Below are 137,299 nucleotides of genomic sequence, written 5' to 3'. Positions count from 1 at the left end.
GAAAGGGCAGTCAAACTACTGGGAGTGTAATATAGACGCCCAATCAGTCAGAGGGAGAGAGAAGAGCAAATATGTCGACAAATTTCTGAGAATTGCAAAAACAATAGGGCAGTAATAGTAGGGGATTTCAACTACCCTAATATTAACTGGGATACAAATAGTGTGAATGATATAGAGGGGCAGAATTCTTAAATTGCATACGGGAGATTTTTTTAGCCAGTACATAGCAAGCCCAAAGAGAGAGGAGGTGGGGGTGGGGGGGCAGTTCTGGATTTAGTTCTAGGAAATGAAGAGGGGCAGGTGGAAGAAGTAGCAGTCGGGGTGAACTTTGGTGGTAATGATCATAATACTGTTAGTTTTAGCATAGTTATGGAAAAGGACAAAGACAAAGCAGCAGTTAATGTTTTCAATCGGGGAAAGGCCAATTTTACTAAACTAATAAGTGATTTAGCAGAATTAAACTGGAAACAGTTACTTGAAGGTAAATCAGTGTCAGAGCAGTGGGAGACATTCAAAGGGGAGATTCAAGGGGTTCAGGGTAAACATGTTCCCACAAAGAAAAATGGATGGGACTGTCAAACCTAGAGTCCCCTGGATGTCAAGAAGTAATCAGGCTAAGATAACACAGAAAAAGAAAGCCTATGATAGACATCGGGAACTCAATATAACGGAATGCTTAGAGGAGTATACAAAGTGCAGGGGTGAAGTTAAAAAGGAAATTAGGAAAGCAAAGGGAGGGCATGAAAAAAATAGCAGGCAAAATCAGGGAAAACCCAAAGGTGTTTTATAAATACGTTGAGAGCAAGGTGATGACTAAGGAAAGAATAGTGCCTATTAGAGACCAAGAAGGTAAACTATATGTGGAGGCGGAAGAAGTGGGTATGGTTCTTAATGAATACTTTGCATCTGTCTTCACAAGAGAGAGGGATGATGCAGGGATTGAAGTTAAGGAGGAGGGGTGTGAAATATTGGATGGGATAAACACAGTGAGACAGGAAGTATTAAGAGGGTTAGCATCTTTGACAGTCACCAGGGTAAATCACCAGGGCCGAATGAAATGTATTCCAGACTGTTAGAAGAAGCCAGGGAGGAAATAGCGGAGGCTTTAACAATCATTATCCCAACTTCACTGGATACAGGCATAGTCCCGGATGATTGGAGGACTGCTAACTTTGTACCGTTGTTTAAAAAGGGAGCGAAGGATAGACTGAGTAATTACAGGCCAGTCAGTCTAACCTCAGTGGTGAGCAAATTATTGGAATCAATTCTAAGGGACAGGTTAAACTGTCAATTAGAAAGGCACGGACTAATCAAGGACAGTCGCAGGGATATGTTAAGGGGAGGTCGTGTCTGACTAACTTGATTGAATTTTTCGAGGAGATGACAAGGAGGATCGATGAGGGTAGCGTAATTGATGTAGTCTACATGGACTTTAGCAAGGCTTTTGACAAGGTCCCACATGGCAGATTAGTCAAAACAGTAAAGGCCCATGGGATCCAAGGGAATGTGGCAAATTGGATCCAAAATTGTCTCAGTGGCAGGAAGCAAAGGATAATGGTCGACGGGTGTTTTTGTGACTGAAAAGCTGTTTCCAGTGGGCTGCCACAGGGCTCGGTACTAGGTCCTTTGCGTTTTGTGGTATACATTAACGATTTGGACTTAAACGTAGGGGGCATGATTAAGAAATTTGCAGATGGCACAATGATAGGCCGTGTGGTTGATAGTGAGGAGGAAAGCTGTAGACTGCAGGAAGATATCAATGGACTGGTCAGGTGGGCAGAAAAGTGGCAAATGGAGTTCAATCCGGTGAAGTGTGAGGTAATGCATTTGGGGAGACCAAACAAGGCAAGGGAATACACAATAAGTGGAAGGATACTGAGAGGTGTAGAGGAAGTGAGGGACCTTGGAGTGCATGTCCACAGATCCCTGAAGGTAGCAGGACAGGTAGATAAGGTGGATAAGAAGGCATATGGAATGTTTTCCTTTATTAGCCGAAGCATAGAATATAAAAGCAGGGATGTTATGCCAGAACTTTATCAAACACTAGTTAGGCCACAGCTTGAGTACTGCACACAGTTCTGGTCACCACATTACAGGAAGGATGTAATTGCACTAGAGAGGGTACAGTGGAGATTTCCGAGGATGTAGCCAGGACTGGAGAATTTTAGCTATGATGGATTGGATAGGCTGGGGTTATTTTCCTTGGAACAAAGGAGGCTGAGGGGTGATTTGATTGAGGTGTACAAAATTATGAGTGTCCTTGATAGAGTGGATAGGAAGGATCTATTTCCCTTAGCGGAGCAGTCAATAACCAGGGGGCATAGATTTAAAGTGATTGGTAGAAGGATTAGAGCAGAAAAGAGGAAAACATTTTCACCCAGCGGGTGGTGGGGGCCTCAAACTCACTGGCTGAGAGGGTGGTAGAAGCAGAAACCCTCAACTCATTTAAAAATACCTGCATGTGCACCTGAAGAGCTGTGACCTGCAGGCTGCGGACCAAATGCGGAAAAGTGGGATTAGGCTGGTTGGCTCGTTTCTCATCCGGCACGGACACGATGGGCCGATTTGCCTACTTCTATGTCGTATATTTTCTATGATTCTATGATTTAATATATTTAAATGCTATAGAAATTTGTTTCATCGTTGTCATTTTAAACAATGAGACTGAAATATTTCACAGTACTTTTCAATCAAGAAAAAAATCAGAGAGCGAGGGAGAGAGACAGGGTGAAATAAAAAAAGCAGAGAAAGAGGGCCAGAGATGTGGACAGGGAGAGAGAAATGTTGACTCAGTGTCAGCGCCTGTACATGTACAGCACACAGATAGAATGAGACAGAGAGACAGGCAGAGAAAGAGAATGAGACAAAGAGAAAAAGTGACAGAGAGGCAGAATGAGAGACAGAAAGGGAGAGAGCGCGAATAAGATTGACAAAGAAAGAGCGATTGACAGAGAAACAGACATAGTATGGTAGAGAGAGAGACAGAGGGAAAGAGAGACAGAGTCCATAATTGGGAATTAGGTGAGTGAGGGGATTTTTAAGGGTTGATCTTTATCTAAAATTTGACTAAGTTTGGCATCAAGCATTTAACTTAAACTTAATCCTTACTTGCAGATTTCAGTTAATGGTAAACAAGCAGCCTGAAGTGGCAGTTGGTCACCTAGTTAGTTAGGTGACTGGTTAGAACTGGTCATCTACTGTCAGCTGGGGCTGACTCAGGTGATTGGCATTCCAGCTATCATAAATTCAGAAGGGTTTTGCAACCGCACGGAGTAGCAGCTATCGGTGAAGTCTAGTTTCGACAGAGTCTATAATTCGGAATTTGTTGAGTGAGGGGATTCGGTGCAGTAATGGGTGAGGTGCATTTGATTAGTCAGCGGAGAGGAGCGTACCGAGAGCGGAGAGGAGCGTACCGAGAGCGGGACACAGCAACAACAAAACATACAGGTAAGGCAGGTAGATGGTTGGTGGTGAGTATCTCTTCTGTGTTCTTCTTTCTTAGGACTGTGGGCTAAATAACTTATAGTATAAAACTAAATAAAAAAAACTAAACTTAACAAGGCCAGTACTTGGTTCAACCTAAAAATAATTTGATTGGCATTGTAGTAATCAATTAAATAAATAGTTATGACAGGACAGGAGATGTGTTAGGCAGCTGCAATATGTGGGAGCTACTGGACAGTTTTGTCCAGGGCGACTACAACTGTGGTAAGTGTTTGCAGCTCGAGGAACTTCGGCTCCGAGTTGAGGAGCTGGAGTCCGAGCTGAAGACATTGCGATGCATCAGGGATGGAGAAATTTACCTGGACACTTTGATGGAGGAGGCAGTCACGCCCCTAGAATTGACACGTGGTCAGGGACAGAAGGGTGTGACTGTGAGTGAGGCAGTTACGGGGATCCAGGAGGAAGCAATGCAGGAGCCTCAGCCTCTGCACTTGTCCAATAGATGGACGAATGCAGGGACTGCAGGGAGGATGAGCAAACTGGACACAGCAGCGTGGTTCAGGGGGTCATTCAAGTGGGGAAATAAAAAGGAATGTCGTTTTAGTAGGCGACAGTATAGTTAGAGGGATAGACAACGTTCTCTGCAGCCAAGAGCTAGAGTCCCGAAGAATGTGTTGCCTACCCAGTGCTAGGGTAAAGGACATCTCAGGGCTGAAGAGAAATTTGGAGTGGGAGGGGGAGGTTCCAATTGTCATGGTCCATGTAGGTACCAACGAAATAGGTCGGACTAAGAAAAAATGTTCTGCTGGGGAAAGAGGGAGCTGTTCTTTTGGGACAGGCTTCACCTGAACCATGCTGGGACCAGAGTTCTGGCAAACTGAATAACTAGGGCGGTAGAGAAGGCATTAAACTGAATAGAGGGGGGAGTTTAAATTGATAAAGAGAAAAGACAAGGAAGTAGTACAGGAAAGTGATGGGGGTAATGATAAAAAGAGTGTGTCAAAATGTGAAGTCATCCATTTTGGGAGGAAAAATAAAAAAAAAAGCAAAATATTATTTGAATGGAGAAATACTACAAAATGCTGCAGTACAGAAAGATTTGGGTGTCCTCATACATGAAACACAAAAAGTCAACATAGCAGCAGGAAATCAGGAAGGCAAACGGAATATTGGCCTTTATTTCAAGGGGGATGGAGTATAAAAGCAGGGAAGTCGTGCTACAACTGTACAGAGTGCTGGTGAGACCAGACCTGGAGTACTGCGTACAGTTCTGGTGCCCTTATTTAAGGAAGGACATACTTGCATTGGAGACAGTTCAGAGGAGGCTCGCTCGGTTGATTCCGGGTATGGAAGGGTTTTCTTATGAGGAAAGATTGGACAGGTTGGGTGTATACTGATTGGAGTTTAGAAGAATGAGAGGAGATCTTATTGAAACATGCAAGATTCTGAGGGGACTCCATAGGGTAGTTGCTGAGAGGATGTTACCCCTCATGGGGGAATCTAAAATTAGGGGACATAGTCTCAGAATAAGGCATCGCCCGTGTAAGACCGAAATGAGGAGGAATTTCTTCATCCAGAGGGTCGTGAATCTTTGGAATTCTTTACCCCAAAAAGCTGTGGAGGCTGAGACATTGAATACATTCAAGGCTGAGTTGGACAAATTTTTGATCAGCAAGGGAGTCAAAAGATATGGGGAAAGGGCGGGAAAGTGGAGTTGAGATAAAAATCAGATCAGCCATGATCTCGCTAAATGGTGGAGCAGGCTCGAAGGGCCGAATGGCCTACTCCTGCTCCTATCTCTTATGGTCCTATGGAGGCAGTAAAAGCGAGAGACAATGAGACATCGTGTGAGAGGAAGTGAGACAGCAAGAAAAAGGTAGAGAGCAAGAAACAGAGAGCGAAGAAGACAGAGAGAGACAAATAATGACAGAGGGTGAGAGAGAGAAAAAAGCAGACAGGGAATCAAAGATTCATGTAAAAGAGAGAAAGATTTAAAAAAGTGAGAGGGAGAGAGAAACAGAAAGAGGGAAACAATGAGAAACAGTAGGACTGAATGAGGTAAAGAGTGTGTGTGAGCGAGAGACTGAAACAGAAACTGAGAAATGGACTGGTGTAAACTCAGATCGGCAGATTTGGCGGGTCTGCCTTGCAGATTGGTGGATGTAGGATGTAGATTTGAGAAACCTTTATTCAGTAGTTTAAATAAAACAACAGTTTTTAAACAAGGCCTGCATCTATGTTTTATTTGTATAATTTCCAATCCCCGTTCAGACCTGTATCTATGTTTCCGTTTGTATTTCATGCCCTCTGTACAGTGCGTGTCTTTCCCAGTGAGGTGAGGTACTCTGTAATAAATGCTCCAGTGCTGGGTTAACACACAATGGTGGCCCTGAATAAACGCACAATTGAGGCCTGCATCTGAATCAAAATCATTGATTTTACTTTTAAATAAAATGTCTCTGTCAGTCTTATTTGCCTCTTTGTATTGTACGGCCGTTGTGTGCCTCAGTATCAGCTTCTGTACATGTGCAGTACACGGCGGGTGAAAGGGAACGATTCACTCCCGTCTGGTACTGTCCTGTCAGTGTGTGTCTCAGTGTCAGCTCCTGCACATGTACGGCACACTGTGGATAAAAGAGAACGATTCACTCCTGTCTCACAATGCACAGCTCATGTGTTCCTCAGTGTCAGCTCCTGTAATTATACAGTACACAGATAGAATAAGATAGATTCAGAGAGAACGGGAGTAATTTTAACCCCCAAGAGCGGGTGGGTTGGGGGCGGATCTGAGTTTAAAATAACAGCTTTTTGGAGTAGAACAATATGCGTTTGACCCAGGTGCGTTCGGAAGCTTGCGCTTAACAGACACCCAGAAGTCCACCGCACTTAAAGCCGGCGGACCGATACATAAAGGGCAATGTACCTCATTGGAATCGTTGGGGCATTTAATTTCTTGTACATTACAAAAGTAAAATTAATTTAACCTTAGCTTCCCATCGCTTCCGATTCATGTCAGGTGAAAGCAGGCGGCAAGGTCCGGGTCCATGAGATTGGTGAGGGCCTTTATTTCACTGCTTGTGAGCCCAGAGGTGAAGGAGTATTCCATCCAAGCCTAACAAGCTCACCTGGCCGACAGGTCACCCAGATCGGAAGACACCATCCCCAAATGGTGGAAACGCCCCCCACCCACCCCATGCTGCTGCCCCTCAACCCGATGCTGGTGGAATCACCACCCACCCCCCGATGTTGGTGACCCCCCCACTGATGCTGGTACCCCGATGCTGCTGCCTCTCCAGATGCTGCCCCCTCCCGATGCTGCTCCCCCCACCCCCCACGATGCTGCCCCCACTCCCGAAACTGAACACCCCCGATGCTGGAATCCCCCCGAGAATGGATGTCCCCAATACTGGATCCGCCCCCCCACCCCCCCGCCATGGTGGATGCTCCCCGATCTTAAAGGCCAACCCCATTTCATTCATATTTCCGCACCTCCCACCACCCCTCTGATTTGTTCCACCGCCCACGATCTCTCTCCCTCTCGCCACCCTTCTTTCTCTTCCGAGAGGCAGCCAGCTTGTCAATCTGGCTACTTGGTGCGTGGGAAACACGAAGGCACAAATACTGAACTTCCGTTGTGTTGCGATTGCAGATTGCGGCGCACTCCATTGGCTTTCGGGTTTGCCATGCGATTATCTGCTGATGCGCTGGGTTCCCCGCTCCCAGCTAAAACCATGCCCAATGAGCAGAAAAAGACAGAGGGAATGAGACCGAGAGACAGGCAGGGTGAGTATCGCAGAGAGAGACAGCTGGAGAGAGAGACAGTGAAAGGGAGAGTCAATGAGACACCGTGTGAGAGAAAGTGAGACAGAGGGAAAGAGGTAGAGAGCAAGAAACAGAGAGTGAAAAGGACAGAGATGGACAGATAATGGCAGAGGGTGAGAGAGAGAAAAAAGCAGATAGGGAGTCAAAGAGTCACGGAAAAGAGAGAGAAAGAAAGTCAGGGGGAGAGAGGAACAAAGAGAGGGAAACTGAGAAACAGAGCGAGACTGAATGCGATAGAGGGTTTAAGTAAGAGAAAGACTGAAACAGAAACAGAGAAATGGACTGGTACAAACTCAGATTGTCAGATTGGTCGGGTCTGGTATGCAAGTTGGAGGATGTCGGATGTAGTTTTGACAAATATTTATTCAATATTTTAAATTTTAAAAAACTGTTTTTAAACATAACGACAAGACCTGCACTTGTATTTTACTTGTACACTTTCTGATCTCCGTTCAGACCTGTATCTGTGTTTCCCTTTGTATTTCTTGCCCAGTACAAAGTGTGTGTCTTTCCCAGTGAGGAGAGGTACCCCGTAATAAATGTCCCAGTGCTGTGTTAATACAAAATGGTGGCCCTGAATAAACACAAAATTGAGGCTTGCAGCTGAAACAAAATCACTGCATTTACATTTAAACAAAATGTCTTTCTCAGTCTGTACCTCGTCTCTGTACTGTACGGTTCATGTGTGTCTCAGTATCAGTTCCTGTACATGTACAGTACACAACGGGTAAAAGGGAGCAATTCATTACCGTCTGGTAATGTACGGCCCTTATGTATCTTAATCTCGGCTCCTGTACTTATACAGCACACAGCGAGTCAAAGGGAACGATTCACTCCCCTCTCTGTACTGTACGGCTCATGTGTGTCTCAGTATCAGTTCTCGTACATGTACAGTACGGAGAGGGTAAAAGGATACGATTCACTCCCGTCTGGTAATGTACGGCCCTTGTGTGTCTCAGTGTCAGCTCCTGTACATGTACAGTACACTGTGGACCAAAGAGAACGATTCACTCCTGTCTCACAATGCACAGCTCATGTGTTTCTCAGTGTCAGCTTATGTAATTGTACAATACACAGATAGAGTAAGATAGAGACAGAGAGTTTGGGAGTGGGTAAAAGGGAACGATTCACTCCCATCTGGTCCGTAAATTTTAAGTCTTTTCTATTTTCCCGTGGAAGTAATCCCGGTATTTAAACTCTTCCCTCATAAGTTTCCCTGCCCTGGCCTCATTCGTGTGAATCTACACTGTGCTCTCTCTATGGCTTTAATGTTGTTTCTATAATGGGGCACAAAAATCGCACATAAAACTATGGAACTACGGATTCAACCAAAAAGAATAACTAATAAAGCTTCATCCTCGTCATCAGTCACAGAGAGCAGCAAAACGGATTATGACCAAAGAGTTAAAGGACAAATAACTAATAAAGCTTCATCCTAGTCACTGTTGTTGATCTCCTATTAGTTAGAGGTCTCCCAAAAGGCTGCCTCATACTTGTACAAACCGATTTCCGTGCGATGTCTCTACAAAAATGTCGTTATGTGTTCTACAAGTCGGTGTCCACGAGTAGTTGCCAATGTTAATTTATCTCAACAAATAGGTCCATGATATAAATCTTTTCCTGGCATAAGAATATTCGCCCAGAAATTAATTTTGCTAGTACAGTGGACAACAATGACACATTCCAATGAAAGTCAACAAAAACTTGCTTTCACAGACCGCCTTTAATGTAACAAACATTCCAAATGGGCTTCACGGAGGAGTGAGGAAAATGGACACAAAAGGAATAAGAAGGTATCAGGAGGATTGGCCAAAACCTTGGCCAGAGAGTGTGTTTAAGGAGGGTGTAAAAGGAGGAAAAGTAAATGGAAAGTTGGAGGGGATAAGGTTGGTTTTAAGGGTAGAATTTAGGTGTCTGAAGAACAATATTGGACCCCCGGCCAATGAAGGCGATATTAGGAGGGATATCAAAAGCTTGAAGCAAGAGATGGGTTTCATGGAAGGTCGGAATGAAGGAAAGAAGTTCCCTTTATATACCGCCTTTCAAGACCTCAGGACTTCCCAAAACCGCCAATGAATTAAAAATTGTGAAGTGTAATCACTGTTCTAATGTAAGAAACGCGGCAGCCATTTTGCACACAGCAAGGTCCCACACACTGCAATGAGATAAATGACCAGGAAATCGGTTTCAGTAATGTTGGTTGAGGGATAAATAGCAGCCAGGCCACCGGGGAGAACACCTCATCTGTTTTTTGAATAGTCCCATGGGATCATTTACATCTAACTGAGAGGGAAGATGGGCTCTCGGTTTAACGTGCCACACAAAGGTCGGCACCTCCGACAGTACAGCGCTCTCTCAGTACTGACCCTCTGACATTATAACACTCCCTCCGTCCTGCCGCTCTGACATTGCAGCGCTCCCTCAGTACTGACCCTCCAACAGTACCGCACTCCCCCAGTACTACCCCTCTGAAAGTGCAGCAGGCCCTCATTACTGACCCTCCAACAGTATTGCGCTCCCTCAGCACTACGCTGCAGTGTCAGCCTGGATTATATGTTCAAGTCTCTGGACTGAGTCGTGAACTCACAACTTCTGGCTCAGAGGCGAGAATGCTTCCACTGAGTCACGGCTGACACCTGAAAGGGGGGAGGGGGTGGAGGGGCTTTCTGGAGCGTGAATATGGCTGAAGGTAAAGGAACTGTGGATGCACAGGTGGCCAGAGGTGAAGGAGCAGAATGTTTGGGAGGGATTGTACAGAGATAGTGAGGGGTGAGGCCCTCATGGATTTAAGTGTAAGAAAGAATGAAAATAAACTACAGACTTCGGAGGCTGGAATCCATTTCAGGTCAGTAAGGGCTTGAGTGATTGGTGAGGGATTCACCAACGAGCCAGGGTGGGGATGGAATCAGTTGTAAGGATGGGGGGGTTGTGGGGTCAAAGATCATGACTTCCCATTTATTAACTTGAGGAAATTGTGGCTCATCTCAAACAGAATGTGGGTCTGACAACACAAATTCATTGGAAGGGTCAAGAGAGGCGAGTGTTTTGTCAGCGTCCGTCTGAAAGCCGGCCAATGTCTGTGGACGATGTCACCAAAGGGCAGCAGGAAGCGGAGGGAGCCAAGGATTGCAGATTTAGAAACATCAGAGATAACGATGATAGGGTGGGAAGAGAAGCTTCTTCTGGCTCTGATCAGAAAGGTGAGTGGAACCAAGCGAGGGGAGTCCCACCACAAGAGGCCAGTGTCCGACGAATGACGAGTTAACGGGTGGGATTGCTGCATGTGTGGAGATGGGGAGGGGTGGGCCATGGAGGAATTTAAACCCAAAGATGAGATTTTAAATATAATGAATGTGGAACTGGGAGCCAGTGAGTGTCAGTGAGGCCGAGCAGGACCTGGTGCTGGTTGGACACGGACAACAGAGTTTTGGACGAGCTCCTGTTTATGGAAGGCGGAGGTTGGGTGGCCGGTCAGGAGTGTATTGGAGGAACGGAGTCTGGAGAGGACAGAGGCATTGATGAGGGTTTCAATGGCAATGGGCTGAGGAAGGATTGGAGGCGGGTGAGGGAATCAAGGGGCCTTTGTGATGAAGGTCAAATCGGGTCATGAGCTCAGCTCAGTGTTACACGGGACCAATTTTACTGGAGCCGTTAACCAATGTAGAATAAACGGGTAAACATCTGCAGTAAAATAGCGGAGAGAGGAATGTCAATGAGGCACGTTCAGTGTCCGTCCCCTAATATCACCCTCAGTCGTTTCTAGGCTGCAATCCTCAACCTGTCCTTTAACGGTCTCCATGTCAGAGACTAGATATTCAAATTTTAATTGGGAAACTGCAGGAACACGTGGAACTGGTCTGCTTGTGTCCCTGGATTCAGACTAAACTGCGGACGAATCGATAAAATTTATAATTGAATTGGCAGGAGTGAACATGGTCAATACAATTGTATGGAAACTGTAAATGAAGCCGCTCATTATTGCTTTATCAGTGCTGTATGAGCACAGCTTTCAACTTTATTCCCGAGAGAAGTCTGATTAAGATAATGTCTTGAACTTTGACATGTTTGTGTTATATCACCACATTATTTACATCGGAGTCAAAGTTGCTAATGTAACATGTTTGTTCAAGTAACTATAAGTAATAGCAATGATCAGGGGCATAACCTTGTCAGTAGAGACTTATCCCGTGTATAATTCTGGACTTGTTATAATGGATCAACTCAGGTTGCCTGTTAGAGCTGTGGTTTTCAGGCCAACAGAAGTCACTGCTTCTCTCAGAAATGCATTCTTCATTAATCCGTCAGATAATATTAATTTATTTTCCTGTCCTTGCAGCCGTTGGAGTTCCGGGTTAGCCTTTATATTCACTGCGAATGGTGTAAATCGATGTTAACTCTGCTGATATTTCTTCTCCCTGCATATTTTACACAGCTGAATGATGGAATGTATTAAGTCTCTACTCTTTCATTTTTGTAGGAGCTGCGTTTTATCCGTAATAAACTCGGTATATCCGACCCTGGCATTGTTACTGGCCTATTCTCTGTACTGAATGTATTGTTGAATAATGGTATCTCTTGAACTGCAAAAGGTTCAATCTTGTAGGAGCTGCATTCTATCCGTAATGAACTCGGTATATCCGACCCTGGCATTGTTACTGGCCTATTCTCTGTACTGAATGTATTGTTGAATAATGGTATCTCTTGAACTTCAAAAGGTTCAATCTTGTAAGAGCTGCATTCTATCCGTAATGGTCTTTGCTTTTCCAACCCTGGCATTGTTATTGGATTATTCTCTGTACTTACTGTATTGCTGAATAATGGCACCTCCTTAGCTTCCAAACGTTCATTATTGTAAGAGTTACATTATAGCTGTGATGACATTTTATATCCATTGTTACTGGATTATTCTCTGTAATGAATGTATCGGAATCAGGCGTTAAGAGGTGGTATCAGACCAGGAGGAGCTGTTAACATGTTCCATGTACCATGTTGTGGAACAAACATATGCTGGAATATTAAGATGTTGACGTTTTATTAATTGGACAGTCCCGGTATTTATCGCTTTACATTATAAATACATGAGAAGGAATCTCAATTATTTTGAGATCTGTCTGAAAGAGGCTTTTGATGCTGTTTATTCCATGATTTGTAGATGATATGAACAGTGTAGGTGAACAGCTGGAGACTTGAAGGATCTTTAGAAACATTAAACTATTTCACAGAGGCTTCACTAACAAACTGAGAACAGGATCGGTGGGACACGAGGCTGGTGAACAGAATTCAGGCGCAGGATGATAGGATTTAATCAGATATGAAAATGGACTTAAGAAAGAGAGTAGAGTGAGTGATTGAGAGGGAAAGGGAGAGGCTCTGGTGTGAATAATTAATCAGAATGAACTGCTGAAACTTCCAGTACAATTAAAAATATAAAATGTGATTTGAAGGAGTTATTATGATGTGGTCAGATTGGGTGAGTTTTTATTGTGGGACTCGCTCCTCATGTTTATATCCCTGTCAGGCCCTGTTTTTGTGAATGTTACTTGTTTTCTAAATTAACACCAAATATAATTAAAATTTATTTTCAGTATAGAATCAGTAATTCCTTGATCCTAATGAATTTTTTGGATACTGTATTTTTAAAGCTCGGCTGAATTCAATAAACAACGTGGTTGAATTAATTAATACTTTCAAATTTAATTTTAATTGAATGTACAAAGTAATTTATTGACCACGTTTTATACCCATCACAGGTTCCCTGACACCAATAACCACAGTAATGAACTGTTGATTGTATTAGTTGGATTGTGTTATTGGGACCTATAGATTAGATTCCCTCTAACACTCTGCTGCAGTCTCTCCCTGTGAATCCCAGCCTCTCCTCCCATTGCATTGAATCCTCTGTCTCCTCATCCCTTGTTTCAGTTTGTCCGCTTTCCCAAACCATCTGCTCCTGACTCCCCTCCAGCTCCTGCATGTCCTTTTCCTTGTCTCCTTTCCAATCTCACTCACTGGCTCAGTCTCCAGCTTTCTTTCCCGTTTGCAGCCTGCCTCGTCAGCTTTCTTAACCCTGAGCAATAAACCAGCTGCACCTCCCCCCGTCTCCTTCCCCCCGTTCTCCGTCCTCTCACGTTCCCTACACTTCGCTCTCTTTCCTCTCCTTCTGGAACTCAAATCCGGCTTTAATTCCGCTGGATTCCGAGTGTGTAAAACCCATTCTCCCTTCCCTACCGGCACTGCGCTCTCACTCAGCCCTTCCAGTGGATCCGGTGCTCACTTTATTCATTTTCTTTATTCATCTTCCAATTCATTATTGATCATTGTGTTTAAAAATATCTCTCTGTCTGAAAGCGCTGCCCAGGTCAATCAATCACTTTCCACCCTTCGACGTAGCAACAAAGCTGGAAATCTGACTGCAGATCCTCGCAAACTGCTGCTTTGTCTCCGGGTCTGATCAGTAATTTCTCTGCTTCATTTTCTCTCTCTTACAGTTAACTTGGTGGCGATTGTGATCCTGTCCCGAGGAAAGTGCGGTCTCTCCAAATGTATCAGTGTCTACCTGGTGGGAATGGCAGTGGCCGATCTCATGGTCGTTATCGTTGATGTGATATTGGTGCGGATTAAGGTGATTTATCTCCCATTGTCATTTCTGGACATTACTCCCGTGTGTAGTTTTATTAAGTTCTTGAGTTATGCAGCCACGGTGGTTTCTGTTTGGCTCACAGTGGCTTTTACCTTTGATCGATTTGTGGCCATTTGTTTTGAGAAGCTGAAAACTAAATATTGCACCGAGAGAACGGCGGCTGTGGTTCTGGGAACAGTGAGTGTGCTGGGCTGTTTCGAGAGTCTCCCCTGGTACTTTACATATAAACCTCGATATGTAATTTATAATGTTCCCTGGCGTTGTGTGACTAAAGCCAGCTTCTTTGCTTCCCCCAAGTGGGCCGCATTTGACATGTTTCATCTCATTTTAACCCCTTGTGTCCCGTTCTGTCTGATTTTGCTGCTCAATATTCTGACAGTCAGACGTATTTTAGTGTCCAGTCGAGTCCGCAGGGGATTCCGGGGCCGCAGCAATGGAGAGAATCACAAGGATCCAGAGATGGAGAACCGAAAGAAATCCATCATTTTACTCTTCAGTATATCGGGCAGTTTTATACTGTTATGGATGACACATGTTGCATTTTATATTTATGGACGAATTACAGACATTCAGTATTATTATTCCTACTCTGACCCTCGTTATATCACAGAACAGACATCAGTTATGCTGCAGCTTCTCAGTTCCTGCACAAACACGTGTATTTATGTCCTCACCCAGACCAAATTCAGGGAGGAGCTGAAAAACGCGATGAAATATCCATTCAATCTAATCGTTAAATTGATGAAATCATAGAAAGAGCTGAAGGGTTTCAAGCACTGGAATAAATCCCATTTCATCCTCCATTCCCTACACTTCCCAGGGGACGGAAAGTACATTTTATATTAACAGCACAGAGCCATGACATGACCTAAAATCTGGTTCTGATTTCATATTTATTGATAATCTGACCTATTGAGGCGGGATTTGCTCTGCGGACGACACATGAATTGTTGCTCGAAATGGCGGCATTGAAGAGTTCTGCTGGACTTCATCTCAATGGCCGCCCTGCAAAAAGGGCAAACCTGCCAATCAAAGTAGCTGCTGTGGGCCCGATCAGAATGTGTATGCTCCAGATAAAGGGAGAGAGAGAGGGAGGGTGACAGAGAGAGAGAGAGACACAGAGAGGGACAGACGCAGAAAGACAGAAACAACGACAGAGGCGGAGACGGAGGAAGAGACAGAGATAGATCGAGAAAAACGAAGTATGAAAGAGAGCGAAAACCAGAAGGGCAGAGATGGAGACCAAAAGGGAAATTGAAATGTGTAGGTGGTGCCGAATCCTTCCAAGTATAATCAGTGTAATATCCCTCCTATATAGATTTCTCCTTCTATAATGCGGGCTCTAAATTACCCCTGACTAATATCCCGTATGCTTTTCAATGAGCCTTATCAATCTGTCATGCGATCTTTAATGGTTTGTGTACCTAAACCCCGGGTCTCTGTGTTCATACACCCCCATCAAAACTGTACCCTTTAGTTTAGATTGCTTCTCCTCATTCTTCCATCCAAAATGCACCAATTCACAATTATCTGCATTAAATTTCATCTGCCACGTTTCTGCCCATTTCACCAGTCTGTCTATATCCTCCTGAAATCTGCTACTATTCTACATTGTGCAGAAGTATCCCTGTAGGATATTCACCGCTGCTTCTGGAGAGTGTGTAGGTGCCTCTGTTCTTCAGCGTGCTTGGGTGAGAGAGCATGAGAGAGATAGAAAGTGAGTGAACGAGAGAGAGTGAGAGAGGAAGAGTGAGTGACGGAGTGGAAGAGAGAGATCAAGTGAGAGAGAGTTTGAGATTGAGCGAGTCAGTGGAAGATAACGTAGGAACATAAGAGCTTAGAAACAGGAGCAGGTGCAGGTCATACGGTCCCTCGAGCCTGCTCCGTCGTTCAATCAGATTATGGATGATCTTCGAGCTCAACTCCACTTTTATCTCCGATCCCCATATCCCTTGATTCCCTTAGAGTTCAAAACTCTATCGATCTCAGCCTTGAATATATTCAACGACTCAGCATCCACAGCCCTAAGGGGTAGATAATTCCAAAGATTCACAAGCCTCTGAGTGAAGAAATTCCTCCTCATCTTAGTCTTAAATGGACGACACCTTATCCTGCGACTGTGCTTCCTGGTTCTCGATTCTCTAGCCAGGGAATCAACCTCTCAGCATCTACCTTGTCAAGCTTCTCATAATTTTATATGTTTCATCGAGATCACCGCTCATTCTTCTAAACCCCAGAGAGTATCCGCCCATTCTATTCAACCTCTCCTCATAATACAATCCTCCCATCCCAGGAATTAATCTAGTGACCCTTCGTTGCACCACCTCTAAGGCAATTATATCCTTCCTTAGATAAGGAGACCAAAACTGTATATAGTACTCCAAGTGAGGTCTCACCAAAGCCCGCTACAATTGTAGTAAGAGTGAGTGAGTGAGCGAATGAGTGAATTTGAAAGGAAGAGAGGCATGGAAAGTAAGAGGCACAGTTACACAAGGAGACAAACATACTAATACAAGCAGACAGAAAGGGTGATTGAGAGAATGGCAGAGTCAAAATCAGAAACCGATATAGAGAGAGAGAGATCAGGGAAGACAGAGATTGAAAGGAGAAGGACGGAAAATACAAAATAATAGAGTGACTGAGGAGGAGAAAGGTAAAGATAGGGAAAAAATATGAGACCACGAGAAAGACATGAAGTCAGATTGAGATATAGATGGACAAACACACAGAGATAGTTAGAAGAAAAGACAGAAAGGGAAAAGAAAGAAGTGAAGATAAAAGAAAAAAGTGGGCCAGAGGAAAGAAGTGAGATGGAGAGAGACAAAAATAAAAATAGAAAGTAAGACACGGAGAGAGAACACAAGGACAAAAGAAATGTAACGATTAAAAAGACAGAGAAAATGAAGACAGATTCACATAAAAGGGAGGGAGTGTGTGTGAGCGAGAGATAGAAACTAAGAGGGGTAGAGACAGTTACTCAGAGACGGAGAGCATTAAAGTGAGTTGTTAAGACAGGAGAGAAAATTAAAGAGAGGAAGAAAGCAGTTATGTAAATATATATAGATATTTATAGATATTAATATCTATATATATTTATTTATATATATACACACAGAGGGAAAGAGCGAGAAAGCAGACATGGATGGAAGGAGAGCGTGACACTGACAAAGAATTACAAAGTCATAGAAGCGGAAAGGTAAATAGGCAGAAGAAATCAATTCAAAATATCTAGAGACTGAGAGAGAGGCGGAGCAGGAAAGTGGCAGACATAAAAAGACAATTAGAGAAAGAGAGAAAGAGGAATAGAAAGCCGTGAGAAAAATAGAAAACAGGAGAGAGGGGGAGAAACATAAAGTGTGAAGCAGAGATAGAAAGAAATGGAATGAAATACAGAAACAGATGGAAAGAAGTGTTCGAGAAATCAACTGGAAACAGAAAGAAAGAAGTCGACAGAAGCAGAGTTGGAGAGATCGAGAAAGAAACAGAATGAAACAAAGACAGTTGAAAAGGGGAGGAGGAAGAAAGAGATAGAGAGAAAGAAAAGGGAAAAGTAGAAACAAAGACAGAGATAAACAGAGGCAAACAGAAAGTGAGAGAAGGATACGGAGACAAAGGTGGAAAGACAAAAAGACGGATGAAATTAGGAGAGAGACAGCGAGCGATGGGGCTAGGGAGGTAAATGCAAAATACAGAGAAGGCAGAGATAGAAGACAGGCAGCGACATAGAGACAGAGAGACGCGCGTAGAAAAAAGCCAAGAGTAGCAGATAGAAAAATATAGAGACATGAACAGCGACAGCGAGGTGAAAGTTAAAGTAGAAGTGGAAATAACAAAATAGAAAAACATACAGAAAAAAGAAGAGATAAATAATATACACAGAAAACAATGAAAGATGGACAAACATATAAAGTGAAAGGAGGGTAGAGAGGGTGACAATAGAACATAAATAAAAACATTAAATAACCAAACAAGCTGTATAACCTGGAGTGTGTGAGAGTTCTGACTAGCAGAACAGCAGCAGATGGAGCAGGCCAGACAGTTCATGTTTGTTCCGGGGTAACACTCTTGTGGATTTAATTTTGACATTTCTAAAAATGATTCCGGAAGACTGCACAATAAAGCCCCTCAGTCTTGTGTACCTGACCCTGACCATTACTTACTGCAGGAGTGTCCCCACTGCTCTGTGTAGTAAAAATTCTTTTGATAAACGAAAGTCTGATATTAATTCGGCTTCAGCATGTCTGAAGGGAAAAGACTGTCAAAAGATGGAAGGATTGTTAGAAAGATTGTTAACGACACAGTGTAAACAATCACACAGCAGACGATAAATAACCATAGCGACAAGAACGATCCCAGGACGGCTCGATGTCGTTTGAACACCTGCCGACTTAACCTGGTTGCGTTGTGGAAACTGAAAGAAAATAAATGAAGTGTCAATCAATCGTGGGCTGTATTTGTAGAAACCTTTTGTTGACAAGCCACCGTCCCAGAGGTGTGGTTCTGTGTTCAAAAAAAGGTCTTTAAAGGCTGGGCAGAAGTTGAGTGGGGCGAGACACAGATCCACCACGACTGCTTCAACCTCACCCTCGCTTCCTGGCGGCACCACCTCACCTGGGATCTTCCTGACTGCTGGCCACCTCCCAGTTCATGCCTCGATGCAGGTTAACAGATTGTCTTTGAATCAGATGACCTGGTTACAAGAGAGAGCCGTGTTACACTACAATGGTCTCCATCTTCCCGGTAAGCTTGAGCCAACCATAAGGAGATAATTTTCGTTATTGGTTTAGTCTAAGATAGACATTTGATTTCCAAACGGATATGTATTTTGGTAATTCAGAGTGTGTTGTTTTATTGTTGTTAAATCGAATGCTATCGAGCATAAACCCAAGATGTTGTTCAAATTCTAATGTCAATTTTATAGTGTATTAATGATAAATGATTGTTTTTTTTAATAAAGCTATAGTTTGTGTTTGAAGTTTCTTTAGGATAAAGAGCCCATAACATTAAACCTTGGAGATAAAAAGCATTGCCCCAAATTATAATGTAAATTAACTTTGCCCCTTTTTTCTCCTCCATCTGGACCATATGTAACATTCCCAGTGAGCTGCTGGATTCTGTAATAAATCACAATGTACTCTTACCCCTTCTGCTGTGTTACTAAACTGGACAGGGTCCCGCAGCATTTTCCTGCTGTGTTACTGTTACAAATACGGTTATTGTTTCAGATTGAAGAAAAATATGAATATGGAGAAATTACCAGAATCCTAGATCCGATTGAGATTGAGTCCAATTTTACTCTGATTTATTTAATAGGAGCTAGAATTGCATTCTCTACATGAAATGGCTAATTTGACCTTTCCTCCGAATGTCTGGTCTGTCCTTCTCCATAAGCATTACATGGAAATAACCAAATATTAATTGATTATGTTTTTGGAGAAGTTCACATGGTAGTTTAATTACCACACTGCAAAGCTGTCTTTCTTTTAAACACTGGCTAATGCCATTCTCACTCAGTTTGTATCTTTAATTATAGTGCAACAGTGATTTGACAGGAACAGCAAATGAACCCTCTCTGTGTCTCACCATAACAAGCTTTAACTGAAATGTGTGTTTTGTTCATGTATAATATGAGACAATTTTGCATGGTTATAAACATCATACAGTTGACACGTAAGACATGTTGTCTCCAAACTAGATTTAATGTTTACACAAACCCTTTATTGCTTCATTTAATTGCATTAAACTGACACCTTCTTAATTTTCCTTCTCTGTGGAATCCTAACAACCTCTATCACACAGAATTCATTCTCGTAATACATTAATACTGACTTTTATATTCTTAACGCATTTTTCTTATATTACACACTGTGCTCCACATGGGTACAGAGATTTAAATATAAAACAAATCTCCGCCGGAAGGGAATAGGGGAAACATGGAGAGACGGTCTGAAACTGGGGGACAAACATAAACTTAAAGACAAAAATCACCAAAGGAAGGGAAAAAAAGGAAATAACATACAGAGAGAGCCTGAAACTGGTCACGAACACTTCAGGAGAGAGACTGGGAATAACCTGCAGAGAGGGCCTGAAACTGGTCACGGACACCTCAGGAGGGAGAGTGGGAATAACCTGCAGAGAGGGAATGAATTAAGGAATGAACAGAGATTGAGAATGAAAATCACCCAGGAAGAAGAGAGCGAATAAATTAGTATAAGGATCTGATACTTGGAAATGACAAAGATTTAAATCTAAAATTGTGTTCTAGAGTGACACAAGGATAAACACAGCGATAGGGTCTGAAAGTGGGAATACTAATTTCAATAGCAAAATCACGATAGCAGGGAGAGAGGGAAAACATGAAGAAAGGGGCAAATATTGGGAATAAACAAGGACTTAAATATATAAACCACCTCAGGGAGCAGATGTGAAATAACAGAGTGTAGGGGACTGAAAGTGGAGATATGAAGAGAATTATATATAAATATCACCTCGGAAGGGAGAACATACGAACATAAGAATTGCTGGACATAAAATGAGTACGGTCCATCTTGTTCGATACAATGATAACGGAGTTGGTGATTAATCTTAACAATCGATCTCCATCAAAGGTGTAGATTGTGACATGTTGCGATAGTGTAAAACGGGTGAGAGTAAATCGATAGTTCCTGTTACAACTCTCCAATTTTTATTTCATTGAAGTCAATGGAAATAAAATGGGGAGAGATGTAAAACCAGCTGTGGATTCGCTATTACCGTTTTTCACTATCGCACAAGGTCACAATCTACCCCAATGAGTCTACAGCAGACAAAGACATGAGCTCTGGAAAGCTTCGTGAACCTTAGGGCATAAATTGGTCTCCAGCAGACCCAGACATGAACTGTGGAAAACTTTTTGAACCTTAAGGTATAAATTGGTCTTGGGCAGTAGTATAAAACGGACGGCACCAATCAGCAGCCCCTTCTACAATCAGCCCGATGTCCTTTTCCATTGAAGTCAATTGATGGGAAAATCAGACGAACAACAAAACGGGGTGCTGTTGCACTAACGCACATTTTGCACTGTCGCTCATTTTGCAATATCACTCATTTTTCACCATCGCTCATTTTGCACTCTCACTCATTTTACGCTATCACTCATTTTTCACCATCGCTCATTCTGCATCACTGCCGAAGACCGATTTTATCCCCAGTTTTTTTCAGATAGCATTGAATTCTGTAATTCATCGGGAGAAACAGTGTGCGATGGGATATCTTGCGATTGGGTTTACAGTCCGCCAGAGGGAAGCTTGTGATGGAATAATTTCATTCCGAAAGTGCTGTTGATGCCAGGGCTCATTCCACGAACGGGCGCTCCGAGCGATGAGCGCCACTCTCGGGGAGAGCCGATCTATAAACCGCAAGGCCGCAGAAGAAACCCGTCTGTGGGCCAGAGATTTATCCACCCCGCTACTCGACTTCAGGGCGCAGCACAGGCGGTAGTGGATGGGCCGCCTATCATACATCCAACTCAATTCTCCTTTCCACTGAATTCACGGGGTGTAAAACGGGCGGCCGATTAGCTACCGCCTGTAATTCCGCCCCGCCGAAGTTATATTCATCCATGATAATCCATAGGGTGCAGCCACCAGCCTCCGATTTGATTCGGGGCACTCAGCAGGATCACTGAACATCTGTCAAGCAGCCCAAAATTTCAAGTCACTTTCCACATTTCGAATAGTCAGACACTTTATCCCTGTACCAATACACTGTTTATTTCTGGGTTCCTCAAATTGATTCTGCGGAATATAACATATTACTTTTACCCCTATTATCAATGTAACGCAAACTATCTTCACTCGAGCCATTCCGTGTCAGGTCCAACACAGCAACAGCAATGGAACTTGGGCTGATGGGATGTTGATGCGCTTGCAGGAACTGTTTCTGCTCTCATCTCACTTATACATGCAATGCCTACTGGGTTTAGTCCAGAAACACACACTGGAACGAAACTAGAAACGACGCCATCAGAAACAGTGAAATCTGCAACGGTTCCATGCAGGTCACTGGTGCTGGGATTGGGCTCGGTTAGGCTAAAGGTCAGAGTGAGACAGATCAAATTGTTACAATGAAGCTGTGAAAGCCCTGGAATAAGCGGTCATGGCTGCCACTCCAGAAGTAACGAACGCCCTTCGATTCTCCATCAGATTCCATGCGGCTGCATGAATCACCTTGACTGCCATATTGTCCAGGTTGCTCTGCATGGTCTTACATATCTCCTGTGTTGTCTTACAAATGCGGATCTTGAACTCCCCCAAATGAACGGCCATCTCCAGAATGTGGGAGCTGACTGTCTCCACGGCCTGCACATTAGGTCTGTGCTACCAATCCTTAGTTCTGTTGAAGACTGCGGTCCTGGGATCTGGGGCTTTGGGCTCTTCAGCCAAAGGCAGTTATTTCTCGGCCTCGCCAGGGGATGAACATAGAATTATTTCCAGCTCCTCCTGCTCATTGGTGCTCGGTGCTTCACCCTGTGATATACCCTCAGTCTCACTATAGACATCCTCTCGAGAAGGGGGCATCTGGGCTAGTAATGGAAACGGTGAATCTGGTGCCGCAAAAGATGCTTCGGAGTTACGAAGCTTACTGTCATATCTTTACTTCTTTAAATGGTGTGAGACCTTACAATTAACAACAACTTGCATTTATATCGCGCCTTTAACGTAATGAACCCCCCCAAGTCGCTTCACAGGAGCGTTAGCAGATAAAATCAGAGGACAGCATGTTGGTGACTGGTTGGTGAGCAATACATTTGTTTTGCTCTCTAAGCTAGGGGAGTGGGTTAAGAAGAAATCTATAACTTGCTAATATTGTATTAAATTAATAACTTAAATTAGATAAATAAATTAATTAAAAATAACCAAAAATAAACCGAGTGAATTAATTATATAAAGACTTTAATGAGGCAAATAAATAAAACAAGGTTCTATAGAGATGCCAAGGCAGGTGGTGTGCTATAACTGTAACATGTGGGAGTTTGTGGAAAACAACTTGATCCCAGGCAATACCATCTGCAGTAAATGTCTGCAACTCGCAGAACTTCGGCTCAGACTTGTCCAGCTGGAGTCTGAGCTGCAGTCATTGTGATGCATCAGGGAGCGGGAAGAGTTATGTGGACACTTTTGATTCAGGAAGCAGTCACACCCCTTTGGTTAGGTACTAGTTTAGATTTGGTCAGTGGTCAGGGACAGGTGGATGTGACTGCGAGTCATGGAGGTAAGGGAACCCCAGATGCAGTGCTGGAGGCGCCTCAGCCTTTGCCCTTGTCTAACAGGTGCAAGATACGGATGTGAACGAAAATATGCAGGGAGGATGGACAAATTGACCATGGAACCATGATAGAGGAGGCCATTCAAGTGGGGGGAGCGAAAAGGAATGTTGTACTATTAGGGGGTAGTATAGTCAGGGAAATAGATACTGTTCTCTGCAGCTGCGATCGGGAGTCCCTAAGGATGTGTTGCCTGCCTCGTGCCAGGGTTAAGGATATCTATTTGCGGCTGGAGAAGAACGTGAGCAGGATGGGGAGGATCCAGTTGTCGTGGTCCATATAGGAACCAATGACATAGGTCGAACTAGGAATGAGGTTCTGCTGAGGGCATTTGAGGAGCTAGGGTCCGAATTAAAATGCAGAACCTGAAAGGTAATAATCTCTGGAATACTACCTGAACAAATTGCTTCCGGACAAAGAGAATAGATGGTTAAATGTGTGGCTGAAAGAGTGGTGTGGGAAGCAGGGTTTTCAATTCATGGGACACTGGCACTGGTGCTGGGAAGAGAGGGAGCTGTTGAATTGGTACAAGTTCCACTTAAACCAGGCTTGGGACCAGTGTCCTGGCGAAACAAATTACTAGGTAGGTAGACAGGACTTGAAACACGTAAGGGGGGTGGGGGTGGGGTTGGTGGGGGTTAGGTAAAGGTAAGTTTATAAGTCTAAATAAAACAGTCACGGCTGTGGAGTAGAGTAGCGATTTGGGTAAAAGCATGCAGAGTGTGTCAAGAAGGGACAGAGTGTTTAACAAAGGTTTTCGGGCATTTGTGACTAAGGTCACATCACGGAAAATTTGTAAAAAGTTAGAATTAAAGGCTCTATATCTGAACGCACGACAAATTCGTAACATGATAGATAATTAATGGGGCAAATAGAGATAAATGGGTTTGATCTAGTAGCCATTATTAAGACGTGGTTGCAGGGTGACCAAGGTTTGGAATTAAATATTGCAGGCTACTTGACGTTTAGAAAAGATAGGCAAAATGGAAAAGGAGGAGTGGTAGACTTGATAATAAAGGATGAATAAGGACAGTAGTGAGAAAGGATCTTAGCTCAGAAATTCAATATGGGTGGAGCTAAGAAATAAAAAGGTGCAGAAAACACAGGTGTCCCCCTCACAGTAGTTATTGTGTTGGACAGAGTATGAACCAGGAAATGAGAGGAGTATATAACAAGGATAATTCAATAATCATGGGGGACTTTAATCTTCATACATACTGTGCAAACCAAATTGGCAATGATAGTTTGGATGACGAGTTCATGGAATACATTAAAAGAAAGGCTTAAAATGTTGCCAAAAAAGAGTAGTAAGCGTGAGGATTGGGAGGGTTTTACAAGTCAGCAATGGCCAAGAAATCGATATTGAGAAGTATGTAAAAAGGAAGTGATTAGCGAAAGTAAACGTCCGTCCCTTAGATCCAGAGATAGGAGAAATTATAATGCGGAGTAAGGAAATGGCAGAGACGTTACACAAATATTTTGTATATGTTTTCACAGCAGAAGACACAAAACATACCGGAAAAAGTGAGGAACCAAGGGGCTAATGCGTGTGAGGAACTTAAAGTAATTAAGATTAGTAAAGAAAAAGTACTGGAGAAATTAATGGGACTAAAACCTAACAAATCCCCCGGACCTGATGGCCTACAGCCTAGGAGTTTAAAATAGGTGGCTGCAGAGATAGTGGTGTTGATCTTCTAGAATTCCATAGAATCTAGAACGTTCCCCGTAGATTGGAGAGTATTCAAGAAAGGAGGGAGAGAGAAAACAGTTAACCTAACATCAGTAGTAGGGAAAATGGTAGAATTTATTCTAAAGGACTTAGTAGTAGGGCACTTAAAAATCATAATAAGATTTGGCAGAGTCAACACGGATTTATGAAAGGCAAATCGTATTTGACAAATCTATTAGAGTTCTATGAGGGTGTAACTAGCAGGGTAGATAAGGGGGAATCAGAGGAGTTAGTATATTTGGATTTTCAAAAGACATTCGATAAGGTGTCACAAAAGAGGTTGTTATGCAAAATTAGGGCTCAGAGATTGGAAGTAATATATTTGTATGGATTGAGGATTGGTTAATGGGCTGAAAAGAGGGATAAGGAATAAACGGGTTATTTTTGGGTGGCAGGTTATAACTAGTGGGGTGATGCAAGGTTCAGTGTTTGGGCCTCAGCTGTTTACAATCTATATCAATGACTTAGATGAGGGGACCGAGTGTAATGTATCCAAATTTGCTGACGATACAAAGCTAGGTGGGAAGGTAAGCTGTGAGGAGGACGCAAAGCCTTTGCAAAGGGATATCGACAGTTTAAGTGAGCGGGCAAGAAGGTGGCAGATGGAGTATACTGTGGGGAAATGTGAGGTTATTCACTTTGGTAGGAAAAATAGAAAAACGGAGTATTTTTTAAATGATGAGAAACTATTAAGTGTTGTCAGAGGGATTTGGGTGGTCCTTGCACACGTAACACAGAAAGTTAACATGCAGTTACAGCAAACAATTACGAAGGCAAATGGTATGTTAGCCTTTATTGCAAGACGGTTAGAGTGTTAGAGTAACTAGGTCTTGCTACAGGAACGTAGAGATGACGTCGAGAGAGAGACAGAGAGAACAGAACGCCTGGCCAGTGTCAGCTCTCCTTTTCGGGTATTATCTTTTATATTCTGTGACCACTCAGGGAGTGTCAGAGAAACCTAGTGTGTGCGTTTAGATCCTATTTTGGGTATAAAACTGTATGATCTGGTGCAAACTGCATGTCTATATTTAACCAGACGTATAAGCTATATGTATATGATCTAACGACGTGAATAAAGCGAATTGAGAGTTAAGAGAGAATTGACTCTGCTCCTCTTTGTACTAAGCCAATAACTGTAACCGGTGACCTCCGGTCAACACCATAATGGGGCCCAAAAATGCACACTATATTCTGGAGCTACGGGCTTTGACAAAAGAGTATAAGTAATAAATGTTAATCCTAGTCACCAGTCCCAGGGAGCAGTAAAATGGGTTATAATCAAAGAGGAAAAAGACAAATAACTGATAAAGCTTCATCCTACTCAGTGTTGCTGGCCTCCTATTAGATAGAGGACTCCCTAAAGCCTGCCTCAGAGTTGTACAAACCTATTTCAGTGCGATGTCTGTATATAAGCCGAGTTATGTGGTTCTAAAAAAGCGGTGTCCACGAATAGTTGACAACGTTAATTTATTTCAACAAGTCCGTCTATGACATAAATCTCTTTCTTGTACAAGAATATGATCCCAGATATTACATTTGCTCATAAAATGGGCAACTAATGAACACGTTCCAATGAAAGTTAACAACAACTTGCTCGCACAGATCGCCTTTCATGCAATCAACATTCCCGGGCGATTCACGGAGGAGTGAGGGAAAACAGGCACAAAAGGAATAAGAAGATATCAGGAGGACTGGCGAAAACCTTGGTCAAAGAGTGGGTTGAAGGAGGATTTAAAAGGAGGAAAAATAAATGGGGAGTCGGAGGGGATAGGATTGATATTCAAGAGGAGAATTCAGATGTCTGATGGACAAAAATGGACGCCTGGCCAAAGAAGGAGATATTAGGAGGGATGACAAAAGCTTGAAGCAAGAGATGGGTTTCATAGGAGGTCCGAAAGAAGGAAAGAACTTGCCTTTATATGGAGCCTTTCAAGATCTCAGAACGTCCCAAACAGTCAACGAAGTACATTGCGAAGTGTGGTCAGCGTGATAATGTAGGAAACGCGGCAGCCATTTTGCAAACAGCGAGCTCTCACACACTGCAATGAGATAAATGATCAGAAAATCGGTTTTAATAATTTTGGTTGTGGGAAAATTATTGGCCAGGACACTGGGGAGAACTCCCTGCACTTTTTTGAATAGTGCCATGGGATCTTTTACTTATACCTGAGAGGGGACCTCAGTTAATGTGTCATCCGAAAGTCAGCACCTCCTACAGCGCATCACTGCATTAGTACTACCCCTCCGACAGTGCAGTGCTCCCTCAGTACTGACCCTTCTACAGTACAGTGCCCCCTCAGTACTGACCCTCCGATGGTGCAGGTCTCCCTCAGTCCTGACGCTCCAACGGTGCAGCACTCCCTCAGCACTGCATTGCAATGTCAGCCGGGACTATGTGTTCAAGCCTGTGGAGTGGAACTTGAACTGACAACTTTCTAACTCAGAGACAAGACTGCTACCACTGAGCCACGGCTGACACCTGAATGTGGGGGAGGGGAATGGAGGGGCTCATGGTGGGCATCCTGGAGCGTGGATATGGCTGAAGGCATGACTGTGAAATGTAGGGCAAAAGGAACTGCAGATTTACAAGCTCCCAGAGGTGGAGGAACACAGTGTTGGGAGGGGCTGCAGGGCTGCAGGTCGTCAGAGAGGTAGGGAGGGATGAGGCCCTGATAGATTTAAGTGTAAGAAAGAATATAAATAAACTACAGGCTTAGGATACTGGAATTCAATGTAGGTCAGAAAGGGCTTGCGTGATTGGTGAGCCAGGGGTGGGATGGAATCTGCGGCAAGGATTGTGGGACCCAAGTTCATGACTTCCCAATTGTTAACCGTAGGAAATTGTGTCTCATCTCAAACAGAATGTGGTTCTAACAACATAAAGGCATTGGATGGGTCATGAGAGGCGATGGTTTCGTCAGCGTTCATCTGAAAGCTGGTCCATGTCTGTGGACTATGTCACCAAAGGGCAGCATGTTGATGAGGGAGCGGAGGGAGCGAAGAATTGGACCTTTAGAGACATCAGAGATAACGATGATAGGGTGGGAAGAGAAACTCTCCTGGCTCTGTTCAGATATTGAGAGGAACCAAGCGAGTGCAGTCCCACCAAAAGAGGCCAGTGTCCGGTGAATGACGAGTTGACGGGTGGGTTACCTGTAGGAGTGGAGATGGGGAGGGGTGGCCCATGGAGGGATTTAAAACCAAGGATGAGAATTCCAAATTTAAGGGACATTGAATTGGGAGCCAGTGAGGGTCAATGAGGCGGAGCAGGACCTGGTGCTGGTTGGTCACGGACACCAGAGTTTTGGACGAGCTCACATTTATGGAAGGTGGAGTTTGTGTGGCCGATCAGGAGTGTATTGGAGGAGTGGAGTCTGGAGGGGACAGATGCATTGAGGAGAGTTTCAATGGCAATGGGCTGAGGAAGGAATGGAGTCGGGTGAGGGAATCACGGGACCTTTGTGATGGAGATAAATTGGACCATGAGCTCAGCTCGGTGTTACAAGGGACCAATTTTACTGGAGCCGTTAACCAATGTTGGACAACGGGTAAACATTTGCAGTGAAATAGCGGAGAGAGGGATGACAATGTGGCACGTCCAGTGTCCGTCCCCTAATATTACCCACAGGAATTTACAGGCTGCATTCCCCATCCCGCCCTTTAACTATTCTCGTGTCAGAGACTCACAATTCATATTTTAACTGGGAAATAGCAGGAACAGAGTGAAACGGGTCTGCTTGTGTCCCTGGATTCAGTCTACGCCCACGGAGAATCGGTAACATTTATAAGTGAATCACCAGAAGTGAACATGGTCCATAAAATTATATGGAAAATATAAATGAATCCGCTCATTATTATTGGTTCAGTCCTATACGAGCACGTATTTTAACTTTATTCCTGGGAGAGTTCTGATTAAGATAATGTCCTGGACTTTCAGATGTATGTGTTATATTCATAACATTATGTACATCGGAGTAATGTGTTTGTTCAAGTAACTGTAACTAATAGCAGTGATCAGAAGTATAACCATGTCAGTGGAAACTTATCCTGTGTATAAATCAGGGCTTGTTGGAATGGATCATCTCAGAGTGCCTGCCGGAGCTGTGCTTTCCAGGCCAACAGAAGTCACTGCTTCTCACAGAAATGCATTCTTCGGTAATCGGTCAGATAATATTAATTTATTATCCTGTTCTTTCAGCCATTGGAGTTCCAGGTAAGCCGTTATCTTATCTGTTAATGGTGTAAATCGATGATAACTCTGCTGCTGTAATTGGCTAATTAGTTTTCTCCCTGCATGTTTTGCACAGTAACATGTTCTATTCTACTGGCTGAATGATGTAATGTGTTAATTCTCTGCTCTTTCGGTCTTGTAGGAGTTGCATTATATCCGTAATGAACTCTCTGTATCCAACCCTGGCTTTGTTACTGGATTATTCTCCGTACTGAATGTATTGTTGAATAATGGTATCTCTTTAACGTCTAAACGTTCGGTCTTGTAGGAGCTGCAACATATTTGTAGTGACCTTTGTATATCCAAACCTGGCATTGTTACTAGATTATTCTCTGTAGTGAATGCAATGTTGAATAATGGTGTTCCCTTGGCTTCGAGACGTCCGGTATTGTAGGAGTTGCATTATATCTGTAATGACCTTTGCATATCCATTGTTACTGGATTATCCTCTGCACTGAATATATTGGAATCAAGCATTTGAGCTAAGAGCTGGTATCAGACCATCAGGAGTTGTTAACAGTTTCATATAGTGGAACTAACTCATCCTGGAATATGTTTTTATCAGTGTGTTTTCAGTGATTGATAATGAGACAGCTCACGGTCTCAGTGTTACAAGGAGGAGGCACAATATCCTCCCTCCCCAAATAACATGTTTCCCTTTAACTGGGATTGCAATGTATTTATTGGTTATCACAGTTATGAAATATTATTCCATTAGGTTTGTATCTGACGCCGCTTCAGATGTCTGGCCACTGAGCTGAGTTTGCTGCTGACTCTTGCACATCTCCTGCTCTGCTTCACTGTGGGTGAATTCACTGACGATCATTGGAATTCATTGTAAAACTGAAATGTTTTGATGTCATGTTGTCTCAGTTTGCACTGTATCTGTTGCAATCAGGAGCCCTTCTCTTTATTTGTAGATTATAAGTATGATGTTGGCGTTTTGTTAATTGAACAATCCCGCCATCTATCGCTTTACTGTATAATTACAGGAATCTCAATTATTTTGTGATCTATCTGAAAGAGGCTTTTGATGCTATTTATTCCATGATTTGTAGATGAAGTGAACAGTGTGGGTGAACAGGTGGAGACCCGAATGATCTGTAGAAACATGAAACTATTCCACAGAGGCGTCACTATTTAACAAACTGACAGTGAGAATAGGATCGGTGGAACATGGGACTGGTGAACAGAATGCAGGCACAGGATGATAGAATTTAATTAGATAAGAAAATGGACTTGAGAAAGAGAGTAGAGTGAGAGATAACGAGGCTGTGGTGTGAATAATTCATCAGAATGAACTGCTGAATCTTCCAGTACAATTCAACATAAAAGAGGTGATTTGAAGGAGTTATTATGATGTGGTCAGATTGGGTGAGTTTTTATTGTGAGACTCGCTCCTCATGTTTATATCTCTGTCAGGTCTTCAGTCTGTTTCTATGAACGTTCCTTGTTTTCCAACTTAACACTAAACGTAATTGAAGTTAACTTCAAGAATGGAATCAATAATTTCTTGATCATAAGAATTAATAGGATATTGTATTTTCAAAGCTTGGCTGATATCAATAAACAACGAGCTTGATTTAATTAATACTTCTAAATTTAATTTTAATTGAATGTACAAAGTAAATTTATTGAACACATTTTATACCCAACACAGGCTCACTGACACCAATAACCACAGAAGTGAACTGTTGATTGTATTAGTTGAATTGTGTTATTGGGACCAAGAGATTAAATTTCCTCTAACACTCTGTTGCAGTCTCTCCCTGTGACTCCCAGCCTCTCCTCCCAATGCAATGAATCCTCTGTCTCCTCATCCCTTGTTTCAGTTGATCCTCTTTCGCAAACCATCTGCTCCTGACTCCCCTCCAGCTCCGACATGTCCTTTTCCTTGTCATACGCCCAATCTCACTCACTGGCTGAGTCCCCAGCTGCCTTTCCCGATTTGCGCCAGCCCCTTTCGGCCCTCATGACCCAGTGCAACAAAACAACTGCACTTCCCCCTGTCCACTCACATTCCCGACACTTCGCTCTCATTCCCTTCCACCTGGAGCCCTAATCCGGCTTTAATCCGATGGATTCCCGGCGTGTAAAAGCCAATATCATTTCCCCACCGGCACTGCGCCCTCAATCAGCCCTTCCAGTGGATCCGCTGCTCACATTAATCATTTTCTGTATCGATCGCCCAATTCATTATTGATCTTTGTGTTTAAAAATATCTCTCTGCCCAAAAACGCAGCCCAGATCAGTGAACCACTTTCCACCGTTTGATGATGAAACAAAACTGGAAATTTTCCCCCAGATCGTCTCAAACTGCTGCTTTGTCTCCGGGTCTGATCAGTAATTTCTCTGCTTCCTTTTCTCTCTCTTACAGTTAACTTGGTGGCGATTGTGATCCTGTCCCGAGGAAAGTGCGGTCTCTCCAAATGTATCAGTGTCTACCTGGTGGGAATGGCAGTGGCCGATCTCATGGTCGTTATCGCTGATGTGATATTGGTGCGGATTAAGGTGATTTATCTCCCATTGTCATTCCTGGACATTACGCCCGTGTGTAGTTTTATTAAGTTCTTGGGTTATGCAGCCACGGTGGTTTCTGTCTGGCTCACAGTCGCGTTCACCTTTGATCGATTTGTGGCCATTTGTTGTGAGAAATTGAAAACTAAATATTGCACCGAGAGAACGGCGGCTGTGGTTCTGGGAACAGTGAGTGTGCTGGGCTGTTTCGAGAACGTCCCTTGGAACTTTACATATGAACCTCGATATATAAGTTATAATGTTCCCTGGCGTTGTGTGACTAAAGCCAGCTTCTTTACTTCCCCCACGTGGGCCGCATTTGACATGTTTCACCTCATTTTAACACCTTGTGCCCCGTTCTGTCTGATTTTGCTGCTCAATGTTCTGACGGTCAGACGTATTTTAGTGTCCAATCGAGTTCGCAAGGGATTCCGGGGCCGCAGCAATGGAGAGAATCACCAGGATCCAAAGATGGAAAACCGAAAGAAATCCATCATTTTGCTCTTTAGTATATCGGGCAGTTTTATACTGTTATGGATGACACATGTTGCATTTTATATTTATGCACGAATTACAGACATTCAGTATTATTACTTCTACTCAGACCCTCGTTATATCACAGAACAGGCATCAGTTATGCTGCAGCTTCTCAGTTCCTGCACAAATACGTGTATTTATGTCCTGACCCAGACTAAATTCAGGGAGGAGCTGAAGAACGCGGTGAAATACCCATTCAATCTAATTGTTAAATTAGTGAAATCATAGAGAAAGTTAAAGGGTTTCAAGCAATAGAATTAAATCCCATTTCATACACCATCCCCTGGAGACTGAAAGTTCATTTTATGTTAGCAGCACAGAGCCATGAAATGACCTTAAATCTGGTTCTGATATATTTTATTGATTATCTGACCTATTGAGGCAGGATTTGCTCTGCCGGCAGCACATGAATTGTAGCTTAAAATGGCTGCACCGAAGAGCTCAGCTGACTTCATCTAAATGGCCGCCCTGCAAAATGGGCAAACCTGCCAATGAAAGTAGCTGATGTGGGGCTGATCAGAATGGGTGCACTCCACATAAAGGGAGGGAGAGAGGGAGAGAGACAGAGAGACAGAGAGCGAGAGAAAGAGGGAGGCAGAGACAGATAGACAGAGAGAGACTGAGAGACAGGGTGAGACAGAGACAGAGACAGAGTGAGACGCAGAGAGACAGACAGAGAGAGAGACAGAGTGAGAGACAGAGACAGAGAGAGACAGAGAAAGAGAAAAAGAGAGATGGGGGAGAGAAAGAGAATGAGAAAGAGAGAAACAGCCACACACATAGAGAAAGGGATGGACACAGAGAAAGAGGCAGTGAAACAAAAAGAGAAAAATAGAGGAAAAGAGAGCCCGAATGAGAGAAAGAGAAAACGAGCGATAAATAGAGAGATAGTGAGAGAGGTGGGAGAGAAAGAACGAGGTAAACCGAGAGAGAAAAACAAAGTATGCAAAAGAGAAGGAGAGAGAAGTCCAGAGCAGTGGAGACGGAGACCAAAAGAGAAATGGAGTGTTGCAGGTGGTGCCTATTCCTTACAGTTATAATCACTTTTATATTCACCCTATATTGAACTCCCCTTCGATAATTCCCGCTCTAAATTTCCCCTGACCAATCTTTATAAAGTCAAGGATCCTGTATGTTTTTCTTGAGCATTATCAATCTGTCCTTTCATCTTCAATGATTTGTGTACCTAAATCCCTAGATCGATTTGTCCCTGCATCCCCTTTAAAATTGTACCATTTAGTTCATATTGCCTGTCCTCATGCTTCCATCCAAAATGCATCACTTCACACTTCTCTGCATTAAATTTCATCTGCCATTGTCGGTCCAATTCACCAGTCTGTCTATGTCCTCTTGAAGTCTGCTACTATCCTGTAACTGCATTGTGTAGTACAACAGCTGCAGGATATTCATCACTGCTTCTGGCGATTGAATGGGTGCGTCTGTTCTTGAGTGTGTGTGAGTGAGAGAGCGACTGCTAGAGCGAGAGAGAGAGAAAGTGTTAGAGAGAGCGTGAGGGAGTGTATGACAGAGAGAGCGAGAGAAAGTGAGTGAGAGAGTGAGAGAGCGAGAGAGTTAGAGTGAGAGAGGTTGACAGAGAGTGAGAGAGTGAGACGTGAGATAGTGAGTGAGAGAGAGTGAGAGAGTGAGTGAGTGAGTGAGAGCAAGTGATAGGGAGAGCGGCATGTAACGTAAGAGACATAGTTACACAAGTAGACAACATACCAATGCAGGCAGACAGAAAGGGAGAGTGAGAGAATGGCAGATTTAAAGTCAGAAACAGATATAGAGATTTAGAGAGGGAGATCAGGAAAGAGAGAGATAGAAATGAGGAGGGAGGGAAATGCAAGATAGTAGACAGTGACTGAGGAGGAGAAAGGTAAAGATAAGAAAAAAACACGAGAACACTAGAAAGACATAAAGACAGACAAAGATCTAGACGGAGAAAGAAACACAGATAGTCAGAAAAAAGAAAGAAAGGGAAAAGAATGAAGTGAGGAGACATAGAGAAGACAGAAAGTGGGCCAGAGAAAAGAAGTGATATGAAGAGAGGCAAAAATAAAAATAGAAAGATAGACACGGAGAGAGAACAAAAGGACAAAAGAAATGGAACGATTAAGAACGCAAAGAAAATTAAGAACGATTCACGTAAAAGGGTGGGAGTGTGTGCGTATGACAGAGATAGAATCAAAGAGGGGAAGGGACAGAGTTGCTCAGAGACGGAGATAAATAGAGTTAATAAGACAGGAGAGAAAAATAAAGACATGAAAAATGCATATATATATATATCTATATTTATATATATATATGTATATCGAGAGAGAGAGAGAGAGCGAGGAAGGAGACATCGATGTTTCGAGAGCGAGACACTGACAAAGAATTACAAAGTGTTAGAAACGGAGGCTTAAATAGTCAACAAATCAAACCAAAATAATTAGAGACTGAGAGGGAGGCAGGGCAGGATAGCGTCCGGCGTAAAATAAATAGTAAGAGAAAGAGAGAAAGAGGAATAGAAAGCAAGGAGAAAAATAGGAAGCAGGAGAGGGGGATTATAATGATTAAAACTGAGATTGACAGAAATGGAATGAAATACTGATACAGATGCAAAGAAGAGTTCGAGAAATCAACTAGAAACAGAGAGAAAGAAGTGGACAGAAGCAGAGTTGGAGAGATTGAGAAACAAACAGTATGAAACAAAGGGGAGGAGGACGAAAGAGATGGAGAGAAAGAAAAGGCACACACAGAGAAACAAAGACAGAGATAAACAGAAGCAAACAGAAAGAGAGTGAAGGATATGGAGACAGAGGTGGAAAGACAAAAAGACGGATTAAATCAGGAGGGAGAGAGAGAGAGAGAGAGGGGCACAGGGAGACAGATGTAAAAAAGGCAGAATCATAGAAAGTTACCGCAGAGAAGGAGGCCATTCGGCCCGTCGTGTCCGTGCCGGCCGAAAAACAGCTGTCCAGTTTAATCCCACTTTCCAGCACTTGGTCCATAGCCCTGTAGGCTACAGAACTTCGAGCGCACATCCAAGTACTTTTTAAATGACTTGAGGGTTTCTGCCTCTGCCACCCTTTCAGGCAGTGATTTCCAGACCCCCACCACCCTCTGGGTGAAAAAAATTCTCCTCAGCTCCCCTCTAATCCCCTTACAATCACTTTAAATCTATGCCCATGTTCACTGGCACCTCTGCTAAGCGAAATAGGTCATCTCTCTTCACTCTATCTAGTCCTGTTATAATTTTACATACCTTAACATCACCCCTCAACCTCCTTTGTTCCAAAGAAAACAACCCCATCCTATCCAATTTTTTCTCATAACTAAAATTCTCTAGCCCTGGCAGCATCCTCGTAAATCTCCTCTGTACCCTCTCTAGTGCAATCACGTTTTTCCTGTAATGTGGTGACCAGAAGTGTACGCAGTACTCAAGCTGTGGCCTAACCAGTATTTTATACAGTTCTGTCATAACCTCCCTGCTCTTATATTGTATGCCTCGGCTAGTAAGGAAGGTATCCCTTATGCCTTTTTAACCACTTTATCTACCAGTCCTGCTACCTTCATGGATCTGTGGACGTGCACTCCAAGGTCGCTTTTGATCCTCTACACCTCGAATTATCCTCCCATTTACTGTGTACTGCTTTGTCTTATTTGCCCTCTCCAAATGCATTAACTCACACTTCCTTGGATTGAATTCCATTTTCTCTGCCCACCTGTCCGGTCCATTGATATCTTCCTGCAGTCTACAGCTTTACTCTTCACTATCAACTACACAGCCAATTTTTGTATCATCTGCAAACTTCTTGATCAAGCCCCCCACATTCAAGTCCAAATCATTAAAATATACCACAAAAAGCAAGGGACCTTGTACTGAGCATTGAGGGATATCACAGGGAACAGCCTTCCAGTCACAAAAACACTTGTCAACCATTACACTTTGCTTCCTGCCACTGCGACAATTTTGGATCCAATTAGCCGCTTTCCCTTTCATCCCACGGGCTTTTACTTTTTTGACCAGTCTGCCATGTGGGACCTTGTCAAAAGCCTTGGTAAATCCATGTACACTACCTCAAATGCGTTACCCTCATGGCCCCTTCTTGTTACCTCCTCAAACAAATCAATCAAGTTAGTCAGACATGACCTTCCCTTAACAAATCCATGCTGACTATCCTTGATTAACCCGTTCCTTTTTAAATGACGATTTATGCTGTCCTTCAGAATCGATTCCAATAATTTGCCCACCATCGAGGTTAGACTATCACTTTCTCCCTTTTTAAACAACGGTACGATGTTAGCAGTCCTCCAATCCTCCGGCACCATGCCTGTGTCCATGGGAGATTGGAATATGATTTTAGAGCCTCTGTTATTTTCTCCCTTGCTTCTCTTAGCAGCTGGGGATATATTTCCTCTGTGTCTGGCGATTTATCGACTTTCATAGATGCTAAACATCTTTACCTCATTCAATATTTCATAATCCTCCTCCTTAACTACATTCTCTGCATCGTCCCTCTCTTTTCTGAAGAAAGACGCAATGTATTCATTAAATAACATACACACATCTTCAGACTCCACACATAGGTTAACTGTACTTTCTTTAGTTATCTTTTTACTCTTTATGTATTTTCAAACATTTTTGGGTATTCCTTAATTTTAGTTGCAGGATTTCTTAATGCCCCCCCCAACTTTGCTTTCCTAATTTCCTTTTTAATATCACCCCTGCACGTTCTATACTTGTCTTGGCTTTCTGCAGTATTGAGATCTCGCTGTCTGACATAAGATTCACTTTTTGACTTATCTTATCCTGTATGCTTCTTGTCATTCACGGGGCTTTAGATTTGGCAGTCCCGCCCTTTTTCTTTGTGGGAACATGTTTCCTCTGAACCCCTTGAATCTCCCTCTTGAATGCCTCCCACTGCTCTGACACTGATTTACCTTCAAGTAGCTGTTTCTGTCCACTTTTGCTAAATCACTTCTCAGCTTAGTAAAATTGGCCTTTCCCCAATTTAGAACAGTAATCCTGTTCTATTTCTGTCCTTTTCCATAACTATACTAAATCTAACTGAATTATGATCACTACCAGCAAAATGCTCTCCCACTGATACTCCTTCCACGTGCCCAGCTTCATTCCCCAAAACTAAGTCCAGAACTGCCCCTACTTGTTGGGCTTGCTTCGTACTGGCTAAAAAAGTTTTCCTGAATGCACTTTAAGAATTCTGTGCTCTCTATACCTTTTGCACCGATTCGATCCCAGTTAATATTAGGGTAGTTGACATCCCCTACTATTATTGCTCTATTGTTTTAGCACTTCTCAGAAATTTGCTTACATATTTGCTCTGCTATCTCCCTCTGAATGTTTGGTGGTCTATAGTACACTTCCAGCAGTGTGGCTGCCCCTTTTTTGTTCTCCAGCTCAACCCATGTGGCCTAATTTGATGATCCTTTTAACATATAATTCCTCCTCACAGCCATAATTGTTTTTTTGTCACCAATATTGCAACTCCCCCTATTTCTTTATCTCCCTCTCCATCTCGTCTGAAAACTCTGTAACCAGGAAGGTTGAGCTGCTATTCCTGCCCCTGTTTAAGCCATGCTTCTGTACTAGCTAAGATATCGTACTTCCATGTATCGATCTGTGCCTTTAGCTCATCTGCCTTATATTCACTATAATCATTGCATTGAGGTATATACCATTAAGCATGGCCAAATACTTTTGTTGTCTAGTATCTAACCTTTGTTTCCTCTGCCTTTAAAACTAATTTTCTGCCTTCCATTTCCAGCTCTGCTTCTCGCCCTTCTGAATCTATGCTCAGGTTCCCATCCCCCTGCCAAGCTCATTTGAACCCTCCCCAACATCACGAGCAAACCACACCACAAGGATATTGGTCCCGGCCCTGTTGAGGTGCAACCTGTCCGACTTGTACAGGTCTCACCTCCCCCTGAAGTGAACCCAATGCCCCAGGAATCTAAAGCCCCCCCTCCTTCCCCATCTCTCCAGCCACGCGTTCATCTGCTTTATCCTCCTATTTCTACAACCGATAGTGCATGGCACTGGGAGTAATCAAGAGATTACTTCCTTTGAGGTCCTGCTTATTAATCTCTTTCCTAACTCCTTAAAATCTGTCTACAGGACCTCATCCCCCTTTCTATCTATGTCATTGGTACCAATATGGGCCATGACCTCTGGCTGTTCACCCTCCCCCTTCAGAATGTACTGCATCTGCTCGATAACATCTTTGACCCTGGCACAAGGGAGGCAATATACCATCCCGGAATCATGTCTGCAGCCGCAGAAACGCCTATCTGTCCCCCTAACTATAGAATCCCCTATCACTATCGCTCTCCTGACCATGCTCTTCCTCCCCTTACAGCTGAGCCACCCATGGTGCTGTGGACTTGGATCTGGCTGCACTCCCCAGAGGAACCCTCTCCCCCACCAGTATTTACATTTGAATACTGGCTAGAGAGTGAGATGCCCTCAGTGGAGACCTGCTCTACCTGCCTCGTCCTCCTTCTCTGTCAGGCGGTCACCTAGTCCCTCTCTGCCTGCACTCTCTTAAACTGTGGGGTAACCACCTTCTGAAACGTGCTATCCATGAAACTTTCAGCCTCGCAGCTGCACTGCAGTGACACCAGCCGCTGCTCAAGCTCCGAAAACCGGAGCTCAAGCTCCTCCAGTTGATGACACTTCCTGCACTCCAGGAGAGGGAAAGTTTCCTGGAGTTCCCACATGGCACAGGCCGTGCATTCAACTGGTCTGAGGTGCCCTGTATGACTCGATTTATTATATTATTAACTAAACTTAAAAAACCGAAAAAACTTTTAAAAAAACTCACCAGAAAAAATACTCACCAGCTACTCACCAATCAGCTCCTTCCCTTGTGCTGAATTCACTTCAGGTGTTTTTTTTTTACCTCTCTTCCCGCCGGTGCTCCGCTCTCCGTCCCTTCTCTTGTATTATCCATGATCCGGCGCTCCGCTCTCTCGCTCCTCCTTTTATCGCTGAACACGCGCTCATCTCCCTCTCCTCTCTCGCTCCTCTTATCGCTGATCCCGCCTTCCGCTTTCTCTCTCCTCTCTCGCTCCTCCTTTTATCTCTGATCCCGTGCTCCGTTCTCTCTGCCTGCAGAGAAGGCAGAGAGAGAAGACAGGCAGCGACATAGAAACAGAGAGAGAGAGATGAGTAGAAAAAAAGCCAAGAGTAACAGATAGAAAAGTTTCAGACATAAACAGCGGCAGAGAGATGGAAATTAAATAGAAGTAGAAATAACAAGATAGAAAAACAAACAGAAAATAAAAAAAGGATCAACGATATTACACAGAGAACAAACACAATAAAAGATGGACAACCATATATATTGACAGAAGGGTAGAAACAGGAATGAGAATAGAACACAGAAAGCATGCAATAACCAAACAAACTGTGTAATCAGCCTGGAGTGTGTGAGAGTGCTGACTAGCAGAACAGCAGCAGATGAAGCAGGCCAGACAGTTCATGTTTGTTCCGGGGTAATGCTCTTGTTTATATAATGTTGAGAGTTCTAAAGGTGATGCCTCGAGGCTGCAAAATAAAGTCACCCAGTCTTGTTCAACTGACCCTGACCATTACTTATTGCAGGAGTTTCCCCAGAGCATTTTTGTAGTAAAAATTCACCTGATAAACGAAAGCCTGATATTAAATCGGCTCCAGTATGTCTGAACAAAAAGGATTCTTAAAAAGTGAAAGGACTGTTAAAAGGAGTGTTAAGGACACATTGTAAAAGATCACACAACAGAGGATGGATCGCCAGAGCATCAAGAACGATTCCAGAAGGGCTAGAGGTCGTTTGAACACCTGCCTGCTTAATGTGGTTACGTTGTGGCCGCTGAGACAAAACAAGTGAAGTGTCAATCAATCGTGGGTTGTATTTGTAGCAACCTGTTGTGGAAAAGCCACCGCCCCAGAGGTGTGGTTCTGTGTTAAAAAGGTCTTTGAAAGCTGGCAGAAGTTGAGTGGGAAGAGACACAGTTCCACCAGGACTGCTCCAATCTCGCCCTTCGCTTCCTGGCAGCGCCACCACACTTCAATCTTCAAGGCTGCTCCCTGCCTCCCAGTTTGATGCCTCCATGCAGGTTTAGAGACTGCCTGTGAATCAGATGAACTGGTTGCAAGAGAAAGCCATGCGACCCTACAACGGTATCCATCAAAATACCTGGAATCTTTCCGGCAATCTTGAGCCAACTATAAGGATATGACTTTCCTTATAGGGTTAGTCTAAGATAAACATTTGATTTCCAAACTGTTATGCATTTTGAGAATTCAGAATGTGTTGTTTTGCTGTTGTTAAAGCAATTCTAAATCGGGCACCAACCCAATATTTTGTTTAAAATCTAATGTCAATTTTCTAGTGTATTAATAATAAATGATTGTTTTTTTTTTATAAAACCCTGGTTTGTGCCTGAAGTTTCTTTAGAAAAAAGACTCCATAAAATTAAATCTTGTGGAGATAAAAAGACATTGCCCCAAATTAAAATGTAAAATCACTTTGCACTTTTTTGCTCCAACATCTGTACCATGTGTAACTTTCCCAGAGACCTGTTGGATTCTATAATAAATCACAATGCACTCTTACCCCTTCTGCAGTGTTACTAAACTGGACAGGGTCCCGCAGCTCTCTTCTGCAATGCTACTGTTACAAATACTGTTATTGCATCAGATTAAATTGAAATATCAATAATGGAGAACGCAAACCTAGATCCGAACTACTTTAACGTTGAGTTCAATTTTACTTTGATTTATTTACTAGAAGCTGGAATTGCATTCTCTACACAAAATGGCTAATTTGACCTTCCCTCCGAATGTCTGGTCTCTCCATCTCTGTAAGCATTATGTCGAAATAACCAAATGTTAATCGATTTTATTTGCAGAAGTTCACGTTTTAGTGTTTAATTCACTCACTGCACCACTGTCTTTGTCTTAAACACCAGATAGTGCCATTCTCACTCAGTTTGTATCTTTAATTATAGTGCAACAGTGATTTAACAGGAACAGCAAATGACCCCTCTCCGTGGCTCTCACCATAACAAGTTTTGACTGGAATGTGTGTTTTGTTCATGACGAAGATGAAACAATTTTGCACGGTTATAATCACCACACTTTAATAGAATAGTAACGGTTGAAACATAAGATATGTTGTCTCCAAACCAGCTATGATTTTTACACAAAGCCTTTGATTCTTCATTAAATTTCATTAAACTGACACCTTCATCCTTACTTTGCCTACCCCGGCAGAATCCTAACGACCTAATCTAAAACAAGTGTAGCCTCTATTAAAATAATACATTCTCATAATACATTAATACTGACTTTTGTATTCTTATTCTTTTTTTACTATATTATACACATGGATATAGAGATTTAAATATAAACTAAATCTGCTCAGGAAGGAGAGAGTGTAAACATGGAGAAACGGTCTGAAATTTGGGAACGACATAAAATTAAAGACATAAATCACCAAAGGAAGGAAAAAATTGAAATTACAAACAGAGAATGGCCTGTAACTGTTCACGAACACTTCAGCAGTGAGACTGGGAATAAGCTGCGAAGAGGGCCTTAAACTGATCACAGGCACGTCAGGAGAGAGACTGGGAATAACCTGCAGAGAGGGAATGAAATTAGGAATGAACAGAGATTAAACATGGAAATCACCTCAGGAAGAAGAGAGCGAATAAATTAGTGGAAGGATCTGATGCCAAGAATCAGCAAAGATTTCAATCTAAAAATGACTTCTGGCAGAGACACAAGGAAAAACACAGAGATAGGATCCGGAAGTAGGAATACAGATTTAGCAGCAAAATCATGATAGCAGGGAGAGAGGGAAAACATGAAGATAGGGGCAAATATTGGGAAGAAACAAGGACCTAAATATAAAAATCACCTCAGGGAGCAGATGTGGAATAAAAATGTGTAGGGGACTTGCGAAAAATAGAGAATTAACCGTAAATATCACCCCGGAAGGGGGGAATTAAACACATAATAATCGCTGGACAAAAGATGAGCAAGGTCCAGCTAGTCCGATACAAAGATAATGAAGTTGGTGATCAATCATAGCACTCGATCACCATCAATGGGCTAGATTGTGACACATTGTGATCGTGTAAAAGGGGTGAGAATGAATTGACAGTCCCTTTTACATCTCTCCAATTTTTATTTCATTGAGATGTAAAACCTGCTGCGGATTCCCTGTCACCCGTTTTACACGACCGCACAAAGTCCCAATCTACCCCAATGAGTCGACAACAGACCCAGATATGAGCTATGGAAAGCTTTGTGAACCATAGGGCATAAATTGATTTCCGGCCGTAGTGTAAAACGTTCGGTAACGAATCAGCAGCCCCTTCTACAATCCGCCCGATTTCCTTTAACATTGAAATCAATTGTTTGGAAAATCGGACCAACAATAAAACGGGCTGCTGGTGCTCTATCGCTCATTTTACACTGTCGCTCATTTTGCGCTTTCGCTCATTTTGCACTACTGCCGGAGACCAATTTCAACCCCAGTTTTTTTTCAGAGAGCATTGAATTTTGTAAGTCATCTGGGGAAGTAGTGTGCGATGGGATACTCTGCGATTGTGTGTACAGTCTGCCAGAGAACAGTTTGTGATGGAAAGATTTCATTCTGCAAGTGCTGTTGATGTCAGGGCTGATTCCACGAATGGGCGCTCCCAGCGATGAGCGCCACTCTCGGGGAGAGCCGAGCTCTCAAACACAAGGCCGCAGCGCTTTATTTTCCACCCACTAATTTAAACCGACTGGAGTCAGACGCAACCCGTCTGTGGGCCCAGGATTTCCCCATCCCGCCACTCCACCAGTTGTGTCAGACCTTTAGTTTCTAAAGAAGCAGATTCTAAACGTGCAAAGACAGAAAACCCTGGTGAAAACAACTCAGAAACAAGGAGGGTAAAATTCAACTTCGACCAGGGCACAACACAGACGGTAATGGATGGGCCGCCCATTATACATCCCACTCAATTCTCCTTTCCATTGAAGTCATGGGGTGCAAAACGAGCGGCCGATGCACTGCGGCCTATAATTCCGCCCCGCCGAAGTTACATTTCATCCCTGATAATCCACAGGGTGCAGCCACCAGCCTCCGACCTGATCCGGGGCACTCAGCCGATTGACTCCAGACTGAAATCATTGAACACCTGTCAAGCAGCCCATATCTTTCCACATCTCGGATAGTCGAACACTTAATTCCTGCACCAAAACATTGTTTAAGCCTGGTCAACTTGAGTATAAGGAATATAACATTTTAATTTATGACTGTTATCAATCTAACGCAAACTATCTTCCCGTCAGCCATTCTGTGTCAGGTTCAATACCGTAACAGCAATGAGACTTGGACATGAGATAAAGAATCAGCCAACGAGGGTAAAATTCAACTTTGACCAGGGCACAACACAGACGGTAATGGATGGGCCGCCCATTATACACCCATTATTGAATGGCGGAGCAGGCTCGAAGGGACGAATGTCCTACTCCTGCTCCTATTTTCTATGTTTTCTATGTTTATGTTTTCTAAGGAATTCAGGAGAAACTTCTTTATCGAGAGAGTGGTTAGAATGTGCAATGTGCTCCCACAAGGAGTAGTTGAGGCGACTAGCATAGATGCATTCAAGAGGAAGTTAGATAAGCACACGAGGGAGAAAGGAATAGGAGGATATTCTGATACGGTGAGGTGAAGTAGGGAGGGAGGAGCGTAAAAACTGGCTGGACCTGTTGGGCCGAATGGCCTGCTTCTGTGCCGCAGCTTCTACGAGATAGAATGTTGATGTGCTCGCAGGGCCTGCTTCTGCTCTCATCTCACTTGTACTTGCCATGCCTACTGGGTTCAGTCCATAACCACAAACTGGAATGAAACAGCCTCATTAACCACGTCATCAGAAACACTGAAATCAGCAACCATTTCTTGCATGTCATTGGTACTGGGAATGGGCTCGGTTGCGCTGAAGGTCAGCGTAAGACAGACCAAATTGTTACAATGAAGTTGTGAAAGCCCTGAGATATGATGTTGTTAAAGGCATCACACAATTAATCTATGGAAGCCGTAATAGCTGCCATTCAGAAGTAACGAACTCCCTTAGAATCTCCACCAGATTCCTTGCTGCTGCTGGAATCACCTGGACTGTCACATTGTCCAGAGTGATCTGCCTGGCCTCACATACCTCATGCGTTGTCTTACAAATGCGGCTCTTGAACTTCTCCAACTAATCGGCCATCTCCAGAATGTGGGAGATGAATGTCTCCACGGCCTGCACATTAGGTCTGTGCGACCAAGTCTTAATTCTCTTGAAGACTGGGACCCTCAGCCAAGGACAGTTGTTTCTCGGCCTCCCCAGGGGAGAAATATAGAACTATTTCCAGCTCCTCCTGCTCGCTGGTGCTTGGTGCTTCACCCCGTGATATATGCTTAGCCGCACTTTATACATCCTCTCGAAAGGGTTCATCTGGGTTGGTGATGGACACGGTGCAGCAATAGATGCTTTGCAGTTATCAAGCTCACTACCATATCCTTACTTCTTTAAATGGTGGGAGACCTTACAATTAACAACAACTTGCATACATAGCGCCTTTAACTAAAGAAAACACCCCAAGGTGCTTCACAGGAGCGTTATCAGATAAAATTTGGTACCGATCCACAAAATGAGATATTAGGGCAGGTGACCTAAAACTTGGTCAAAAAAAGTTACGTTTTAAGGGGCGTCTTAACGGATGAGTGAGAGGTCGAGAGGCTGAGAGATTTAGAGAGTGAATTCCAGAGCTTCGGGCCTAGGTATTTGAAGGAACTGCCGCGATTGGTGGAGCGATTAAAATCGGGGATGCGCAAAAGGCAGTAATTGAAGGTATGCAGAGAGGGTTATCGGGCTGGAGGAGGTTACAGAGATAGAGGGGGATTTGAACAAAAGAATGTTAATTTTAAATCGAGCCGTTGTCGGAACGGGAGCTAATGTATGTCAACAAGCATAGGGGTGAAGGGTGAACGGGCCTTGGTGTGAGTTTGGATATGGACAGCAGGGTTTTGGATGAGCTCAAGTTTATGGAGGGTGGGATACCGGAGGTCGGCCAGGAGAGCATTGGAATAGTCAAGTCTAGAGGTAACAAAAGCATCGATGAGGGTTTCAACGGGAGATGGGCAGGGTGTAGACGGGCGATGTTACAGAGGTGGAAATAGACCGACTTGGTGAGGAGAGACTATATGGTCAAAAGCTCAGCACAGAGTCAAATAGGACTCCGACGTTGTGAAAAGTTTGGTTCAGCTTGAGACAGTGGCTCAGCAGGTGGATCGAGTCGGTGGCTATGGAATGGAGTTTGTGGTGGGGCCAAAGACAATGGTTTCGGTCTTCCCAATATTTAATTGGAGGAAAATTCATTACTGAATTTCGGACAAGCAGCGTGACAAATCGAAGGCAGTGGAAGGATCGAGAGAGGTAGGTAGGTGAGGTAGAGCTGGGTATGGTTAGAGTACATGTGTGTATCTGATGCTGCATGTAGCGGAGAAATCGGAGGGTGTCAAGGATAGATCCTTGCGGGCTGTTGACCTTCTTCCTCCTAAGTTTCACCACCACATGCTTCGAGTAAGTACAAGACACTTGATGGTGGAATATACAGAACAGACTGTAATCCTTTACAGTGCAGGTGGTCAATTTATACCGTATACAGGAATAGCTCCGGATCCCTCTCTCTTTCGAGCTCTCCCAACTAACTCTGGAACTATCCACCCTTCTTATACACTTCAGTTTTCTGACTTCAAAGGTATACCTCACAGATAAGACTTCATGACTGATCTGTTCTTGGATTCTTTCAAGAACAACTTATTAAATAAACAGTCTTAGTTGAGTACATTCCATAAACAAGACTTCCTGACAAACTGTCCTCGGAACCTTTCAAGAACAGTTTATTGACAGCTTATTTACCTAAACCACCACTCTATACCATGGTTAATTGATCCCTCGACCTATGTTTATTACACTAATCACTAAGTTGTACAATAATCACTCATGGTCGATGCAATCCCAAACACTATCTCTTTGCAACACCCCTTTGTAGATTGTTATCAGACACTTGAAGAAGTCCATCGCCTCTTCTCCCAATTCCCTTCTAGTTTCCTGTTTATCTTATAAAGCCTGTTGCTTTCATAACCATTTGTAGTTATACAGGTTATTTCGATTATTAACCATTAACTCTCCAACATTTCCAACATATTCACCACTTTTTATTTCTTCTTATGCATCATATAGTGATGATGTGGAGATGCCGGTGATGGACTGGGGTTGACAATTGTAAACAATTTTACAACACCAAGTTATAGTCCAGCAATTTTATTTTAAATTCACAAGCTTTCGGAGACTTCCTCCTTCCTCAGGTAAATGTTTCAGGAGCTCCTTGAAGCCTACGCATTTATACATATAGAACAATACATGGTGTTTACAGACTGCCCCTGCAACTGCCCGTTGCCAAGGCAATCACCGTGTTCAGACAGAGAGGTGTCATCTGCAGAACCCCCGAATACACATTCAACAAAAAAACAAACAGGGAAAAAAAACAGAGAGAGGCAGAAACATCCGGAAGGCAGAGAGAGCCAGCAAATGACCCATTATATTAAAAACAGATAACATTTGTTCGCTGGTGGGGTAACGTGTAGCGTGACATGAACCCAAGATCCCGGTTGAGGCCGTCCTCATGGGTGCGGAACTTGGCTATCAATTTCTGCTCGACGATTTTGCGTTGTCGTGTGTCTCGAAGACCGCCTTGGAGTACGCTTACCCGAAGGTCGGTGGATGAATGTCCATGACTGCTGAAGTGTTCCCCGACTGGGAGGGAACCCTCCTGTTTGGCGATTGTTGCGCGGTGTCCGTTCATCCGTTGTCGCAGCGTCTGCATGGTCTCGCCAATGTACCATGCTCTGGGGCATCCTTTCCTGCAACGTATGAGGTAGACAACGTTGGCCGAGTCACAGGAGTATGAACCATGCACCTGGTGGGTGGTGTCCTCTCGTGTGATGGTGGTATCTGTGTCGATGATCTGGCATGTCTTGCAGAGGTTACCGTGGCAGAGTTGTGTGGCGTCGTGGACGCTGTTCTCTTGAAAGCTAGGTAATTTGCTGCGAACGATGGTCTGTTTGAGGTTGGGTGGCTGTTTAAAGGCGAGTAGTGGAGGTGTGGGGATGGCCACAGCGAGGTGTTTGTCCTCATTGATGACATGTTGAAGGCTGCGGAGAACATGGCGTAGTTTCTCCTATAGTGAGGTGGACTGTGTATGATGAGATGGACTGTGTATGGTGAGGTGGACTGTGTGTACATTACAGGCTTCAGTTGCTCTTCTGACAGTTGGGTCAATGACATTATCTTCTTCGCCCAACTGCAAAGTGTTAACATGATGATCAGTAACAGAATCTGAGAGGTCACAATGCAAACTATGGGGTGCAATGCAATATTCGAAATTTCCAGTGGCTGATGGTGACCACGCTAGTTACTGCTCCCACTTAGAAACGACTCCCACCCTTGTAATATCTCCCACCCTAGTAACAGCTCCCACCCTAGCAAAGACTCCCAGCCTAGTAACAATGCGACCCAGTAAAGGCTCCCACCCTCTTAACGGCTCCCACCCTAGTAACGACTCCCACCATGAGTGCTTAAACTCACGCTCTGTTCTCGTTTGGATCACCTTTATCTGATCCATATCGTCTTCAGTTCCCAAATCTAACCTCCAATCACTATATTTCAACTTGTTCAGTTCCATCTTCACATGCTCATTACCTATTAATTGTCTAATTTTCTTGATATTTAGTCCCACCACCATATTACTAATCGAATAGTTAAACTGTCCCACAGTCTTACAATATACCATTGTGGAGCATTCAACAAGGAACCGTCATACATTGATATCGATCGAGTACCGTGTACACAATACAATACATATATATAGTATGACAATCGATCATATCAATAGTCACAATATTACATTTAGTTCTAAAACATAACAGTCCACGTCTAGCACTATATAACATAGGCTCACAAGTTTCCACACATGGGTTACAATCACCCGAGTTACGTTCTCTCTAATCGGCTGAGTGGGTGGAAAGCTTATCCATCCAAACTTATTATCCAGGCAACTTGTTACATGATAGTGCAGATAGCTGCCTGTTGCGGTATCAAAGGTGGATCCCCAGTCTTCTCGGTCTTTACAAACGTATCGGAGCCCCCCTATAATTAGTCTCACGTCAACATAAGAGTATAGCATTAACATCCTGTGGGATTCACCAGAACTATTGGCAAACCATTTCAGTACACAGTCCGGACAGTAGGGCCCAGGAGCGCAGGTTACCATTAGCAAACTGGCTAAGATGACTAGAAAGTTGACTCCAGCCCAGTAGGGTAATTGAGTGCCTATGGTCTGTTGTAGTGACATTTTCTAGCCATCCATGACAGCTTGAATATCGAGACAGACCACAGCCCAAGATATCTTTAAAGGATCCGAAGTAATTGCTCTTAATTTTATCCCATAAATCTTATGATTCAGTAATTACCATATTTACAAGCTCCTGAGCCATGGCTGATTCAGCCCCGAGCTCACCTTTCATGGAGTGGGCCACTGCTTGTACATCTTACAACGCTTGTAATTTGTTCACGAGGACCTCATTACTCAGCATTAAGGGACGCCGCTCCCAGTGTTACTCAGGCCGCTTGGGTATCTAGACGGTCATGTTTTACTCTAATTTGGACACTGGACAAGGACCGTGAACATTTATTATACTTCTGCGACAAATCACATTAGGATAGGATAAATGGTTCACCCTTATAGGAAACGATATCATATTGCCTGCTCTCCCACACAAAAATGTCAGGAGAGTGGAAGTGTTACGTGCAACCTCCCAATATTGCCTGTGTACGTATGTGAAGTATTTACACAGATGTTCATGGCAATATTCTATTGTTGGTTGAAAAGTTTTACGTGTAAGAGGTTTCATTACCATGCCACCACGCAGTGAGAAAGTGACTGAGGATGGTTCCATCATTACCCCAGACCATTGATATCACTCCACACGGAGGCCGAGCCCCTTTTGTGAACTATCTGAGAACGGACTTTTTATTGTAAACAATCATCGTGTCCCATACATTCGTCACTGCATCACATAAAAGGCTGCAGCTGTGACGCGCAATCCTCTTTCTTAATACACGTACAAAGTTGTTATTTAATTTACACCGTAAGCACCCTGGCGCAAACATAACAGAAATATAATATTGTCCCCGCATTCCATTGTTGTAAGGACCTTAACTCTGCCGTCCAAAACTGATTCATTGATTCTCAAAGCATTTCACCGAGCAATTATACCAACACAAAGACTCATCTCGGGTCACATCGGTAAAAGCAGTCCCAGAGATACGACAGTGATCATTTACTTCTTCCACCCATTCAGCCCGATGGATAACAAGGCTCGGTTGGACAAAGGCAAATGTTTCATAGGTGAGAGTTTTATTCAGTACCATTGTAAACCAACCATGAGCAAAAACATACCACAGACAAGAGAGTATAACCACGATGCCATTTCTCTCAATCGCATTGGATCGTGGCTCGATTCACGACCAGGGATTCTTTATTAGCGCTCATCTGTAAGAGTAACAACGTTTTCATCGTTCACTTCAACATTTTCTCCTTCTTCTGATTGTTGACAAGGTTCAAGCAGAGTCAAGCACATACTAGAAACCAAAAACAAAAGATACACAATTTTTTGTGGAAGCCGTCAACTTCTTAGCAGGAAGAAGACGGACACAGGCATCACCAACCTGTGCCACACAGCCGTTCACAGCTTTCAAGTTAACTTTTAAAAAAAACTTTGCCGAATGAAGAAGAGCAACATTCCATTCTTCTCTTATAAAGATTTCGTGTCTGCTAAACATGCTCAAAGTTCCGAATACAACTAAACCCAGATTTTTTTTTCGAAGTCGTCTACTCTGACTTTAACACTGTGCAACAATGCTATAGTCCATTCCACTAGATTTCATCAGATTGTTATCACAGAGACAGCAGTAGATCCTTTAAACTTGAGGGAAGGAAACGGAGCGACAGCCAACAGCATCGAAATATTGACAAAGGCTTTTAAAGAGACAATACCATTCAGACAGTCTTTTTACAGAGACAGTGAAAACAAAATAATTTGTACGATGGAATAATGTGTCTCACTCCTGATTTTTTCTCATTTCCCCCTTTTGTGTTCCAGGTGGTTTAATTTGCGTTACACGCGACCATGAGACTCCCAATGACCCAATGTTGACAGCATCTTCAGACAGAAAATCTTCCCACAAACTTTGATCAGCGTCAACACTTTTTAAAGAAAAATAGGCATTTTACAGAAGGCATGAAAGTGCATTGTGTGTCGCTCTAATGGCTTGTTAGATGAAAGAATGATCGGCTGCCCGCTGCTCGATTAGCATTTATGTTGGCGAAAAAGCTAATGTTGATCAGGAGCAAGCATTGGGCTCAGTGATGGCACATTCGTTGGCACCAGAACGACGAGCACCAAGAAAGCAATCTTCCCTGACCGGGAATCGAACCCGGGCCGCGGCGGTGAGAGCGCCGAATCCTAACCACTAGACCACCAGGGAAGCTACGGCTGATGCATGCGAGAGAGGAGTCCAACCTTTTCTTTCCTAATTGTCCCTTTGAAATTCAGGTCTCTTTCGATCCAAAAAAAAGCTGCTCGCCCAAAATGGCATTTTCTTTTAGCACATTGGAACATAGAACATTCACGGCACAGTGGGAGGCCATTCGGCCCATCGTGTTTGTGACGGTCATCGAACAACATAAAACACTGGTTCAGACAATGACAGCACCAAGTTCGGGTAGGCATGCACACAAAATGGATGAAAGATGATGGACTTTGAGAGACGATGGGTTTTGCAGATGCCAGGATAAATAAACTGAAAGAGCTCATCAGCCTGCTTCTTTCAGATACTGAATGTCTTTATGCTCAAGAGATGTTCTCACTGCCTCAGGCCCATTATATCCAGTCGCACACTCCTTCCAATTTTGCACACCTCCCTTCGCTTTGAAACCGTGCATTTTTTTTTACACTGGGCCTCATTTTGAAGAAAGCGGTGCTGTGATCAGCTGGTGTTGTTAAGGAGATGTAGTGGCAGAAGAGACATAAAAGTCTAAAAAAACAGTGACTGTTCTGACACTGTGAGCTATAGTTAAAGGTTGGCGACAATTAGAGTGTCAGGCAGCAGATCTTTTCCAAATCTGCTGGAAATGGCAACAAAAACCTTCCCACAAACTTTGATCAGCATCACAACTCTTTAAAAATAAATACTGGCATTTTACAGAAGGCAAGAAAGTACATTGTGTGTCACTCTAATGGGTTGTGAGATAAAGGAATGATGGGCAGCCCCTTGTTGCAACCACAGCAGTGCAAAACTGATAGCAATCAGAAGCAATCACTGGCATCAGAACGAACAGCACTTTGCAAATAACGTTCCCTGACCGGGAATCGAACCCAGGCCGCAGCGGTGAAAGCGCCGAATCCTAACCACTAGACCACCAGGGAAGCACATGGCACAATCTTGCAGGCCATCAGTCCAAGCCTCTTTTTCCTATTTGTCTCTGCATTTCACGTCCCTTTCTCCCCAAACAAGCTGCTCGGCCAAAATGTCATTTTCTTTTCGTACATAGAAACACAGAACATTCAGGGCACAGAAGGAGGCCATTCGGCCCATCGTGTCTGCGACGGTCATCGAAGATCATGAAACACTTGTTCAGACAATGACAGCACCAAGTTCGGGTCGGCATGCACTCGAAATGGATGAAAGATGTTGGGCATTGAGGGACGATGGGTTTTGCTGATGCCAGGAGAAATAAACTCAAAGATCTCATCTCCCTCCTTTCAGGTACTGATAATGTTCAAGAGATGTTCTCACTGCCTCAGGCCCATTATCTCCAGTCGCACACTCCTTCCAATCTTGCACATCTTCCTTAGCTTTGAAAACGCTCATTTTTTACACTGGAATTCAATTTGAAGAAAGAGGTGCTGTGATTAGTTGGTGTTGTTAAGGAGATGTCGTGCCAGGAGAGACATAAATGGCTAATGAGAACAGTTACTGTTCTGACACTGTGAGCTACAGTTAAAGGTTGGCGACAATTAAAGTGACAAGCAACAGGTCTTTTCCGAATCTTGGGAGAAATGGCAACAAAAATCTTCCCACAAACTTTGATCAGCGTCAACACATTTTAAAGAAATGTAGGCATTTTACAGAAGGCATGAAAGTGCATTGTATGTCGCTCTAATGGCTTGTTAGATTAAAGAATGATCGGCTGCCCGCTGCTCGATTAGCATTTATGTTGGCGAAAAAGCTAATGTTGATCAGGAGCAAGCATTGGGCTCAGTGATGGGACATTCGCTGGCACCAGAACGACGAGCACCAAGAAAGCAATCTTCCCTGACCGGGAACCGAACCCGGGACGCGGCGGTGAGAGCGCCGAATCCTAACCACTAGACCACCAGGGAAGCTACGGCTGATGCATGCGAGAGAGGAGTCCAACCTTTTCTTTCCTAATTGTCCCTTTGAAATTCAGGTCTCTTTCGATCCAAAAAAAAGCTGCTCGCCCAAAATGGCATTTTCTTTTAGCACATTGGAACATAGAACATTCACGGCACAGTGGGAGGCCATTCGGCCCATCGTGTTTGTGACGGTCATCGAACAACATAAAACACTGGTTCAGACAATGACAGCACCAAGTTCGGGTAGGCATGCACACAAAATGGATGAAAGATGATGGACTTTGAGAGACGATGGGTTTTGCAGATGCCAGGATAAATAAACTGAAAGAGCTCATCAGCCTGCTTCTTTCAGATACTGAATGTCTTTATGCTCAAGAGATGTTCTCACTGCCTCAGGCCCATTATATCCAGTCGCACACTCCTTCCAATTTTGCACACCTCCCTTCGCTTTGAAACCGTGCATTTTTTTTTACACTGGGCCTCATTTTGAAGAAAGCGGTGCTGTGATCAGCTGGTGTTGTTAAGGAGATGTAGTGGCAGAAGAGACATAAAAGTCTTATATAACAGAGACTGTTCTGACACTGTGAGCTATAGTTAAAGGTTGGCGACAATTAGAGTGTCAGGCAGCAGATCTTTTCCAAATCTGCTGGAAATGGCAACAAAAACCTTCCCACAAACTTTGATCAGCGTCACGACTCTTTAAAAATAAATACTGGCATTTTACAGAAGGCAAGAAAGTACATTGTGTGTCACTCTAATGGGTTGTGAGATAAAGGAATGATGGGCAGCCCCTTGTTGCAACCACAGCAGTGTAAAACTGATAGCGATCAGGAGCAATCACTGGCATCAGAACGAACAGCACTTTGCAAATAACGTTCCCTGACCGGGAATCGAACCCGGGCCGCGGCGGTTAAAGCGCCGAATCCTAACCACTCGACCACCAGGGAAGCACATGGCACGATCTTGCAGGCCATCAGTCCAAGCCTTTTTTCCTATTTGTCTCTGCATTTCACGTCCCCTTCTCCCCAAACAAGCTGCTCGGCCAAAATGGCATTTTCTTTTCGTACATAGAAACACAGAACATTCAGGGCACAGAAGGAGGCCATTCGGCCCATCGTGTCTGCGACGGTCATCGAAGAACATGAAACACTTGTTCAGACAATGACAGCACCAAGTTCGGGTCGGCATGCACTCGAAATGGATGAAAGATGTTGGGCATTGAGGGACGATGGGTTTTGCTGATGCCAGGAGAAATAAACTCAAAGATCTCATCTTCCTCCTTTCAGGTACTGATAATGTTCAAGAGATGTTCTCACTGCCTCAGGCCCATTATCTCCAGTCGCACACTCTTTCCAATTTTGCACATCTTCCTTAGCTTTGAAAACGCTCATTTTTTACACTGGAATTCAATTTGAAGAAAGAGGTGCTGTGATTAGTTGGTGTTGTTAAGGAGATGTCGTGCCAGGAGAGACATAAATGGCTAATGAGAACAGTTACTGTTCTGACACTGTGAGCTACAGTTAAAGGTTGGCGACAATTAAAGTGACAAGCAACAGGTCTTTTCCGAATCTTGGGAGAAATGGCAAAAAAAATCTTCCCACAAACTTTGATCAGCGTCAACACATTTTAAAGAAATGTAGGCTTTTTACAGAAGGCATGAAAGTGCATTGTATGTCGCTCTAATGGCTTGTTAGATGAAAGAATGATCGGCTGCCCGCTGCTCGATTAGCATTTATGTTGGCGAAAAAGCTAATGTTGATCAGGAGCAAGCATTGGGCTCAGTGATGGGACATTCGTTGGCACCAGAACGACGAGCACCAAGAAAGCAATCTTCCCTGACCGGGAATCGAACCCGGGCCGCGGCGGTGAGAGCGCCGAATCCTAACCACTAGACCACCAGGGAAGCTACGGCTGATGCATGCGAGAGAGGAGTCCAACCTTTTCTTTCCTAATTGTCCCTTTGAAATTCAGGTCTCTTTCGATCCAAAAAAAAGCTGCTCGCCCAAAATGGCATTTTCTTTTAGCACATTGGAACATAGAACATTCACGGCACAGTGGGAGGCCATTCGGCCCATCGTGTTTGTGACGGTCATCGAACAACATAAAACACTGGTTCAGACAATGACAGCACCAAGTTCGGGTAGGCATGCACACAAAATGGATGAAAGATGATGGACTTTGAGAGACGATGGGTTTTGCAGATGCCAGGATAAATAAACTGAAAGAGCTCATCAGCCTGCTTCTTTCAGATACTGAATGTCTTTATGCTCAAGAGATGTTCTCACTGCCTCAGGCCCATTATATCCAGTCGCACACTCCTTCCAATCTTGCACACCTCCCTTCGCTTTGAAACCGTGCATTTTTTTTTACACTGGGCCTCATTTTGAAGAAAGCGGTGCTGTGATCAGCTGGTGTTGTTAAGGAGATGTAGTGGCAGAAGAGACATAAAAGTCTAAAAAAACAGTGACTGTGCTGACACTGTGAGCTATAGTTAAAGGTTGGCGACAATTAGAGTGTCAGGCAGCAGATCTTTTCCAAATCTGTTAGAAATGGCAACAAAAACCTTCCCACAAACTTTGATCAGCGTCACGACTCTTTAAAAATAAATACTGGCATTTTACAGAAGGCAAGAAAGTACATTGTGTGTCACTCTAATGGGTTGTGAGATAAAGGAATGATGGGCAGCCCCTTGTTGCAACCACAGCAGTGTAAAACTGATAGCGATCAGGAGCAATCACTGGCATCAGAACGAACAGCACTTTGCAAATAACGTTCCCTGACCGGGAATCGAACCCGGGCCGCGGCGGTGAAAGCGCCGAATCCTAACCACTAGACCACCAGGGAAGCACATGGCACGATCGTGCAGGCCATCAGTCCAAGCCTCTTTTTCCTATTTGTCTCTGCATTTCACGTCCCTTTCTCCCCAAACAAGCTGCTCGGCCAAAATGGCATTTTCTTTTCGTACATAGAAACACAGAACATTCAGGGCACAGAAGGAGGCCATTCGGCCCATCGTGTCTGCGACGGTCATCGAAGAACATGAAACACTTGTTCAGACAATGACAGCACCAAGTTCGGGTCGGCATGCACTCGAAATGGATGAAAGATGTTGGGCATTGAGGGACGATGGGTTTTGCTGATGCCAGGAGAAATAAACTCAAAGATCTCATCTCCCTCCTTTCAGGTACTGATAATGTTCAAGAGATGTTCTCACTGCCTCAGGCCCATTATCTCCAGTCGCACACTCCTTCCAATTTTGCACATCTTCCTTAGCTTTGAAAACGCTCATTTTTTACACTGGAATTCAATTTGAAGAAAGAGGTGCTGTGATGAGTTGATGTTGTTAAGGAGATGTCGTGCCAGGAGAGACATAAATGGCTAATGAGAACAGTTACTGTTCTGACACTGTGAGCTACAGTTAAAGGTTGGCGACAATTAAAGTGACAAGCAACAGGTCTTTTCCGAATCTTGGGAGAAATGGCAAAAAAAATCTTCCCACAAACTTTGATCAGCGTCAACACATTTTAAAGAAATGTAGGCTTTTTACAGAAGGCATGAAAGTGCATTGTATGTCGCTCTAATGGCTTGTTAGATGAAAGAATGATCGGCTGCCCGCTGCTCGATTAGCATTTATGTTGGCGAAAAAGCTAATGTTGATCAGGAGCAAGCATTGGGCTCAGTGATGGGACATTCGTTGGCACCAGAACGACGAGCACCAAGAAAGCAATCTTCCCTGACCGGGAAGAGAACCCGGGCCGCGGCGGTGAGAGCGCCGAATCCTAACCACTAGACCACCAGGGAAGCTACGGCTGATGCATGCGAGAGAGGAGTCCAACCTTTTCTTTCCTAATTGTCCCTTTGAAATTCAGGTCTCTTTCGATCCAAAAAAAAGCTGCTCGCCCAAAATGGCATTTTCTTTTAGCACATTGGAACATAGAACATTCACGGCACAGTGGGAGGCCATTCGGCCCATCGTGTTTGTGACGGTCATCGAACAACATAAAACACTGGTTCAGACAATGACAGCACCAAGTTCGGGTAGGCATGCACACAAAATGGATGAAAGATGATGGACTTTGAGAGACGATGGGTTTTGCAGATGCCAGGATAAATAAACTGAAAGAGCTCATCAGCCTGCTTCTTTCAGATACTGAATGTCTTTATGCTCAAGAGATGTTCTCACTGCCTCAGGCCCATTATATCCAGTCGCACACTCCTTCCAATCTTGCACACCTCCCTTCGCTTTGAAACCGTGCATTTTTTTTTACACTGGGCCTCATTTTGAAGAAAGCGGTGCTGTGATCAGCTGGTGTTGTTAAGGAGATGTAGTGGCAGAAGAGACATAAAAGTCTAAAAAAACAGTGACTGTGCTGACACTGTGAGCTATAGTTAAAGGTTGGCGACAATTAGAGTGTCAGGCAGCAGATCTTTTCCAAATCTGTTAGAAATGGCAACAAAAACCTTCCCACAAACTTTGATCAGCGTCACGACTCTTTAAAAATAAATACTGGCATTTTACAGAAGGCAAGAAAGTACATTGTGTGTCACTCGAATGGGTTGTGAGATAAAGGAATGATGGGCAGCCCCTTGTTGCAACCACAGCAGTGTAAAACTGATAGCGATCAGGAGCAATCACTGGCATCAGAACGAACAGCACTTTGCAAATAACGTTCCCTGACCGGGAATCGAACCCGGGCCGCGGCGGTGAAAGCGCCGAATCCTAACCACTAGACCACCAGGGAAGCACATGGCACGATCTTGCAGGCCATCAGTCCAAGCCTCTTTTTCCTATTTGTCTCTGCATTTCACGTCCCTTTCTCCCCAAACAAGCTGCTCGGCCAAAATGGCATTTTCTTTTCGTACATAGAAACACAGAACATTCAGGGCACAGAAGGAGGCCATTCGGCCCATCGTGTCTGCGACGGTCATCGAAGAACATGAAACACTTGTTCAGACAATGACAGCACCAAGTTCGGGTCGGCATGCACTCGAAATGGATGAAAGATGTTGGGCATTGAGGGACGATGGGTTTTGCTGATGCCAGGAGAAATAAACTCAAAGATCTCATCTCCCTCCTTTCAGGTACTGATAATGTTCAAGAGATGTTCTCACTGCCTCAGGCCCATTATCTCCAGTCGCACACTCCTTCCAATTTTGCACATCTTCCTTAGCTTTGAAAACGCTCATTTTTTACACTGGAATTCAATTTGAAGAAAGAGGTGCTGTGATGAGTTGATGTTGTTAAGGAGATGTCGTGCCAGGAGAGACATAAATGGCTAATGAGAACAGTTACTGTTCTGACACTGTGAGCTACAGTTAAAGGTTGGCGACAATTAAAGTGACAAGCAACAGGTCTTTTCCGAATCTTGGGAGAAATGGCAACAAAAATCTGCCCACAAACTTTGATCAGCGTCAACACATTTTAAAGAAATGTAGGCATTTTACAGAAGGCATGAAAGTGCATTGTATGTCGCTCTAATGGCTTGTCAGATTAAAGAATGATCGGCTGCCCGCTGCTCGATTAGCATTTATGTTGGCGAAAAAGCTAATGTTGATCAGGAGCAAGCATTGGGCTCAGTGATGGGACATTCGTTGGCACCAGAACGACGAGCACCAAGAAAGCAATCTTCCCTGACCGGGAATCGAACCCGGGCCGCGGCGGTGAGAGGGCCGAATCCTAACCACTAGACCACCAGGGAAGCTACGGCTGATGCATGCGAGAGAGGAGTCCAACCTTTTCTTTCCTAATTGTCCCTTTGAAATTCAGGTCTCTTTCGATCCAAAAAAAAGCTGCTCGCCCAAAATGGCATTTTCTTTTAGCACATTGGAACATAGAACATTCACGGCACAGTGGGAGGCCATTCGGCCCATCGTGTTTGTGACGGTCATCGAACAACATAAAACACTGGTTCAGACAATGACAGCACCAAGTTCGGGTAGGCATGCACACAAAATGGATGAAAGATGATGGACTTTGAGAGACGATGGGTTTTGCAGATGCCAGGATAAATAAACTGAAAGAGCTCATCAGCCTGCTTCTTTCAGATACTGAATGTCTTTATGCTCAAGAGATGTTCTCACTGCCTCAGGCCCATTATATCCAGTCGCACACTCCTTCCAATCTTGCACACCTCCCTTCGCTTTGAAACCGTGCATTTTTTTTTACACTGGGCCTCATTTTGAAGAAAGCGGTGCTGTGATCAGCTGGTGTTGTTAAGGAGATGTAGTGGCAGAAGAGACATAAAAGTCTAAAAAAACAGTGACTGTGCTGACACTGTGAGCTATAGTTCAAGGTTGGCAACAATTAGAGTGTCAGGCAGCAGATCTTTTCCAAATCTGTTAGAAATGGCAACAAAAACCTTCCCACAAACTTTGATCAGCGTCACGACTCTTTAAAAATAAATACTGGCATTTTACAGAAGGCAAGAAAGTACATTGTGTGTCACTCTAATGGGTTGTGAGATAAAGGAATGATGGGCAGCCCCTTGTTGCAACCACAGCAGTGTAAAACTGATAGCGATCAGGAGCAATCACTGGCATCAGAACGAACAGCACTTTGCAAATAACGTTCCCTGACCGGGAATCGAACCCGGGCCGCGGCGGTGAAAGCGCCGAATCCTAACCACTAGACCACCAGGGAAGCACATGGCACGATCGTGCAGGCCATCAGTCCAAGCCTCTTTTTCCTATTTGTCTCTGCATTTCACGTCCCTTTCTCCCCAAACAAGCTGCTCGGCCAAAATGGCATTTTCTTTTCGTACATAGAAACACAGAACATTCAGGGCACAGAAGGAGGCCATTCGGCCCATCGTGTCTGCGACGGTCATCGAAGAACATGAAACACTTGTTCAGACAATGACAGCACCAAGTTCGGGTCGGCATGCACTCGAAATGGATGAAAGATGTTGGGCATTGAGGGACGATGGGTTTTGCTGATGCCAGGAGAAATAAACTCAAAGATCTCATCTCCCTCCTTTCAGGTACTGATAATGTTCAAGAGATGTTCTCACTGCCTCAGGCCCATTATCTCCAGTCGCACACTCCTTCCAATTTTGCACATCTTCCTTAGCTTTGAAAACGCTCATTTTTTACACTGGAATTCAATTTGAAGAAAGAGGTGCTGTGATGAGTTGATGTTGTTAAGGAGATGTCGTGCCAGGAGAGACATAAATGGCTAATGAGAACAGTTACTGTTCTGACACTGTGAGCTACAGTTAAAGGTTGGCGACAATTAAAGTGACAAGCAACAGGTCTTTTCCGAATCTTGGGAGAAATGGCAAAAAAAATCTTCCCACAAACTTTGATCAGCGTCAACACATTTTAAAGAAATGTAGGCTTTTTACAGAAGGCATGAAAGTGCATTGTATGTCGCTCTAATGGCTTGTTAGATGAAAGAATGATCGGCTGCCCGCTGCTCGATTAGCATTTATGTTGGCGAAAAAGCTAATGTTGATCAGGAGCAAGCATTGGGCTCAGTGATGGGACATTCGTTGGCACCAGAACGACGAGCACCAAGAAAGCAATCTTCCCTGACCGGGAAGAGAACCCGGGCCGCGGCGGTGAGAGCGCCGAATCCTAACCACTAGACCACCAGGGAAGCTACGGCTGATGCATGCGAGAGAGGAGTCCAACCTTTTCTTTCCTAATTGTCCCTTTGAAATTCAGGTCTCTTTCGATCCAAAAAAAAGCTGCTCGCCCAAAATGGCATTTTCTTTTAGCACATTGGAACATAGAACATTCACGGCACAGTGGGAGGCCATTCGGCCCATCGTGTTTGTGACGGTCATCGAACAACATAAAACACTGGTTCAGACAATGACAGCACCAAGTTCGGGTAGGCATGCACACAAAATGGATGAAAGATGATGGACTTTGAGAGACGATGGGTTTTGCAGATGCCAGGATAAATAAACTGAAAGAGCTCATCAGCCTGCTTCTTTCAGATACTGAATGTCTTTATGCTCAAGAGATGTTCTCACTGCCTCAGGCCCATTATATCCAGTCGCACACTCCTTCCAATCTTGCACACCTCCCTTCGCTTTGAAACCGTGCATTTTTTTTTACACTGGGCCTCATTTTGAAGAAAGCGGTGCTGTGATCAGCTGGTGTTGTTAAGGAGATGTAGTGGCAGAAGAGACATAAAAGTCTAAAAAAACAGTGACTGTGCTGACACTGTGAGCTATAGTTAAAGGTTGGCGACAATTAGAGTGTCAGGCAGCAGATCTTTTCCAAATCTGTTAGAAATGGCAACAAAAACCTTCCCACAAACTTTGATCAGCGTCACGACTCTTTAAAAATAAATACTGGCATTTTACAGAAGGCAAGAAAGTACATTGTGTGTCACTCGAATGGGTTGTGAGATAAAGGAATGATGGGCAGCCCCTTGTTGCAACCACAGCAGTGTAAAACTGATAGCGATCAGGAGCAATCACTGGCATCAGAACGAACAGCACTTTGCAAATAACGTTCCCTGACCGGGAATCGAACCCGGGCCGCGGCGGTGAAAGCGCCGAATCCTAACCACTAGACCACCAGGGAAGCACATGGCACGATCTTGCAGGCCATCAGTCCAAGCCTCTTTTTCCTATTTGTCTCTGCATTTCACGTCCCTTTCTCCCCAAACAAGCTGCTCGGCCAAAATGGCATTTTCTTTTCGTACATAGAAACACAGAACATTCAGGGCACAGAAGGAGGCCATTCGGCCCATCGTGTCTGCGACGGTCATCGAAGAACATGAAACACTTGTTCAGACAATGACAGCACCAAGTTCGGGTCGGCATGCACTCGAAATGGATGAAAGATGTTGGGCATTGAGGGACGATGGGTTTTGCTGATGCCAGGAGAAATAAACTCAAAGATCTCATCTCCCTCCTTTCAGGTACTGATAATGTTCAAGAGATGTTCTCACTGCCTCAGGCCCATTATCTCCAGTCGCACACTCCTTCCAATTTTGCACATCTTCCTTAGCTTTGAAAACGCTCATTTTTTACACTGGAATTCAATTTGAAGAAAGAGGTGCTGTGATGAGTTGATGTTGTTAAGGAGATGTCGTGCCAGGAGAGACATAAATGGCTAATGAGAACAGTTACTGTTCTGACACTGTGAGCTACAGTTAAAGGTTGGCGACAATTAAAGTGACAAGCAACAGGTCTTTTCCGAATCTTGGGAGAAATGGCAACAAAAATCTGCCCACAAACTTTGATCAGCGTCAACACATTTTAAAGAAATGTAGGCATTTTACAGAAGGCATGAAAGTGCATTGTATGTCGCTCTAATGGCTTGTCAGATTAAAGAATGATCGGCTGCCCGCTGCTCGATTAGCATTTATGTTGGCGAAAAAGCTAATGTTGATCAGGAGCAAGCATTGGGCTCAGTGATGGGACATTCGTTGGCACCAGAACGACGAGCACCAAGAAAGCAATCTTCCCTGACCGGGAATCGAACCCGGGCCGCGGCGGTGAGAGGGCCGAATCCTAACCACTAGACCACCAGGGAAGCTACGGCTGATGCATGCGAGAGAGGAGTCCAACCTTTTCTTTCCTAATTGTCCCTTTGAAATTCAGGTCTCTTTCGATCCAAAAAAAAGCTGCTCGCCCAAAATGGCATTTTCTTTTAGCACATTGGAACATAGAACATTCACGGCACAGTGGGAGGCCATTCGGCCCATCGTGTTTGTGACGGTCATCGAACAACATAAAACACTGGTTCAGACAATGACAGCACCAAGTTCGGGTAGGCATGCACACAAAATGGATGAAAGATGATGGACTTTGAGAGACGATGGGTTTTGCAGATGCCAGGATAAATAAACTGAAAGAGCTCATCAGCCTGCTTCTTTCAGATACTGAATGTCTTTATGCTCAAGAGATGTTCTCACTGCCTCAGGCCCATTATATCCAGTCGCACACTCCTTCCAATCTTGCACACCTCCCTTCGCTTTGAAACCGTGCATTTTTTTTTACACTGGGCCTCATTTTGAAGAAAGCGGTGCTGTGATCAGCTGGTGTTGTTAAGGAGATGTAGTGGCAGAAGAGACATAAAAGTCTAAAAAAACAGTGACTGTGCTGACACTGTGAGCTATAGTTCAAGGTTGGCGACAATTAGAGTGTCAGGCAGCAGATCTTTTCCAAATCTGTTAGAAATGGCAACAAAAACCTTCCCACAAACTTTGATCAGCGTCACGACTCTTTAAAAATAAATACTGGCATTTTACAGAAGGCAAGAAAGTACATTGTGTGTCACTCTAATGGGTTGTGAGATAAAGGAATGATGGGCAGCCCCTTGTTGCAACCACAGCAGTGTAAAACTGATAGCGATCAGGAGCAATCACTGGCATCAGAACGAACAGCACTTTGCAAATAACGTTCCCTGACTGGGAATCGAACACGGGCCGCGGCGGTGAAAGCGCCGAATCCTAACCACTAGACCACCAGGGAAGCACATGGCACGATCTTGCAGGCCATCAGTCCAAGCCTCTTTTTCCTATTTGTCTCTGCATTTCACGTCCCTTTCTCCCCAAACAAGCTGCTCGGCCAAAATGGCATTTTCTTTTCGTACATAGAAACACAGAACATTCAGGGCACAGAAGGAGGCCATTCGGCCCATCGTGTCTGCGACGGTCATCGAAGAACATGAAACACTTGTTCAGACAATGACAGCACCAAGTTCAGGTCGGCATGCACTCGAAATGGATGAAAGATGTTGGGCATTGAGGGACGATGGGTTTTGCTGATGCCAGGAGAAATAAACTCAAAGATCTCATCTCCCTCCTTTCAGGTACTGATAATGTTCAAGAGATGTTCTCACTGCCTCAGGCCCATTATCTCCAGTCGCACACTCCTTCCAATCTTGCACATCTTCCTTAGCTTTGAAAACGCTCATTTTTTACACTGGAATTCAATTTGAAGAAAGAGGTGCTGTGATTAGTTGGTGTTGTTAAGGAGATGTCGTGCCAGGAGAGACATAAATGACTAATGAGAACAGTTACTGTTCTGACACTGTGAGCTACAGTTAAAGGTTGGCGACAATTAAAGTGACAAGCAACAGGTCTTTTCCGAATCTTGGGAGAAATGGCAACAAAAATCTTCCCACAAACTTTGATCAGCGTCAACACATTTTAAAGAAATGTAGGCATTTTACAGAAGGCATGAAAGTGCATTGTATGTCGCTCTAATGGCTTGTTAGATTAAAGAATGATCGGCTGCCCGCTGCTCGATTAGCATTTATGTTGGCGAAAAAGCTAATGTTGATCAGGAGCAAGCATTGGGCTCAGTGATGGGACATTCGTTGGCACCAGAACGACGAGCACCAAGAAAGCAATCTTCCCTGACCGGGAATCGAACCCGGGCCGCGGCGGTGAGAGCGCCGAATCCTAACCACTAGACCACCAGGGAAGCTACGGCTGATGCATGCGAGAGAGGAGTCCAACCTTTTCTTTCCTAATTGTCCCTTTGAAATTCAGGTCTCTTTCGATCCAAAAAAAAGCTGCTCGCCCAAAATGGCATTTTCTTTTAGCACATTGGAACATAGAACATTCACGGCACAGTGGGAGGCCATTCGGCCCATCGTGTTTGTGACGGTCATCGAACAACATAAAACACTGGTTCAGACAATGACAGCACCAAGTTCGGGTAGGCATGCACACAAAATGGATGAAAGATGATGGACTTTGAGAGACGATGGGTTTTGCAGATGCCAGGATAAATAAACTGAAAGAGCTCATCAGCCTGCTTCTTTCAGATACTGAATGTCTTTATGCTCAAGAGATGTTCTCACTGCCTCAGGCCCATTATATCCAGTCGCACACTCCTTCCAATCTTGCACACCTCCCTTCGCTTTGAAACCGTGCATTTTTTTTTACACTGGGCCTCATTTTGAAGAAAGCGGTGCTGTGATCAGCTGGTGTTGTTAAGGAGATGTAGTGGCAGAAGAGACATAAAAGTCTAAAAAAACAGTGACTGTGCTGACACTGTGAGCTATAGTTCAAGGTTGGCGACAATTAGAGTGTCAGGCAGCAGATCTTTTCCAAATCTGTTAGAAATGGCAACAAAAACCTTCCCACAAACTTTGATCAGCGTCACGACTCTTTAAAAATAAATACTGGCATTTTACAGAAGGCAAGAAAGTACATTGTGTGTCACTCTAATGGGTTGTGAGATAAAGGAATGATGGGCAGCCCCTTGTTGCAACCACAGCAGTGTAAAACTGATAGCGATCAGGAGCAATCACTGGCATCAGAACGAACAGCACTTTGCAAATAACGTTCCCTGACCGGGAATCGAACACGGGCCGCGGCGGTGAAAGCGCCGAATCCTAACCACTAGACCACCAGGGAAGCACATGGCACGATCTTGCAGGCCATCAGTCCAAGCCTCTTTTTCCTATTTGTCTCTGCATTTCACGTCCCTTTCTCCCCAAACAAGCTGCTCGGCCAAAATGGCATTTTCTTTTCGTACATAGAAACACAGAACATTCAGGGCACAGAAGGAGGCCATTCGGCCCATCGTGTCTGCGACGGTCATCGAAGAACATGAAACACTTGTTCAGACAATGACAGCACCAAGTTCAGGTCGGCATGCACTCGAAATGGATGAAAGATGTTGGGCATTGAGGGACGATGGGTTTTGCTGATGCCAGGAGAAATAAACTCAAAGATCTCATCTCCCTCCTTTCAGGTACTGATAATGTTCAAGAGATGTTCTCACTGCCTCAGGCCCATTATCTCCAGTCGCACACTCCTTCCAATCTTGCACATCTTCCTTAGCTTTGAAAACGCTCATTTTTTACACTGGAATTCAATTTGAAGAAAGAGGTGCTGTGATTAGTTGGTGTTGTTAAGGAGATGTCGTGCCAGGAGAGACATAAATGACTAATGAGAACAGTTACTGTTCTGACACTGTGAGCTACAGTTAAAGGTTGGCGACAATTAAAGTGACAAGCAACAGGTCTTTTCCGAATCTTGGGAGAAATGGCAACAAAAATCTTCCCACAAACTTTGATCAGCGTCAACACATTTTAAAGAAATGTAGGCATTTTACAGAAGGCATGAAAGTGCATTGTATGTCGCTCTAATGGCTTGTTAGATTAAAGAATGATCGGCTGCCCGCTGCTCGATTAGCATTTATGTTGGCGAAAAAGCTAATGTTGATCAGGAGCAAGCATTGGGCTCAGTGATGGCACATTCGTTGGCACCAGAACGACGAGCACCAAGAAAGCAATCTTCCCTGACCGGGAATCGAACCCGGGCCGCGGCGGTGAGAGCGCCGAATCCTAACCACTAGACCACCAGGGAAGCTACGGCTGATGCATGCGAGAGAGGAGTCCAACCTTTTCTTTCCTAATTGTCCCTTTGAAATTCAGGTCTCTTTCGATCCAAAAAAAAGCTGCTCGCCCAAAATGGCATTTTCTTTTAGCACATTGGAACATAGAACATTCACGGCACAGTGGGAGGCCATTCGGCCCATCGTGTTTGTGACGGTCATCGAACAACATAAAACACTGGTTCAGACAATGACAGCACCAAGTTCGGGTAGGCATGCACACAAAATGGATGAAAGATGATGGACTTTGAGAGACGATGGGTTTTGCAGATGCCAGGATAAATAAACTGAAAGAGCTCATCAGCCTGCTTCTTTCAGATACTGAATGTCTTTATGCTCAAGAGATGTTCTCACTGCCTCAGGCCCATTATATCCAGTCGCACACTCCTTCCAATCTTGCACACCTCCCTTCGCTTTGAAACCGTGCATTTTTTTTTACACTGGGCCTCATTTTGAAGAAAGCGGTGCTGTGATCAGCTGGTGTTGTTAAGGAGATGTAGTGGCAGAAGAGACATAAAAGTCTAAAAAAACAGTGACTGTGCTGACACTGTGAGCTATAGTTCAAGGTTGGCGACAATTAGAGTGTCAGGCAGCAGATCTTTTCCAAATCTGTTAGAAAAGGCAACAAAAACCTTCCCACAAACTTTGATCAGCGTCACGACTCTTTAAAAATAAATACTGGCATTTTACAGAAGGCAAGAAAGTACATTGTGTGTCACTCTAATGGGTTGTGAGATAAAGGAATGATGGGCAGCCCCTTGTTGCAACCACAGCAGTGTAAAACTGATAGCGATCAGGAGCAATCACTGGCATCAGAACGAACAGCACTTTGCAAATAACGTTCCCTGACCGGGAATCGAACCCGGGCCGCGGCGGTGAAAGCGCCGAATCCTAACCACTAGACCACCAGGGAAGCACATGGCACGATCTTGCAGGCCATCAGTCCAAGCCTCTTTTTCCTATTTGTCTCTGCATTTCACGTCCCTTTCTCCCCAAACAAGCTGCTCGGCCAAAATGTCATTTTCTTTTCGTACATAGAAACACAGAACATTCAGGGCACAGAAGGAGGCCATTCGGCCCATCGTGTCTGCGACGGTCATCGAAGAACATGAAACACTTGTTCAGACAATGACAGCACCAAGTTCGGGTCGGCATGCATTCGAAATGGATGAAAGATGTTGGGCATTGAGGGACGATGGGTTTTGCTGATGCCAGGAGAAATAAACTCAAAGATCTCATCTCCCTCCTTTCAGGTACTGATAATGTTCAAGAGATGTTCTCACTGCCTCAGGCCCATTATCTCCAGTCGCACACTCCTTCCAATCTTGCACATCTTCCTTAGCTTTGAAAACGCTCATTTTTTACACTGGAATTCAATTTGAAGAAAGAGGTGCTGTGATTAGTTGGTGTTGTTAAGGAGATGTCGTGCCAGGAGAGACATAAATGGCTAATGAGAACAGTTACTGTTCTGACACTGTGAGCTACAGTTAAAGGTTGGCGACAATTAAAGTGACAAGCAACAGGTCTTTTCCGAATCTTGGGAGAAATGGCAACAAAAATCTTCCCACAAACTTTGATCAGCGTCAACACATTTTAAAGAAATGTAGGCTTTTTACAGAAGGCATGAAAGTGCATTGTATGTCGCTCTAATGGCTTGTTAGATTAAAGAATGATCGGCTGCCCGCTGCTCGATTAGCATTGATGTTGGCGAAAAAGCTAATGTTGATCAGGAGCAAGCATTGGGCTCAGTGATGGGACATTCGTTGGCACCAGAACGACGAGCACCAAGAAAGCAATCTTCCCTGACCGGGAATATAACCCAGGCCACGGCGGTGAAAGCGCCGAATACTAACCACTAGACCACCAGGGAAGCTACGGCTGATGCATGCGAGAGAGGAGTCCAACCTTTTCTTTCCTAATTGTCCCTTTGAAATTCAGGTCTCTTTCGATCCAAAAAAAAGCTGCTCGCCCAAAATGGCATTTTCTTTTAGCACATTGGAACATAGAACATTCACGGCACAGTGGGAGGCCATTCGGCCCATCGTGTTTGTGACGGTCATCGAACAACATAAAACACTGGTTCAGACAATGACAGCACCAAGTTCGGGTAGGCATGCACACAAAATGGATGAAAGATGATGGACTTTGAGAGACGATGGGTTTTGCAGATGCCAGGATAAATAAACTGAAAGAGCTCATCAGCCTGCTTCTTTCAGATACTGAATGTCTTTATGCTCAAGAGATGTTCTCACTGCCTCAGGCCCATTATATCCAGTCGCACACTCCTTCCAATCTTGCACACCTCCCTTCGCTTTGAAACCGTGCATTTTTTTTTACACTGGGCCTCATTTTGAAGAAAGCGGTGCTGTGATCAGCTGGTGTTGTTAAGGAAATGTAGTGGCAGAAGAGACATAAAAGTCTAAAAAAACAGTGACTGTGCTGACACTGTGAGCTATAGTTAAAGGTTGGCGACAATTAGAGTGTCAGGCAGCAGATCTTTTCCAAATCTGTTAGAAATGGCAACAAAAACCTTCCCACAAACTTTGATCAGCGTCACGACTCTTTAAAAATAAATACTGGCATTTTACAGAAGGCAAGAAAGTACATTGTGTGTCACTCTAATGGGTTGTGAGATAAAGGAATGATGGGCAGCCCCTTGTTGCAACCACAGCAGTGTAAAACTGATAGCGATCAGGAGCAATCACTGGCATCAGAACGAACAGCACTTTGCAAATAACGCTCCCTGACCGGGAATCGAACACGGGCCGCGGCGGTGAAAGCGCCGAATCCTAACCACTAGACCACCAGGGAAGCACATGGCACGACCTTGCAGGCCATCAGTCCAAGCCTCTTTTTCCTATTTGTCTCTGCATTTCACGTCCCTTTCTCCCCAAACAAGCTGCTCGGCCAAAATGGCATTTTCTTTTCGTACATAGAAACACAGAACATTCAGGGCACAGAAGGAGGCCATTCGGCCCATCGTGTCTGCGACGGTCATCGAAGAACATGAAACACTTGTTCAGACAATGACAGCACCAAGTTCGGGTCGGCATGCACTCAAAATGGATGAAAGATGTTGGGCATTGAGGGACGATGCGTTTTGCTGATGCCAGGAGAAATAAACTCAAAGATCTCATCTCCCTCCTTTCAGGTACTGATAATGTTCAAGAGATGTTCTCACTGCCTCAGGCCCATTATCTCCAGTCGCACACTCCTTCCAATCTTGCACATCTTCCTTAGCTTTGAAAACGCTCATTTTTTACACTGGAATTCAATTTGAAGAAAGAGGTGCTGTGATTAGTTGGTGTTGTTAAGGAGATGTCGTGCCAGGAGAGACATAAATGACTAATGAGAACAGTTACTGTTCTGACACTGTGAGCTACAGTTAAAGGTTGGCGACAATTAAAGTGACAAGCAACAGGTCTTTTCCGAATCTTGGGAGAAATGGCAACAAAAATCTTCCCACAAACTTTGATCAGCGTCAACACATTTTAAAGAAATGTAGGCATTTTACAGAAGGCATGAAAGTGCATTGTATGTCGCTCTAATGGCTTGTTAGATTAAAGAATGATCGGCTGCCCGCTGCTCGATTAGCATTTATGTTGGCGAAAAAGCTAATGTTGATCAGGAGCAAGCATTGGGCTCAGTGATGGCACATTCGTTGGCACCAGAACGACGAGCACCAAGAAAGCAATCTTCCCTGACCGGGAATCGAACCCGGGCCGCGGCGGTGAGAGCGCCGAATCCTAACCACTAGACCACCAGGGAAGCTACGGCTGATGCATGCGAGAGAGGAGTCCAACCTTTTCTTTCCTAATTGTCCCTTTGAAATTCAGGTCTCTTTCGATCCAAAAAAAAGCTGCTCGCCCAAAATGGCATTTTCTTTTAGCACATTGGAACATAGAACATTCACGGCACAGTGGGAGGCCATTCGGCCCATCGTGTTTGTGACGGTCATCGAACAACATAAAACACTGGTTCAGACAATGACAGCACCAAGTTCGGGTAGGCATGCACACAAAATGGATGAAAGATGATGGACTTTGAGAGACGATGGGTTTTGCAGATGCCAGGATAAATAAACTGAAAGAGCTCATCAGCCTGCTTCTTTCAGATACTGAATGTCTTTATGCTCAAGAGATGTTCTCACTGCCTCAGGCCCATTATATCCAGTCGCACACTCCTTCCAATCTTGCACACCTCCCTTCGCTTTGAAACCGTGCATTTTTTTTTACACTGGGCCTCATTTTGAAGAAAGCGGTGCTGTGATCAGCTGGTGTTGTAAAGGAGATGTAGTGGCAGAAGAGACATAAAAGTCTAAAAAAACAGTGACTGTGCTGACACTGTGAGCTATAGTTAAAGGTTGGCGACAATTAGAGTGTCAGGCAGCAGATCTTTTCCAAATCTGTTAGAAATGGCAACAAAAACCTTCCCACAAACTTTGATCAGCGTCACGACTCTTTAAAAATAAATACTGGCATTTTACAGAAGGCAAGAAAGTACATTGTGTGTCACTCTAATGGGTTGTGAGATAAAGGAATGATGGGCAGCCCCTTGTTGCAACCACAGCAGTGTAAAACTGATAGCGATCAGGAGCAATCACTGGCATCAGAACAAACAGCACTTTGCAAATAACGTTCCCTGACCGGGAATCGAACACGGGCCGCGGCGGTGAAAGCGCCGAATCCTAACCACTAGACCACCAGGGAAGCACATGGCACGACCTTGCAGGCCATCAGTCCAAGCCTCTTTTTCCTATTTGTCTCTGCATTTCACGTCCCTTTCTCCCCAAACAAGCTGCTCGGCCAAAATGGCATTTTCTTTTCGTACATAGAAACACAGAACATTCAGGGCACAGAAGGAGGCCATTCGGCCCATCGTGTCTGCGACGGTCATCGAAGAACATGAAACACTTGTTCAGACAATGACAGCACCAAGTTCAGGTCGGCATGCACTCGAAATGGATGAAAGATGTTGGGCATTGAGGGACGATGGGTTTTGCTGATGCCAGGAGAAATAAACTCAAAGATCTCATCTCCCTCCTTTCAGGTACTGATAATGTTCAAGAGATGTTCTCACTGCCTCAGGCCCATTATCTCCAGTCGCACACTCCTTCCAATCTTGCACATCTTCCTTAGCTTTGAAAACGCTCATTTTTTACACTGGAATTCAATTTGAAGAAAGAGGTGCTGTGATTAGTTGGTGTTGTTAAGGAGATGTCGTGCCAGGAGAGACATAAATGACTAATGAGAACAGTTACTGTTCTGACACTGTGAGCTACAGTTAAAGGTTGGCGACAATTAAAGTGACAAGCAACAGGTCTTTTCCGAATCTTGGGAGAAATGGCAACAAAAATCTTCCCACAAACTTTGATCAGCGTCAACACATTTTAAAGAAATGTAGGCATTTTACAGAAGGCATGAAAGTGCATTGTATGTCGCTCTAATGGCTTGTTAGATTAAAGAATGATCGGCTGCCCGCTGCTCGATTAGCATTTATGTTGGCGAAAAAGCTAATGTTGATCAGGAGCAAGCATTGGGCTCAGTGATGGGACATTCGTTGGCACCAGAACAACGAGCACCAAGAAAGCAATCTTCCCTGACCGGGAATAGAACCCGGGCCGCGGCGGTGAGAGCGCCGAATCCTAACCACTAGACCACCAGGGAAGCTACGGCTGTTGCATGCGAGAGAGGAGTCCAACCTTTTCTTTCCTAATTGTCCCTTTGAAATTCAGGTCTCTTTCGATCCAAAAAAAAGCTGCTCGCCCAAAATGGCATTTTCTTTTAGCACATTGGAACATAGAACATTCACGGCACAGTGGGAGGCCATTCGGCCCATCGTGTTTGTGACGGTCATCGAACAACATAAAACACTGGTTCAGACAATGACAGCACCAAGTTCGGGTAGGCAAGCACACAAAATGGATGAAAGATGATGGACTTTGAGAGACGATGGGTTTTGCAGATGCCAGGATAAATAAACTGAAAGAGCTCATCAGCCTGCTTCTTTCAGATACTGAATGTCTTTATGCTCAAGAGATGTTCTCACTGCCTCAGGCCCATTATATCCAGTCGCACACTCCTTCCAATCTTGCACACCTCCCTTCGCTTTGAAACCGTGCATTTTTTTTTACACTGGGCCTCATTTTGAAGAAAGGGGTGCTGTGATCAGCTGGTGTTGTTAAGGAAATGTAGTGGCAGAAGAGACATAAAAGTCTAAAAAAACAGTGACTGTGCTGACACTGTGAGCTATAGTTAAAGGTTGGCGACAATTGGAGTGTCAGGCAGCAGATCTTTTCCAAATCTGTTAGAAATGGCAACAAAAACCTTCCCACAAACTTTGATCAGCGTCACGACTCTTTAAAAATAAATACTGGCATTTTACAGAAGGCAAGAAAGTACATTGTGTGTCACTCTAATGGGTTGTGAGATAAAGGAATGATGGGCAGCCCCTTGTTGCAACCACAGCAGTGTAAAACTGATAGCGATCAGGAGCAATCACTGGCATTAGAATGAACAGCACTTTGCAAATAACTTTCCCTGACCGGGAATCGAACACGGGCCGCGGCTGTGAAAGCGCCGAATCCTAACCACTAGACCACCAGGGAAGCACATGGCACGATCTTGCAGGCCATCAGTCCAAGCCTCTTTTTCCTATTTGTCTCTGCATTTCACGTCCCTTTCTCCCCAAACAAGCTGCTCGGCCAAAATGGCATTTTCTTTTCGTACATAGAAACACAGAACATTCAGGGCACAGAAGGAGGCCATTCGGCCCATCGTGTCTGCGACGGTCATCGAAGAACATGAAACACTTGTTCAGACAATGACAGCACCAAGTTCAGGTCGGCATGCACTCGAAATGGATGAAAGATGTTGGGCATTGAGGGACGATGGGTTTTGCTGATGCCAGGAGAAATAAACTCAAAGATCTCATCTCCCTCCTTTCAGGTACTGATAATGTTCAAGAGATGTTCTCACTGCCTCAGGCCCATTATCTCCAGTCGCACACTCCTTCCAATCTTGCACATCTTCCTTAGCTTTGAAAACGCTCATTTTTTACACTGGAATTCAATTTGAAGAAAGAGGTGCTGTGATTCGTTGGTGTTGTTAAGGAGATGTCGTGCCAGGAGAGATATAAATGGCTAATGAGAACAGTTACTGTTCTGACACTGTGAGCTACAGTTAAAGGTTGGCGACAATTAAAGTGACAAGCAACAGGTCTTTTCCGAATCTTGGGAGAAATGGCAACAAAAATCTTCCCACAAACTTTGATCAGCGTCAACACATTTTAAAGAAATGTAGGCATTTTACAGAAGGCATGAAAGTGCATTGTATGTCGCTCTAATGGCTTGTTAGATTAAAGAATGATCGGCTGCCCGCTGCTCGATTAGCATTTATGTTGGCGAAAAAGCTAATGTTGATCAGGAGCAAGCATTGGGCTCAGTGATGGGACATTCGTTGGCACCAGAACGACGAGCACCAAGAAAGCAATCTTCCCTGACCGGGAATAGAACCCGGGCCACGGCGGTGAGAGCGCCGAATCCTAACCACTAGACCACCAGGGAAGCTACGGCTGATGCATGCGAGAGAGGAGTCCAACCTTTTCTTTCCTAATTGTCCCTTTGAAATTCAGGTCTCTTTCGATCCAAAAAAAAGCTGCTCGCCCAAAATGGCATTTTCTTTTAGCACATTGGAACATAGAACATTCACGGCACAGTGGGAGGCCATTCGGCCCATCGTGTCTGTGACGGTCATCGAACAACATAAAACACTGGTTCAGACAATGACAACACCAAGTTCGGGTAGGCATGCACACAAAATGGATGAAAGATGATGGACTTTGAGAGACGATGGGTTTTGCAGATGCCAGGATAAATAAACTGAAAGAGCTCATCAGCCTGCTTCTTTCAGATACTGAATGTCTTTATGCTCAAGAGATGTTCTCACTGCCTCAGGCCCATTATATCCAGTCGCACACTCCTTCCAATCTTGCGCACCTCCCTTCGCTTTGAAACCGTGCATTTTTTTTTACACTGGGCCTCATTTTGAAGAAAGCGGTGCTGTGATCAGCTGGTGTTGTTAAGGAGATGTAGTGGCAGAAGAGACATAAAAGTCTAAAAAAACAGTGACTGTGCTGACACTGTGAGCTATAGTTAAAGGTTGGCGACAATTAGAGTGTCAGGCAGCAGATCTTTTCCAAATCTGTTAGAAATGGCAACAAAAACCTTCCCACAAACTTTGATCAGCGTCACGACTCTTTAAAAATAAATACTGGCATTTTACAGAAGGCAAGAAAGTACATTGTGTGTCACTCTAATGGGTTGTGAGATAAAGGAATGATGGGCAGCCCCTTGTTGCAACCACAGCAGTGTAAAACTGATAGCGATCAGGAGCAATCACTGGCATCAGAACGAACAGCACTTTGCAAATAACGTTCCCTGACCGGGAATCGAACACGGGCCGCGGCGGTGAAAGCGCCGAATCCTAACCACTAGACCACCAGGGAAGCACATGGCACGATCTTGCAGGCCATCAGTCCAAGCCTCTTTTTCCTATTTGTCTCTGCATTTCACGTCCCTTTCTCCCCAAACAAGCTGCTCGGCCAAAATGCCATTTTCTTTTCGTACATAGAAACACAGAACATTCAGGGCACAGAAGGAGGCCATTCGGCCCATCGTGTCTGCGACGGTCATCGAAGAACATGAAACACTTGTTCAGACAATGACAGCACCAAGTTCGGGTCGGCATGCACTCGAAATGGATGAAAGATGTTGGGCATTGAGGGAAGATGGGTTTTGCTGATGCCAGGAGAAATAAACTCAAAGATCTCATCTCCCTCCTTTCAGGTACTGATAATGTTCAAGAGATGTTCTCACTGCCTCAGGCCCATTATCTCCAGTCGCACACTCCTTCCAATCTTGCACATCTTCCTTAGCTTTGAAAACGCTCATTTTTTACACTGGAATTCAATTTGAAGAAAGAGGTGCTGTGATTAGTTGGTGTTGTTAAGGAGATGTCATGCCAGGAGAGACATGAATGGCTAATGAGAACAGTTACTGTTCTGACACTGTGAGCTACAGTTAAAGGTTGGCGACAATTAAAGTGACAAGCAACAGGTCTTTTCCGAATCTTGGGAGAAATGGCAACAAAAATCTTCCCACAAACTTTGATCAGCGTCAACACATTTTAAAGAAATGTAGGCATTTTACAGAAGGCATGAAAGTGCATTGTATGTCGCTCTAATGGCTTGTTAGATTAAAGAATGATCGGCTGCCCGCTGCTCGATTAGCATTTATGTTGGCGAAAAAGCTAATGTTGATCAGGAGCAAGCATTGGGCTCAGTGATGGGACATTCGTTGGCACCAGAACAACGAGCACCAAGAAAGCAATCTTCCCTGACCGGGAATCGAACCCTGGCCGCGGCGGTGAGAGCACCGAATCCTAACCACTAGACCACCAGGGAAGCTACGGCTGATGCATGCGAGAGAGGAGTCCAACCTTTTCTTTCCTAATTGTCCCTTTGAAATTCAGGTCTCTTTCGATCCAAAAAAAAGCTGCTCGCCCAAAATGGCATTTTCTTTTAGCACATTGGAACATAGAACATTCACGGCACAGTGGGAGGCCATTCGGCCCATCGTGTCTGTGACGGTCATCGAACAACATAAAACACTGGTTCAGACAATGACAACACCAAGTTCGGGTAGGCATGCACACAAAATGGATGAAAGATGATGGACTTTGAGAGACGATGGGTTTTGCAGATGCCAGGATAAATAAACTGAAAGAGCTCATCAGCCTGCTTCTTTCAGATACTGAATGTCTTTATGCTCAAGAGATGTTCTCACTGCCTCAGGCCCATTATATCCAATCGCACACTCCTTCCAATCTTGCACACCTCCCTTCGCTTTGAAACCGTGCATTTTTTTTTACACTGGGCCTCATTTTGAAGAAAGCGGTGCTGTGATCAGCTGGTGTTGTTAAGGAGATGTAGTGGCAGAAGAGACATAAAAGTCTAAAAAAACAGTGACTGTGCTGACACTGTGAGCTATAGTTAAAGGTTGGCGACAATTAGAGTGTCAGGCAGCAGATCTTTTCCAAATCTGCTGGAAATGGCAACAAAAACCTTCCCACAAACTTTGATCAGCATCACGACTCTTTAAAAATAAATACTGGCATTTTACAGAAGGCAAGAAAGTACATTGTGTGTCACTCTAATGGGTTGTGAGATAAAGGAATGATGGGCAGCCCCTTGTTGCAACCACAGCAGTGTAAAACTGATAGCGATCAGGAGCAATCACTGGCATCAGAACGAGCAGCACTTTGCAAATAACGTTCCCTGACCGGGAATCGAACCCGGGCCGCAGCGGTGAAAGCGCCGAATCCTAACCACAAGACCACCAGGGAAGCACATGGCACGATCTTGCAGGCCATCAGTCCAAGCCTCTTTTTCCTATTTGTCTCTGCATTTCACGTCCCTTTCTCCCCAAACAAGCTGCTCGGCCAAAATGGCATTTTCTTTTCGTACATCGAAACACAGAACATTCAGGGCACAGAAGGAGGCCATTCGGCCCATCGTGTCTGCGACGGTCATCGAAGAACATGAAACACTTGTTCAGACAATGACAGCACCAAGTTCGGGTCGGCATGCACTCGAAATGGATGAAAGATGTTGGGCATTGAGGGACGATGGGTTTTGCTGATGCCAGGAGAAATAAACTCAAAGATCTCATCTCCCTCCTTTCAGGTACTGATAATGTTCAAGAGATGTTCTCACTGCCTCAGGCCCATTATCTCCAGTCGCACACTCCTTCCAATCTTGCACATCTTCCTTAGCTTTGAAAACGCTCATTTTTTACACTGGAATTCAATTTGAAGAAAGAGGTGCTGTGATTAGTTGGTGTTGTTAAGGAGATGTCGTGCCAGGAGAGACATAAATGGCTAATGAGAACAGTTACTGTTCTGACACTGTGAGCTACAGTTAAAGGTTGGCGACAATTAAAGTGACAAGCAACAGGTCTTTTCCGAATCTTGGGAGAAATGGCAACAAAAATCTTCCCACAAACTTTGATCAGCGTCAACACATTTTAAAGAAATGTAGGCATTTTACAGAAGGCATGAAAGTGCATTGTATGTCGCTCGAATGGCTTGTTAGATTAAAGAATGATCGGCTGCCCGCTGCTCGATTAGCATTTACGTTGGCGAAAAAGCTAATGTTGATCAGGAGCAAGCATTGGGCTCAGTGATGGGACATTCGTTGGCACCAGAACAACGAGCACCAAGAAAGCAATCTTCCCTGACCGGGAATCGAACCCGGGCCGCGGCGGTGAGAGCGCCAAATCCTAACCACTAGACCACCAGGGAAGCTACGGCTGATGCATGCGAGAGAGGAGTCCAACCTTTTCTTTCCTAATTGTCCCTTTGAAATTCAGGTCTCTTTCGATCCAAAAAAAAGCTGCTCGCCCAAAATGGCATTTTCTTTTAGCACATTGGAACATAGAACATTCACGGCACAGTGGGAGGCCATTCGGCCCATCGTGTTTGTGACGGTCATCGAACAACATAAAACACTGGTTCAGACAATGACAGCACCAAGTTCGGGTAGGCATGCACACAAAATGGATGAAAGATGATGGACTTTGAGAGACGATGGGTTTTGCAGATGCCAGGATAAATAAACTGAAAGAGCTCATCAGCCTGCTTCTTTCAGATACTGAATGTCTTTATGCTCAAGAGATGTTCTCACTGCCTCAGGCCCATTATATCCAGTCGCACACTCATTCCAATCTTGCACACCTCCCTTCGCTTTGAAACCGTGCATTTTTTTTTACACTGGGCCTCATTTTGAAGAAAGCGGTGCTGTGATCAGCTGGTGTTGTTAAGGAGATGTAGTGGCAGAAGAGACATAAAAGTCTAAAAAAACAGTGACTGTTCTGACACTGTGAGCTATAGTTAAAGGTTGGCGACAATTAGAGTGTCAGGCAGCAGATCTTTTCCAAATCTGTTAGAAATGGCAACAAAAACCTTCCCACAAACTTTGATCAGCGTCACGACTCTTTAAAAATAAATACTGGCATTTTACAGAAGGCAAGAAAGTACATTGTGTGTCACTCTAATGGGTTGTGAGATAAAGGAATGATGGGCAAGCCCTTGTTGCAACCACAGCAGTGTAAAACTGATAGCGATCAGGAGCAATCACTGGCATCAGAACGAACAGCACTTTGCAAATAACGTTCCCTGAACGGGAATCGAACCCGGGCCGCGGCGGTGAAAGCGCCGAATCCTAACCACTAGACCACCAGGGAAGCACATGGCACGATCTTGCAGGCCATCAGTCCAAGCCTCTTTTTCCTATTTGTCTCTGCATTTCACGTCCCTTTCTCCCCAAACAAGCTGCTCGGCCAAAATGCCATTTTCTTTTCGTACATAGAAACACAGAACATTCAGGGCACAGAAGGAGGCCATTCGGCCCATCGTGTCTGCGACGGTCATCGAAGAACATGAAACACTTGTTCAGACAATGACAGCACCAAGTTCGGGTCGGCATGCACTCGAAATGGATGAAAGATGTTGGGCATTGAGGGACGATGGGTTTTGCTGATGCCAGGAGAAATAAACTCAAAGATCTCATCTCCCTCCTTTCAGGTACTGATAATGTTCAAGAGATGTTCTCACTGCCTCAGGCCCATTATCTCCAGTCGCACACTCCTTCCAATCTTGCACATCTTCCTTAGCTTTGAAAACGCTCATTTTTTACACTGGAATTCAATTTGAAGAAAGAGGTGCTGTGATTAGTTGGTCTTGTTAAGGAGATGTCGTGCCAGGAGAGACATAAATGGCTAATGAGAACAGTTACTGTTCTGACACTGTGAGCTACAGTTAAAGGTTGGCGACAATTAAAGTGACAAGCAACAGGTCTTTTCCGAATCTTGGGAGAAATGGCAACAAAAATCTTCCCACAAACTTTGATCAGCGTCAACACATTTTAAAGAAATGTAGGCATTTTACAGAAGGCATGAAAGTGCATTGTATGTCGCTCTAATGGCTTGTTAGATTAAAGAATGATCGGCTGCCCGCTGCTCGATTAGCATTTATGTTGGCGAAAAAGCTAATGTTGATCAGGAGCAAGCATTGGGCTCAGTGATGGGACATTCGTTGGCACCAGAACGACGAGCACCAAGAAAGCAATCTTCCCTGACCGGGAATCGAACCCGGGCCGCGGCGGTGAGAGCGCCGAATCCTAACCACTAGACCACCAGGGAAGCTACGGCTGATGCATGCGAGAGAGGAGTCCAACCTTTTCTTTCCTAATTGTCCCTTTGAAATTCAGGTCTCTTTCGATCCAAAAAAAAGCTGCTCGCCCAAAATGGCATTTTCTTTTAGCACATTGGAACATAGAACATTCACGGCACAGTGGGAGGCCATTCGGCCCATCGTGTTTGTGACGGTCATCGAACAACATAAAACACTGGTTCAGACAATGACAGCACCAAGTTCGGGTAGGCATGCACACAAAATGGATGAAAGATGATGGACTTTGAGAGACGATGGGTTTTGCAGATGCCAGGATAAATAAACTGAAAGAGCTCATCAGCCTGCTTCTTTCAGATACTGAATGTCTTTATGCTCAAGAGATGTTCTCACTGCCTCTGGCCCATTATATCCAGTCGCACACTCATTCCAATCTTGCACACCTCCCTTCGCTTTGAAACCGTGCATTTTTTTTTACACTGGGCCTCATTTTGAAGAAAGCGGTGCTGTGATCAGCTGGTGTTGTTAAGGAGATGTAGTGGCAGAAGAGACATAAAAGTCTAAAAAACAGTGACTGTTCTGACACTGTGAGCTATAGTTAAAGGTTGGCGACAATTAGAGTGTCAGGCAGCAGATCTTTTCCAAATCTGTTAGAAATGGCAACAAAAACCTTCCCACAAACTTTGATCAGCGTCACGACTCTTTAAAAATAAATACTGGCATTTTACAGAAGGCAAGAAAGTACATTGTGTGTCACTCGAATGGGTTGTGAGATAAAGGAATGATGGGCAGCCCCTTGTTGCAACCACAGCAGTGTAAAACTGATAGCGATCAGGAGCAATCACTGGCATCAGAACGAACAGCACTTTGCAAATAACGCTCCCTGACCGGGAATCGAACCCGGGCCATGGCGGTGAAAGCGCCGAATCCTAACCACTAGACCACCAGGGAAGCACATGGCATGATCTTGCAGGCCATCAGTCCAAGCCTCTTTTTCCTATTTGTCTCTGCATTTCACGTCCCTTTCTCCCCAAACAAGCTGCTCGGCCAAAATGGCATTTTCTTTTCGTACATAGAAACACAGAACATTCAGGGCACAGAAGGAGGCCATTCGGCCCATCGTGTCTGCGACGGTCATCGAAGAACATGAAACACTTGTTCAGACAATGACAGCACCAAGTTCGGGTCGGCATGCACTCGAAATGGATGAAAGAAGTTGGGCATTGAGGGACGATGGGTTTTGCAGATGCCAGGATAAATAAACTGAAAGAGCTCATCAGCCTGCTTCTTTCAGATACTGAATGTCTTTATGCTCAAGAGATGTTCTCACTGCCTCAGGCCCATTATATCCAGTCGCACACTCCTTCCAATCTTGCACACCTCCCTTCGCTTTGAAACCGTGCATTTTTTTTTACACTGGGCCTCATTTTGAAGAAAGCGGTGCTGTGATCAGCTGGTGTTGTTAAGGAGATGTAGTGGCAGAAGAGACATAAAAGTCTAAAAAAACAGTGACTGTGCTGACACTGTGAGCTATAGTTAAAGGTTGGCGACAATTAGAGTGTCAGGCAGCAGATCTTTTCCAAATCTGCTGGAAATGGCAACAAAAACCTTCCCACAAACTTTGATCAGCATCACGACTCTTTAAAAATAAATACTGGCATTTTACAGAAGGCAAGAAAGTACATTGTGTGTCACTCTAATGGGTTGTGAGACAAAGGAATGATGGGCAGCCCCTTGTTGCAACCACAGCAGTGTAAAACTGATAGCGATCAGGAGCAATCACTGGCATCAGAACGAACAGCACTTTGCAAATAACGTTCCCTGACCGGGAATCGAACCCGGGCCACAGCAGTGAAAGCGCCGAATCCTAACCACTTGACCACCGGGAAGCACATGGCACGATCTTGCAGGCCATCAGTCCAAGCCTCTTTTTCCTATTTGTCTCTGCATTTCACGTCCCTTTCTCCCCAAACAAGCTGCTCGGCCAAAATGGCATTTTCTTTTCGTACATAGAAACACAGAACATTCAGGGCACAGAAGGAGGCCATTCGGCCCATCGTGTCTGCGACGGTCATCGAAGAACATGAAACACTTGTTCAGACAATGACAGCACCAAGTTCGGGTCGGCATGCACTCGAAATGGATGAAAGATGTTGGGCATTGAGGGACGATGGGTTTTGCTGATGCCAGGAGAAATAAACTCAAAGATCTCATCTCCCTCCTTTCAGGTACTGATAATGTTCAAGAGATGTTCTCACTGCCTCAGGCCCATTATCTCCAGTCGCACACTCCTTCCAATCTTGCACATCTTCCTTAGCTTTGAAAACGCTCATTTTTTACACTGGAATTCAATTTGAAGAAAGAGGTGCTGTGATTAGTTGGTGTTGTTAAGGAGATGTCGTGCCAGGAGAGACATAAATGGCTAATGAGAACAGTTACTGTTCTGACACTGTGAGCTACAGTTAAAGGTTGGCGACAATTAAAGTGACAAGCAACAGGTCTTTTCCGAATCTTGGGAGAAATGGCAACAAAAATCTTCCCACAAACTTTGATCAGCGTCAACACATTTTAAAGAAATGTAGGCATTTTACAGAAGGCATGAAAGTGCATTGTATGTCGCTCTAATGGCTTGTTAGATTAAAGAATGATCGGCTGCCCGTTGCTCGATGAGCATTTATGTTGGCGAAAAAGCGAATGTTGATCAGGAGCAAGCATTGGGCTCAGTGATGGGACATTCGTTGGCACCAGAACGACGAGCACCAAGAAAGCAATCTTCCCTGACCGGGAATCGAACCCGGGCCGCGTCGGATGAGAGTGCCGAATCCTAACCACTAGACCACCAGGGAAACTACGGCTGATGCATGCGAGAGAGGAGTCCAACCTTTTCTTTCCTAATTGTCCCTTTGAAATTCAGGTCTCTTTCGATCCAAAAAAAAGCTGCTCGCCCAAAATGGCATTTTCTTTTAGCACATTGGAACATAGAACATTCACGGCACAGTGGGAGGCCATTCGGCCCATCGTGTTTGTGACGGTCATCGAACAACATAAAACACTGGTTCAGACAATGACAGCACCAAGTTCGGGTCGGCATGCACACAAAATGGATGAAAGATGATGGACTTTGAGAGACGATGGGTTTTGCAGATGCCAGGATAAATAAACTGAAAGAGCTCATCAGCCTGCTTCTTTCAGATACTGAATGTCTTTATGCTCAAGAGATGTTCTCACTGCCTCAGGCCCATTATATCCAGTCGCACACTCCTTCCAATCTTGCACACCTCCCTTCGCTTTGAAACCGTGCATTTTTTTTTACACTGGGCCTCATTTTGAAGAAAGCGGTGCTGTGATCAGCTGGTGTTGTTAAGGAGATGTAGTGGCAGAAGAGACATAAAAGTCTAAAATAACAGTGACTGTGCTGACACTGTGAGCTATAGTTAAAGGTTGGCGACAATTAGAGTGTCAGGCAGCAGATCTTTTCCAAATCTGTTAGAAATGGCAACAAAAACCTTCCCACAAACTTTGATCAGCGTCACGACACTTTAAAAATAAATACTGGCATTTTACAGAAGGCAAGAAAGTACATTGTGTGTCACTCTAATGGGTTGTGAGATAAAGGAATGATGGGCAGCCCCTTGTTGCAACCACAGCAGTGTAAAACTGATAGCGATCAGGAGCAATCACTGGCATCAGAACGAACAGCACTTTGCAAATAACGTTCCCTGACCGGGAACCGAACCCGGGCCACGGCGGTGAAAGCGCCGAATCCTAACCACGAGACCACCAGGGAAGCACATGGCACGATCTTGCAGGCCATCAGTCCAAGCTTCTTTTTCCTATTTGTCTCTGCATTTCACGTCCCTTTCTCCCCAAACAAGCTGCTCGGCCAAAATGGCATTTTCTTTTCGTACATAGAAACACAGAACATTCAGGGCACAGAAGGAGGCCATTCGGCCCATCGTGTCTGCGACGGTCATCGAAGAACATGAAACACTTGTTCAGACAATGACAGCACCAAGTTCGGGTCGGCATGCACTCGAAATGGATGAAAGATGTTGGGCATTGAGGGACGATGGGTTTTGCTGATGCCAGGAGAAATGAACTCAAAGATCTCATCTCCCTCCTTTCAGGTACTGATAATGTTCAAGAGATGTTCTCACTGCCTCAGGCCCATTATCTCCAGTTGCACACTCCTTCCAATCTTGCACATCTTCCTTAGCTTTGAAAACGCTCATTTTTTACACTGGAATTCAATTTGAAGAAAGAGGTGCTGTGATTAGTTGGTGTTGTTAAGGAGATGTCGTGCCAGGAGAGACATAAATGGCTAATGAGAACAGTTACTGTTCTGACACTGTGAGCTACATTTAAAGGTTGGCGACAATTAAAGTGACAAGCAACAGGTCTTTTCCGAATCTTGGGAGAAATGGCAACAAAAATCTGCCCACAAACTTTGATCAGCGTCAACACATTTTAAAGAAATGTAGGCATTTTACAGCAGGCATGAAAGTGCATTGTATGTCGCTCTAATGGCTTGTCAGATTAAAGAATGATCGGCTGCCCGCTGCTCGATTAGCATTTATGTTGGCGAAAAAGCTAATGTTGATCAGGAGCAAGCATTGGGCTCAGTGATGGGACATTCGTTGGCACCAGAACGACGAGCACCAAGAAAGCAATCTTCCCTGACCGGGAATCGAACCCGGGCCGCGGCAGTGAGAGCGCCGAATCCTAACCACTAGACCACCAGGGAAGCTACGGCTGATGCATGCGAGAGAGGAGTCCAACCTTTTCTTTCCTAATTGTCCCTTTGAAATTCAGGTCTCTTTCGATCCAAAAAAAAGCTGCTCGCCCAAAATGGCATTTTCTTTTAGCACATTGGAACATAGAACATTCACGGCACAGTGGGAGGCCATTCGGCCCATCGTGTTTGTGACGGTCATCGAACAACATAAAACACTGGTTCAGACAATGACAGCACCAAGTTCGGGTAGGCATGCACACAAAATGGATGAAAGATGATGGACTTTGAGAGACGATGGGTTTTGCAGATGCCAGGATAAATAAACTGAAAGAGCTCATCAGCCTGCTTCTTTCAGATACTGAATGTCTTTATGCTCAAGAGATGTTCTCACTGCCTCAGGCCCATTATATCCAGTCGCACACTCCTTCCAATCTTGCACACCTCCCTTCGCTTTGAAACCGTGCATTTTTTTTTACACTGGGCCTCATTTTGAAGAAAGCGGTGCTGTGATCAGCTGGTGTTGTTAAGGAGATGTAGTGGCAGAAGAGACATAAAAGTCTAAAAAAACAGTGACTGTGCTGACACTGTGAGCTATAGTTAAAGGTTGGCGACAATTAGAGTGTCAGGCAGCAGATCTTTTCCAAATCTGCTGGAAATGGCAACAAAAACCTTCCCACAAATTTTGATCAGCATCACGACTCTTTAAAAATAAATACTGGCATTTTACAGAAGGCAAGAAAGTACATTGTGTGTCACTCTAATGGGTTGTGAGATAAAGGAATGATGGGCAGCCCCTTGTTGCAACCACAGCAGTGTAAAACTGATAGCGATCAGGAGCAATCACTGGCATCAGAACGAACAGCACTTTGCAAATAACGTTCCCTGACCGGGGATCGAACCCGGGCCGCGGCGGTGAAAGCGCCGAATCTTAACCACTAGACCACCAGGGAAGCACATGGCACGATGTTGCAGGCCATCAGTCCAAGCCTCTTTTTCCTATTTGTCTCTGCATTTCACGTCCCTTTCTCCCCAAACAAGCTGCTCGGCCAAAATGGCATTTTCTTTTCGTACATAGAAACACAGAACATTCAGGGCACAGAAGGAGGCCATTCGGCCCATCGTGTCTGCGACGGTCATCGAAGAACATGAAACACTTGTTCAGACAATGACAGCACCAAGTTCGGGTCGGCATGCACTCGAAATGGATGAAAGATGTTGGGCATTGTGGGACGATGGGTTTTGCTGATGCCAGGAGAAATAAACTCAAAGATCTCATCTCCCTCCTTTCAGGTACTGATAATGTTCAAGAGATGTTCTCACTGCCTCAGGCCCATTATCTCCAGTCGCACACTCCTTCCAATCTTGCACATCTTCCTTAGCTTTGAAAACGCTCATTTTTTACACTGGAATTCAATTTGAAGAAAGAGGTGCTGTGATTAGTTGGTGTTGTTAAGGAGATGTCGTGCCAGGAGAGACATAAATGGCTAATGAGAACAGTTACTGTTCTGACACTGTGAGCTACAGTTAAAGGTTGGCGACAATTAAAGTGACAAGCAACAGGTCTTTTCCGAATCTTGGGAGAAATGGCAACAAAAATCTTCCCACAAACTTTGATCAGCGTCAACACATTTTAAAGAAATGTAGGCATTTTACAGAAGGCATGAAAGTGCATTGTATGTCGCTCTAATGGCTTGTTAGATTAAAGAATGATCGGCTGCCCGCTGCTCGATTAGCATTTATGTTGGCGAAAAAGCTAATGTTGATCAGGAGCAAGCATTGGGCTCAGTGATGGGACATTCGTTGGCACCAGAACGACGAGCACCAAGAAAGCAATCTTCCCTGACCGGGAATCGAACCCGGGCCGCGGCGGTGAGAGCGCCGAATCCTAACCACTAGACCACCAGGGAAGCTACGGCTGATGCATGCGAGAGAGGAGTCCAACCTTTTCTTTCCTAATTGTCCCTTTGAAATTCAGGTCTCTTTCGATCCAAAAAAAAGCTGCTCGCCCAAAATGGCATTTTCTTTTAGCACATTGGAACATAGAACATTCACGGCACAGTGGGAGGCCATTCGGCCCATCGTGTTTGTGACGGTCATCGAACAACATAAAACACTGGTTCAGACAATGACAGCACCAAGTTCGGGGAGGCATGCACACAAAATGGATGAAAGATGATGGACTTTGAGAGACGATGGGTTTTGCAGATGCCAGGATAAATAAACTGAAAGAGCTCATCAGCCTGCTTCTTTCAGATACTGAATGTCTTTATGCTCAAGAGATGTTCTCACTGCCTCAGGCCCATTATATCCAGTCGCACACTCCTTCCAATCTTGCACACCTCCCTTCGCTTTGAAACCGTGCATTTTTTTTTACACTGGGCCTCATTTTGAAGAAAGCGGTGCTGTGATCAGCTGGTGTTGTTAAGGAGATGTAGTGGCAGAAGAGACATAAAAGTCTAAAAAAACAGTGACTGTGCTGACACTGTGAGCTATAGTTAAAGGTTGGCGACAATTAGAGTGTCAGGCAGCAGATCTTTTCCAAATCTGTTAGAAATGGCAACAAAAACCTTCCCACAAACTTTGATCAGCGTCACGACTCTTTAAAAATAAATACTGGCATTTTACAGAAGGCAAGAAAGTACATTGTGTGTCACTCTAATGGGTTGTGAGATAAAGGAATGATGGGCAGCCCCTTGTTGCAACCACAGCAGTGTAAAACTGATAGCGATCAGGAGCAATCACTGGCATCAGAACGAACAGCACTTTGCAAATAACGTTCCCTGACCGGGAATCGAACCCGGGCCGCGGCGGTGAAAGCGCCGAATCCTAACCACTAGACCACCAGGGAAGCACATGGCACGATCTTGCAGGCCATCAGTCCAAGCCTCTTTTTCCTATTTGTCTCTGCATTTCACGTCCCTTTCTCCCCAAACAAGCTGCTCGGCCAAAATGGCATTTTCTTTTCGTACATAGAAACACAGAACATTCAGGGCACAGAAGGAGGCCATTCGGCCCATCGTGTCTGCGACGGTCATCGAAGAACATGAAACACTTGTTCAGACAATGACAGCACCAAGTTCGGGTCGGCATGCACTCGAAATGGATGAAAGATGTTGGGCATTGAGGGACGATGGGTTTTGCTGATGCCAGGAGAAATAAACTCAAAGATCTCATCTCCCTCCTTTCAGGTACTGATAATGTTCAAGAGATGTTCTCACTGCCTCAGGCCCATTATCTCCAGTCGCACACTCCTTCCAATCTTGCACATCTTCCTTAGCTTTGAAAACGCTCATTTTTTACACTGGAATTCAATTTGAAGAAAGAGGTGCTGTGATTAGTTGGTGTTGTTAAGGAGATGTCGTGCCAGGAGAGACATAAATGGCTAATGAGAACAGTTACTGTTCTGACACTGTGAGCTACAGTTAAAGGTTGGCGACAATTAAAGTGACAAGCAACAGGTCTTTTCCGAATCTTGGGAGAAATGGCAACAAAAATCTTCCCACAAACTTTGATCAGCGTCAACACATTTTAAAGAAATGTAGGCATTTTACAGAAGGCATGAAAGTGCATTGTATGTCGCTCTAATGGCTTGTTAGATTAAAGAATGATCGGCTGCCCGCTGCTCGATTAGCATTTATGTTGGCGAAAAAGCTAATGTTGATCAGGAGCAAGCATTGGGCTCAGTGATGGGACATTCGTTGGCACCAGAACGACGAGCACCAAGAAAGCAATCTTCCCTGACCGGGAATCGAACCCGGGCCGCGGCGGTGAGAGCGCCGAATCCTAACCACTAGACCACCAGGGAAGCTACGGCTGATGCATGCGAGAGAGGAGTCCAACCTTTTCTTTCCTAATTGTCCCTTTGAAATTCAGGTCTCTTTCGATCCAAAAAAAAGCTGCTCGCCCAAAATGGCATTTTCTTTTAGCACATTGGAACATAGAACATTCACGGCACAGTGGGAGGCCATTCGGCCCATCGTGTTTGTGACGGTCATCGAACAACATAAAACACTGGTTCAGACAACGACAGCACCAAGTTCGGGTAGGCATGCACACAAAATGGATGAAAGATGATGGACTTTGAGAGACGATGGGTTTTGCAGATGCCAGGATAAATAAACTGAAAGAGCTCATCAGCCTGCTTCTTTCAGATACTGAATGTCTTTATGCTCAAGAGATGTTCTCACTGCCTCAGGCCCATTATATCCAGTCGCACACTCCTTCCAATCTTGCACACCTCCCTTCGCTTTGAAACCGTGCATTTTTTTTTACACTGGGCCTCATTTTGAAGAAAGCGGTGCTGTGATCAGCTGGTGTTGTTAAGGAGATGTAGTGGCAGAAGAGACATAAAAGTCTAAAAAAACAGTGACTGTGCTGACACTGTGAGCTATAGTTAAAGGTTGGGGACAATTAGAGGGTCAGGCAGCAGATCTTTTCCAAATCTGTTAGAAATGGCAACAAAAACCTTCCCACAAACTTTGATCAGCGTCACGACTCTTTAAAAATAAATACTGGCATTTTACAGAAGGCAAGAAAGTACATTGTGTGTCACTCTAATGGGTTGTGAGATAAAGGAATGATGGGCAGCCCCTTGTTGCAACCACAGCAGTGTAAAACTGATAGCGATCAGGAGCAATCACTGGCATCAGAACGAACAGCACTTTGCAAATAACGTTCCCTGACCGGGGATCGAACCCGGGCCGCGGCGGTGAAAGCACCGAATCCGAACCACGAGACCACCAGGGAAGCACATGGCACGATCTTGCAGGCCATCAGTCCAAGCCTCTTTTTCCTATTTGTCTCTGCATTTCACGTCCCTTTCTCCCCAAACAAGCTGCTCGGCCAAAATGGCATTTTCTTTTCGTACATAGAAACACAGAACATTCAGGGCACAGAAGGAGGCCATTCGGCCCATCGTGTCTGCGACGGTCATCGAAGAACATGAAACACTTGTTCAGACAATGACAGCACCAAGTTCGGGTCGGCATGCACTCGAAATGGATGAAAGATGTTGGGCATTGAGGGACGATGGGTTTTGCTGATGCCAGGAGAAATAAACTCAAAGATCTCATCTCCCTCCTTTCAGGTACTGATAATGTTCAAGAGATGTTCTCACTGCCTCAGGCCCATTATCTCCAGTCGCACACTCCTTCCAATCTTGCACATCTTCCTTAGCTTTGAAAACGCTCATTTTTTACACTGGAATTCAATTTGAAGAAAGAGGTGCTGTGATTAGTTGGTGTTGTTAATGAGATGTCGTGCCAGGAGAGACATAAATGGCTAATGAGAACAGTTACTGTTCTGACACTGTGAGCTACAGTTAAAGGTTGGCGACAATTAAAGTGACAAGCAACAGGTCTTTTCCGAATCTTGGGAGAAATGGCAACAAAAATCTTCCCACAAACTTTGATCAGCGTCAACACATTTTAAAGAAATGTAGGCATTTTACAGAAGGCATGAAAGTGCATTGTATGTCGCTCTAATGGCTTGTTAGATTAAAGAATGATCGGCTGCCCGCTGCTCGATTAGCATTTATGTTGGCGAAAAAGCTAATGTTGATCAGGAGCAAGCATTGGGCTCAGTGATGGGACATTCGTTGGCACCAGAACGACGAGCACCAAGAAAGCAATCTTCCCTAACCGGGAATCGAACCCGGGCCGCGGCGGTGAGAGCGCCGAATCCTAACCACTAGACCACCAGGGAAGCTACGGTTGATGCATGCGAGAGAGGAGTCCAACCTTTTCTTTCCTAATTGTCCCTTTGAAATTCAGGTCTCTTTCGATCCAAAAAAAAGCTGCTCGCCCAAAATGGCATTTTCTTTTAGCACATTGGAACATAGAACATTCACGGCACAGTGGGAGGCCATTCGGCCCATCGTGTTTGTGACGGTCATCGAACAACATAAAACACTGGTTCAGACAATGACAGCACCAAGTTCGGGTAGGCATGCACACAAAATGGATGAAAGATGATGGACTTTGAGAGACGATGGGTTTTGCAGATGCCAGGATAAATAAACTGAAAGAGCTCATCAGCCTGCTTCTTTCAGATACTGAATGTCTTTATGCTCAAGAGATGTTCTCACTGCCTCAGGCCCATTATATCCAGTCGCACACTCCTTCCAATCTTGCACACCTCCCTTCGCTTTGAAACCGTGCATTTTTTTTTACACTGGGCCTCATTTTGAAGAAAGCGGTGCTGTGATCAGCTGGTGTTGTTAAGGAGATGTAGTGGCAGAAGAGACATAAAAGTCTAAAAAAACAGTGACTGTGCTGACACTGTGAGCTATAGTTAAAGGTTGGCGACAATTAGAGTGTCAGGCAGCAGATCTTTTCCAAATCTGTTAGAAATGGCAACAAAAACCTTCCCACAAACTTTGATCAGCGTCACGACTCTTTAAAAATAAATACTGGCATTTTACAGAAGGCAAGAAAGTACATTGTGTGTCACTCTAATGGGTTGTGAGATTAAGGAATGATGGGCAGCCCCTTGTTGCAACCACAGCAGTGTAAAACTGATAGCGATCAGGAGCAATCACTGGCATCAGAACGAACAGCACTTTGCAAATAACGTTCCCTGACCGGGAATCGAACACGGGCCGCGGCGGTGAAAGCGCCGAATCCTAACCACTAGACCACCAGGGAAGCACATGGCACGATCTTGCAGGCCATCAGTCCAAGCCTCTTTTTCCTATTTGTCTCTGCATTTCACGTCCCTTTCTCCCCAAACAAGCTGCTCGGCCAAAATGGCATTTTCTTTTCGTACATAGAAACACAGAACATTCAGGGCACAGAAGGAGGCCATTCGGCCCATCGTGTCTGCGACGGTCATCGAAGAACATGAAACACTTGTTCAGACAATGACAGCACCAAGTTCGGGTCGGCATGCACTCGAAATGGATGAAAGATGTTGGGCATTGAGGGACGATGGGTTTTGCTGATGCCAGGAGAAATAAACTCAAAGATCTCATCTCCCTCCTTTCAGGTACTGATAATGTTCAAGAGATGTTCTCACTGCCTCAGGCCCATTATCTCCAGTCGCACACTCCTTCCAATCTTGCACATCTTCCTTAGCTTTGAAAACGCTCATTTTTTACACTGGAATTCAATTTGAAGAAAGAGGTGCTGTGATTAGTTGGTGTTGTTAAGGAGATGTCGTGCCAGGAGAGACATAAATGGCTAATGAGAACAGTTACTGTTCTGACACTGTGAGCTACAGTTAAAGGTTGGCGACAATTAAAGTGACAAGCAACAGGTCTTTTCCGAATCTTGGGAGAAATGGCAACAAAAATCTTCCCACAAACTTTGATCAGCGTCAACACATTTTAAAGAAATGTAGGCATTTTACAGAAGGCATGAAAGTGCATTGTATGTCGCTCTAATGGCTTGTTAGATTAAAGAATGATCGGCTGCCCGCTGCTCGATTAGCATTTATGTTGGCGAAAAAGCTAAAGTTGATCAGGAGCAAGCATTGGGCTCAGTGATGGGACATTCGTTGGCACCAGAACGACGAGCACCAAGAAAACAATCTTCCCTGACCGGGAATCGAACCCGGGCCGCGGCGGTGAGAGCGCCGAATCCTAACCACTAGACCACCAGGGAAGCTACGGCTGATGCATGCGAGAGAGGAGTCCAACCTTTTCTTTCCTAATTGTCCCTTTGAAATTCAGGTCTCTTTCGATCCAAAAAAAAGCTGCTCGCCCAAAATGGCATTTTCTTTTAGCACATTGGAACATAGAACATTCACGGCACAGTGGGAGGCCATTCGGCCCATCGTGTTTGTGACGGTCATCGAACAACATAAAACACTGGTTCAGACAATGACAGCACCAAGTTCGGGTAGGCATGCACACAAAATGGATGAAAGATGATGGACTTTGAGAGACGATGGGTTTTGCAGACGCCAGGATAAATAAACTGAAAGAGCTCATCAGCCTGCTTCTTTCAGATACTGAATGTCTTTATGCTCAAGAGATGTTCTCACTGCCTCAGGCCCATTATATCCAGTCGCACACTCCTTCCAATTTTGCACACCTACCTTCGCTTTGAAACCGTGCATTTTTTTTTACACTGGGCCTCATTTTGAAGAAAGCGGTGCTGTGATCAGCTGGTGTTGTTAAGGAGATGTAGTGGCAGAAGAGACATAAAAGTCTAAAAAAACAGTGACTGTGCTGACACTGTGAGCTATAGTTAAAGGTTGGCGACAATTAGAGTGTCAGGCAGCAGATCTTTTCCAAATCTGTTAGAAATGGCAACAAAAACCTTCCCACAAACTTTGATCAGCGTCACGACTCTTTAAAAATAAATACTGGCATTTTACAGAAGGCAAGAAAGTACATTGTGTGTCACTCTAATGGGTTGTGAGATAAAGGAATGATGGGCAGCCCCTTGTTGCAACCACAGCAGTGTAAAACTGATAGCGATCAGGAGCAATCACTGGCATCAGAACGAACAGCACTTTGCAAATAACGTTCCCTGACCGGGGATCGAACCCGGGCCGCGGCGGTGAAAGCACCGAATCCGAACCACGAGACCACCAGGGAAGCACATGGCACGCTCTTGCAGGCCATCAGTCCAAGCCTCTTTTTCCTATTTGTCTCTGCATTTCACGTCCCTTTCTCCCCAAACAAGCTGCTCGGCCAAAATGGCATTTTCTTTTCGTACATAGAAACACAGAACATTCAGGGCACAGAAGGAGGCCATTCGGCCCATCGTGTCTGCGACGGTCATCGAAGAACATGAAACACTTGTTCAGACAATGACAGCACCAAGTTCGGGTCGGCATGCACTCGAAATGGATGAAAGATGTTGGGCATTGAGGGACGATGGGTTTTGCTGATGCCAGGAGAAATAAACTCAAAGATCTCATCTCCCTCCTTTCAGGTACTGATAATGTTCAGGAGATGTTCTCACTGCCTCAGGCCCATTATCTCCAGTCGCACACTCCTTCCAATCTTGCACATCTTCCTTAGCTTTGAAAACGCTCATTTTTTACACTGGAATTCAATTTGAAGAAAGAGGTGCTGTGATTAGTTGGTGTTGTTAAGGAGATGTCGTGCCAGGAGAGACATAAATGGCTAATGAGAACAGTTACTGTTCTGACACTGTGAGCTACAGTTAAAGGTTGGCGACAATTAAAGTGACAAGCAACAGGTCTTTTCCGAATCTTGGGAGAAATGGCAACAAAAATCTTCCCACAAACTTTGATCAGCGTCAACACATTTTAAAGAAATGTAGGCATTTTACAGAAGGCATGAAAGTGCATTGTATGTCGCTCTAATGGCTTGTTAGATTAAAGAATGATCGGCTGCCCGCTGCTCGATTAGCATTTATGTTGGCGAAAAAGCTAATGTTGATCAGGAGCAAGCATTGGGCTCAGTGATGGGACATTCGTTGGCACCAGAACGACGAGCACCAAGAAAGCAATCTTCCCTGACCGGGAATCGAACCCGGGCCGCGGGGGTGAGAGCGCCGAATCCTAACCACTAGACCACCAGGGAAGATACGGCTGACACATGCGAGAGAGGAGTCCAACCTTTTCTTTCTTAATTGTCCCTTTGAAATTCAGGTCTCTTTCGATTCAAAAAAAAGCTGCTCGCCCAAAATGGCATTTTCTTTTAGCACATTGGAACATAGAACATTCACGGCACAGTGGGAGGCCATTCGGCCCATCGTGTTTGTGACGGTCATCGAACAACATAAAACACTGGTTCAGACAATGACAGCACCAAGTTCGGGTAGGCATGCACACAAAATGGATGAAAGATGATGGACTTTGAGAGACGATGGGTTTTGCAGATGCCAGGATAAATAAACTGAAAGAGCTCATCAGCCTGCTTCTTTCAGATACTGAATGTCTTTATGCTCAAGAGATGTTCTCACTGCCTCAGGCCCATTATATCCAGTCGCACACTCCTTCCAATTTTGCACACCTCCCTTCGCTTTGAAACCGTGCATTTTTTTTTACACTGGGCCTCATTTTGAAGAAAGCGGTGCTGTGATCAGCTGGTGTTGTTAAGGAGATGTAGTGGCAGAAGAGACATAAAAGTCTAAAAAACAGTGACTGTTCTGACACTGTGAGCTATAGTTAAAGGTTGGCGACAATTAGAGTGTCAGGCAGCAGATCTTTTCCAAATCTGCTGGAAATGGCAACAAAAACCTTCCCACAAACTTTGATCAGCGTCACGACTCTTTAAAAATAAATACTGGCATTTTACAGAAGGCAAGAAAGTACATTGTGTGTCACTCTAATGGGTTGTGAGATTAAGGAATGATGGGCAGCCCCTTGTTGCAACCACAGCAGTGTAAAACTGATAGCGATCAGGAGCAATCACTGGCATCAGAACGAACAGCACTTTGCAAATAACGTTCCCTGACCGGGAATCGAACCGGTGCCGCGGCGGTGAAAGCGCCGAATCCTAACCACCAGACCACCAGGGAAGCACATGGCACGATCTTGCAGGCCATCAGTCCAAGCCTCTTTTTCCTATTTGTCTCTGCATTTCACGTCCCTTTCTCCCCAAACAAGCTGCTCGGCCAAAATGGCATTTTCTTTTCGTACATAGAAACACAGAACATTCAGGGCACAGAAGGAGGCCATTCGGCCCATCGTGTCTGCGACGGTCATCGAAGAACATGAAACACTTGTTCAGACAATGACAGCACCAAGTTCGGGTCGGCATGCACTCGAAATGGATGAAAGATGTTGGGCATTGAGGGACGATGGGTTTTGCTGATGCCAGGAGAAATAAACTCAAAGATCTCATCTCCCTCCTTTCAGGTACTGATAATGTTCAAGAGATATTCTCACTGCCTCAGGCCCATTATCTCCAGTCGCACACTCCTTCCAATCTTGCACATCTTCCTTAGCTTTGAAAACGCTCAATTTTTACACTGGAATTCAATTTGAAGAAAGAGGTGCTGTGATTAGTTGGTGTTGTCAAGGAGATGTCGTGCCAGGAGAGACATAAATGGCTAATGAGAACAGTTACTGTTCTGTCACTGTGAGCTACAGTTAAAGGTTGGCGACAATTAAAGTGACAAGCAACAGGTCTTTTCCGAATCTTGGGAGAAATGGCAAAAAAAATCTTCCCACAAACTTTGATCAGCGTCAACACATTTTAAAGAAATGTAGGCATTTTACAGAAGGCATGAAAGTGCATTGTATGTCGCTCTAATGGCTTGTTAGATTAAAGAATGATCGGCTGCCCGCTGCTCGATTAGCATTTATGTTGGCGAAAAAGCTAATGTTGATCAGGAGCAAGCATTGGGCTCAGTGATGGGACATTCGTTGGCACCAGAACGACGAGCAGCAAGAAAGCAATCTTCCCTGACCGGGAATCGAACCCAGGCCGCGGCGGTGATAGCGCTGAATCCTAACCACTAGACCACCAGGGAAGCTACGGCTGATGCATGCGAGAGAGGAGTCCAACCTTTTCTTTCCTAATTGTCCCTTTGAAATTCAGGTCTCTTTCGATCCAAAAAAAAGCTGCTCGCCCAAAATGGCATTTTCTTTTAGCACATTGGAACACAGAACATTCACGGCACAGTGGGAGGCCATTCGGCCCATCGTGTTTGTGACGGTCATCGAACAACATAAAACACTGGTTCAGACAATGACAGCACCAAGTTCGGGTAGGCATGCACACAAAATGGATGAAAGATGATGGACTTTGAGAGACGATGGGTTTTGCAGATGCCAGGATAAATAAACTGAAAGAGCTCATCAGCCTGCTTCTTTCAGATACTGAATGTCTTTATGCTCAAGAGATGTTCTCACTGCCTCAGGCCCAATATATCCAGTCGCACACTCCTTCCAATCTTGCACACCTCCCTTCGCTTTGAAACCGTGCATTTTTTTTTAAACTGGGCCTCATTTTGAAGAAAGCGGTGCTGTGATCAGCTGGTGTTGTTAAGGAGATGTAGTGGCAGAAGAGACATAAAAGTCTAAAAAAACAGTGACTGTGCTGACACTGTGAGCTATAGTTAAAGGTTGGCGACAATTGGAGTGTCAGGCAGCAGATCTTTTCCAAATCTGTTAGAAATGGCAACAAAAACCTTCCCACAAACTTTGATCAGCGTCACGACTCTTTAAAAATAAATACTGGCATTTTACAGAAGGCAAGAAAGTACATTGTGTGTCACTCTAATGGGTTGTGAGATAAAGGAATGATGGGCAGCCCCTTGTTGCAACCACAGCAGTGTAAAACTGATAGCGATCAGGAGCAATCACTGGCATCAGAACGAACAGCACTTTGCAAATAACGTTCCCTGACCGGGGATCGAACCCGGGCCGCAGCGGTGAAAGCGCAGAATCCTAACCACTAGACCACCAGGGAAGCACATGGCACGATCTTGCAGGCCATCAGTCCAAGCCTCTTTTTCCTATTTGTCTCTGCATTTCACGTCCCTTTCTCCCCAAACAAGCTGCTCGGCCAAAGTGGCATTTTCTTTTCGTACATCGAAACACAGAACATTCAGGGCACAGAAGGAGGCCATTCGGCCCATCGTGTCTGCGACGGTCATCGAAGAACATGAAACACTTGTTCAGACAATGACAGCACCAAGTTCGGGTCGGCATGCACTCGAAATGGATGAAAGATGTTGGGCATTGAGGGACGATGGGTTTTGCTGATGCCAGGAGAAATAAACTCAAAGATCTCATCTCCCTCCTTTCAGGTACTGATAATGTTCAAGAGATGTTCTCACTGCCTCAGGCCCATTATCTCCAGTCGCACACTCCTTCCAATCTTGCACATCTTCCTTAGCTTTGAAAACGCTCATTTTTTACACTGGAATTCAATTTGAAGAAAGAGGTGCTGTGATTAGTTGGTGTTGTTAAGGAGATGTCGTGCCAGGAGAGACATAAATGGCTAATGAGAACAGTTACTGTTCTGACACTGTGAGCTACAGTTAAAGGTTGGCGACAATTAAAGTGACAAGCAACAGGTCTTTTCCGAATCTTGGGAGAAATGGCAACAAAAATCTTCCCACAAACTTTGATCAGCGTCAACACATTTTAAAGAAATGTAGGCATTTTACAGAAGGCATGAAAGTGCATTGTATGTCGCTCTAATGGCTTGTTAGATTAAAGAATGATCGGCTGCCCGCTGCTCGATTAGCATTTATGTTGGCGAAAAAGCTAAAGTTGATCAGGAGCAAGCATTGGGCTCAGTGATGGGACATTCGTTGGCACCAGAACGACGAGCACCAAGAAAGCAATCTTCCCTGACCGGGAATCGAACCCGGGCCGCGGCGGTGAGAGCGCCGAATCCTAACCACTAGACCACCAGGGAAGCTACGGCTGATGCATGCGAGAGAGGAGTCCAACCTTTTCTTTCCTAATTGTCCCTTTGAAATTCAGGTCTCTTTCGATCCAAAAAAAAGCTGCTCGCCCAAAATGGCATTTTCTTTTAGCACATTGGAACATAGAACATTCACGGCACAGTGGGAGGCCATTCGGCCCCTCGTGTTTGTGACGGTCATCGAACAACATAAAACACTGGTTCAGACAATGACAGCACCAAGTTCGGGTAGGCATGCACACAAAATGGATGAAAGATGATGGACTTTGAGAGACGATGGGTTTTGCAGATGCCAGGAAAAATAAACTGAAAGAGCTCATCAGCCTGCTTCTTTCAGATACTGAATGTCTTTATGCTCAAGAGATGTTCTCACTGCCTCAGGCCCATTATATCCAGTCGCACACTCCTTCCAATTTTGCACACCTCCCTTCGCTTTGAAACCGTGCATTTTTTTTTACACTGGGCCTCATTTTGAAGAAAGCGGTGCTGTGATCAGCTGGTGTTGTTAAGGAGATGTAGTGGCAGAAGAGACATAAAAGTCTAAAAAACAGTGACTGTTCTGACACTGTGAGCTATAGTTAAAGGTTGGCGACAATTAGAGTGTCAGGCAGCAGATCTTTTCCAAATCTGCTGGAAATGGCAACAAAAACCTTCCCACAAACTTTGATCAGCGTCACGACTCTTTAAAAATAAATACTGGCATTTTACAGAAGGCAAGAAAGTACATTGTGTGTCACTCTAATGGGTTGTGAGATAAAGGAATGATGGGCAGCCCCTTGTTGCAACCACAGCAGTGTAAAACTGATAGCGATCAGGAGCAATCACTGGCATCAGAACGAACAGCACTTTGAAAATAACGTTCCCTGACCGGGAATCGAACCCGTGCCGCGGCGGTGAAAGCGCCGAATCCTAACCACTAGACCACCAGGGAAGCACATGGCACGATCTTGCAGGCCATCAGTCCAAGCCTCTTTTTCCTATTTGTCTCTGCATTTCACGTCCCTTTCTCCCCAAACAAGCTGCTCGGCCAAAATGGCATTTTCTTTTCGTACATAGAAACACAGAACATTCAGGGCACAGAAGGAGGCCATTCGGCCCATCGTGTCTGCGACGGTCATCGAAGAACATGAAACACTTGTTCAGACAATGACAGCACCAAGTTCGGGTCGGCATGCACTCGAAATGGATGAAAGATGTTGGGCATTGAGGGACGATGGGTTTTGCTGATGCCAGGAGAAATAAACTCAAAGATCTCATCTCCCTCCTTTCAGGTACTGATAATGTTCAAGAGATGTTCTCACTGCCTCAGGCCCATTATCTCCAGTCGCACACTCCTTCCAATCTTGCACATCTTCCTTAGCTTTGAAAACGCTCATTTTTTACACTGGAATTCAATTTGAAGAAAGAGGTGCTGTGATTAGTTGGTGTTGTTAAGGAGATGTCGTGCCAGGAGAGACATAAATGGCTAATGAGAACAGTTACTGTTCTGACACTTTGAGCTACAGTTAAAGGTTGGCGACAATTAAAGTGACAAGCAACAGGTCTTTTCCGAATCTTGGGAGAAATGGCAACAAAAATCTTCCCACAAACTTTGATCAGCGTCAACACATTTTAAAGAAATGTAGGCATTTTACAGAAGGCATGAAAGTGCATTGTATGTCGCTCTAATGGCTTGTTAGATTAAAGAATGATTGGCTGCCCGCTGCTCGATGAGCATTTATGTTGGCGAAAAAGCGAATGTTGATCAGGAGCAAGCATTGGGCTCAGTGATGGGACATTCGTTGGCACCAGAACGACGAGCACCAAGAAAGCAATCTTCCCTGACCGGGAATCGAACCCGGGCCGCGGCGGTGAGAGCGCCGAATCCTAACCACTAGACCACCAGGGAAGATACGGCTGACACATGCGAGAGAGGAGTCCAACCTTTTCTTTCTTAATTGTCCCTTTGAAATTCAGGTCTCTTTCGATTCAAAAAAAAGCTGCTCGCCCAAAATGGCATTTTCTTTTAGCACATTGGAACATAGAACATTCACGGCACAGTGGGAGGCCATTCGGCCCATCGTGTTTGTGACGGTCATCGAACAACATAAAACACTGGTTCAGACAATGACAGCACCAAGTTCGGGTAGGCATGCACACAAAATGGATGAAAGATGATGGACTTTGAGAGACGATGGGTTTTGCAGATGCCAGGATAAATAAACTGAAAGAGCTCATCAGCCTGCTTCTTTCAGATACTGAATGTCTTTATGCTCAAGAGATGTTCTCACTGCCTCAGGCCCATTATATCCAATCGCACACTCCTTCCAATCTTGCACACCTCCCTTCGCTTTGAAACCGTGCATTTTTTTTTACACTGGGCCTCATTTTGAAGAAAGCGGTGCTGTGATCAGCTGGTGTTGTTAAGGAGATGTAGTGGCAGAAGAGACATAAAATTCTAAAAAAACAGTGACTGTGCTGACACTGTGAGCTATAGTTAAAGGTTGGCGACAATTGGAGTGTCAGGCAGCAGATCTTTTCCAAATCTGCTGGAAATGGCAACAAAAACCTTCCCACAAACTTTGATCAGCATCACGACTCTTTAAAAATAAATACTGGCATTTGACAGAAGGCAAGAAAGTACATTGTGTGTCACTCTAATGGGTTGTGAGATAAATGAATGATGGGCAGCCCCTTGTTGCAACCACAGCAGTGTAAAACTGATAGCGATCAGGAGCAATCACTGGCATCAGAACGAACAGCACTTTGCAAATAACGTTCCCTGACCGGTAATTGAACCCGGGCCGCGGCGGTGAAAGCGCCAAATCCTAACCACTAGACCACCAGGGAAGCACATGGCATGATCTTGCAGGCCATCAGTCCAAGCCTCTTTTTCCTATTTGTCTCTGCATTTCACGTCCCTTTCTCCCCAAACAAGCTGCTCGGCCAAAATGGCATTTTCTTTTCGTACATCGAAACACAGAACATTCAGGGCACAGAAGGAGGCCATTCGGCCCATCGTGTCTGCGACGGTCATCGAAGAACATGAAACACTTGTTCAGACAATGACAGCACCAAGTTCGGGTCGGCATGCACTCGAAATGGATGAAAGATGTTGGGCATTGAGGGACGATGGGTTTTGCTGATGCCAGGAGAAATAAACTCAAAGATCTCATCTCCCTCCTTTCAGGTACTGATAATGTTCAAGAGATGTTCTCACTGCCTCAGGCCCATTATCTCCAGTCGCACACTCCTTCCAATCTTGCACATCTTCCTTAGCTTTGAAAACGCTCATTTTTTACACTGGAATTCAATTTGAAGAAAGAGGTGCTGTGATTAGTTGGTGTTGTTAAGGAGATGTCGTGCCAGGAGAGACATAAATGGCTAATGAGAACAGTTACTGTTCTGACACTGTGAGCTACAGTTAAAGGTTGGCGACAATTAAAGTGACAAGCAACAGGTCTTTTCCGAATCTTGGGAGAAATGGCAAAAAAAATCTTCCCACAAACTTTGATCAGCGTCAACACATTTTAAAGAAATGTAGGCATTTTACAGAAGGCATGAAAGTGCATTGTATGTCGCTCTAATGGCTTGTTAGATTAAAGAATGATCGGCTGCCCGCTGCTCGATTAGCATTTATGTTGGCGAAAAAGCTAAAGTTGATCAGGAGCAAGCATTGGGCTCAGTGATGGGACATTCGTTGGCACCAGAACGACGAGCACCAAGAAAACAATCTTCCCTGACCGGGAATCGAACCCGGGCCGCGGCGGTGAGAGCGCCGAATCCTAACCACTAGACCACCAGGGAAGCTACGGCTGATGCATGCGAGAGAGGAGTCCAACCTTTTCTTTCCTAATTGTCCCTTTGAAATTCAGGTCTCTTTCGATCCAAAAAAAAGCTGCTCGCCCAAAATGGCATTTTCTTTTAGCACATTGGAACATAGAACATTCACGGCACAGTGGGAGGCCATTCGGCCCATCGTGTTTGTGACGGTCATCGAACAACATAAAACACTGGTTCAGACAATGACAGCACCAAGTTCGGGTAGGCATGCACACAAAATGGATGAAAGATGATGGACTTTGAGAGACGATGGGTTTTGCAGATGCCAGGATAAATAAACTGAAAGAGCTCATCAGCCTGCTTCTTTCAGATACTGAATGTCTTTATGCTCAAGAGATGTTCTCACTGCCTCAGGCCCATTATATCCAGTCGCACACTCCTTCCAATTTTGCACACCTCCCTTCGCTTTGAAACCGTGCATTTTTTTTTACACTGGGCCTCATTTTGAAGAAAGCGGTGCTGTGATCAGCTGGTGTTGTTAAGGAGATGTAGTGGCAGAAGAGACATAAAAGTCTAAAAAACAGTGACTGTTCTGACACTGTGAGCTATAGTTAAAGGTTGGCGACAATTAGAGTGTCAGGCAGCAGATCTTTTCCAAATCTGCTGGAAATGGCAACAAAAACCTTCCCACAAACTTTGATCAGCGTCACGACTCTTTAAAAATAAATACTGGCATTTTACAGAAGGCAAGAAAGTACATTGTGTGTCACTCTAATGGGTTGTGAGATAAAGGAATGATGGGCAGCCCCTTGTTGCAACCACAGCAGTGTAAAACTGATAGCGATCAGGAGCAATCACTGGCATCAGAACGAACAGCACTTTGCAAATAACGTTCCCTGACCGGGAATCGAACCGGTGCCGCGGCGGTGAAAGCGCCGAATCCTAACCACGAGACCACCAGGGAAGCACATGGCACGATCTTGCAGGCCATCAGTCCAAGCCTCTTTTTCCTATTTGTCTCTGCATTTCACGTCCCTTTCTCCCCAAACAAGCTGCTCGGCCAAAATGGCATTTTCTTTTCGTACATAGAAACACAGAACATTCAGGGCACAGAAGGAGGCCATTCGGCCCATCGTGTCTGCGACGGTCATCGAAGAACATGAAACACTTGTTCAGACAATGACAGCACCAAGTTCGGGTCGGCATGCACTCGAAATGGATGAAAGATGTTGGGCATTGAGGGACGATGGGTTTTGCTGATGCCAGGAGAAATAAACTCAAAGATCTCATCTCCCTCCTTTCAGGTACTGATAATGTTCAAGAGATATTCTCACTGCCTCAGGCCCATTATCTCCAGTCGCACACTCCTTCCAATCTTGCACATCTTCCTTAGCTTTGAAAACGCTCAATTTTTACACTGGAATTCAATTTGAAGAAAGAGGTGCTGTGATTAGTTGGTGTTGTTAAGGAGATGTCGTGCCAGGAGAGACATAAATGGCTAATGAGAACAGTTACTGTTCTGTCACTGTGAGCTACAGTTAAAGGTTGGCGACAATTAAAGTGACAAGCAACAGGTCTTTTCCGAATCTTGGGAGAAATGGCAAAAAAAATCTTCCCACAAACTTTGATCAGCGTCAACACATTTTAAAGAAATGTAGGCATTTTACAGAAGGCATGAAAGTGCATTGTATGTCGCTCTAATGGCTTGTTAGATTAAAGAATGATCGGCTGCCCGCTGCTCGATTAGCATTTATGTTGGCGAAAAAGCTAATGTTGATCAGGAGCAAGCATTGGGCTCAGTGATGGGACATTCGTTGGCACCAGAACGACGAGCACCAAGAAAGCAATCTTCCCTGACCGGAAATCGAACCCGGGCCGCGGCGGTGAGAGCGCTGAATCCTAACCACTAGACCACCAGGGAAGCTACGGCTGATGCATGCGAGAGAGGAGTCCAACCTTTTCTTTCCTAATTGTCCCTTTGAAATTCAGGTCTCTTTCGATCCAAAAAAAAGCTGCTCGCCCAAAATGGCATTTTCTTTTAGCACATTGGAACACAGAACATTCACGTCACAGTGGGAGGCCATTCGGCCCATCGTGTTTGTGACGGTCATCGAACAACATAAAACACTGGTTCAGACAATGACAGCACCAAGTTCGGGTAGGCATGCACACAAAATGGATGAAAGATGATGGACTTTGAGAGACGATGGGTTTTGCAGATGCCAGGATAAATAAACTGAAAGAGCTCATCAGCCTGCTTCTTTCAGATACTGAATGTCTTTATGCTCAAGAGATGTTCTCACTGCCTCAGGCCCATTATATCCAGTCGCACACTCCTTCCAATCTTGCACACCTCCCTTCGCTTTGAAACCGTGCATTTTTTTTTACACTGGGCCTCATTTTGAAGAAAGCGGTGCTGTGATCAGCTGGTGTTGTTAAGGAGATGTAGTGGCAGAAGAGACATAAAAGTCTAAAAAAACAGTGACTGTGCTGACACTGTGAGCTATAGTTAAAGGTTGGCGACAATTAGAGTGTCAGGCAGCAGATCTTTTCCAAATCTGTTAGAAATGGCAACAAAAACCTTCCCACAAACTTTGATCAGCGTCACAACTCTTTAAAAATAAATACTGGCATTTTACAGAAGGCAAGAAAGTACATTGTGTGTCACTCTAATGGGTTGTGAGATAAAGGAATGATGGGCAGCCCCTTGTTGCAACCACAGCAGTGTCAAACTGATAGCAATCAGGAGCAAAACGAACAGCACTTTGCAAATAACGTTCCCTGACCGGGGATCGAACCCGGGCCGCAGCGGTGAAAGCGCAGAATCCTAACCACTAGACCACCAGGGAAGCACATGGCACGATCTTGCAGGCCATCAGTCCAAGCCTCTTTTTCCTATTTGTCTCTGCATTTCACGTCCCTTTCTCCCCAAACAAGCTGCTCGGCCAAAGTGGCATTTTCTTTTCGTACATCGAAACACAGAACATTCAGGGCACAGAAGGAGGCCATTCGGCCCATCGTGTCTGCGACGGTCATCGAAGAACATGAAACACTTGTTCAGACAATGACAGCACCAAGTTCGGGTCGGCATGCACTCGAAATGGATGAAAGATGTTGGGCATTGAGGGACGATGGGTTTTGCTGATGCCAGGAGAAATAAACTCAAAGATCTCATCTCCCTCCTTTCAGGTACTGATAATGTTCAAGAGATGTTCTCACTGCCTCAGGCCCATTATCTCCAGTCGCACACTCCTTCCAATCTTGCACATCTTCCTTAGCTTTGAAAACGCTCATTTTTTACACTGGAATTCAATTTGAAGAAAGAGGTGCTGTGATTAGTTGGTGTTGTTAAGGAGATGTCGTGCCAGGAGAGACATAAATGGCTAATGAGAACAGTTACTGTTCTGACACTGTGAGCTACAGTTAAAGGTTGGCGACAATTAAAGTGACAAGCAACAGGTCTTTTCCGAATCTTGGGAGAAATGGCAACAAAAATCTTCCCACAAACTTTGATCAGCGTCAACACATTTTAAAGAAATGTAGGCATTTTACAGAAGGCATGAAAGTGCATTGTATGTCGCTCTAATGGCTTGTTAGATTAAAGAATGATCGGCTGCCCGCTGCTCGATTAGCATTTATGTTGGCGAAAAAGCTAAAGTTGATCAGGAGCAAGCATTGGGCTCAGTGATGGGACATTCGTTGGCACCAGAACGACGAGCACCAAGAAAGCAATCTTCCCTGACCGGGAATCGAACCCGGGCCGCGGCGGTGAGAGCGCCGAATCCTAACCACTAGACCACCAGGGAAGCTACGGCTGATGCATGCGAGAGAGGAGTCCAACCTTTTCTTTCCTAATTGTCCCTTTGAAATTCAGGTCTCTTTCGATCCAAAAAAAAGCTGCTCGCCCAAAATGGCATTTTCTTTTAGCACATTGGAACATAGAACATTCACGGCACAGTGGGAGGCCATTCGGCCCATCGTGTTTGTGACGGTCATCGAACAACATAAAACACTGGTTCAGACAATGACAGCACCAAGTTCGGGTAGGCATGCACACAAAATGGATGAAAGATGATGGACTTTGAGAGACGATGGGTTTTGCAGATGCCAGGAAAAATAAACTGAAAGAGCTCATCAGCCTGCTTCTTTCAGATACTGAATGTCTTTATGCTCAAGAGATGTTCTCACTGCCTCAGGCCCATTATATCCAGTCGCACACTCCTTCCAATTTTGCACACCTCCCTTCGCTTTGAAACCGTGCATTTTTTTTTACACTGGGCCTCATTTTGAAGAAAGCGGTGCTGTGATCAGCTGGTGTTGTTAAGGAGATGTAGTGGCAGAAGAGACATAAAAGTCTAAAAAACAGTGACTGTTCTGACACTGTGAGCTATAGTTAAAGGTTGGCGACAATTAGAGTGTCAGGCAGCAGATCTTTTCCAAATCTGCTGGAAATGGCAACAAAAACCTTCCCACAAACTTTGATCAGCGTCACGACTCTTTAAAAATAAATACTGGCATTTTACAGAAGGCAAGAAAGTACATTGTGTGTCACTCTAATGGGTTGTGAGATAAAGGAATGATGGGCAGCCCCTTGTTGCAACCACAGCAGTGTCAAACTGATAGCGATTAGGAGCAATCACTGGCATCAGAACGAACAGCACTTTGAAAATAACGTTCCCTGACCGGGAATCGAACCCGTGCCGCGGCGGTGAAAGCGCCGAATCCTAACCACTAGACCACCAGGGAAGCGCATGGCACAATCTTGCAGGCCATCAGTCCAAGCCTCTTTTTCCTATTTGTCTCTGTATTTCACGTCCCTTTCTCCCCAAACAAGCTGCTCGGCCAAAATGGCATTTTCTTTTCGTACATAGAAACACAGAACATTCAGGGCACAGAAGGAGGCCATTCGGCCCATCGTGTCTGCGACGGTCATCGAAGAACATGAAACACTTGTTCAGACAATGACAGCACCAAGTTCGGGTCGGCATGCACTCGAAATGGATGAAAGATGTTGGGCATTGAGGGACGATGGGTTTTGCTGATGCCAGGAGAAATAAACTCAAAGATCTCATCTCCCTCCTTTCAGGTACTGATAATGTTCAAGAGATGTTCTCACTGCCTCAGGCCCATTATCTCCAGTCGCACACTCCTTCCAATCTTGCACATCTTCCTTAGCTTTGAAAACGCTCATTTTTTACACTGGAATTCAATTTGAAGAAAGAGGTGCTGTGATTAGTTGGTCTTGTTAAGGAGATGTCGTGCCAGGAGAGACATAAATGGCTAATGAGAACAGTTACTGTTCTGACACTGTGAGCTACAGTTAAAGGTTGGCGACAATTAAAGTGACAAGCAACAGGTCTTTTCCGAATCTTGGGAGAAATGGCAAAAAAAATCTTCCCACAAACTTTGATCAGCGTCAACACATTTTAAAGAAATGTAGGCATTTTACAGAAGGCATAAAAGTGCATTGTATGTCGCTCTAATGGCTTGTTAGATTAAAGAATGATCGGCTGCCCGCTGCTCGATTAGCATTTATGTTGGCGAAAAAGCTAATGTTGATCAGGAGCAAGCATTGCCTCAGTGATGGGACATTCGTTGGCACCAGAACGACGAGCACCAAGAAAGCAATCTTCCCTGACCGGGAATCCAACCCGGGCCGCGGCGGTGAGAGCGCCGAATCCTAACCACTAGACCACCAGGGAAGCTACGGCTGATGCATGCGAGAGAGGAGTCCAACCTTTTCTTTCCTAATTGTCCCTTTGAAATTCAGGTCTCTTTCGATCCAAAAAAAAGCTGCTCGCCCAAAATGGCATTTTCTTTTAGCACATTGGAACATAGAACATTCACGGCACAGTGGGAGGCCATTCGGCCCATCGTGTTTGTGACGGTCATCGAACAACATAAAACACTGGTTCAGACAATGACAGCACCAAGTTCGGGGAGGCATGCACACAAAATGGATGAAAGATGATGGACTTTGAGAGACGATGGGTTTTGCAGATGCCAGGATAAATAAACTGAAAGAGCTCATCAGCCTGCTTCTTTCAGATACTGAATGTCTTTATGCTCAAGAGATGTTCTCACTGCCTCAGGCCCATTATATCCAGTCGCACACTCCTTCCAATCTTGCACACCTCACTTCGCTTTGAAACCGTGCATTTTTTTTTACACTGGGCCTCATTTTGAAGAAAGCGGTGCTGTGATCAGCTGGTGTTGTTAAGGAGATGTAGTGGCAGAAGAGACATAAAAGTCTAAAAAAACAGTGACTGTGCTGACACTGTGAGCTATAGTTAAAGGTTGGCGACAATTAGAGTGTCAGGCAGCAGATCTTTTCCAAATCTGCTGGAAATGGCAACAAAAACCTTCCCACAAACTTTGATCAGCGTCACGACTCTTTAAAAATAAATACTGGCATTTTACACAAGGCAAGAAAGTACATTGTGTGTCACTCTAATGGGTTGTGAGATAAAGGAATGATGGGCAGCCCCTTGTTGCAACCACAGCAGTGTAAAACTGATAGCGATCAGGAGCAATCACTGGCATCAGAACGAACAGCACTTTGCAAATAACGTTCCCTGACCGGGAATCGAACCCAGGCCGCGGCGGTGAAAGCGCCGAATCCTAACCACAAGACCACCAGGGAAGCACATGGCACGATCTTGCAGGCCATCAGTCCAAGCCTCTTTTTCCTATTTGTCTCTGCATTTCACGTCCCTTTCTCCCCAAACAAGCTGCTCGGCCAAAATGGCATTTTCTTTTCGTACATAGAAACACAGAACATTCAGGGCACAGAAGGAGGCCATTCGGCCCATCGTGTCTGCGACGGTCATCGAAGAACATGAAACACTTGTTCAGACAATGACAGCACCAAGTTCGGGTCGGCATGCACTCGAAATGGATGAAAGATGTTGGGCATTGAGGGACGATGGGTTTTGCTGATGCCAGGAGAAATAAACTCAAAGATCTCATCTCCCTCCTTTCAGGTACTGATAATGTTCAAGAGATGTTCTCACTGCCTCAGGCCCATTATCTCCAGTCGCACACTCCTTCCAATCTTGCACATCTTCCTTAGCTTTGAAAACGCTCATTTTTTACACTGGAATTCAATTTGAAGAAAGAGGTGCTGTGATTAGTTGGTCTTGTTAAGGAGATGTCGTGCCAGGAGAGACATAAATGGCTAATGAGAACAGTTACTGTTCTGACACTGTGAGCTACAGTTAAAGGTTGGCGACAATTAAAGTGACAAGCAACAGGTCTTTTCCGAATCTTGGGAGAAATGGCAACAAAAATCTTCCCACAAACTTTGATCAGCGTCAACACATTTTAAAGAAATGTAGGCATTTTACAGAAGGCATGAAAGTGCATTGTATGTCGCTCGAATGGCTTGTTAGATTAAAGAATGATTGGCTGCCCGCTGCTCGATTAGCATTTATGTTGGCGAAAAAGCTAATGTTGATCAGGAGCAAGCATTGGGCTCAGTGATGGGACATTCGTTGGCACCAGAACGACGAGCACCAAGAAAGCAATCTTCCCTGACCGGGAATCGAACCCGAGCCGTGGCGGTGAGAGCGCCGAATCCTAACCACTATACCACCAGGGAAGCTACGGCTGATGCATGCGAGAGAGGAGTCCAACCTTTTCTTTCCTAATTGTCCCTTTGAAATTCAGGTCTCTTTCGATCCAAAAAAAAGCTGCTCGCCCAAAATGGCATTTTCTTTTCGCACATTGGAACATTGAACATTCACGGCACAGTGGGAGGCCATTCGGCCCATCGTGTTTGTGACGGTCATCGAACAACATAAAACACTGGTTCAGACAATGACAGCACCAAGTTCGGGTAGGCATGCACACAAAATGGATGAAAGATGATGGACTTTGAGAGACGATGGGTTTTGCAGATGCCAGGATAAATAAACTGAAAGAGCTCATCAGCCTGCTTCTTTCAGATACTGAATGTCTTTATGCTCAAGAGATGTTCTCACTGCCTCAGGCCCATTATATCCAGTCGCACACTCCTTCCAATTTTGCACACCTCCCTTCGCTTTGAAACCGTGCATTTTTTTTTACACTGGGCCTCATTTTGAAGAAAGCGGTGCTGTGATCAGCTGGTGTTGTTAAGGAGATGTAGTGGCAGAAGAGACATAAAAGTCTAAAAAACAGTGACTGTTCTGACACTGTGAGCTATAGTTAAAGGTTGGCGACAATTAGAGTGTCAGGCAGCAGATCTTTTCCAAATCTGCTGGAAATGGCAACAAAAACCTTCCCACAAACTTTGATCAGCGTCACGACTCTTTAAAAATAAATACTGGCATTTTACAGAAGGCAAGAAAGTACATTGTGTGTCACTCTAATGGGTTGTGAGATAAAGGAATGATGGGCAGCCCCTTGTTGCAACCACAGCAGTGTAAAACTGATAGCGATCAGGAGCAATCACTGGCATCAGAACGAACAGCACTTTGCAAATAACGTTCCCTGACCGGGAATCGAACACGGGCCGCGGCGGTGAAAGCGCCGAATCCTAACCACTAGACCACCAGGGAAGCGCATGGCACGATCTTGCAGGCCATCAGTCCAAGCCTCTTTTTCCTATTTGTCTCTGCATTTCACGTCCCTTTCTCCCCAAACAAGCTGCTCGGCCAAAATGGCATTTTCTTTTCGTACATAGAAACACAGAACATTCAGGGCACAGAAGGAGGCCATTCGGCCCATCGTGTCTGCGACGGTCATCGAAGAACATGAAACACTTGTTCAGACAATGACAGCACCAAGTTCGGGTCGGCATGCACTCGAAATGGATGAAAGATGTTGGGCATTGAGGGACGATGGGTTTTGCTGATGCCAGGAGAAATAAACTCAAAGATCTCATCTCCCTCCTTTCAGGTACTGATAATGTTCAAGAGATGTTCTCACTGCCTCAGGCCCATTATCTCCAGTCGCACACTCCTTCCAATCTTGCACATCTTCCTTAGCTTTGAAAACGCTCATTTTTTACACTGGAATTCAATTTGAAGAAAGAGGTGCTGTGATTAGTTGGTCTTGTTAAGGAGATGTCGTGCCAGGAGAGACATAAATGGCTAATGAGAACAGTTACTGTTCTGACACTGTGAGCTACAGTTAAAGGTTGGCGACAATTAAAGTGACAAGCAACAGGTCTTTTCCGAATCTTGGGAGAAATGGCAAAAAAAATCTTCCCACAAACTTTGATCAGCGTCAACACATTTTAAAGAAATGTAGGCATTTTACAGAAGGCATGAAAGTGCATTGTATGTCGCTCTAATGGCTTGTTAGATTAAAGAATGATCGGCTGCCCGCTGCTCGATTAGCATTTATGTTGGCGAAAAAGCTAATGTTGATCAGGAGCAAGCATTGGGCTCAGTGATGGGACATTCGTTGGCACCAGAACGACGAGCACCAAGAAAGCAATCTTCCCTGACCGGGAATCGAACCCGGGCCGCGGCGGTGAGAGCGCCGAATCCTAACCACTAGACCACCAGGGAAGCTACGGCTGATGCATGCGAGAGAGGAGTCCAACCTTTTCTTTCCTAATTGTCCCTTTGAAATTCAGGTCTCTTTCGATCCAAAAAAAAGCTGCTCGCCCAAAATGGCATTTTCTTTTAGCACATTGGAACATAGAACATTCACGGCACAGTGGGAGGCCATTCGGCCCATCGTGTTTGTGACGGTCATCGAACAACATAAAACACTGGTTCAGACAATGACAGCACCAAGTTCGGGTAGGCATGCACACAAAATGGATGAAAGATGATGGACTTTGAGAGACGATGGGTTTTGCAGATGCCAGGATAAATAAACTGAAAGAGCTCATCAGCCTGCTTCTTTCAGATACTGAATGTCTTTATGCTCAAGAGATGTTCTCACTGCCTCAGGCCCATTATATCCAGTCGCACACTCCTTCCAATTTTGCACACCTCCCTTCGCTTTGAAACCGTGCATTTTTTTTTACACTGCGCCTCATTTTGAAGAAAGCGGTGCTGTGATCAGCTGGTGTTGTTAAGGAGATGTAGTGGCAGAAGAGACATAAAAGTCTAAAAAACAGTGACTGTTCTGACACTGTGAGCTATAGTTAAAGGTTGGCGACAATTAGAGTGTCAGGCAGCAGATCTTTTCCAAATCTGCTGGAAATGGCAACAAAAACCTTCCCACAAACTTTGATCAGCGTCACGACTCTTTAAAAATAAATACTGGCATTTTACAGAAGGCAAGAAAGTACATTGTGTGTCACTCTAATGGGTTGTGAGATAAAGGAATGATGGGCAGCCCCTTGTTGCAACCACAGCAGTGTAAAACTGATAGCGATCAGGAGCAATCACTGGCATCAGAACGAACAGCACTTTGCAAATAACGTTCCCTGACCGGGAATCGAACCCGGGCCGCGGCGGTGAAAGCGCCGAATCCTAACCACTAGACCACCAGGGAAGCACATGGCACGATCTTGCAGGCCATCAGTCCAAGCCTCTTTTTCCTATTTGTCTCTGCATTTCACGTCCCTTTCTCCCCAAACAAGCTGCTCGGCCAAAATGGCATTTTCTTTTCGTACATAGAAACACAGAACATTCAGGGCACAGAAGGAGGCCATTCGGCCCATCGTGTCTGCGACGGTCATCGAAGAACATGAAACACTTGTTCAGACAATGACAGCACCAAGTTCGGGTCGGCATGCACTCGAAATGGATGAAAGATGTTGGGCATTGAGGGACGATGGGTTTTGCTGATGCCAGGAGAAATAAACTCAAAGATCTCATCTCCCTCCTTTCAGGTACTGATAATGTTCAAGAGATGTTCTCACTGCCTCAGGCCCATTATCTCCAGTCGCACACTCCTTCCAATCTTGCACATCTTCCTTAGCTTTGAAAACGCTCATTTTTTACACTGGAATTCAATTTGAAGAAAGAGGTGCTGTGATTAGTTGGTGTTGTTAAGGAGATGTCGTGCCAGGAGAGACATAAATGGCTAATGAGAACAATTACTGTTCTGACACTGTGAGCTACAGTTAAAGGTTGGCGACAATTAAAGTGACAAGCAACAGGTCTTTTCCGAATCTTGGGAGAAATGGCAAAAAAAATCTTCCCACAAACTTTGATCAGCGTCAACACATTTTAAAGAAATGTAGGCATTTTACAGAAGGCATGAAAGTGCATTGTATGTCGCTCTAATGGCTTGTTAGATTAAAGAATGATCGGCTGCCCGCTGCTCGATTAGCATTTATGTTGGCGAAAAAGCTAATGTTGATCAGGAGCAAGCATTGGGCTCAGTGATGGGACATTCGTTGGCACCAGAACGACGAGCACCAAGAAAGCAATCTTCCCTGACCGGGAATCGAACCCGGGCCGCGGCGGTGAGAGCGCCGAATCCTAACCACTAGACCACCAGGGAAGCTACGGTTGATGCATGCGAGAGAGGAGTCCAACCTTTTCTTTCCTAATTGTCCCTTTGAAATTCAGGTCTCTTTCGATCCAAAAAAAAGCTGCTCGCCCAAAATGGCATTTTCTTTTAGCGCATTGGAACATAGAACATTCACGGCACAGTGGGAGGCCATTCGGCCCATCGTGTTTGTGACGGTCATCGAACAACATAAAACACTGGTTCAGACAATGACAGCACCAAGTTCGGGTAGGCATGCACACAAAATGGATGAAAGATGATGGACTTTGAGAGACGATGGGTTTTGCAGATGCCAGGATAAATAAACTGAAAGAGCTCATCAGCCTGCTTCTTTCAGATACTGAATGTCTTTATGCTCAAGAGATGTTCTCACTGCCTCAGGCCCATTATATCCAGTCGCACACTCCTTCCAATCTTGCACACCTCCCTTCGCTTTGAAACCGTGCATTTTTTTTTACACTGGGCCTCATTTTGAAGAAAGCGGTGCTGTGATCAGCTGGTGTTGTTAAGGAGATGTAGTGGCAGAAGAGACATAAAAGTCTAAAAAAACAGTGACTGTGCTGACACTGTGAGCTATAGTTAAAGGTTGGCGACAATTAGAGTGTCAGGCAGCAGATCTTTTCCAAATCTGTTAGAAATGGCAACAAAAACCTTCCCACAAACTTTGATCAGCGTCACGACTCTTTAAAAATAAATACTGGCATTTTACAGAAGGCAATAAAGTGTGTCACTCTAATGGGTTGTGAGATAAAGGAATGATGGGCAGCCCCTTGTTGCAACCACAGCAGTGTAAAACTGATAGCGATCAGGAGCAATCACTGGCATCAGAACAAACAGCACTTTGCAAATAACGTTCCCTGACCGGGAATCGAACCCGGGCCGCGGCGGTGAAAGCGCCGAATCCTAACCACTAGACCACCAGGGAAGCACATGGCACGATCTTGCAGGCCATCAGTCCAAGCCTCTTTTTCCTATTTGTCTCTGCATTTCACGTCCCTTTCTCCCCAAACAAGCTGCTCGGCCAAAATGGCATTTTCTTTTCGTACATAGAAACACAGAACATTCAGGGCACAGAAGGAGGCCATTCGGCCCATCGTGTCTGCGACGGTCATCGAAGAACATGAAACACTTGTTCAGACAATGACAGCACCAAGTTCGGGTCGGCATGCACTCGAAATGGATGAAAGATGTTGGGCATTGAGGGACGATGGGTTTTGCTGATGCCAGGAGAAATAAACTCAAAGATCTCATCTCCCTCCTTTCAGGTACTGATAATGTTCAAGAGATGTTCTCACTGCCTCAGGCCCATTATCTCCAGTCGCACACTCCTTCCAATCTTGCACATCTTCCTTAGCTTTGAAAACGCTCATTTTTTACACTGGAATTCAATTTGAAGAAAGAGGTGCTGTGATTAGTTGGTCTTGTTAAGGAGATGTCGTGCCAGGAGAGACATAAATGGCTAATGAGAACAGTTACTGTTCTGACACTGTGAGCTACATTTAAAGGTTGGCGACAATTAAAGTGACAAGCAACAGGTCTTTTCCGAATCTTGGGAGAAATGGCAAAAAAAATCTTCCCACAAACTTTGATCAGCGTCAACACATTTTAAAGAAATGTAGGCATTTTACAGAAGGCATGAAAGTGCATTGTATGTCGCTCGAATGGCTTGTTAGATTAAAGAATGATCGGCTGCCCGCTGCTCGATTAGCATTTATGTTGGCGAAAAAGCTAATGTTGATCAGGAGCAAGCATTGGGCTCAGTGATGGGACATTCGTTGGCACCAGAACGACGAGCACCAAGAAAGCAATCTTCCCTGACCGGGAATGCAACCCGGGCCGTGGCGGTGAGAGCGCCGAATCCTAACCACTAGACCACCAGGGAAGCTACGGCTGATGCATGCGAGAGAGGAGTCCAACCTTTTCTTTCCTAATTGTCCCTTTGAAATTCAGGTCTCTTTCGATCCAAAAAAAAGCTGCTCGCCCAAAATGGCATTTTCTTTTCGCACATTGGAACATTGAACATTCACGGCACAGTGGGAGGCCATTCGGCCCATCGTGTTTGTGACGGTCATCGAACAACATAAAACACTGGTTCAGACAATGACAGCACCAAGTTCGGGTAGGCATGCACACAAAATGGATGAAAGATGATGGACTTTGAGAGACGATGGGTTTTGCAGATGCCAGGATAAATAAACTGAAAGAGCTCATCAGCCTGCTTCTTTCAGATACTGAATGTCTTTATGCTCAAGAGATGTTCTCACTGCCTCAGGCCCATTATATCCAATCGCACACTCCTTCCAATCTTGCACACCTCCCTTCGCTTTGAAACCGTGCATTTTTTTTTACACTGGGCCTCATTTTGAAGAAAGCGGTGCTGTGATCAGCTGGTGTTGTTAAGGAGATGTAGTGGCAGAAGAGACATAAAAGTCTAAAAAAACAGTGACTGTGCTGACACTGTGAGCTATAGTTAAAGGTTGGCGACAATTAGAGTGTCAGGCAGCAGATCTTTTCCAAAACTGCTGGAAATGGCCACAAAAACCTTCCCACAAACTTTGATCAGCATCATGACTCTTTAAAAATAAATACTGGCATTTTACAGAAGGCAAGAAAGTACATTGTGTGTCACTCTAATGGGTTGTGAGATAAAGGAATGATGGGCAGCCCCTTGTTGCAACCACAGCAGTGTAAAACTGATAGCGATCAGGAGCAATCACTGGCATCAGAACAAACAGCACTTTGCAAATAACGATCCCTGACCGGGAATCGAACCCGGGCCGCGGCGGTGAAAGCACTGAATCCTAACCACCAGACCACCAGGGAAGCACATGGCACGATCTTGCAGGCCATCAGTCCAAGCCTCTTTTTCCTATTTCTCTCTGCATTTCACGTCCCTTTCTCCCCAAACAAGCTGCTCGGCCAAAATGGCATTTTCTTTTCGTACATAGAAACACAGAACATTCAGGGCACAGAAGGAGGCCATTCGGCCCATCGTGTCTGCGACGGTCATCGAAGAACATGAAACACTTGTTCAGACAATGACAGCACCAAGTTCGGGTCGGCATGCACTCGAAATGGATGAAAGATGTTGGGCATTGAGGGACGATGGGTTTTGCTGATGCCAGGAGAAATAAACTCAAAGATCTCATCTCCCTCCTTTCAGGTACTGATAATGTTCAAGAGATGTTCTCACTGCCTCAGGCCCATTATCTCCAGTCGCACACTCCTTCCAATCTTGCACATCTTCCTTAGCTTTGAAAACGCTCATTTTTTACACTGGAATTCAATTTGAAGAAAGAGGTGCTGTGATTAGTTGGTGTTGTTAAGGAGATGTCGTGCCAGGAGAGACATAAATGGCTAATGAGAACAGTTACTGTTCTGACACTGTGAGCTACATTTAAAGGTTGGCGACAATTAAAGTGACAAGCAACAGGTCTTTTCCGAATCTTGGGAGAAATGGCAAAAAAAATCTTCCCAAAAACTTTGATCAGCGTCAACACATTTTAAAGAAATGTAGGCATTTTACAGAAGGCATGAAAGTGCATTGTATGTCGCTCTAATGGCTTGTTAGATTAAAGAATGATCGGCTGCCCGCTGCTCGATTAGCATTTATGTTGGCGAAAAAGCTAATGTTGATCAGGAGCAAGCATTGGGCTCAGTGATGGGACATTCGTTGGCACCAGAACGACGAGCACCAAGAAAGCAATCTTCCCTGACCGGGAATCGAACCCGGGCCGCGGCGGTGAGAGCGCCGAATCCTAACCACTAGACCACCAGGGAAGCTACGGCTGATGCATGCGAGAGAGGAGTCCAACCTTTTCTTTCCTAATTGTCCCTTTGAAATTCAGGTCTCTTTCGATCCAAAAAAAAGCTGCTCGCCCAAAATGGCATTTTCTTTAAGCACATTGGAACACAGAACATTCACGGCACAGTGGGAGGCCATTCGGCCCATCGTGTTTGTGACGGTCATCGAACAACATAAAACACTGGTTCAGACAATGACAGCACCAAGTTCGGGTAGGCATGCACACAAAATGGATGAAAGATGATGGACTTTGAGAGACGATGGGTTTTGCAGATGCCAGGATAAATAAACTGAAAGAGCTCATCAGCCTGCTTCTTTCAGATACTGAATGTCTTTATGCTCAAGAGATGTTCTCACTGCCTCAGGCCCATTATATCCAGTCGCACACTCCTTCCAATCTTGCACACCTACCTTCGCTTTGAAACCGTACATTTTTTTTTACACTGGGCCTCATTTTGAAGAAAGCGGTGCTGTGATCAGCTGGTGTTGTTAAGGAGATGTAGTGGCAGAAGAGACATAAAAGTCTAAAAAAACAGTGACTGTGCTGACACTGTGAGCTATAGTTAAAGGTTGGCGACAATTAGAGTGTCAGGCAGCAGATCTTTTCCAAATCTGCTGGAAATGGCAACAAAAACCTTCCCACAAACTTTGATCAGCGTCACGACTCTTTAAAAATAAATACTGGCATTTTACAGAAGGCAAGAAAGTACATTGTGTGTCACTCTAATGGGTTGTGAGATAAAGGAATGATGGGCAGCCCCTTGTTGCAACCACAGCAGTGTAAAACTGATAGCGATCAGGAGCAATCACTGGCATCAGAACGAACAGCACTTTGCAAATAAGATTCCCTGACCGGGGATCGAACCCGGGCCACGGCGGTGAAAGCGCCGAATCCTAACCACTAGACCACCAGGGAAGCACATAGCACGATCTTGCAGGCCATCAGTCCAAGCCTCTTTTTCCTATTTGTCTCTGCATTTCACGTCCCTTTCTCCCCAAACAAGCTGCTCGGCCAAAATGGCATTTTCTTTTCGTACATAGAAACACAGAACATTCAGGGCACAGAAGGAGGCCATTCGGCCCATCGTGTCTGCGACGGTCATCGAAGAACATGAAACACTTGTTCAGACAATGACAGCACCAAGTTCGGGTCGGCATGCACTCGAAATGGATGAAAGATGTTGGGCATTGAGGGACGATGGGTTTTGCTGATGCCAGGAGAAATAAACTCAAAGATCTCATCTCCCTCCTTTCAGGTACTGATAATGTTCAAGAGATGTTCTCACTGCCTCAGGCCCATTATCTCCAGTCGCACACTCCTTCCAATCTTGCACATCTTCCTTAGCTTTGAAAACGCTCATTTTTTACACTGGAATTCAATTTGAAGAAAGAGGTGCTGTGATTAGTTGGTGTTGTTAAGGAGATGTCGTGCCAGGAGAGACATAAATGGCTAATGAGAACAGTTACTGTTCTGACACTGTGAGCTACAGTTAAAGGTTGGCGACAATTAAAGTGACAAGCAACAGGTCTTTTCCGAATCTTGGGAGAAATGGCAAAAAAAATCTTCCCACAAACTTTGATCAGCGTCAACACATTTTAAAGAAATGTAGGCATTTTACAGAAGGCATGAAAGTGCATTGTATGTCGCTCTAATGGCTTGTTAGATTAAAGAATGATCGGCTGCCCGCTGCTCGATTAGCATTTATGTTGGCGAAAAAGCTAATGTTGATCAGGAGCAAGCATTGGGCTCAGTGATGGGACATTCGTTGGCACCAGAACGACGAGCACCAAGAAAGCAATCTTCCCTGACCGGGAATCGAACCCGGGCCGCGGCGGTGAGAGCGCCGAATCCTAACCACTAGACCACCAGAGAAGCTACGGCTGATGCATGCGAGAGAGGAGTCCAACCTTTTCTTTCCTAATTGTCCCTTTGAAATTCAGGTCTCTTTCGATCCAAAAAAAAGCTGCTCGCCCAAAATGGCATTTTCTTTTAGCACATTGGAACATAGAACATTCACGGCACAGTGGGAGGCCATTCGGCCCATCGTGTTTGTGACGGTCATCGAACAACATAAAACACTGGTTCAGACAATGACAGCACCAAGTTCGGGTAGGCATGCACACAAAATGGATGAAAGATGATGGACTTTGAGAGACGATGGGTTTTGCAGATGCCAGGATAAATAAACTGAAAGAGCTCATCAGCCTGCTTCTTTCAGATACTGAATGTCTTTATGCTCAAGAGATGTTCTCACTGCCTCAGGCCCATTATATCCAGTCGCACACTCCTTCCAATTTTGCACACCTCCCTTCGCTTTGAAACCGTGCATTTTTTTTTACACTGCGCCTCATTTTGAAGAAAGCGGTGCTGTGATCAGCTGGTGTTGTTAAGGAGATGTAGTGGCAGAAGAGACATAAAAGTCTAAAAAACAGTGACTGTTCTGACACTGTGAGCTATAGTTAAAGGTTGGCGACAATTAGAGTGTCAGGCAGCAGATCTTTTCCAAATCTGCTGGAAATGGCAACAAAAACCTTCCCACAAACTTTGATCAGCGTCACGACTCTTTAAAAATAAATACTGGCATTTTACAGAAGGCAAGAAAGTACATTGTGTGTCACTCTAATGGGTTGTGAGATAAAGGAATGATGGGCAGCCCCTTGTTGCAACCACAGCAGTGTAAAACTGATAGCGATCAGGAGCAATCACTGGCATCAGAACGAACAGCACTTTGCAAATAACGTTCCCTGACCGGGAATCAAACCCGGGCCGCGGCGGTGAAAGCGCCGAATCCTAACCACTAGACCACCAGGGAAGCACATGGCACGATCTTGCAGGCCATCAGTCCAAGCCTCTTTTTCCTATTTGTCTCTGCATTTCACGTCCCTTTCTCCCCAAACAAGCTGCTCGGCCAAAATGGCATTTTCTTTTCGTACATAGAAACACAGAACATTCAGGGCACAGAAGGAGGCCATTCGGCCCATCGTGTCTGCGACGGTCATCGAAGAACATGAAACACTTGTTCAGACAATGACAGCACCAAGTTCGGGTCGGCATGCACTCGAAATGGATGAAAGATGTTGGGCATTGAGGGACGATGGGTTTTGCTGATGCCAGGAGAAATAAACTCAAAGATCTCATCTCCCTCCTTTCAGGTACTGATAATGTTCAAGAGATGTTCTCACTGCCTCAGGCCCATTATCTCCAGTCGCACACTCCTTCCAATCTTGCACATCTTCCTTAGCTTTGAAAACGCTCATTTTTTACACTGGAATTCAATTTGAAGAAAGAGGTGCTGTGATTAGTTGGTGTTGTTAAGGAGATGTCGTGCCAGGAGAGACATAAATGGCTAATGAGAACAATTACTGTTCTGACACTGTGAGCTACAGTTAAAGGTTGGCGACAATTAAAGTGACAAGCAACAGGTCTTTTCCGAATCTTGGGAGAAATGGCAAAAAAAATCTTCCCACAAACTTTGATCAGCGTCAACACATTTTAAAGAAATGTAGGCATTTTACAGAAGGCATGAAAGTGCATTGTATGTCGCTCTAATGGCTTGTTAGATTAAAGAATGATCGGCTGCCCGCTGCTCGATTAGCATTTATGTTGGCGAAAAAGCTAATGTTGATCAGGAGCAAGCATTGGGCTCAGTGATGGGACATTCGTTGGCACCAGAACGACGAGCACCAAGAAAGCAATCTTCCCTGACCGGGAATCGAACCCGGGCCGCGGCGGTGAGAGCGCCGAATCCTAACCACTAGACCACCAGGGAAGCTACGGTTGATGCATGCGAGAGAGGAGTCCAACCTTTTCTTTCCTAATTGTCCCTTTGAAATTCAGGTCTCTTTCGATCCAAAAAAAAGCTGCTCGCCCAAAATGGCATTTTCTTTTAGCGCATTGGAACATAGAACATTCACGGCACAGTGGGAGGCCATTCGGCCCATCGTGTTTGTGACGGTCATCGAACAACATAAAACACTGGTTCAGACAATGACAGCACCAAGTTCGGGTAGGCATGCACACAAAATGGATGAAAGATGATGGACTTTGAGAGACGATGGGTTTTGCAGATGCCAGGATAAATAAACTGAAAGAGCTCATCAGCCTGCTTCTTTCAGATACTGAATGTCTTTATGCTCAAGAGATGTTCTCACTGCCTCAGGCCCATTATATCCAGTCGCACACTCCTTCCAATCTTGCACACCTCCCTTCGCTTTGAAACCGTGCATTTTTTTTTACACTGGGCCTCATTTTGAAGAAAGCGGTGCTGTGATCAGCTGGTGTTGTTAAGGAGATGTAGTGGCAGAAGAGACATAAAAGTCTAAAAAAACAGTGACTGTGCTGACACTGTGAGCTATAGTTAAAGGTTGGCGACAATTAGAGTGTCAGGCAGCAGATCTTTTCCAAATCTGTTAGAAATGGCAACAAAAACCTTCCCACAAACTTTGATCAGCGTCACGACTCTTTAAAAATAAATACTGGCATTTTACAGAAGGCAATAAAGTGTGTCACTCTAATGGGTTGTGAGATAAAGGAATGATGGGCAGCCCCTTGTTGCAACCACAGCAGTGTAAAACTGATAGCGATCAGGAGCAATCACTGGCATCAGAACAAACAGCACTTTGCAAATAACGTTCCCTGACCGGGAATCGAACCCGGGCCGCGGCGGTGAAAGCGCCGAATCCTAACCACTAGACCACCAGGGAAGCACATGGCACGATCTTGCAGGCCATCAGTCCAAGCCTCTTTTTCCTATTTGTCTCTGCATTTCACGTCCCTTTCTCCCCAAACAAGCTGCTCGGCCAAAATGGCATTTTCTTTTCGTACATAGAAACACAGAACATTCAGGGCACAGAAGGAGGCCATTCGGCCCATCGTGTCTGCGACGGTCATCGAAGAACATGAAACACTTGTTCAGACAATGACAGCACCAAGTTCGGGTCGGCATGCACTCGAAATGGATGAAAGATGTTGGGCATTGAGGGACGATGGGTTTTGCTGATGCCAGGAGAAATAAACTCAAAGATCTCATCTCCCTCCTTTCAGGTACTGATAATGTTCAAGAGATGTTCTCACTGCCTCAGGCCCATTATCTCCAGTCGCACACTCCTTCCAATCTTGCACATCTTCCTTAGCTTTGAAAACGCTCATTTTTTACACTGGAATTCAATTTGAAGAAAGAGGTGCTGTGATTAGTTGGTCTTGTTAAGGAGATGTCGTGCCAGGAGAGACATAAATGGCTAATGAGAACAGTTACTGTTCTGACACTGTGAGCTACAGTTAAAGGTTGGCGACAATTAAAGTGACAAGCAACAGGTCTTTTCCGAATCTTGGGAGAAATGGCAAAAAAAATCTTCCCACAAACTTTGATCAGCGTCAACACATTTTAAAGAAATGTAGGCATTTTACAGAAGGCATGAAAGTGCATTGTATGTCGCTCGAATGGCTTGTTAGATTAAAGAATGATTGGCTGCCCGCTGCTCGATTAGCATTTATGTTGGCGAAAAAGCTAATGTTGATCAGGAGCAAGCATTGGGCTCAGTGATGGGACATTCGTTGGCACCAGAACGACGAGCACCAAGAAAGCAATCTTCCCTGACCGGGAATCGAACCCGAGCCGGGGCGGTGAGAGCGCCGAATCCAGCCACTAGACCACCAGGGAAGCTACGGCTGATGCACGCGAGAGAGGAGTCCAACCTTTTCTTTCCTAATTGTCCCTTTGAAATTCAGGTCTCTTTCGATCCAAAAAAAAGCTGCTCGCCCAAAATGGCATTTTCTTTTCGCACATTGGAACATTGAACATTCACGGCACAGTGGGAGGCCATTCGGCCCATCGTGTTTGTGACGGTCATCGAACAACATAAAACACTGGTTCAGACAATGACAGCACCAAGTTCGGGTAGGCATGCACACAAAATGGATGAAAGATGATGGACTTTGAGAGACGATGGGTTTTGCAGATGCCAGGATAAATAAACTGAAAGAGCTCATCAGCCTGCTTCTTTCAGATACTGAATGTCTTTATGCTCAAGAGATGTTCTCACTGCCTCAGGCCCATTATATCCAATCGCACACTCCTTCCAATCTTGCACACCTCCCTTCGCTTTGAATCCGTGCATTTTTTTTTACACTGGGCCTCATTTTGAAGAAAGCGGTGCTGTGATCAGCTGGTGTTGTTAAGGAGATGTAGTGGCAGAAGAGACATAAAAGTCTAAAAAAACAGTGACTGTGCTGACACTGTGAGCTATAGTTAAAGGTTGGCGACAATTAGAGTGTCAGGCAGCAGATCTTTTCCAAATCTGCTGGAAATGGCAACAAAAACCTTCCCACAAACTTTGATCAGCGTCACGACTCTTTAAAAATAAATACTGGCATTTTACAGAAGGCAAGAAAGTACATTGTGTGTCACTCTAATGGGTTGTGAGATAAAGGAATGATGGGCAGCCCCTTGTTGCAACCACAGCAGTGTAAAACTGATAGCGATCAGGAGCAATCACTGGCATCAGAACGAACAGCACTTTGCAAATAACGTTCCCTGACCGGGAATCGAACCCGGGCCACGGCGGTGAAAGCGCCGAATCCTAACCACGAGACCACCAGGGAAGCACATGGCACGATCTTGCAGGCCATCAGTCCAAGCCTCTTTTTCCTATTTCTCTCTGCATTTCACGTCCCTTTCTCCCCAAACAAGCTGCTCGGCCAAAATGGCATTTTCTTTTCGTACATAGAAACACAGAACATTCAGGGCACAGAAGGAGGCCATTCGGCCCATCGTGTCTGCGACGGTCATCGAAGAACATGAAACACTTGTTCAGACAATGACAGCACCAAGTTCGGGTCGGCATGCACTCGAAATGGATGAAAGATGTTGGGCATTGAGGGACGATGGGTTTTGCTGATGCCAGGAGAAATAAACTCAAAGATCTCATCTCCCTCCTTTCAGGTACTGATAATGTTCAAGAGATGTTCTCACTGCCTCAGGCCCATTATCTCCAGTCGCACACTCCTTCCAATCTTGCACATCTTCCTTAGCTTTGAAAACGCTCATTTTTTACACTGGAATTCAATTTGAAGAAAGAGGTGCTGTGATTAGTTGGTCTTGTTAAGGAGATGTCGTGCCAGGAGAGACATAAATGGCTAATGAGAACAGTTACTGTTCTGACACTGTGAGCTACAGTTAAAGGTTGGCGACAATTAAAGTGACAAGCAACAGGTCTTTTCCGAATCTTGGGAGAAATGGCAACAAAAATCTTCCCACAAACTTTGATCAGCGTCAACACATTTTAAAGAAATGTAGGCATTTTACAGAAGGCATGAAAGTGCATTGTATGTCGTTCTAATGGCTTGTTAGATTAAAGAATGATCGGCTGCCCGCTGCTCGATTAGCATTTATGTTGGCGAAAAAGCTAATGTTGATCAGGAGCAAGCATTGGGCTCAGTGGTGGGACATTCGTTGGCACCAGAACGACGAGCACCAAGAAAGCAATCTTCTCTGACCGGGAATCCAACCCTGGTGCGGCGGTGAGAGCGCCGAATCCTAACCACGAGACCACCAGGGAAGCTACGGCTGATGCATGCGAGAGAGGAGTCCAACCTTTTCTTTCCTAATTGTCCCTTTGAAATTCAGGTCTCTTTCGATCCAAAAAAAAGCTGCTCGCCCAAAATGGCATTTTCTTTTCGCACATTGGAACATTGAACATTCACGGCACAGTGGGAGGCCATTCGGCCCATCGTGTTTGTGACGGTCATCGAACAACATAAAACACTGGTTCAGACAATGACAGCACCAAGTTCGGGTAGGCATGCACACAAAATGGATGAAAGATGATGGACTTTGAGAGACGATGGGTTTTGCAGATGCCAGGATAAATAAACTGAAAGAGCTCATCAGCCTGCTTCTTTCAGATACTGAATGTCTTTATGCTCAAGAGATGTTCTCACTGCCTCAGGCCCATTATATCCAGTCGCACACTCCTTCCAATCTTGCACACCTCCCTTCGCTTTGAAACCGTGCATTTTTTTTTTACACTGGGCCTCATTTTGAAGAAAGCGGTGCTGTGATCAGCTGGTGTTGTTAAGGAGATGTAGTGGCAGAAGAGACATAAAAGTCTAAAAAAACAGTGACTGTGCTGACACTGTGAGCTATAGTTGAAGGTTGGCGACAATTAGAGTGTCAGGCAGCAGATCTTTTCCAAATCTGCTGGAAATGGCAACAAAAACCTTCCCACAAACTTTGATCAGCATCACGACTCTTTAAAAATAAATACTGGCATTTTACAGAAGGCAAGAAAGTACATTGTGTGTCACTCTAATGGGTTGTGAGATAAAGGAATGATGGGCAGCCCCTTGTTGCAACCACAGCAGTGTAAAACTGATAGCGATCAGGAGCAATCACTGGCATCAGAACGAACAGCACTTTGCAAATAACGTTCCCTGACCGGGAATCGAACACGGGCCGCGGCGGTGAAAGCGCCGAATCCTAACCACTAGACCACCAGGGAAGCACATGGCACAATCTTGCAGGCCATCAGTCCAAGCCTCTTTTTCCTATTTGTCTCTGCATTTCACGTCCCTTTCTCCCCAAACAAGCTGCTCGGCCAAAATGGCATTTTCTTTTCGTACATAGAAACACAGAACATTCAGGGCACAGAAGGAGGCCATTCGGCCCATCGTGTCTGCGACGGTCATCGAAGAACATGAAACACTTGTTCAGACAATGACAGCACCAAGTTCGGGTCGGCATGCACTCGAAATGGATGAAAGATGTTGGGCATTGAGGGACGATGGGTTTTGATGATGCCAGGAGAAATAAACTCAAAGATCTCATCTCCCTCCTTTCAGGTACTGATAATGTTCAAGAGATGTTCTCACTGCCTCAGGCCCATTATCTCCAGTCGCACACTCCTTCCAATCTTGCACATCTTCCTTAGCTTTGAAAACGCTCATTTTTTACACTGGAATTCAATTTGAAGAAAGAGGTGCTGTGATTAGTTGGTCTTGTTAAGGAGATGTCGTGCCAGGAGAGACATAAATGGCTAATGAGAACAGTTACTGTTCTGACACTGTGAGCTACAGTTAAAGGTTGGCGACAATTAAAGTGACAAGCAACAGGTCTTTTCCGAATCTTGGGAGAAATGGCAACAAAAATCTTCCCACAAACTTTGATCAGCGTCAACACATTTTAAAGAAATGTAGGCATTTTACAGAAGGCATGAAAGTGCATTGTATGTCGCTCTAATGGCTTGTTAGATTAAAGAATGATCGGCTGCCCGCTGCTCGATTAGCATTTATGTTGGCGAAAAAGCTAATGTTGATCAGGAGCAAGCATTGGGCTCAGTGATGGGACATTCGTTGGCACCAGAACGACGAGCACCAAGAAAGCAATCTTCCCTGACCGGGAATCGAACCCGAGCCGCGGCGGTGAGAGCGCCGAATCCTAACCACTAGACCACCAGGGAAGCTACGGCTGATGCATGCGAGAGAGGAGTCCAACCTTTTCTTTCCTAATTGTCCCTTTGAAATTCAGGTCACTTTCGATCCAAAAAAAAGCTGCTCGCCCAAAATGGCATTTTCTTTTAGCACATTGGAACATAGAACATTCACGGCACAGTGGGAGGCCATTCGGCCCATCGTGTTTGTGACGGTCATCGAACAACATAAAACACTGGGTCAGACAATGACAGCACCAAGTTCGGGTAGGCATGCACACAAAATGGATGAAAGATGATGGACTTTGAGAGACGATGGGTTTTGCAGATGCCAGGATAAATAAACTGAAAGAGCTCATCAGCCTGCTTCTTTCAGATACTGAATGTCTTTATGCTCAAGAGATGTTCTCACTGCCTCAGGCCCATTATATCCAGTCGCACACTCCTTCCAATTTTGCACACCTCCCTTCGCTTTTAAAAACCGTGCATTTTTTTTTACACTGGGCCTCATTTTGAAGAAAGCGGTGCTGTGATCAGCTGGTGTTGTTAAGGAGATGTAGTGGCAGAAGAGACATAAAAGTCTAAAAAACAGTGACTGTTCTGACACTGTGAGCTATAGTTAAAGGTTGGCGACAATTAGAGTGTCAGGCAGCAGATCTTTTCCAAATCTGCTGGAAATGGCAACAAAAACCTTCCCACAAACTTTGATCAGCGTCACGACTCTTTAAAAATAAATACTGGCATTTTACAGAAGGCAAGAAAGTACATTGTGTGTCACTCTAATGGGTTGTGAGATAAAGGAATGATGGGCAGCCCCTTGTTGCAACCACAGCAGTGTAAAACTGATAGCGATCAGGAGCAATCACTGGCATCAGAACCAACAGCACTTTGCAAATAACGTTCCCTGACCGGGAATCGAACCCGGGCCACAGCGGTGAATGCGCCGAATCCTAACCACTAGACCACCAGGGAAGCACATGGCACGATCTTGCAGGCCATCAGTCCAAGCCTCTTTTTCCTATTTGTCTCTGCATTTCACGTCCCTTTCTCCCCAAACAAGCTGCTCGGCCAAAATGGCATTTTCTTTTCGTACATAGAAACACAGAACATTCAGGGCACAGAAGGAGGCCATTCGGCCCATCGTGTCTGCGACGGTCATCGAAGAACATGAAACACTTGTTCAGACAATGACAGCACCAAGTTCGGGTCGGCATGCACTCGAAATGGATGAAAGATGTTGGGCATTGAGGGACGATGGGTTTTGCTGATGCCAGGAGAAATAAACTCAAAGATCTCATCTCCCTCCTTTCAGGTACTGATAATGTTCAAGAGATGTTCTCACTGCCTCAGGCCCATTATCTCCAGTCGCACACTCCTTCCAATCTTGCACATCTTCCTTAGCTTTGAAAACGCTCATTTTTTACACTGGAATTCAATTTGAAGAAAGAGGTGCTGTGATTAGTTGGTGTTGTTAAGGAGATGTCGTGCCAGGAGAGACATAAATGGCTAATGAGAACAGTTACTGTTCTGACACTGTGAGCTACAGTTAAAGGTTGGCGACAATTAAAGTGACAAGCAACAGGTCTTTTCCGAATCTTGGGAGAAATGGCAACAAAAATCTTCCCACAAACTTTGATCAGCGTCAACACATTTTAAAGAAATGTAGGCATTTTACAGAAGGCATGAAAGTGCATTGTATGTCGCTCTAATGGCTTGTTAGATTAAAGAATGATCGGCTGCCCGCTGCTCGATTAGCATTTATGTTGGCGAAAAAGCTAATGTTGATCAGGAGCAAGCATTGGGCTCAGTGATGGGACATTCGTTGGCACCAGAACGACGAGCACCAAGAAAGCAATCTTCCCTGACCGGGAATCGAACCCGGGCCGCGGCGGTGAGAGCGCCGAATCCTAACCACTAGACCAGCAGGGAAGCTACGGCTGATGCATGCGAGAGAGGAGTCCAACCTTTTCTTTCCTAATTGTCCCTTTGAAATTCAGGTCTCTTTCGATCCAAAAAAAAGCTGCTCGCCCAAAATGGCATTTTCTTTTAGCACATTGGAACATAGAACATTCACGGCACAGTGGGAGGCCATTCGGCCCATCGTGTTTGTGACGGTCATCGAACAACATAAAACACTGGTTCAGACAATGACAGCACCAAGTTCGGGTAGGCATGCACACAAAATGGATGAAAGATGATGGACTTTGAGAGACGATGGGTTTTGCAGATGCCAGGATAAATAAACTGAAAGAGCTCATCAGCCTGCTTCTTTCAGATACTGAATGTCTTTATGCTCAAGAGATGTTCTCACTGCCTCAGGCCCATAATATCCAGTCGCACACTCCTTCCAATTTTGCACACCTCCCTTCGCTTTGAAACCGTGCATTTTTTTTTACACTGGGCCTCATTTTGAAGAAAGCGGTGCTGTGATCAGCTGGTGTTGTTAAGGAGATGTAGTGGCAGAAGAGACATAAAAGTCTAAAAAAACAGTGACTGTGCTGACACTGTGAGCTATAGTTAAAGGTTGGCGACAATTAGAGTGTCAGGCAGCAGATCTTTTCCAAATCTGTTAGAAATGGCAACAAAAACCTTCCCACAAACTTTGATCAGCGTCACGACTCTTTAAAAATAAATACTGGCATTTTACAGAAGGCAAGAAAGTACATTGTGTGTCACTCTAATGGGTTGTGAGATAAAGGAATGATGGGCAGCCCCTTGTTGCAACCACAGCAGTGTAAAACTGATAGCGATCAGGAGCAATCACTGGCATCAGAACAAACAGCACTTTGCAAATAACGTTCCCTGACCGGGAATCGAACCCGGGCTGCGGCAGTGAAAGCGCCGAATCCTAACCACGAGACCACCAGGGAAGCACATGGCATGATCTTGCAGGCCATCAGTCCAAGCCTCTTTTTCCTATTTGTCTCTGCAATTCACGTCCCTTTCTCCCCAAACAAGCTGCTCGGCCAAAATGGCATTTTCTTTTCGTACATAGAAACACAGAACATTCAGGGCACAGAAGGAGGCCATTCGGCCCATCGTGTCTGCGACGGTCATCGAAGAACATGAAACACTTGTTCAGACAATGACAGCACCAAGTTCGGGTCGGCATGCACTCGAAATGGATGAAAGATGTTGGGCATTGAGGGACGATGGGTTTTGCTGATGCCAGGAGAAATAAACTCAAAGATCTCATCTCCCTCCTTTCAGGTACTGATAATGTTCAAGAGATGTTCTCACTGCCTCAGGCCCATTATCTCCAGTCGCACACTCCTTCCAATCTTGCACATCTTCCTTAGCTTTGAAAACGCTCATTTTTTACACTGGAATTCAATTTGAAGAAAGAGGTGCTGTGATTAGTTGCTGTTGTTAAGGAGATGTCGTGCCAGGAGAGACATAAATGGCTAATGAGAACAGTTACTGTTCTGACACTGTGAGCTACAGTTAAAGGTTGGCGACAATTAAAGTGACAAGCAACAGGTCTTTTCCGAATCTTGGGAGAAATGGCAACAAAAATCTTCCCACAAACTTTGATCAGCGTCAACACATTTTAAAGAAATGTAGGCATTTTACAGAAGGCATGAAAGTGCATTGTATGTCGCTCCAATGGCTTGTTAGATTAAAGAATGATCGGCTGCCCGCTGCTCGATTAGCATTTATGTTGGCGAAAAAGCTAATGTTGATCAGGAGCAAGCATTGGGCTCAGTGATGGGACATTCGTTGGCACCAGAACGACGAGCACCAAGAAAGCAATCTTCCCTGACCGGGAATCGAACCCGGGCCGCGGCGCTGAGAGCGCCGAATCCTAACCACTAGACCACCAGGGAAGCTACGGCTGATGCATGCGAGAGAGGAGTCCAACCTTTTCTTTCCTAATTGTCCCTTTGAAATTCAGGTCTCTTTCGATCCAAAAAAAGCTGCTCGCCCAAAATGGCATTTTCTTTAAGCACATTGGAACACAGAACATTCACGGCACAGTGGGAGGCCATTCGGCCCATCGTGTTTGTGACGGTCATCGAACAACATAAAACACTGGTTCAGACAATGACAGCACCAAGTTCGGGTAGGCATGCACACAAAATGGATGAAAGATGATGGACTTTGAGAGACGATGGGTTTTGCAGATGCCAGGATAAATAAACTGAAAGAGCTCATCAGCCTGCTTCTTTCAGATACTGAATGTCTTTATGCTCAAGAGATGTTCTCACTGCCTCAGGCCCATTATATCCAGTCGCACACTCCTTCCAATCTTGCACACCTCCCTTCGCTTTGAAACCGTGCATTTTATTTTACACTGGGCCTCATTTTGAAGAAAGCGGTGCTGTGATCAGCTGGTGTTGTTAAGGAGATGTAGTGGCAGAAGAGACATAAAAGTCTAAAAAAACAGTGACTGTTCTGACACTGTGAGCTATAGTTAAAGGTTGGCGACAATTAGAGTGTCAGGCAGCAGATCTTTTCCAAATCTGTTAGAAATGGCAACAAAAACCTTCCCACAAACTTTGATCAGCGTCACGACTCTTTAAAAATAAATACTGGCATTTTACAGAAGGCAAGAAAGTACATTGTGTGTCACTCTAATGGGTTGTGAGATAAAGGAATGATGGGCAGCCCCTTGTTGCAACCACAGCAGTGTAAAACTGATAGCGATCAGGAGCAATCACTGGCATCAGAACAAACAACACTTTGCAAATAACGCTCCCTGACTGGGAATCGAACCCGGGTCGTGGCGGTGAAAGCCCCGATACCTAACCACTAGACCACCAGGGAAGCGCATAGCATGATATTGCAGGCCATCAGTCCAAGCCTCTTTTTCCTATTTGTCTCTGCAATTCACGTCCCTTTCTCCCCAAACAAGCTGCTCGGCCAAAATGGCATTTTCTTTTAGAACAGAGAAACACAGAACATTCAGGGCACAGAAGGAGGCCATTCGGCCCATCGTGTCTGCGACGGTCATCGAAGAACATGAAACACTTGTTCAGACAATGACAGCACCAAGTTCGGGTCGGCATGCACTCGAAATGGATGAAAGATGTTGGGCATTGAGGGACGATGGGTTTTGCTGATGCCAGGAGAAATAAACTCAAAGATCTCATCTCCCTCCTTTCAGGTACTGATAATGTTCAAGAGATGTTCTCACTGCCTCAGGCCCATTATCTCCAGTCGCACACTCCTTCCAATCTTGCACATCTTCCTTAGCTTTGAAAACGCTCATTTTTTACACTGGAATTCAATTTGAAGAAAGAGGTGCTGTGATTAGTTGGTGTTGTTAAGGAGATGTCGTGCCAGGAGAGACATAAATGGCTAATGAAAACAGTTACTGTTCTGACACTGTGAGCTACAGTTAAAGGTTGGCGACAATTAAAGTGACAAGCAACAGGTCTTTTCCGAATCTTGGGAGAAATGGCAAAAAAAATCTTCCCACAAACTTTGATCAGTGTCAACACATTTTAAAGAAATGTAAACAATTTTACAACACCAAGTTATAGTCCAACAATTTTATTTTAAATTCGCAAGCTTTCGGAGGCTTCCTCCTTCCTCAGGTGAACGAAATGAAATCCTCGAAATGAAATCGCATTTATAATTCACAGAACATTGCTTGATGATTACAGACAGTTTTTTCAACTGCCCGTTGCCAAGGCAATCAGTGTGCAGACAGACAGTTGTTACCTGCAAGGTCTCAGAATATGCAAATCACCAAAAAAAAAACAAACAAAAATAAACAGAGATAGAGAGGTAGAAACAGAGAAAAGACAGCAACTGACCCGTTATATTAAAAACAGATAACATTTGTTCGCTGGTGGGGTAACGTGTCGCGTGACATGAACCCAAGATCCCGGTTGAGGCCGTCCTCATGGGTGCGGAACTTGGCTATCAATTTCTGCTCGACGATTTTGCGTTGTCGTGTGTCTCGAAGGCCGCCTTGGAGTACGCTTGCCCGAAGGTCGGTGGATGAATGTCCATGACTGCTGAAGTGTTCCCCGACTGGGAGGGAACCCTCCTGTTTGGCGATTGTTGCGCGGTGTCCGTTCATCCGTTGTCGCAGCGTCTGCATGGTCTCGCCAATGTACCATGCTCTGGGTCATCCTTTCCTGAAACTTATGAGGTAGACAACGTTGGCCGAGTCACAGGAGTATGAACCATGCACCTGGTGGGTGGTGTCCTCTCGTGTGATGGTGGTATCTGTGTCGATGATCTGGCATGTCTTGCAGAGGTTACCGTGGCAGGGTTGTGTGGTGTCGTGGACGCTGTTCTCTTGAAAGCTAGGTAATTTGCTGCGAACGATGGTCTGTTTGAGGTTGGGTGGCTGTTTGAAGGCGAGTATTGGAGGTGTGGGGATGGCCATAGCGAGGTGTTCGTCGTCATTGATGACATGTTGAAGGCTGCGGAGAACATGGCGTAGTTTCTCCGCTCCGGGGAAGTACTGGACGACAAAGGGTACTCTGTTGGTTGCATCCCGTTATGAACCTTCTCTGTCGGTTCAGCCCACAGAAGCTGCTTGGCAGCTTCCCACCTTCGGAAGTCCAGTTGGGAGCCTGAGTCCGACCACAACCTCCAGTCACTGAGGCTTATTCATGTATTCAACACATGTGTGACGCAGAGTCTGAAACTGGAGGTTCTGGAAGTCCCTGCACCTGGAGAATTGAGTCTTTATTGGGGTCTTGCAAAGGTCTCAGCCATCGACCTTTGCTGGATGCGATCTACCAAACTCCAGGGCCGTTTGGTCGGTCTTGATCAGCACCCTCCGGTTGTGGCCAATGTAGACAGCGTCTATAGTGCCTCCGCCAACCTGCTTCACACTTTTCAGTTCATTGATCCAACTGCTGAACTTCAGTCGTGAAAGCATCAGAGGGAAAGTCATCGCTCAGGAAACTAGTCCTGTTCCACCCACCACAATCCAAATAGTGGGACATGTGGGTTTGGCGGAGCTTCCTTCAGTGTTTGACGCATATTCGTGTTCTCCACCACCAAATCCATAGTGGCCAGCTTTACTTATTGCAGGATAATGCCTCACAGGTGAATTGAGGGAGCAATCCCTGCCACAGAGTGAGGACCACTTTCAGAGAGCATCACTGCAGCAGCAGGTTGTGTGGCTGCCATTAATAAAGGAGCAGGGTCTATCGTCCAGTGGATCTTGTATCACCACTTAGCTTGGCTGCGCATCTTGGAGTTCCTTCAGTAACTGCAGCAACAACCACTGCAGATGCCCTTAGATGCTGAGGGCTTCTGTGGCGAGCGAGTGGAGGAGCTGCTTCAGGGTACAAGCATCTCCAGCAGAACTTTCAGGCATTCCCGGATTGGCATGCAAGGAGACACTGTCTCACTTTGCAGCTGAGCCCACCCCATCTACAGGCCCTTTCAGGGACAGCAGTCTTTTCAAAGCTTTCGCTGGACTGCAATGTCTTTGTGTCATGTTAGCCCGTCTTTCCAGATTCGGTCCTGGAAAGCAGGGAGCACGCAACAAGTAACCTTCAAGGCCCTCTCCAGCTCTCCCTCTCCAAGCAGTGATTCCTGCCTTTGATTGCCCACCACAGATGTGGATGGATGAGCCATTTCTACTACTTCCATGTGGAAATGGATCACTCGGGACACTTGGGCCTAGGAGACCAGAATTAGTGAGCATCCAATGCATTAGCTCCTTGAGCCTTCATGTTTTCATAATGTAGTTTGGTTTGACCATCAAAGCAACCAGCTACTAATGGGCAAACTGGCAGTTGAGATCAGTATCTTCGACCATCCACACTGAGAGCGAGTGAGTGATAGTCATAGTCATCTTCTTCCTCCAGAAGGACGAACTGTTGGGGATATTTCACCAGTTAAGCCTTGCTCCATCAATTAAGTTTCCACAGGCCTCCTTTGTCACAGCATCTGAACTAGAGCTGCTGGTCCTGAGATCACAGTGTTCTCCAGGTATTGGTGCTGCAGCCATCAGGCTGTTCAGCTTCGATATGGGTGGGAGGCTACATTCAGGATCAATGGACTTCTAGGCCAATCGATATGGATGAGTTCACTTGGCATTTCAACAGGCTCAAGGTTTGAATGCTACAATAAGACATTATATACCTTCAGACTTGATGCGGCGTAAGTCACTGCGCCTCCAGACACACAATTTGACAGTAGTCCGGAGCGCCTACAAACAGGGAGGGGCCCAGACCCGGTACCTCTGTCAACATGACACGTTACTTCCCATTGGTGCTTGAAGCATGGGTTGATATTCTTGGTGCCAATTTTGGTCGGGATGGACAATAAAACAGTCGGCACACTCAGCTAACTTGTAATCCACCCTGACGAGTGGATGATCCACACGTAGGTAGTCCAGAATATCATCAGGAGTTGGGGAGTTAACAAATCAATCAACTTGCTCACATTACTGGACAATCACCAATCTGCTAAAGGACCTCAGGCAGTCAGGGTGGAGACTGGGATAGTCTCTCATTCTTTTGTTTCTAGATTATGTTGTTCAGGATTGCCTGATCTCCAGAATGCTGTAGAAAATTACAGCAGAACATGATTCTCGTTAAACCTTTCCTGGCCTCACAAACCGTGCTTCTCAGGCACTCCGGTTTTGAATGCTGCCAGTCTGACTTGAGGAGTCCACGGGAGAACACCAAGTCTTTTGAAGACCCTATAAGGTCTATTAGAGATCGAAAAGTTAACATATGTGTGGAGATGGAAGATATGGGTATGGTTCTCAATTAATACTTTGCATGTTTCTTCACAAAAACAGGGAATGATGCAGAGATTGAAATTAAGAATGAGTGTGAAATAATGGATGGGATTAACATAGTGAGAGAGGAAGTATTAAGGGGTTTAGCATTTATGAAAGTAGATAAACCGCCAGGCCCGGATGGAATGCATTTCAGGCTGTTAAGAGAAGCAAGGGAGGAAATAACGGAGGCTTTGACTATCACTTTCCAATCCTCACTGGCTCGGCCAGAGGATTGCAGGAATGCTAATGTTGTACGGTTATTTAAAAAGCGAGAAACAGAAAGACCGAGTAATTAAAAACCAGTGAGTGTAACCTCGATGGTGGGCAAATAATTGGAATCGATTCTGAGGGACAGCATAATCGTCATTTAGAAAGGCACAGGTTAATCAAGGACATTCAGCATGGATTTGTTAAGGGAAGTTTGTGTCTAAATAATTTGATTCAATTTTTTGTGCACTTAACAAGGAGGGTTGATCAGGGTAACATATACGATGTAGTGTACATGGATTTTTGCAAGGCTTTTGACAAGGTCCCACATGGCAGACTGGTTAACAAAGTAAAAGCCCATGGAATCCAAGGGAAAGGGGCTAGTTGCTCCAGAATTGGCTCAGTGGTAAGAACAAAGGGTAATGGTTGATGGTTTTTTTCGTGATTGGAAGGCTGTTTCCAGTGGGTTACCACAAGGCTCAGTACTAGGTCCCTTGCTTTTTGTGGTATATATTAATGATTTGGACTTGAATGTGGGGGGCTTGATCAAGAAGTTTGCAGACGATATAAAAATTGGCTGTGAGTTTGGTAGTGAGGAGGAAAGCTATAGTCTGCAAGACGATATCGATGGACTGGTCAGGTGGGCAGAAAAGTGGCAAATAGAATTCAATCCAGGGAAGTGTGAGGTAATGCATTTGGGGAGGTCAAACAAGGTAAGGGAGTACACAATAAATGGTAGGATATTGAGAAACAAAAGGGACCTTGGAGTGCATGTCCACAGATCCTGAAAGTAGCAGGACAAGTCGATAAGCTGGTTAAAAAGGCATACGGAATACTTCCCTTTATTAGCCGTGGCATAGAATATTAGAGCAGGGAGGTTATGCTGGAAATGTATAAAACATTGGTTAGTCCACAGCTTGAGTACTGCGTACAGTTCTCGTCACTACATTACAGGAAATATGTGATTGCACTAGAGAGGCTACAGAGAAGATTTACGAGGATGTTGCCAGGGCTTGAGAATTTTAGCTATGAGAAAAGATTGGATAGGCTGGGGCTGTTTTCTTTGGAACAAAGGAGGCTAATTGGGAGATTTAATTTAGGTATGTAAAATTATGATGGGACTAGATAGAGTGGATAGGGAGGACCTTTTTCCCTTAGTAGAGGGGTCAGTGATCAGGGGGCATAGCTTTAAAGTAATTGGTCTGCGGATTAGATGGCAGCTGAGAAGAATTTTTTTTTTACCCAGAGGGTGGTGGAGGTCTGGAACTCACTGCCTGAAAGAGTGGTGGAGGCAGAAACCCTCAAATCATTGGCAAAGTAATTGGATGCACACTTGAAATGCCGTAACCTACAGGGCTACGGACCATGTGCTGGAAAGTGGGATTAAGCTGGAGAGCTCTTTTTCTGCCGGCACGGACGCAATGGGCCGAATTACGTCCTTCTATGCCGTAACTTTCTGTGGTTCTATGACTCTACCTTTCTTATGGAATCTTCATTCTTCATTCGGACGTACTCCACACACTGCTGGACACAGTCCGAGTGGTACTCAGGGCGAGAAGGGTGGGCACTGCAAGGGAACACACTCTGGCTTCCAGCACAAACAGATCTAATTGATTGTTATTCACGGCTGCTAGATCCAAACAGTAAGGTGAACCTTCAGGATCAGGATCCTGCTAGCTTTTGATTGATGGCCTGGCTTTTGAGATGGAATGTCTATCAGATTCGGGTAGATTAGCAGTATGGTACTGACCGTGGTGGACACAGTACTTGTTTCCCAAACACACCTCTAACATGGAGCCACCCTCCTATCTTTACCAGGTATCACTGCTCAGGTTGGCATTCATGGGTAATGCTCACTTTATCATAAGTGTCCTGGTCACTTATGATAACGTCCCTTTTAAACTCAACCCTTGTAAACTGCTCCCTTTTAAACTGCCCTCTTGGCAGCTGCTCCCTTGTAAACTGTCCCCTTGTAAAATGATCCCTTGCAAACCGCCCCTTTGTAAATGGATCCGTTGTAAACTGCTCCCTTATAAACTGGTCCCTTGTAAACTGATCCCTTGTAAATTGGTCCCTTGTAAACTGCCCACTTGTAACTTGATCCCTTGTATAATGCTCCCTTGTAAACTGCTCCCTTGTAAATTACCCCCTTGTAAACTGATCCCTTGTAAACTGTCCCCTTATAAACTGTTCCCTTGTAAACTGATCCCTTGTCAACTGTCCCCTTATAAACTGTTCCCTTGTAAACTGATCCCTTATAAACCGTTCCCTTGTCAACTGATCCCTTGTAAACTTTCCCCTTATAAATTGTTCCCTTGTAAACTGATCCCTTGTAAACTGATCCCTTATAAACTGTTCCCTTGTAAACTGATCCCTTGTAAACTGTTCCCTTGTAAACTATTGCCTTATAAACTGGTGCCTTAAAAACTGCCTCCTTGTAAAATGATGCCTTGTAAGCTGATCTCTTCTAAACAGATCCCTTGTAAACTGCGTCTTGTAAACTGTTCCCTTGTAAACTGTCCCCTTTTAAACTGCCCCGTTGTAAACTGCCTCCTTGTAAATTGCCCCCTTGTAAACTGATCACTCGTAAACTGCCCCATTGTAAACTGACCCTTTGTAAACTGATCCATTGT

General features: G+C 44.8%; 70 non-coding genes across 70 annotated transcripts; all 70 read right to left on the bottom strand.

Annotated features, from left to right (window-relative positions):
• Window positions 1-50,788: 50,788 nt before the first annotated feature.
• On the bottom strand, window positions 50,789-50,860 carry trnae-cuc (transfer RNA glutamic acid (anticodon CUC)). The gene has a single exon. It is a non-coding gene; the product is annotated as a tRNA-Glu (tRNA).
• Window positions 50,861-51,729: 869 nt separating this feature from the next.
• Window positions 51,730-51,801, bottom strand: trnae-uuc (transfer RNA glutamic acid (anticodon UUC)). Its single transcript has one exon. It is a non-coding gene; the product is annotated as a tRNA-Glu (tRNA).
• Window positions 51,802-52,686: 885 nt separating this feature from the next.
• On the bottom strand, window positions 52,687-52,758 carry trnae-cuc (transfer RNA glutamic acid (anticodon CUC)). Its single transcript has one exon. It is a non-coding gene; the product is annotated as a tRNA-Glu (tRNA).
• Window positions 52,759-54,583: 1,825 nt separating this feature from the next.
• trnae-cuc (transfer RNA glutamic acid (anticodon CUC)) lies at window positions 54,584-54,655 on the bottom strand. The gene has a single exon. It is a non-coding gene; the product is annotated as a tRNA-Glu (tRNA).
• An 869-nt stretch (window positions 54,656-55,524) lies between these two features.
• trnae-uuc (transfer RNA glutamic acid (anticodon UUC)) lies at window positions 55,525-55,596 on the bottom strand. The gene has a single exon. It is a non-coding gene; the product is annotated as a tRNA-Glu (tRNA).
• Window positions 55,597-57,422: 1,826 nt separating this feature from the next.
• Window positions 57,423-57,494, bottom strand: trnae-uuc (transfer RNA glutamic acid (anticodon UUC)). The gene has a single exon. It is a non-coding gene; the product is annotated as a tRNA-Glu (tRNA).
• An 885-nt stretch (window positions 57,495-58,379) lies between these two features.
• trnae-cuc (transfer RNA glutamic acid (anticodon CUC)) lies at window positions 58,380-58,451 on the bottom strand. Its single transcript has one exon. It is a non-coding gene; the product is annotated as a tRNA-Glu (tRNA).
• An 869-nt stretch (window positions 58,452-59,320) lies between these two features.
• trnae-uuc (transfer RNA glutamic acid (anticodon UUC)) lies at window positions 59,321-59,392 on the bottom strand. The gene has a single exon. It is a non-coding gene; the product is annotated as a tRNA-Glu (tRNA).
• A 1,826-nt stretch (window positions 59,393-61,218) lies between these two features.
• trnae-uuc (transfer RNA glutamic acid (anticodon UUC)) lies at window positions 61,219-61,290 on the bottom strand. Its single transcript has one exon. It is a non-coding gene; the product is annotated as a tRNA-Glu (tRNA).
• An 885-nt stretch (window positions 61,291-62,175) lies between these two features.
• trnae-cuc (transfer RNA glutamic acid (anticodon CUC)) lies at window positions 62,176-62,247 on the bottom strand. Its single transcript has one exon. It is a non-coding gene; the product is annotated as a tRNA-Glu (tRNA).
• Window positions 62,248-63,116: 869 nt separating this feature from the next.
• Window positions 63,117-63,188, bottom strand: trnae-uuc (transfer RNA glutamic acid (anticodon UUC)). The gene has a single exon. It is a non-coding gene; the product is annotated as a tRNA-Glu (tRNA).
• Window positions 63,189-64,073: 885 nt separating this feature from the next.
• Window positions 64,074-64,145, bottom strand: trnae-cuc (transfer RNA glutamic acid (anticodon CUC)). The gene has a single exon. It is a non-coding gene; the product is annotated as a tRNA-Glu (tRNA).
• An 869-nt stretch (window positions 64,146-65,014) lies between these two features.
• On the bottom strand, window positions 65,015-65,086 carry trnae-uuc (transfer RNA glutamic acid (anticodon UUC)). The gene has a single exon. It is a non-coding gene; the product is annotated as a tRNA-Glu (tRNA).
• An 885-nt stretch (window positions 65,087-65,971) lies between these two features.
• trnae-cuc (transfer RNA glutamic acid (anticodon CUC)) lies at window positions 65,972-66,043 on the bottom strand. Its single transcript has one exon. It is a non-coding gene; the product is annotated as a tRNA-Glu (tRNA).
• Window positions 66,044-66,912: 869 nt separating this feature from the next.
• Window positions 66,913-66,984, bottom strand: trnae-uuc (transfer RNA glutamic acid (anticodon UUC)). Its single transcript has one exon. It is a non-coding gene; the product is annotated as a tRNA-Glu (tRNA).
• Window positions 66,985-68,810: 1,826 nt separating this feature from the next.
• Window positions 68,811-68,882, bottom strand: trnae-uuc (transfer RNA glutamic acid (anticodon UUC)). Its single transcript has one exon. It is a non-coding gene; the product is annotated as a tRNA-Glu (tRNA).
• Window positions 68,883-69,767: 885 nt separating this feature from the next.
• trnae-cuc (transfer RNA glutamic acid (anticodon CUC)) lies at window positions 69,768-69,839 on the bottom strand. Its single transcript has one exon. It is a non-coding gene; the product is annotated as a tRNA-Glu (tRNA).
• Window positions 69,840-70,708: 869 nt separating this feature from the next.
• Window positions 70,709-70,780, bottom strand: trnae-uuc (transfer RNA glutamic acid (anticodon UUC)). Its single transcript has one exon. It is a non-coding gene; the product is annotated as a tRNA-Glu (tRNA).
• An 885-nt stretch (window positions 70,781-71,665) lies between these two features.
• Window positions 71,666-71,737, bottom strand: trnae-cuc (transfer RNA glutamic acid (anticodon CUC)). The gene has a single exon. It is a non-coding gene; the product is annotated as a tRNA-Glu (tRNA).
• Window positions 71,738-73,563: 1,826 nt separating this feature from the next.
• Window positions 73,564-73,635, bottom strand: trnae-cuc (transfer RNA glutamic acid (anticodon CUC)). Its single transcript has one exon. It is a non-coding gene; the product is annotated as a tRNA-Glu (tRNA).
• An 869-nt stretch (window positions 73,636-74,504) lies between these two features.
• On the bottom strand, window positions 74,505-74,576 carry trnae-uuc (transfer RNA glutamic acid (anticodon UUC)). The gene has a single exon. It is a non-coding gene; the product is annotated as a tRNA-Glu (tRNA).
• Window positions 74,577-75,461: 885 nt separating this feature from the next.
• Window positions 75,462-75,533, bottom strand: trnae-cuc (transfer RNA glutamic acid (anticodon CUC)). Its single transcript has one exon. It is a non-coding gene; the product is annotated as a tRNA-Glu (tRNA).
• An 869-nt stretch (window positions 75,534-76,402) lies between these two features.
• trnae-uuc (transfer RNA glutamic acid (anticodon UUC)) lies at window positions 76,403-76,474 on the bottom strand. The gene has a single exon. It is a non-coding gene; the product is annotated as a tRNA-Glu (tRNA).
• Window positions 76,475-77,359: 885 nt separating this feature from the next.
• On the bottom strand, window positions 77,360-77,431 carry trnae-cuc (transfer RNA glutamic acid (anticodon CUC)). Its single transcript has one exon. It is a non-coding gene; the product is annotated as a tRNA-Glu (tRNA).
• An 869-nt stretch (window positions 77,432-78,300) lies between these two features.
• trnae-uuc (transfer RNA glutamic acid (anticodon UUC)) lies at window positions 78,301-78,372 on the bottom strand. The gene has a single exon. It is a non-coding gene; the product is annotated as a tRNA-Glu (tRNA).
• An 885-nt stretch (window positions 78,373-79,257) lies between these two features.
• Window positions 79,258-79,329, bottom strand: trnae-cuc (transfer RNA glutamic acid (anticodon CUC)). The gene has a single exon. It is a non-coding gene; the product is annotated as a tRNA-Glu (tRNA).
• An 868-nt stretch (window positions 79,330-80,197) lies between these two features.
• trnae-uuc (transfer RNA glutamic acid (anticodon UUC)) lies at window positions 80,198-80,269 on the bottom strand. Its single transcript has one exon. It is a non-coding gene; the product is annotated as a tRNA-Glu (tRNA).
• A 2,764-nt stretch (window positions 80,270-83,033) lies between these two features.
• On the bottom strand, window positions 83,034-83,105 carry trnae-uuc (transfer RNA glutamic acid (anticodon UUC)). The gene has a single exon. It is a non-coding gene; the product is annotated as a tRNA-Glu (tRNA).
• Window positions 83,106-83,990: 885 nt separating this feature from the next.
• trnae-cuc (transfer RNA glutamic acid (anticodon CUC)) lies at window positions 83,991-84,062 on the bottom strand. Its single transcript has one exon. It is a non-coding gene; the product is annotated as a tRNA-Glu (tRNA).
• Window positions 84,063-84,931: 869 nt separating this feature from the next.
• On the bottom strand, window positions 84,932-85,003 carry trnae-uuc (transfer RNA glutamic acid (anticodon UUC)). Its single transcript has one exon. It is a non-coding gene; the product is annotated as a tRNA-Glu (tRNA).
• Window positions 85,004-85,888: 885 nt separating this feature from the next.
• Window positions 85,889-85,960, bottom strand: trnae-cuc (transfer RNA glutamic acid (anticodon CUC)). Its single transcript has one exon. It is a non-coding gene; the product is annotated as a tRNA-Glu (tRNA).
• Window positions 85,961-86,829: 869 nt separating this feature from the next.
• trnae-uuc (transfer RNA glutamic acid (anticodon UUC)) lies at window positions 86,830-86,901 on the bottom strand. The gene has a single exon. It is a non-coding gene; the product is annotated as a tRNA-Glu (tRNA).
• Window positions 86,902-87,786: 885 nt separating this feature from the next.
• On the bottom strand, window positions 87,787-87,858 carry trnae-cuc (transfer RNA glutamic acid (anticodon CUC)). Its single transcript has one exon. It is a non-coding gene; the product is annotated as a tRNA-Glu (tRNA).
• Window positions 87,859-88,727: 869 nt separating this feature from the next.
• Window positions 88,728-88,799, bottom strand: trnae-uuc (transfer RNA glutamic acid (anticodon UUC)). The gene has a single exon. It is a non-coding gene; the product is annotated as a tRNA-Glu (tRNA).
• Window positions 88,800-89,684: 885 nt separating this feature from the next.
• On the bottom strand, window positions 89,685-89,756 carry trnae-cuc (transfer RNA glutamic acid (anticodon CUC)). The gene has a single exon. It is a non-coding gene; the product is annotated as a tRNA-Glu (tRNA).
• An 869-nt stretch (window positions 89,757-90,625) lies between these two features.
• trnae-uuc (transfer RNA glutamic acid (anticodon UUC)) lies at window positions 90,626-90,697 on the bottom strand. The gene has a single exon. It is a non-coding gene; the product is annotated as a tRNA-Glu (tRNA).
• Window positions 90,698-91,582: 885 nt separating this feature from the next.
• trnae-cuc (transfer RNA glutamic acid (anticodon CUC)) lies at window positions 91,583-91,654 on the bottom strand. Its single transcript has one exon. It is a non-coding gene; the product is annotated as a tRNA-Glu (tRNA).
• Window positions 91,655-92,523: 869 nt separating this feature from the next.
• Window positions 92,524-92,595, bottom strand: trnae-uuc (transfer RNA glutamic acid (anticodon UUC)). Its single transcript has one exon. It is a non-coding gene; the product is annotated as a tRNA-Glu (tRNA).
• An 885-nt stretch (window positions 92,596-93,480) lies between these two features.
• Window positions 93,481-93,552, bottom strand: trnae-cuc (transfer RNA glutamic acid (anticodon CUC)). Its single transcript has one exon. It is a non-coding gene; the product is annotated as a tRNA-Glu (tRNA).
• A 1,825-nt stretch (window positions 93,553-95,377) lies between these two features.
• On the bottom strand, window positions 95,378-95,449 carry trnad-auc (transfer RNA aspartic acid (anticodon AUC)). Its single transcript has one exon. It is a non-coding gene; the product is annotated as a tRNA-Asp (tRNA).
• An 869-nt stretch (window positions 95,450-96,318) lies between these two features.
• trnae-uuc (transfer RNA glutamic acid (anticodon UUC)) lies at window positions 96,319-96,390 on the bottom strand. The gene has a single exon. It is a non-coding gene; the product is annotated as a tRNA-Glu (tRNA).
• An 885-nt stretch (window positions 96,391-97,275) lies between these two features.
• Window positions 97,276-97,347, bottom strand: trnae-cuc (transfer RNA glutamic acid (anticodon CUC)). The gene has a single exon. It is a non-coding gene; the product is annotated as a tRNA-Glu (tRNA).
• Window positions 97,348-98,215: 868 nt separating this feature from the next.
• On the bottom strand, window positions 98,216-98,287 carry trnae-uuc (transfer RNA glutamic acid (anticodon UUC)). Its single transcript has one exon. It is a non-coding gene; the product is annotated as a tRNA-Glu (tRNA).
• Window positions 98,288-99,172: 885 nt separating this feature from the next.
• Window positions 99,173-99,244, bottom strand: trnae-cuc (transfer RNA glutamic acid (anticodon CUC)). Its single transcript has one exon. It is a non-coding gene; the product is annotated as a tRNA-Glu (tRNA).
• An 869-nt stretch (window positions 99,245-100,113) lies between these two features.
• Window positions 100,114-100,185, bottom strand: trnae-uuc (transfer RNA glutamic acid (anticodon UUC)). Its single transcript has one exon. It is a non-coding gene; the product is annotated as a tRNA-Glu (tRNA).
• Window positions 100,186-101,070: 885 nt separating this feature from the next.
• Window positions 101,071-101,142, bottom strand: trnae-cuc (transfer RNA glutamic acid (anticodon CUC)). The gene has a single exon. It is a non-coding gene; the product is annotated as a tRNA-Glu (tRNA).
• Window positions 101,143-102,967: 1,825 nt separating this feature from the next.
• trnae-cuc (transfer RNA glutamic acid (anticodon CUC)) lies at window positions 102,968-103,039 on the bottom strand. Its single transcript has one exon. It is a non-coding gene; the product is annotated as a tRNA-Glu (tRNA).
• An 856-nt stretch (window positions 103,040-103,895) lies between these two features.
• On the bottom strand, window positions 103,896-103,967 carry trnae-uuc (transfer RNA glutamic acid (anticodon UUC)). Its single transcript has one exon. It is a non-coding gene; the product is annotated as a tRNA-Glu (tRNA).
• An 885-nt stretch (window positions 103,968-104,852) lies between these two features.
• On the bottom strand, window positions 104,853-104,924 carry trnae-cuc (transfer RNA glutamic acid (anticodon CUC)). The gene has a single exon. It is a non-coding gene; the product is annotated as a tRNA-Glu (tRNA).
• Window positions 104,925-105,792: 868 nt separating this feature from the next.
• Window positions 105,793-105,864, bottom strand: trnae-uuc (transfer RNA glutamic acid (anticodon UUC)). The gene has a single exon. It is a non-coding gene; the product is annotated as a tRNA-Glu (tRNA).
• An 884-nt stretch (window positions 105,865-106,748) lies between these two features.
• Window positions 106,749-106,820, bottom strand: trnae-cuc (transfer RNA glutamic acid (anticodon CUC)). Its single transcript has one exon. It is a non-coding gene; the product is annotated as a tRNA-Glu (tRNA).
• Window positions 106,821-107,689: 869 nt separating this feature from the next.
• trnae-uuc (transfer RNA glutamic acid (anticodon UUC)) lies at window positions 107,690-107,761 on the bottom strand. The gene has a single exon. It is a non-coding gene; the product is annotated as a tRNA-Glu (tRNA).
• Window positions 107,762-109,586: 1,825 nt separating this feature from the next.
• trnae-uuc (transfer RNA glutamic acid (anticodon UUC)) lies at window positions 109,587-109,658 on the bottom strand. Its single transcript has one exon. It is a non-coding gene; the product is annotated as a tRNA-Glu (tRNA).
• Window positions 109,659-110,543: 885 nt separating this feature from the next.
• On the bottom strand, window positions 110,544-110,615 carry trnae-cuc (transfer RNA glutamic acid (anticodon CUC)). The gene has a single exon. It is a non-coding gene; the product is annotated as a tRNA-Glu (tRNA).
• Window positions 110,616-111,483: 868 nt separating this feature from the next.
• trnae-uuc (transfer RNA glutamic acid (anticodon UUC)) lies at window positions 111,484-111,555 on the bottom strand. Its single transcript has one exon. It is a non-coding gene; the product is annotated as a tRNA-Glu (tRNA).
• An 885-nt stretch (window positions 111,556-112,440) lies between these two features.
• trnae-cuc (transfer RNA glutamic acid (anticodon CUC)) lies at window positions 112,441-112,512 on the bottom strand. Its single transcript has one exon. It is a non-coding gene; the product is annotated as a tRNA-Glu (tRNA).
• Window positions 112,513-113,374: 862 nt separating this feature from the next.
• On the bottom strand, window positions 113,375-113,446 carry trnae-uuc (transfer RNA glutamic acid (anticodon UUC)). Its single transcript has one exon. It is a non-coding gene; the product is annotated as a tRNA-Glu (tRNA).
• Window positions 113,447-115,272: 1,826 nt separating this feature from the next.
• On the bottom strand, window positions 115,273-115,344 carry trnae-uuc (transfer RNA glutamic acid (anticodon UUC)). Its single transcript has one exon. It is a non-coding gene; the product is annotated as a tRNA-Glu (tRNA).
• Window positions 115,345-116,229: 885 nt separating this feature from the next.
• Window positions 116,230-116,301, bottom strand: trnae-cuc (transfer RNA glutamic acid (anticodon CUC)). The gene has a single exon. It is a non-coding gene; the product is annotated as a tRNA-Glu (tRNA).
• An 869-nt stretch (window positions 116,302-117,170) lies between these two features.
• trnae-uuc (transfer RNA glutamic acid (anticodon UUC)) lies at window positions 117,171-117,242 on the bottom strand. Its single transcript has one exon. It is a non-coding gene; the product is annotated as a tRNA-Glu (tRNA).
• An 885-nt stretch (window positions 117,243-118,127) lies between these two features.
• On the bottom strand, window positions 118,128-118,199 carry trnae-cuc (transfer RNA glutamic acid (anticodon CUC)). The gene has a single exon. It is a non-coding gene; the product is annotated as a tRNA-Glu (tRNA).
• An 868-nt stretch (window positions 118,200-119,067) lies between these two features.
• trnae-uuc (transfer RNA glutamic acid (anticodon UUC)) lies at window positions 119,068-119,139 on the bottom strand. Its single transcript has one exon. It is a non-coding gene; the product is annotated as a tRNA-Glu (tRNA).
• An 885-nt stretch (window positions 119,140-120,024) lies between these two features.
• Window positions 120,025-120,096, bottom strand: trnae-cuc (transfer RNA glutamic acid (anticodon CUC)). The gene has a single exon. It is a non-coding gene; the product is annotated as a tRNA-Glu (tRNA).
• An 862-nt stretch (window positions 120,097-120,958) lies between these two features.
• trnae-uuc (transfer RNA glutamic acid (anticodon UUC)) lies at window positions 120,959-121,030 on the bottom strand. Its single transcript has one exon. It is a non-coding gene; the product is annotated as a tRNA-Glu (tRNA).
• Window positions 121,031-122,855: 1,825 nt separating this feature from the next.
• Window positions 122,856-122,927, bottom strand: trnae-uuc (transfer RNA glutamic acid (anticodon UUC)). The gene has a single exon. It is a non-coding gene; the product is annotated as a tRNA-Glu (tRNA).
• Window positions 122,928-124,753: 1,826 nt separating this feature from the next.
• Window positions 124,754-124,825, bottom strand: trnae-uuc (transfer RNA glutamic acid (anticodon UUC)). The gene has a single exon. It is a non-coding gene; the product is annotated as a tRNA-Glu (tRNA).
• Window positions 124,826-125,710: 885 nt separating this feature from the next.
• trnae-cuc (transfer RNA glutamic acid (anticodon CUC)) lies at window positions 125,711-125,782 on the bottom strand. Its single transcript has one exon. It is a non-coding gene; the product is annotated as a tRNA-Glu (tRNA).
• Window positions 125,783-126,652: 870 nt separating this feature from the next.
• On the bottom strand, window positions 126,653-126,724 carry trnae-uuc (transfer RNA glutamic acid (anticodon UUC)). Its single transcript has one exon. It is a non-coding gene; the product is annotated as a tRNA-Glu (tRNA).
• An 885-nt stretch (window positions 126,725-127,609) lies between these two features.
• Window positions 127,610-127,681, bottom strand: trnae-cuc (transfer RNA glutamic acid (anticodon CUC)). The gene has a single exon. It is a non-coding gene; the product is annotated as a tRNA-Glu (tRNA).
• A 1,826-nt stretch (window positions 127,682-129,507) lies between these two features.
• On the bottom strand, window positions 129,508-129,579 carry trnae-cuc (transfer RNA glutamic acid (anticodon CUC)). Its single transcript has one exon. It is a non-coding gene; the product is annotated as a tRNA-Glu (tRNA).
• Window positions 129,580-137,299: the final 7,720 nt, after the last annotated feature.

This window comes from Heptranchias perlo, chromosome 2 (genome assembly GCF_035084215.1).
Source record: "Heptranchias perlo isolate sHepPer1 chromosome 2, sHepPer1.hap1, whole genome shotgun sequence".
NCBI classification, from domain to species: Eukaryota; Metazoa; Chordata; class Chondrichthyes; order Hexanchiformes; family Hexanchidae; genus Heptranchias; species Heptranchias perlo.
This window is presented reverse-complemented; position numbering and strand designations above follow the sequence as displayed.